Raw genomic sequence first — 142,500 nt, 5'->3', positions numbered from 1 at the left:
GACAGTGTCTGGAACGTGTGTCTGTGCCCCTGGCTATGTCGGAGCAGACTGCAACCAGAGTAAGTGACATCATCGGCACAACTCAGCCCGCGGGGGTTGCATCAGCCTGGGGGAGGGGTGGACCTCACTGGGTGGAGGGATGGACGGATGGACCTCTCTAGATAGATCCCAGTGGGAAGGGTGGACTCACTGAGTGGACTTCACTGGAAGGTCATTACTGAGGGAAGGGAGGACCTCACAGAGCATCGAGGAACCTTACTGAATGGAGGGGGTGAACCACAGAAGGTCGTTACTGGAGGGGTGGTCTCTCAGGGGGTACGAGTGTTCACACTGTCCTGTCTGCTGCCCGCAGCCTGTCCCGCCGGTCACTATGGGTCGGACTGTGCCGTGCGGTGTGCCTGTGGGGAAGGTGCCGGGTGTGACCACGTGACGGGCCGATGCAGCTGCCCGCCGGGCAGGACCGGTGACCAGTGCCAGCACGGTAAGGCCCACGCTGCTGTCGTGGGTATGGGGGGGGGGGGGGGGGTTACTGACCATTGTCCAGACCCCATGTGTCCTGGTCTGGGCTGTCATGGGTATGGGCCATAGTGGGTATGGGTGGGAGGGAGTGGAGATTGTCACCATTGTCCAGTCCCCAGGCTGTCCCAGGTATGGGATGGGGGGTAGTTTAGAGACTCAGTACAGGGGAGTAAGGTGGGCAGTTGTGCGCACACACACTGCCCCACTCTCCCCGTCTCCACTCGTGTCCCCCTCCCCCCCCCCCCTCTCTCTGGTTACCCCCCCTGCAGGGAGCATGATGGGTAATGGGTGTGGGGGGGGGGGGGCAACATGAGTCTGGGGGTTGGATGAGTGAGTGGTCCCAGGAACATGGTGAGAGTTTACTTTAGTTTAGAGATACACCAAGTCCACGCTGACCAGCGATCACCCGCACACTCGCTCTATCACACACACACACACACACACACCACACACACACACACACACACACACACACCACACACACACACACACACACACACACTCGCTCTGACCACACACACACACACACACACACACACACACACACACACACACACACACACACACACACACACACACACACTGACACACACACACCCACACACACACACACACACACACACACACACACACACACACACACACACACACTGACCCACACACACACACACACACAGACCCACACACAGACACACACACACACACACACACACACACACACACACACACACACACACACACACACACACACACACTACCCACACACACACACACACACACACACACACACACACACACACACACACACACACACACACACACACACACACACACACACACACACACACACACACACACACACACACACACACACACACACACACAGGGATGAGAAACACAAGCCAATTAACCTACAAACCTGTACGTCTTTGGAGTGTGGGAGGAAACCGAATCACCCAGAGTAAACCCACGCGGCCCCCAGGGAGAACATGCAAACACCACACAGACTGCACACGTAGTCAGGATTAAACCTGGTGCCAGTCACTGGTGTGGGGGAGGAGCTGAATTTATGGGGACAGGATGAGGGGGTGGGGGGAATGATGGGGAATAGGAGGATGTGTGGGAGGTGTGGAGGGGCAAGGATGTTTGGGGAGGGAATAAGGATGTAGGGGATGAAGGGGTGAGCATGCGTGAGTGTAGGGGGAGGGTGAAGGATGTGAGAGGGGTAAGGTTGAGGTGTGGGGAGGGGTGAGTGTACGGGGAGAGTCAATGATGGCGGGAGAGGGAAGGATGTGTGGGAATGCTGGCTGATGTGAGGTTCGGTGTAGGGATGGTTGGAGCAGGGGGGGAGGATTGGGGGGGGGGGTGAGTAACGTGGGCGGTGGTGTGGGACAGAGGGAATGTCTAGGATGGTTGGTGTGGGGCGGAGGTAACTCTGGAGAGGGATGTGGCACGTGATCCTGGCCTGCAGTGATGAGGTGGAGATGTGATTTGAGAACCATCTTCTGTCGTTGATGCTTCCATATGGGGGAGGTGACTGCTCAGTTGAGTTTATTGTCACATGTACCGAGGTACAGCGCAATGCTTTTGTTGCATGCTAACCTGTCAGTGGAAAGACAATACATGATTTCAATCAAGCCATCCACAGTGTACAGATACATGATAAGGGAATAATGTTTAGTGCAAGGTAAAGCCAGTAAAGACCGATCCACAGTATTCCGAGGCTCTGGACTGCTCTCTAGGTGTGGTGGGATGGTTGAGTTGCTGGGACCATTGCAGGTACAAGCAGCTCCCTGCCTAGCCCTGGTCCAACACGACACCTTGAGCCCAGCCCGTGTCTCCGACCGCTGGCTGCCCAGAGCTGATGGATGTTTGTCCGTTAACGTGACCGACTGCCTTGTGTGTTTAGTCTGCCCTAGAAACAGGTTTGGCGCAGGCTGCGGGGACACGTGCAGCTGCAGGAATGGTGGGCGGTGCAGCGCGGTGGACGGCTCCTGCTCCTGTGGCCTGGGCTGGACGGGACCCCAGTGTGAGCAAGGTGAGACCTCTACACAGGTAACGTACCCAGGACCATGGGGCATCTCAGCCCAACAAACATACTCCTTCAGTGGAGAACTTGTACGGGTGTCAGGGGTTGTGGGGAGAAGGCAGGAGAATGACGTTAGTAGGGAGAGATAGATCTGCCATGATTGAATGGTGGAGTGCACTTAATGGGCTGAATGGCCTAATTCTCCTCCTATTACTTATAAAACCATGGCTGACCCACCAGAAACCTCAAGACTTTGTCTACCCCAAGTCCTCATGGTAATCTCTGCCGTATAAACATTTTCTTTTTACCAAAAAATAATTTGAATCAACTATTTACAAAAACACAAACAAACCCCCCATCATAGTACAAAATAAACAAATACAGTATCTTTAATTATTAAATAAGTATTTCCCCATCCTTATTGAGGGTACATTCCACCACCCTCCCGCAGTGCCCAGCGGTCCTGGGAATACCCCAGGGCAACCGTGGACAGCGCGTAGTTCCTTTCTGTTGCCACCGGGGCACGGACGTAACCACGGAAACCTGTATGAACATTGAAACACTCTACTTCTTTAGTTTAGAGATACAGCACGGAAACAGGCCCTTCAGCCCACCGAGTCCGCACTTACCAGCGAGCTCCACACATTAACACTGCCCTACACACATGAGGGACAACTTACACTCGTACCGAGCAAATTAATCTACAATCCTGTACGTCTTTGGACTGTGGGAGGAAACTGATCTTGGTGAAAACCCACGCAGGTCACGGGGAGAACGTACAAACTCCGTAAAGGCAGCACCCAGAGTCGGGATCGAACCCGGGTCTCCAGCACTGGAAGTGCAGCAACTCTACTGCTGCGCCACCCTGCCACCACCCTGCCACCACCCTGCCACCACTTCAAACCCTCTCAGTTTCCTGGCCCTCTGACATTTACGTCTCTGTCCTGGGTGGGCGAGCCTTTACGTTTGAGCAGTGACTTCTACATTCGCCCCCACGAGGGGCAACCCCCGCCTGACAGCACACCTCAGGACCGTACACACTTCAGTCAGATCTCCACTCACTCTCCCATACTCCAGCACACACCTGCCTACCTTCTGAAGATGGGTGTTGACCCGAAACATCGCCCATCCCATCTCTCCAGAGACACCGCTTGGCCCGCTGAGTTTCTCCAACATTTTGTGTCTATCTTTTAAACCTTTTTTCATAAGCATATTTTTCATAGGCAAATCTTTTGTGTACAGGTTCCCCAGTCCTAACATTCTTTCTTAAATAAGGAGAACAATGCTGTAGTGGGAACTCCAGATGTGGTTAGAACAGTGCCCTGCATAACTAAACCTACATTTTCTCCTATTGAATTCAATTCCTCTCGAAATAATAACCATCTATTAGTTTTCTAATTATGCACTATACCTGTATATGAGTAATTTACAAACTCTGCATTGGGAACTGCATCCCATTGTATCTCTGAGCTCTGCAATCTCTCTCCATTCAGATAGAGGTTAGAAATACAGCAGGGAAACAGGCCCTTCGGCCCACCAAGTCACACCAACCATTAATCATCCCTTCACACCAGTTCTATACTATCCCACTTTCGCATCCACTCCCTACACACTAGGGGCAATTTACAGCGACCAATTAATTAACACACCTGCACATTTTTGGGATGTGGGAGGAAACCGGAGCATCCAGAAAAAACCCATGCGGTCATAGGGAAAACATGCAAACTCCACACAGACAGCACCTGAGGTCCGGATCGAACCAGTGTCTGGTGCTGTGAGGCAGCAGCTCTAACAACGGGATCACTGACTAATAATGAAAGAATGGGTCGAGTGGGCTTATATTCACTGGAATTTAGAAGAATGAAAGGGGATCTTATAGAAACATAAAATTCATAAAGGATTGGACAGGCTAGAGGCAGGAAAAATGTTCCTGATGTAAGGAAGTCCAGAATCAGTAGTCACAGTTTAAAATAAGGTGTAGGGAATTTAGGACTGAGACGAGGAACATTTTTTTCAGCCAGAGAGTTGTGAATCTGTGGAATTCTCTGCCACAGAAGGCAGTGGAGGCCAATTCACTGGATTTTTTCAAGAGAGTTAGATTTGGCTCTTAGGGCTAAAGGAATCAAGGCAACTGGGGGAAAAGTAGGAATGGGGTACTGATTTTAGATGATCAGCTGTGATCATATTGATGGTGGTGCTGGCTAGAAAGGCCCAATGGCCTAATCCTACATCTATTTTCTATGTTTCTATGTCTAATGTAGGATATGTCTCCTTGTATTGTATGTCTACATACCTACATGTCTCCTCAATGATGATCACAAATTGTTCACTGTACCTATTGAAAATCCAGAACAATTTGGATTATATGCTGTAATGGTGTGAAGCTTAAAGCCCTTGCGGGTATGACCAGATCCACGGACAGCATCTTCCCCACTGTACAGCCCTGAAAATGAGATACTTCTTTACTTTTCCTGTAAAAATGAACACTCTTACTGCTTGCCGCATGACGTTACACAGAGCAGAAAACCAAGTGTGTCTAACAGCAGCTTTTACATGAAGCTGAGGAACAATCTTGGGATCTTGTATCAAGACAATCAAATAAACAAAAACTGAACGACAAATTTTGTGGTTATGTTTGATCACAAAACAAATCTAAAATGAAAATAATCTCTTCTAAGATTCAGAGCGCAGAGCTTCAAGGCTAGCTTTCCTTATCATTGGTGACACTTCCTTATTTAATGGCTGGATGCCAATTCTCCAGGATTGTCCAGGCCTTTCCAAGAATGCTCTAAGGCCCCAGGAAATTTAAAACCATCTCCTACAGACAGCTACAATAACAATTCTAGTATTAAAAGGCACGTAATGTTACATTGCTTCAAAAGCTGTTGACTGCAAATAAGATCGAGAGCAAGCTTACCGCCCGCACTGCCACACCACATCCTTGCCTTTAACGTTTCCTTGTGCTTCTCTCCCATCACTTCCCATGCCTAAGTTACAGAGAAAGGTTGAACAAGTTAGGTCTTTATTCTTTGAAACGCAGAAGGTTAAGTGGGGACTTGATAGAGGCCTTTAAAATGATGAGAGGGATAGACAGAGTTGACGTGGATAAGCTTTTCCCATTGAGAGTAGGGAAGATTCAAACAAGAGAACATGACTTGAGAATTAAAGGGATAGAAGTTTAGGGGTAACATGAGGGGGAACTTCTTTACTCAAAGAGTGGTAGCTGTGTGGAATGAGCTTCCAGTGGAAGTGGTGGAGGCAGGTGGAATTGGATAGTTATATGGACGGGAAAGGAATGGAGGGTTATGGTCTGAGTGCAGGTAACCCTATAACCATATAACAATTACAGCACGGAAACAGGCCATCTCGACCCTCCTAGTCCGTGCCGAACACGTATTCTCCCCTAGTCCCATATACCTGCGCTCAGAGTTCACCTGGGTCAGAGTGCTACCAGAGTGCTACCAGAGAGGTAGATGGGACTAGGGGAAAATAAGTGTTCGGCACGGACTTGAAGGGCCGAGATGGCCTGTTTTCCATGCTGTAATTATTATACATTATATGGTTATATATATGAGCTCATGATACCGGTAACATCCACTTCCTGCTCCTCCATTCTACTCTCACCAAACCACTGACTTCTCAACCTCCAGTTTTGAAAATTCTTGCCCTACTCCACCCTCCCTTTCTCTTCAAGTCCTTGAACCTATTGAACCAAATAAGGCACTACTGCCACTATTGACTCTTGACCGACATAGATTCGTGCCAAATGGTTTGAATCTCTCCAAACAGGTTCCTATGGTTCTTACAGGTTCACACAACGCCAGTCTCGAGTCTCTGAAATCGTCTGTTCCTGAATGAAGGAGATGTGGGCCTAAGTGAGTTGTAATGGGGAAGGAAGGGCCCACCAACACTGGTGGAGTTTCGGAGTAACTTTCGGGCAACCTTCCTGGACATGGGTACTTTGACAGCTGAAGATGTTGTCAATGACACAATGGCATCTCCTGGCGTTCTGTTGTTCATGTCACCACTCATTGATTCACAAACCACCTCCATCCCTGCCGGCTGTCATAGTCATAGAGTGATACAGGACGGAAACAGGCCCTTTGGCCCAACTAGCCCAAACCGACCAACATGTTCCATCTACACTAGTCCTAGCTGCCGGCATTTGGTCCATACCCCTCTAAAAGTGTCCTATCCATGTACCTGTCTAACTGTTTCTTAAACATTGCAATAGTACCTGTCTCTACCTCCTGACAGCTTGTTCCATTCACCCACCCACCACCCTTTGTTTGAAAAGTTACCCCTCAGATTCCTATTAAATCTTTTCCCCACACCTTCAACCTATATCCTCAGGTTCTCGATTCCCCTGCTCTGGGCTAAAGGCTCTGTGTATCTACCCAATCTATTCCCCAAGTGTCCTCATCTCTGTGGCTAATGGGATGCCCATGAACTTCACTATTGAAAGTGCAACATGCCGATCTAATGGCATGTCACCTGGTCACTTGATAGCAGGTTGGACAATGCTACTGGCAACCAGTGTCAGTAAAGCCCTCTTGTCCTTAACTACTTCCCTGAGGCCCAGGAGGCTTATTGTACCCAACCCAGCCGCCTTCTCTGGCAGCTTGTTCCATATTTGCACCATACTCTGTGTGTAGGTCACCCCTCAGGCCACTTTTGAATCTTTCCCCTCTCACCTTAACCTATGCTCTCTAGTTTTTACTTCCCCTTCCCTGGGAATCCACAAATAGGTGCGGCAGTGGGCCATTCTTCCCTTCGAGCCAGCACCGCCATTCATTGTGATCATGGCTGATCATCCACATTCAGTATCCCATTCTCTCACAATAAATGTTACCATTGGATTTGCCTTCCTCAACTTTGTGACACAATTCTTGTTCCAATGCAAGTCCCAATCAGGCAGTCCGAGGCTGGTTTCAGATCAGGTTGTATCAGCTCCCAGTCAGTGGAGCGTTGGTTCTGCTGGCCACAGCCCCAGGGACCAGGCAGTGGATCTTTCACACACATGGTTTCCACACAGACCTTGCTGTCTTTTCCATCATTGCTGGGTTTTACAAACTCCCCTTTCTGCTGACTGAATACAACCACAAAGCTCTCCTAGACATGCCTTTAATATCATTACCAATGATACCCCTTTTGCTTTTCATGACCCTTCCTATTGACATTCATTCATTCCTCTGCGCAGATCCTCCCCTCCTTCTTTCCTCACCCACCTGCTCCACTGGCCCTCTTGATGAATCTCTACATCTCTCAGTTGGTGCATGAGGTCATGGACCTGACACGTTAACAATGTCCCAGCTCCACCCAGTATTTCCGCATCGCTTGCAGTTTTCACATTACCCAATCACCATGTTCCGTGTCTATTGTATATATTTCCAGTTGCTGAATCCAAGACACAATCTGGTAATAATTTAGTTTAGTTTGGTTTAGAGATACAGCATGGAAACAGGCCTTTCGGCCCATCATGTCTGTACTGACTAGCACATTAACACTACCCTACGGGGCCTGTCCCACGAGCATGCGACCAGCATGCGGCAAGCGCTACCTAAAGGGCCGGTCCCACCAGCATGCGACCTGCATGCGGCAAGCGCTACCAAACCAGAAGCGGGGGCCGCGCGACCAAACCAGAAGCGAGGTCGAGTGAGTGACATGAAGTTTGAGCAAAGTCCGTGGGAAGTTCGCGTGTGACGTACGGCGTTGAGGCAGATGCGGGCCAGCAGGCCGTTGCCGCAAGGAATTTTTGAACACGGTCAGTTTTTCGGAGCCCCGCGCGATGTCGGGACCAGCTCCGCACAACTCCATACGGCTCCGACGATCGAAGTGGGACCGGCCCCGCGAGGCCGTACGGCTCAAGCGACCACGTTAGGTCGTGCTTGCCGCATGCAGGTGCATGCTGGTGGGACCGGCCCTTTAGGTCGCGCTTGCCGCATGGAGTCGCACGCTCGTGGGACAGGCCCTTTAATATATTAAGGACAGTTTACATTTATACCATTCCAATTAACTGACAAACCTGTACGTCTTTGGTGTGTGGGATGAAACCTGAGATCTCGGAGAAAACCCACGCAGGTCACGGGGAGAAGGTACAGGCTTTGCACAGACAGGGTCGCTGGTGCTGTGAGGCAGCACCTCTACCACTGTGCCATTAATATATTGTATATATTTCTGGTTGCTGATTCCAAGCAGGAATGTGGGTGATAATGTCTCTATTCTGGTGTTTGTGTTCTCCAGAGTGCCCCGCTTGGAAGTTTGGTGCCGGATGCCAATTGGACTGTGCCTGCCACACCAATGCCAGCTGTGACCGGGTCACCGGATTCTGCCACTGCCCTAAAGGATATTACGGGCAATCCTGTGAGCACGGTAGGTTGGCACTGAGCCTCCAAGAAGGAATGGGACATTATGGATGATTCTAATCCACCGGCACTTATCCTTTATTTATTATTGTATCTTGATGAACAGCGGGATCTTGGGGTCCAAGTCCACACGTCCCTGAGTGGCAACACAAGAGCACAGGGTACACGAGTCTTCATTGGTTGCAACATTGAGGACAAGAGTCACGGTGCAGCTATATAGGACTTCAGCTAGGCCGCATGTGGAGTATTGCGTGCAGTTCTGGTCGCCCCATTACAGGAAGGATGTGGAGGCTTTAGAACGGGTGCAGAGGGGTTTTACCAGATAGATGCCTGGATTAGAGGGGATTGGATACAGTGAGAGGTTAGACAGATCTGTATTGTTTTCTCTGCAACATTAGAGGTTGTGGGGAGACCTGGAATAAGTTTGTAAAATGATGAGCGGCATAGAGTCATTTAGCACGGAATCAGGCCCTTCTGCCCAACTTGCTCATGCTAACAAAGATGCCCCATCTACACGAGTCCCACCTGCCCATGTTTGGCCCATATCCCTCCAAACCTTTCCTGTCAATGTACCTATCTGAATGTCTCTAAGAGTCATAGAGTGATACAGTGTGGAAACAGGCCTTTCAGCCCAACATGTCCCATCTACACCCATCCCACCTGCCTACGTTTGGCCCATATCCCTCCAAACCTCTCCTATCCATGCACATGTATAATTGTTTCTTAAATGTTGCAATCGTCCTTGCCTCAACTACCTCCTCTGCAGCTCGTCCAAGATGACTGGAATACAAAAACAGATATGTATTGCTGGGGCTCTATAAGGCCGCATTTGGAGTATTGTGAGCAAATTTGTGCCCCATATCTGAGGAAGTATGTGCTGACTCTGGAGAGGGTCCAGGGGAGGTTTACAGGAATGATTCCAGGAATGAGTGGGTTAGCATAAGATGAGCGCCTGACAGCACTGGGCCTCTACTCGCTGGAGTTTAGGTTGAGTGGGGACCTCATTGAAACTTACAGAATAATGAAAGGCATCGATACCAAGTCAGTGCCTGGGTCAGCACCACAGAGGCCTCAGGAGAGGATCCGGCAGCGGTGTGGAGAGGTCGGTGCGGTGGCCAATGATAGCGCCGACTGACGGACGAGGCGGACACGTGTAGAGGGGCGACGGCAGCGGTGAATTGCACTGTGCCTTGTCACATGTGACGAAGTATTCAATTCCAACTTGTTCCATACACCCACCACCCTTTGTGTGAAAAAGTTACCTATCAGGTTCTCATTACAGTTTTCCCTTTCACCTTAAACCTTTGTCCTCTAATCCTCGATTCCCCCGCTCTGGGCAAGAGACTAATCTATTCCTCTCGTGATTTTATACACCTCAATAAGATCACCCTCATCCTCCTGCGCTCCAAGGAATAGAGACCCAGTCTACTCAACCTCTCCCTATAGCCCAGACCCTCTAGTCCTGGCAATATCCTCGTAAATCTTCTCTGTATACTTTTCAGTTTGACAATATCTTTACTATAACATGGTGGCCAGAACTGAACACAATATTCTATATGCGGCCTCACCAACACCTTATACAACTGCAACATGACCTCCCAACTTCTATACTCAATACTCTGACTTATGAGGGCCAATGTGCCAAAAGCCTTTTTGACCACCTTATCTACCTGCAACTCGACCTTCAAGGAACCATGCACCTGTACTCCTAGATCCCTCTGCTCTACAACACTACCCAGAGGCCTACCATTCAATGTGTAGGTCCTGCCCTTGTTAGACGTTCCCAAAATGCAACACCTCACATTTCTCTGTGTTTAATTCCATCAACCATTCCTCAGCCCACCTGGCCAATCGATCCAGAGCCTGCTGTAATTTTTCACAATCATCTTCACTATGTGCAAAACGGGCCCAGCACCGAACCCTGAGGCACACCACTAGTTACAGGCCCCCAGCCCGAAAAGCAACCTTCCACCATCACCCTCTGCTTCCTTCCATGAAGCCTATGTTCTATTTTCTGTTTGAAGAAGGGTTTCAGCCTGAAACGTTGCCTATTTCCTTCGCTCCATTTTTGTGTACCTTCTATCCATTCAGTTGTCTGTCCTTGGATCCCATGCGATCTTAAACGTTGTTAGTTTCTGCCTCAACGTCCTCCTCTGGCAGTTCATTCCATATACGCACCACCCTCTGTGCTCACCAAGTCCATGACCAGATTCATCGCTCACTTAGGTGCAAGGGGCCATGGCATGCACACCTTTGGGATGTTGGGAGGAACAGGGAGAGCAGGCACCAAAGGCAGAATTGAACCTGTGTGGCTGGAGCTGTATCAGCTGTGCTGCTGTCAGGGTGAAGGGGAGTAATTCCCTCGTCTGGAAACCTGGCAGGTGCATAAGAGGACGAGGGTAGCATGGAAGCAGACAGGACAGTGGCTCTCTGGGGTGAGTGGCTGAGCTCCTCCCCACTCTCAGCTCCCTCACATATTCAGTGTACAACAGCACCACCTGCTGCTGGGACCCAGAGCTGCGGGGAATATCAGCCATCCCCTGCCTCTGTTATCCAGGGGTCGGACAATCACAACTAAAGGGTTTGTGTTCAAATCCTGTACTGCTGCTGACAATCTAGATGTATAATTACAGGAATTACACAACACATAATACAGACCTTTTAAACCCAACAAGGGGGACGAAGGGAGTCGGGAGTGCTGGTACAGGACTACCAAGAAGCTCATTTGCAAGTTGAATCAGTAGCAAGGAAGGCAAATGCAATTTTAACATTTATTTCTAGAGGACTAGAATATAAAAACAGGGATGTGTTGCTGAGACTGTTCCGACCGCATTTGGAGTATTGTCAGCAATTTTGGGTCCCATATCTCGGAAAGGATATGCTGGCACTGGAGAAGGTCCAGGGGAGGTTTACGAGAATGATCCCGTGAATAGTGGCACAGTGGTAGAGTTACTGCCTTGCAGCGCCAGAGAACCAGGTTCGATCCTGACTCTGGGTGCTGTCTGTACGTTCTCCCCGTGACCGCATGGGTTTTCCATGAGATGTTTGGTTTCCTCCCACGCTACAAAGACGTCCAGGTTTGTAGATTAATTGGCTTGGTATAAATGTAAAATAATGTCCCTGGTGTGTGTAGGGTAGTGTTGATGTGAGGGGTCCGCTGGTCAGCATGGACTCAGTGGGCCGAAGTTCCTGTTTCCCCACTGTATCTCTAAACTAAACTAAAGTAAAACTAATTTGGTTAATGTATGATGAGTATTTGACGGCACTGGGCCTGTACTCACTGGAGTTTAGAAGGATGTGGAACTTACCAAATCGTGAAAGAATAGAGTGGATGTGGAGTGGATGTTTCCACTAGTGGGAGAGTCTAGGACCAGACGCCACAGCCTCAGAATAAAAGGAGATGCCACAGCCTCAGAATAAAAGGAGATGAGGAGGAATTTCTTTAGTCAGAGGATGGTGAATCTGTCGAATTCATTGCCACAGAATGCTGTCGAGATTGAGTCAATGGATATTTTTAAGGTGGAGATTGATAGATTCTTGATTAGTACGGATATCAGGGGTGATGGGGAGAAGGCAAGAGAATGGGGTTGAGAGGGGAACATAGAAATATAGAAACATAGAAAGTAGGTGCAGGAGTAGGCCATTCGGTCCTTCGAGCCTGCACCGCCATTCAATATGATCATGGCTGATCTTCCAACTCAGTATCCTGCACCTGTCTTCTCTCCATACCCCCTGATCTGTTTAGCCACAAGGGCCACATCTAACTCCCTCTTAAATATAGCCACTGAACTGGCCTCAACTACCTTCTGTGGCAGAGAATTCCACAGATTCACCACTCTCTGTGTGAAAAATGTTTTTCTCATCTTGGTCCTAAAAGACTTCCCCCTTATCCTTAAACTGTGACCCCTTGTTCTGGATTTCCCCAACATCAGGAACAATCTTCCTGCATCTAGCCTGTCCCTTAAGAATTTTGTAAGTTTCTATAAGAGCCCCCCTCAATCTTCTAAATTCTAGCGAGTGCAAGCCGAGTCTATCCAGTCTTTCTTCATATGAAAGTCCTGACATCCCAGGAATCAGTCTGGTGTACTTTCTCTGAACTGAAAGATAGTTTAGCCATGAATGAATGTAGTATAGTTGATGGGCTGAACTTATGAAATGGTCTTTGCTGGTGTGTATACTAGGTACCAGTACACACTGGGTTGGTAGAAGATGACACTGACTCTGTCGATGACACACACCTTATCTCTGGCTTTGGATGCTGGCACAGGTTGAAACCTCTCCTCTACCCCACCAAGTGCTTCCCTGGTTTTGAAGATGTTCATCAGGTCAGATTTTGTCCTTCTTTCTGCAGAACAACTCCCAGCCTCACAAAGAATGTGACCTTTGATGCTTCCCATCAAATCCCCTGCATTAGCAATAAACATGACAAACATCAATGAACCACTGGCTCAACCTTTCTCAGCTTGGGATCTGGTACAATGCTTGTCAATCCTTATCACTGAGAGGTTGCCATGGAGATGTTAGAACTTACATAAAAGTGTCTTGAATTGAAATATGCAACATATTTGGGGTATTCAATGAGGCTGTGTTGAAATACATTGTGGGGGGGGGGGGGAGGGGGGAAGGGGGGGGGGGGGGGGGTTAGGGGAATGGATTGATTCAAATGCAAACATGTTGTGTGAGGAAGGGGCTGCTGGTGGGTGGGAGGAGACCATTGTTGAGTTGGGTTCAGTTCATTTGAGTTTATTGTCACGTGTACCGAGGTTCAGTGAAAAGCTTTTGTTACGCACTAACCAGTCAACAGAAAGACAATACATGATTACAATCGAGCCATTCATGGTACAGATACATGATAAAGGTAAGAATGTGAATAACATTTAATGCAAGACAAAATCTAGCAACTGCTCTCTAGTTGTGGTGGGATGGTTCAGTTGCCTGATAACAGCTGGGAAGAAACTGTGACTGAACCTGCAGATGTGCGTTTTCATACTTCTGTACCTCTTGTTTGATGGGAGAGGGGAGAAAGAGGGAGTGACCAGGGTGCGACTCATCCTTGATTATGCTGCTGGTCTTGCCGAGGCAGCGTGAGGTATAAATGGAGTCAATGGAAGGGAGGTTGGTTTGTGCAAAGGTCTGGGCTGCGTCCACAATTCTCTGCAATTTCTTGCGGTCTTGGACGGAGTTGTTCCCAAACCGTGCTGTGATGCATCCTGATAAAATGCTTTCTGCGGCGCATCTGTAGAAGTTGGTGAGAGTTGTTGGGGACATGCCCAACTTCCTAAGCCTTCTAAGGAAGTCGAGGCATTGGTGTGTTTACATGACCATTGCTTTAATCTGAGTTGTCCAAGACAAGTTGTTGGTGATATTTACTCTGAGGAATTTGAACTATCTCTAGTTCGGCACGGTCACTGCATGTTCACACACCAAGCCCGATGGGACAGGTGTGTGTGTACTGCATTGCTTCCTGAAGTCCAACACTATCACTTTTGTCTTGCTGACATTGCTGTTAATGCTGCGGGCTGTGTTACAGTTGGAGACAATGTGACCAGTTTGTCAAGAACCATGGAGTCCAAGCCACCAGTCCTGGTAACATGCTCATGAGTATTTTCTGCCCTTGTTCCCAAACGCCTCTAAAGCTGGGAGTGGGAGTGGGTTGCTGCATGTGGCCATTGTTATTGCGATGCAGTGTTTTATTGCCATGTTTGTCTCTGCTCACAGTCTGCCCGCTGGGATTTCATGGATCAAACTGCCAACACCTCTGTGACTGTGGGAACAGTATGGCCTGTGACCCTGTGACTGGCCACTGCCTGTGCCCACCCGGTTACCACGGAGACCGCTGCGAGGAAGGTAATGGGCAAAGCACTTTGTGGCACATGGGCACCCAACGTCACTGCTTTGTTAACCCTATCCACTGCCCTCCACCCAAGGTTCTACCCTGACCTGACCCACAGCCAGAGCTGACTATGTGTGGCTGCCAGCAGACACCCAATGCCACCCAAACCCATGACATTAGCTTTAGCTTTAGTTTAGTGTCGAAATACAGCCCGGAAACAGGCCCTGCGGCCCAACGAGCCCACACCGACCAGCGATCTCCACACACTAACACACTAGGGATAATTTACAATTTTACTAAGCCAATTAACCTACAAACCTGTATGTCTTTGGAGTGTGGGAGGATCAAAGCCGGGCCTCTAGCGCTGCAAGGCAGCAACTCTACCGCTGTGTCTCCGTGCCATCCTGTTGTTGACCAAACCCAGAGAGCAGCCACCATCAACATCCCAACATGTGTCTCTTCCCTCCAGGCCTGACCACGGTTTAATTGATCTGTTGTTATGTTGTCTGCTGTTAATTTGGATAATATCTGCCTCTGCAATGCTCAAGTCCCAGAAACCATCTGCCCATTGAGGGTGGCATGGTGGCACAACAGTATAGTTACTGTCTTACAGTGCCAGAGACTCGGGTTCGATCCTGACTATGGATGATGTCTGTACGGAGTTTGCACGTTCTCCCTGTGACCACGTGGGTTTTTATCTGGGTGCTCCAGTTTCCTCCCACACTCCAAAATCATGCAGGTTTGTAAGTTAATTGGCTTTGGTTGTGAATTGTTCCTAGTGTGTAGGATAGCGCTAGTGTACAGGGGTCACTGGTCAACTGGAACTCGGTGGGTCGAAGGGCCTGTTTCTGCACTGTATCTCTAAACTAAACTAAACTAAACCATCTTGTACCCAAGTTCACCAATCCAATGTCCCAGTACTTTGGTCCATAGCCTTCCATGCCCTGGCAATACAAATGCTCATCTCGGGAGTACCAGCCTCCACCTTCTCCGGCAGTGTGGTCAACATTCCAACTAACCTCTAGATGATAGCAGTTTTCCTCAGATCCCCGCTAATCCTCGTTACTCAAAGTAAAACGTACGAGCTCTGCATTTGGAGTCTCCATTATGGGGAGGAATTTCCTATTAACTAGCCTACCCTTGTTCATCATAACTTTACCACTCTCTCTCAGGCCTCCCTCAGCCTCCTCCGCTCCAAAAGAATAACCCCAGCCTGTGCCCGCTCTCCCCGTAACGGAGGTTTGTGCGTTCCCTCGGCGACTGTGACGTGGCAACATCTACCCCACAGACACGGGGGCCGCGGACGGGAGGTATCTGTGTGACCCTCAGCTTTGTTTGTCTCTGCAGAGTGTGAACAGGGCTGGTACGGAGATGACTGTGGACAGCCGTGTGACTGTGAGGGTGGTGCACCTTGTGAACCCACGAGTGGACAGTGCCTCTGTCCCCCAGGGAGGACTGGCCCCAGCTGCCACCTTGGTGAGTGACCCTTTCACCCATGCTTTTGATATTTCTGCACCCAAACCTCTTCCACCCTGTGTAACTGGAGACCAGAATGAACCACCAGCCCTGTGCTTGCTCATCCACACTCTCTAATCCTACACCTGCTCATTTCAACCACGTCCTCATCCAGAAATATCTCCACGGTCTAACATAGAACAGCACAGGAACAGGCCCTTCGGCCCACAATGTCTATGACAATCATGATGCCAAGACCAACTCTTGCCTGCACATTATCCACATCTCTCCATTCCTTGCACATCCATTTGTCTAGCCAAACCTCTCGAAACTGAGGAAGTTCAGCAAGTCCCCAACAACTCTCACCAACATCTGCAGATGCACCAGGAAAAGTATTTTATCGGCATCCATCACAGCATGGTTTGGGAACATCTGCATCCAAGAAACTGTTGATGTCATCAAGACCATCACACAAACCAACCTCTCTTCCATTGACTCCATTGACATCTCAACCTGCCTCGGCAAGACCAGCGGCATCATCAAGGACCAGTCCCTTGGTACACGAAACACTAAACTAAGTTATAGCCCATCCCTACAACTTCCCTTTGCCTCCCCGTTGCTAGTTATGCCGTTAGTTATCCAGGTCGTGAGCTCAGTAATCCTTTCCTGAACACTATCCGTCCACCTAAGGTCCTGCTTCAAGTTTTTTGGCCAAGTCAACACTCACCAATGCCAAGCATGAACACTCAAAGCTGGAGTAACTCAGTGTGACAGGCAACATCTCTGGAGAGAGGGAATGGGTGACGTTTCGGGTCGAGACCCTTCTTCAGACGTCCCAACCCGAAACATCACCCATTCCTTCTCTCCAGAGATGCCGCCTGTCCCACTGAGTTACTCCAGCATTTTGTGCCTATCTTCGGTTTAAACCAGCACCTGCAGTTGCTCCTTACACACTCACCTGTGCCAGTTACCTTTTTGTCCACCACAAATACCTGTGAAGATTTTCTTCTGCTCTAGGGTTGTATAAGTGGAGGTGACGGAGGAGCAAGGAGTTGCACAATCCATGATTATTTACATTCGTGGCTCAACCAGACCAAGTGGGCAGGCGATAGTGGTAGAGTTGTTGCCATTGATTACCTGCCAGTTCATACACGTTTCCAGTCTCCTGCCGGCACTGGACACCCACACTGACGGCACAGATCCGATCCACTCTAGCAGCACTGTTGTCTTCTACTCCTGCACCAGGGATTGCAGGGAAATCGGCACAGTGGCTGGGAGTGGATCACTTGGATCAGAGGCAAACCTATATTCTTGTATTCTTGTATTCTTGTATTCAAATTTTATTGTCGTTGCCTCACTTTGAGACAACAAAATGAATTTCCCGTACAGCAGTATCATTAAACAAAAAAAAATCACAAGAAAAAATTGCAAAATAAATAATAAATAATAATCGGCACATATTAAAAAAAAAATAAATTAAATGAAATCACTTTTAATCAAAGAGGCAAAAAGTCCACAACACAACATAACATAAATGGCACCCAGGTGAGGACGGCACCATAGCCGGTGAGCTCCCTCCACCATGGTCACTGAGACCCCGGGTCTCAACGCTGCCCCCATGATGTTACTGCTGGAACAGCAGCATCAGTGAGGGTCACTGTGGACAGTAGTCTGTGCCTGAAGGAAGGAACTGCAGATGCTGGATACCTTTCGGCTCAAGAACTTTTTTCAGACAGAGTTGGGGGAGAGGGGAAAGAGAGATATGGAAGGGTACATCTACAGCATGAGAGGGACAGATCAAGGAAATGTAGGTAGACAAATGTGCTGGAGAAACTCAGCTGGTGCTGCAGCATCAACAAATGTAGAATGGTTCACTGTTGGCTGAGGGGAAGGTGACAACGAGGCATAGATAACAGTAACAGAGAGTGAGGGTGGGAGTGGGAAAGAGAGGGAAAGTAAGGGTTCCGTGCAGTTAGAGAAATCATAATTCATACCGCTGGGTTCTCAGCTGCCCAAGCGAAATATCAGGTGCTGTTCTGCCTGCTTTGGAAGTTTGATTGCCTGCACTCTGTCCTAGTCAGTAGCCTAGGGAGCATTATTTTCACCTGGAGTTCCCAGGGGTTGAAAGGTTAGTGAGAAGGGTATAAGTGGAGATGAGAGCTATTGGCCCTTGCTGTGAGCACAGGGACTGCACCAGGAGAAGTGTAACAGGCCAAGTGAGACCATGCTGCCTATAGCCTGCACACACCTCTACTACACTATCCCTGTAGCTGCTAATATTAAACACTGCTGGGCTTGCTGCAACAATGACCCTGTCTAAATATTCCAACATTGTGACAACTGAGTCCCATTCTCATGATTCAGTACGTTAATGATCCCATCACAGACGATTCAGTGGCAAGGCGGAGTTTGGCATTTTACATCTTTTCATAACTCAAAAATGTCTCTTTTAACCATGGCCTGGCAAATGTCAGAACCCTCCCAAACCAGCCCCTAACTGGTGCTTACGGACGTGTTGGAGAGGTCAGACTCCAGTGTACTCGTCAGTAAGAGAGAGCTTCACCTGAGAGGCTGTCTCTGGTCACTAGGGTTGCCAAATTCCTCACTCCCAAATAACGGGGGAAAAAGGACAAAATAAGGGACAAATTCCCAACAGCAATTCATTGACTGACTCGGCCGTGGCTGGGTGAATAATGAGTTGGCCCAGGTGCTGGACTGTACACAAAGCCCAGCCGGCGGGCCAGCTGAGGAGTTTTGGTCTAGGTCGCGTGCAAAGTCCAGCACCCCATCCAACTCATGAACCGATGATTGGCCATGAGAAAGAGGGGTGGTGGTGCCGTGGGCAAGCGAAGGTCCGGGACCACGGGCGAGGTGCTGCTGCTGCACTCCATGGGCTGCACTACATCAGGAGGGGTGAGGAGGGGCCGGACGCAGCGCTCCGACCCTCCAATCCCCTCAACCCGAGTAGTAGCAGTCAAATACGGGACAAGGGCGGTCCCATACGGAACAAACCATTTTAGCCCAATATACAGGCTAATACGGGACAGTGTTCAACCCTTCTGGTCACTGAGGATCGGGCCGTGGCCTCACTTTGTCTCCTCCTCCTTCTCTCCCTCAGACTGTCCCACCAACCGCTATGGGCCAGGCTGCTCCCTGCCCTGTGACTGCTCCAACAAGGGTCGCTGTGATGCTCGCAACGGGCACTGCAGCTGTCTGCACGGCTGGGTCGGGCCCCACTGCCGACAAGGTTAGCACACGTGGCCAGCATTGCAGGGGTGGGAACGGGACCTGGGAGAGGGGTTCACTGACCACCTGTGTGGGGTTGGTGTGGGGGTGAGGGTGTGGGTGGGTTGGTGTGGGGGTGTGGGCAAGGGCGAGGGGGGGGTGGGCGGTGGGTTTTTGGGCGGGGTGGGGGGTTGGGGGAGCTCCACACCACAGTGTGTGCAGATAGGGTTGGGGAGAGCTAAAGATGACCAGTGGTTCAGTACTTCAGAAGCTGCCTCAAAGCCGACACTGGAATGAGAGTTTGAGGCCCAACAACAGCTCATTTACACATGCTTGGCCCATGTGAGAGTGAGAATGTGTAACAGGGAAATGTGGGCAATGGGATAAGATTGACGGCCGGCATGGACACAATGATTGGTGAGACCAAATCTGGAGTATGGGGTGTGGTCGCCAAATTATAGAAGGATGTCAACAAAATAGAGAGAGTTGAGGGAGATTTACTAGAATGTTGCTAAACAACTAAGTTACCAGTGGTCTTTATTCTCTGGAGCGCAGAAGGTTAAGGGGGGACTTGATAGAGGTCTTTAAAATGATGAGAGGGATAGACAGAGTTGAAAGGACAAGCTTTTCCTTTGAGAATAGGGAAGATTTTGAGGGGGACATGACTTCAAATTAAGGGACAGAAGTTTAGGGGTAATATGAGGGGGAACTTCTTTACGCAGAGAGTGGTGGCGGTGTGGAATGAGCTCCCATGTGGAAGTGGTGGAGGCAGGTTCATTGGTATCATTTAAAAATAAATTGGATAGGCATATGGATGAGAAGGGAATGGAGGGTTATGGTACGAGTGCAGGCAGATGGGACTAAGGGGAGAAAAATTTGTTCGGCATGGACTTGTAGGGCCGAGATGGCCTATTTCCGTGCTGTAATTGTTATATGGTTATATGGTTAATGGGCCGAGTGGTCTCCTCTTGGGAGAGAACGTGAGCTGTGCTGTGTGATTTCAGGAGGACCACCCATACCGCCCCACCAGGTGGCAGCTGCTGCAGCACTGGGGAACGTGGTAGCAGACACTGTCGGGCGGCTGTAGTCACCACAGGGAAAGCCCTCTCTGGCAGGCGTCACGGAGACCGCTTCTCATCCCACACCCCTGACCGAAGACACACACCACACACAGCAGATCGACAGCAGCGCACACTGGGAGTGGCGGCACGAGTCGCAGCCTCACACAGACACTCGGCTCAATCATAGACCACTACCACCTGCTGACGGACTTGGGCTCAGACTCCACATGTGGTCACTGTCCTGGAGACAGAGAATGGTCCAATTCCATCGACTCCCGACGTCTTGAAACCCAAAACGCCGAACAAGCTCAACGTCGAGGCTGCTGGAAATATTCTTGATACCTTAAAGACCTTTCTTTTACTACAATACACAGTATATATAATTTTATTTTTGTAAAGCAAATCCTGGATGGGGCGGATTAGTGGAGATTCGGGTCCCTGGCCCCACACTGACTGACTGACTGAGGGAGTGGGTGAACATCGAGACCTGTCTTCCATCTGGTGTGGGCCTGTGGCTGCCTCCTCCATCTCACTGGGACCAGCATGGAAGCAGGAGCAAGCTGCCAGCACTGACGAGGCTCTCCTGGAGCTGGTGAACGTTTGATCTGCCCAGAGCCCGTGGGCAGGGTGAAGGGATTGTAACCGCGTGGAGAGGGGATGTATCTCTGGCATTCCCACAGCCGCCAGTCCCCATTGCAATCTGTTCAAGACCAGCCCAACCCTCACTCAGTAGCGGTCCCATACTCCCAACTGACTCACTCCCTCTGCTTCCCTAACAGGCAGACCCCTCCCTGCACACCCTACGCTGCAGACACAGCAGAAGGGGTTCAATTCCACAAGTCCCACTGAACTATACGTGAATGGCTTCACAAGCATCTGTTGGCAGGTCGAGCATGAATAAGTCACGAGCCTCTCACGTCCTCCCCTTTCTCCCTCTGTGGGGTTGGTCTATTTGAATTCCTCAGGTTCTCTATAAATGTACAACACTTCCATCTGCTTCAGTGCCTTCAGTTCCAGGGACCACAACACTGCCAGCCCCTCCACTACCCCTGCACTGTTTACACATTGGGAGCCATGTTACTGATACACTTTGGGTTAGTTGGAAGTTTCTGTTTCAACTTGACCATCTCCTTTCATCCTTTCTTCCCCCATCAGTTTAATAATCATATTTACAAAAATTGTCATTTGCAACTAACAATTGCAAGTATCTGTGAATTCTTTCTGGCAACTCGGTGTGGGTGGCACGATGGCCCAGCGGTAGAGTTGCTGCCTTTACAGCGCTAGAGACGCAGGTTCGATCTTGACTACATGTGCTGTCTGTCTGTACAGGTTTGTACGGTCTCCCCGTAACTGCTTGAGATTTCTCCATAAGCCCCAGTTTCCTCCCATACTCCGAAGACGTGCAGGTTTGTAGGTTAATTGGTCCGGATGTGCAGGACATAGAACCAGTGTACGGGTGATCGCTGGTCGGCGTGGACTCGGTGGGCCGAAGGGCCTGTTTCCATGCTGTACCTTGTAACTGAACTAAACTACAGTGGAGAGAAGGGTGACCAAAACACCAAGGGTGCAGCCTAATTTCTTTGTTTCTGGGACAAACTGTTTTCTTCTCACTTGATATCCTCTCAGTGTTTAAGCTGACGTTACACCGTGGACTTTGATGCAGTGCCAATGCATGGATACTGGCTGCTCAGCAGTGTACAGGACTGTTACCAACACTGCACTGGAGGTATCCTCATCCTCTCCATATCCTTCTGCTGCAGTCATTTCAGTATTTCACACAGTTCTAGGGCTCAGCTACTACCAGTGATCCTGTACAGCTGCTGTAATTGAACATGCCCTTGTAGAATATGTCCGCTCTTTTACAAGAAACAATGTCTGAAAATCAAAGTGACCACATTTACCACTTAAAGTGTTGGAATAACTCAGCAGGGCAGACTGCATGCTGCCTGAGTTACTCCAGCACTTTGTGTCTTTTTTTTGGACAACCAGCATCTGCAGTTGCCTTTTTCTGCATTTCTACAAAACGCTTGCTACCATAGCAAAGGTGGCTGGAGGCTGCGCTGTTTCACCTATCCACAGTCATTTGTCTGCAGGCCAGTGATTCACGTGTAATTCAGGAGAGTGCACAACAGACAGGAGCTAGTGGGATCAACGTGCATGGTTTCTCCAACACTCTGGCCTGGCATTGACCCACAGCCCAGTCCCAGACTTGCCCGTCTAGCAATAAAGTAGAGGGGCCCCCTGTGGAACACACACCACCTTCATCCACTGGACCCCACGCCCCCTGCTGGTGGGGAGAAAGGTTTGCTCTCCATCTACAGTCAATGGTGTAGATCTACAATTATCTACATTGACTCCCAGGACTGGCTGATGGAGCTGAGCTAAGACCAGGGCTCAGGGACTTGCAGTCTTCCATAGGTGCACAAGGTCACCCCTAATTCCATGTCTAGGAGCAGACTTATGCCATTCAGCCCATCCAGTCCACTCCACCATTCAATCATGGCTGATCTATCTTTCCCTCTTAAACCCATTCTCCTGCCTTCTCCACAGAACCCCTGATACCTGTACTAATCAAGAATCTATCAATCTCTGTCTTTAAAATACCCATTGACTTGGCCTCCACAGCCTTCCACAGATTCACCACCCTTTAACTAAAGAAATTCCTCCTCGTCTTTCTAAAGGTACATCCTTTTATTATGAGGCTATGGCCTCTAGTCATAGACTCTACCACTAGTGGAAAGATCTTCTCCACATTCATTCTATCCTGGCCTTTCATTATCGGGTAAGTTTATTTTTTTATCACACAAAGAGTGTGGGTGTATGGAATGAGCTGCCAGAGGAGGTAGTTGAGGCAGGGACTATTCCAACATTTGCGAAAGTTAGACGGGTACATGGATAGGCCAGGTTTGGAGCGATATGGGCCAAACGCAGGCAGGTGGGACTAGTGTAGCTGGGACATGTTGGTCGCGTGGATAAGTTGGGACAAAGGGCCTGTTTCCACACTGTATCACTCTATGACTCTAGCACCCCCACCCCCACCACCCACCTACCTCATCATACTAAACTCCAGCGAGTACAGGCCCAGTGCCATCAAATGCTCATCTTATGTTAATCCACTCATTTCTTGGATCATTCTCGTAAACCTCAGCTGGACCCTCTCCAATGCCAGCACATCCTTCCCCTCTCCCGCAACCCATCAGAAAACCTAGGGAACTGTGACCTTCTGCAGCAGGCCATTCGGCCCAATACTTGCTGCTTCCCCTCTTGGAGACAGGACCTCTGACTGGAGCCCAACATATACCAGCAGTGCTTCTAGACCACAGCCAGGCTGATACCAAGGCAGGAACCACAGGGAGTGCCCAGAGCTCCATTTATTAAAAGGACTATTCCACCCACCACTTACCTACTTTTACCATTAGATACCGAGCAATAGCTTGAATTCGTAATTCATTATCCGAGTCCTCAGGATGGTGATAAAGAAGCAGGCGTCTTGCAGGCGTTGGGTGGCGTTTGCTGTCAGGAGGCAGTCCGTATTCATCGGACCACTTGCACCTCTTAGAGGAGCCTCCTAAAGGTGGCTAGAACCATAGACATTGACAGACAAATGGCCATAGACACTAGCTAAAGCAAACTGCCCTGGACACTGGCTATGCCAAAGCCATGCTTAGCTGGCAGTCAAATGTAAAATATTTCTGACATTCAGAAACTCTTTTGAAATAATTAGAGTCAAGGGAAACATATTAAAACACTAATATATCCAGCATTTAAATAAAGAAATCAAAACCTTCTTACACGCCCCTTTGTACCAACCTTCCTCCATTGGGTGAGTAGAGGAGAACTGTCTCGTGTTGAACCTGGCGACCTTCGTACATCAGGTTCACCAGTTGAAGGCATCGTTGATGACCTGCTTCCTACCTTGCCCTGTGACTCTGAGTCAGTGTGGGCCCTGAGTGTGTGGAGCAGGGCACAGCCTGGCAGGGCAAGCAGGGGATGCACTCCTTCTACCATAGAACATAGGAGAGTAGCGCATAGGAAGAAGCCCTTCAACCCACAGTGTCTGTGCCCAACCTGATGCCAAGAACAATTCCTAACTCCCTGCACATGATCGATATCTATGTGCCAATCTAAAAGGCACTTTAATGCTGTTATTGTATCTGCCGCAAACACCATCACTCACCCCTAGCAGCGTGTTCCATGCCCGCACCTCCTCTGTGTAAAACATTGCCTCGCACATCTTCTTTAAATTTTGCCCGTCTCCCCAATACACTCTAGTGTCGGATATTTCCATCTTGGGATAGCGTTTCCGACTGTCTGTCTGTGTCTCAGTATTTTACCTGCTTAAATCAGGTCTCCATTCAACCTCCACTTTGTCCAACCTCCCCTTGATGTCTTTATTCTTTGGAGCGCAGAAGGTTAAGGGGGGACTTAATATAGGTCTTTAAAATGATGAGAGGGATAAACAGAGTTGACATGGATAAGCTTTTTCCATTGAGAGTAGGGAAGATTCAAACAAGAGGACATGACTTGAGAATTAAGGGACAGAAGTTTAGGGGTAACATGAGGGGGATCTTCTTTACTCAGAGAGTGGTAGCGGTGTGGAATGAGCTTCCAGTGGAAGTGGTGGAGGCAGGTTCGATTTTATCATTTAAAAATAAATTGGATAGGTATATGGATGGGAAAGGAATGGAGGGTTATGGTCTGAGTGCAGGTAGATGGGACTAGGGGAAAATAAGTGTTCGACACGGACTAGAAGGGCTGAGATGGCCTGTTTACGTGCTGTTGTTGTTATATGGTTATATGGTTATCAAAGCTAACACCCCCTCAAACAGACATCCCCTAAACCCATTCCAAAGCCTCCACATCCTTCCTGCATTACAGTGACCAGAACTGCATACAATACTCCAAATGTGGCTTAACCAAAGTCCTATAGAGCGGTATCTAGAATTCCTCACTCTTATACCCCAGCCAACAAAAAAGCAAGCAGACATCTGCCTTCTTTACTGCTCAATTTATTTGTGCAGCCACTTTCAGGAATTTATGGACTTGAACTCCAAGATCCCTCTGTTTTTATTAAACCTCTCTATTTTTTCCTTAGATTTGACTCCCAAACTCTAATCTCTCACACTTGCTCGGGTTAAATTCCACCTGCCATTTCTCAGCCCACTTCTGCAGCTGATCCTTATCCCACTGTATACGTTGACAGCCTTATTCACAGTGCATGACCCCAGCAACTCAATGTCATCTGCAGACATACTACCCAACACGTCTACGGTTATCAGCGGGTGCAGCAGCATCTATGGAGCGAAGGAAATAGGAGACGTTTCAGGCCAAAACCCTTCTTCAGACTGAAGAAGGGTATCGGCCCGAAACGTCACCTATCTCCTTCGCTCCATAGATGCTGCTGCACCTGCTGAGTTTCTCCAGCATTTTTGTGTACCTTCGATCTTCCAGCATCTGCAGTTCCTGCTTGAACACATCTACGGTTATATCCATTTACCTCATTGGCACTGTGCTCGATACGTTCCTTCACAAGGGGACATAGTTGTTGAGTGTAGGGGCAGACCGACCGGGATTACTGTTTTTTGCATCTTAATCTTCATATACTCTGCCCGATAATGTCAAAGGCTGAGGCTGGTGGTTTGAATGTGACCACCAGTCACCAGAATTCCATCGTCAATTAGTTTAATTTAGAGATAAACGTGGAAACAGGCCCTTCGGCCCCCCGAGTCCGTGCCGACCAGCGATCCACATACACTGGCACTATTCTACACACACACATGGAACAATTGAGTCGTGGCTCCAAGACATGGGAAATGACCCAATTTTCTAAAGCCGGTTAGATCTTTACTGCAAGGACTGGTGTTCCACAGTGGGGCCAATAGCAGGGGGTCTTTCATGGATGTGGTGAGTGTAGGACCCTTCCTCGCATACACTGCATCCAACCAGTCGCCACCGACTTGGATCCCCGTGTCATAGACAACAAGCAGCTGTCTAGAGATGGGTGACTTTGTGGGGTTGAACAATCTCCCGTTTGCCCAATAGATTATGTGGGCGGCACGGTGGCGCGGCGGTAAAGTTTCTGCCTCACAGCGATTGCAGCACCAGTGACCCGGGTTCGATCCTGATTACGGGTGCTGCCTTTACGGAGTTTGTACGTTCTCCCCGTGACCTGCGTGGGTTTTCGCCGAGATCTCCGGTTTCCTCCCACACTCCAAAGACGTACAGGTATGTAGGCTAATTAGCTTCGTATCAATGTTAAATTGTCCATGGTGTGTGTTGGATAGTGTTAATGTGCGGGGATAAAGTTAGTGGAAACCTACTGAAGGTGCAGGATTGAAAAGTAACTGTGGGGTCACCAGCTTGTGGCAAATTCAGGCCTTGTACAGACTTGTGTGGGAGTCACAGCTCGCTCGCAGTTACGCAAAGAAACCCTGGCAACTCCACATACAATTGGCTAATAAAGTATGATGATGATTATAAAGCAGTTCCAAAGTGTTGATGTGCTTCAGTTCCCCAATGGTCACGTTGTGCTCTGAATGATAGGAAAATGAAATCGATCAATTGACAAGTGACTGGATTTTCACAGAATGAGATTAAAAATCTCTCAACCACCAAACCTGGAGTTTAGGATTAAACTAGAGGTGCTATTATGAATATATGAATAAATATCAGGTCATTTGTGTTTTATTCAAATTAGCGTGTTGTGTACACATGGTTTTCTAATGGAAGTATTTGTATTCATGTATACTATAATAAAAGGATTCTGAACTCAACAACTCAATTTGCATAACTTACAATGTTAACCACCTCCGGGGATGGATTCCCGAGTCCAGCTTGTTATTGTGTCTTGTGTTGCATTTATATTGGTGCTGCCTAACATCAAAGTGATTCACAGAGCAGTTGTAACCAAAGATCCTATAACAAGCAAGACAGTCATGGGCAAATTCATGGGTAATTTTAGGCCCCATTGCCGTAACCGGCTTCCGTCTCCGCACCAAAGATCCCATAGATACTAGCAAAGATACTAGTGCGGAGACGGAAGCCGGTTACGGAAACATCCTCGTATAAATAAAAGTTATTTAGGAAAAATCTTCAGAATTATAATTTATTAACAAAAACTTTTTCCCTGCAATTGATTATACTGCGGGTCGGATCGGGTTACTGAAATGGATGAAAAAAAGGCCCACGTTCCACTCCGTTGCGTACTACACGTCAGCCCATTGCATTTAGCAGGAGTGGTCTATCTTGCTCCACTATAGGATCTTTGCTTGTGACAAAGTAAACTGCTTCCAGGTGTTTTGCAGGAGTAGTGAAGCATAAATGTAGACACCAAACTGCATATAGAGAAGTAGGTGGTGGCTGCATGGTCTGGAGAAAATAAATAGGTGACGTTATTGGGTCGAGACCCTTCTTCAGATTGAGAGTCAGTGGAGAGGGAAATAAGAGATACAGTAAGGTTCATAGAACAAATGGTGAGGGTGGGGGTGGGGGGGGAGGGGGGGAGGGGTTGGAGGGAAGAAAGTATTTGCTTTCTTCCCTTCCCGTGATCAAACCCACGAACAAGGGAGGTGCCGTGGTAGTCTGGCCCGTTGATCTCTACAAGGCTGAGGCCACGCGCCAACTCTCAGACACCTCCTCCTACTTATCCTTGGACCATGATCCCACAGATGAACACCAGGCCACTATCTCTCGCACCATCACTGACTACATCAACTCCGGCTCCCTGCCCTACCAAGCCTTGAACATCATCGTTCCCCAGCCCCACACGGCCCGATTTTACCTTCTCCCCAAAACCCACAAACATGACTGTCCTGGTAGACCCATTGTTTCCACCTGTTCATGCCCTGCCGAAATTATTTCAACATACCTTGACTCCATCCTATCCCCCCTGGTTAAATCTCTCCCTACCTATGTTCAAGACACCTCACACACTAATATCATCTCCGGGAATTCCATTCTCTAGGCCCCCATCCCTTCATCTTCACCATGGACGTCCAGTCACTCTACACCTCCATCCCCGACCAGGAGGGTCGTATAGCTCTCCGTTTCTTCCTCGACCGGAGAATCAACCAATCCCCGTCCACAGATACTCTCCTCCACCTAGCGGAGCTGGTCCTTACCCTTAATAAATTTTCCTTTGACTCCTCCCATTTCCTCCAAATACAAGGCGTAGCTATGGGCACACACATGGACTGTAGCTACGCCTGCCTCTTTGTCGGGTACGTCGAACAATCCTTGTTCAATACGCACCAGGGCCCCCATCCCCGACCTCTACCTCCACTACATCAACGACTGCATTGGTGCCACCTCCTGCACCCACACACAACTGACTGACTTCATCCGCTTCACCACTAACTTCCATCCGGCACTTACACCTGGACCATTTCCGACAATTCCCTACCATTTCTTGAACTCACTATCTTCATCGCAGGGGATAGACTACTGACCGACATCCACTATAAACCCACTGACTCCCGTGGCTATCTGGACTACACTTCTTCCCACCCCGCTTCCTGTAAGGACTCCATCCCCTACTCCCAATTCCTCCGTCTACGCCGCATCTGCACCCAGGATGAGGAGTTCCACACCAGGGCATCGGAGATGTCCTCATTCTTCAGGGAACGGGGGTTCCTCTCCCCCACCATAGATGAGGCTCTAACCAGGGTCTCTTCCATACCCCGTGATTCAGCTCTCACTCCCCTTCCCCCCACTTGTAATAAGGACAGAGCCCCCCTTGTCCTCATCCTCCACCCTACCAGCCGTCACATACAACAAATAACCCTCCGTCATTTTCGCCACCTCCAACGTGACCCCACCACTCGCCACATCTTCCCATATCCCCCCCTGTTGGCTTTCCACAGAGACTGCTCCCTCCGTAACTCCCTGGTCAATTCGTCCCTTCCCACCCTCTCTCTGGGCACTTTCCCTTGCAAGCGCAGGAAATGCTACACTTGTCGCTTTACCTCCCCCCTCAAATCCATTCAAGGACTCAAGCAGTCATTCCAGGTGCGACAGAGGTTCATCTGCACCTCCTCCAACCTCATCTATTGCATCCGCTGCTCTAGATGTCAGCTGATCTACATCGGTGAGACCAAGCGTAGGCTTGGCGATCGTTTCGCCGAACACCTCAGCTCGGTCCGCATTAACCAACCTGATCTCCCGGTGGCTCAGCACTTCAACTCCCCCTCCCATTCCCAATCCGACCTTACTGTCCTGGGCCTCCTCCATGGCCAGAGTGAGGACCACCGTAAATTGGAGGAGCAGCACCTCATATTTCGCTTGGGGAGCGGTATGAACATTGACTTCTCTAATTTCAGGTAGTCCTTACTTTCTTCTCCCCTTCTCAGCTCTCCCCCAGCCCTATGGCTCCACCTCTTCCTTTCTTGCCCCCCCCCCCCCCCTCACATCAATCTGAAGAAAGGGTTTTGGCCCAAAACGTTCCCCATCTCCTTCGCCTTCGCTCCATTGATGCTGCCTCACCCGCTGAGTTTCTCCAGCATTTTTGTCTACCTTCGATTTTCCAGCATCTGCAATTCCTTCTTAAACATAGAACAAATGGATGAGATATTTCGGGTCGAGACCCATGTTCAGGTGTAAAGAGCAAATGAATGCAAGGTATGCAAACGGACAAATCAAAGACAGCAACGATGATGAAGGGAAGGTGGAACCCACGTCTGAAGAAGGGTCTCGACCCGAAACATCACTTATTCCGTCTCTCCAGCATTTTGTGTCTACCTTTGATTTAAACGAGCATCTGCTGTTCTTCCCTACATATGGAGCCCACAATGGTCCATTGTTGGCTGTGGGGAAGGTCATAGTGTCATAGCGTGATACTGTGTGGAAACAGACCCTTCGGCCCAACTCGCCCACATCGGCCAACATTGTCCCATCTACACAAGTCCCACTTGCCTGCGCTTGGTCCATAACCCTCCAAACCTGTCCTATCCATGTACCTGTCTAACTGTTTCTTAAACAATGGGATAGTCCCAGCTTCAACTACCTCCTCTGGCAGCTTGTTCCATACACCCACGTGTGTGAAAAAGTTACCCCTCAGATTCCTATTAAATCTTTTCCCCTTCACCTTGAACCTATGTCCTCTGGTCCTCGATTTCCCTACTCTGGGTAAAAGACTCTGTGCATCGACCTGATCTATTCCTCTCATGATTTTGTATACCTCTATAAGATCTCCCCTCATCCTCCTACGCTCCATGGAATAGAGACCCAGCCTACTCAACCTCTCTCTATAGCTCACACCCTCTAGTCCTGGCAACATCCTTGTACATCTTTTCTGAACCCTTTCAAGCTTGACAATATCTTTCCTATAACATGGTGCGCAGAACTGGACACAATATTCGAAATGCGGTCTCACCAACGTCTTATACAACCGCAACATGACCTCCCAACTTCTATACTCAATACTCTGACTGATGAAGGTCAAAGTGGCAAAAGCCTTTTTGATCACATTTAGGCTCCCCCCCGGTGAATGCTATGTACTTACCTTTTTCTGTTTCTCTCCCGAGTACAGGCCTCGTGGCCAAAGATCTTATAGCAAAGCAAGATAGGCTACTACTGCTAAATGCAATGGACTGACGTGTAGTACGCTATAGAGGGGATCATGGGCATTTTTCCACGCCCATTTTAGCAACCGGAGCCTACCTAACCCGACCCGACTCGCACTGTAATCAATGTTGCGAGGCAACAGTTTGTGTGGGTCAGATTCATAAATCTGTCAGTTCAAACTTCTTGTCAAGAATAAAATTTGATTCTGGTAATTGTCTTTTTTAATGTTTTTTAAATCATTTCTTTTTAAATGGCTCACAAACAGTGTTTGAGTTGATTTTGTAGTAACCGGAACCGACCCAACTCGCAGGGTGATTGACAGGGGGGGACTTTTTGTGCGTGATTATAGGGTTAGATTCATAATTCTGTTAGTTCATAATTCTGTTGATTCTTGTTAAAGAATAAAAATGTTTATAAACACACATACATGAAAATTATATAAATGTATATAACACACACAATTATATTTCTTCTAATCCAATAATGAACTTTATTTCAGACTAGACAAGGGACATTAAATAAGAAACATTGTAAACCTCCCTGCAACTTCACACACACTAGGCCTTATCCCCCCCGGCACTCTCTCGCCTGCCCCCTTACTACAATGTCCCCCCTCCTATGCCCCTCTCCCCGCTGCCCTGGGCCCCGCACTCTCTCTCCCCGCTGCCCCGGGCCCTCTCTCCTCGCTGCCCCGGGCCCCGCACTCCTTCTCCCCGCTGCCCCGCACTCTCTCTCCCCGCTGCCCCGCACTCTCTCTCCCCGCTGCCCCGGGCCCCGCACTCTCCCTCCTCGCTGCCCCGGACCCCGCACTCCTTCTCTTCGCTGCCCCACACTCTCTCTCCCCGCTGCCCCGCACTCTCTCTCCCCGCTGCCCCGGGCCCCGCACTACTTCTCCTCGCTGCGGATCCAATCTTTGGCCGGAAGCAAGAAGGCGGGAGCAAGAAAGCGGAGCAAGATGGCGGAGTCAGGTTGCTAAAATGTGTCGTATAATCACCCATGAATCCGCCCATGAGCGTACCTCATGTTTGCGTGAGAGTAACCCATCTTGCTTTGCTATAGGATCTTTGCTCGTGGCTGTGAGTCTGGAATCATGGGGTTAAAAGGCTCCGGTACCCGATTGGCCAAGCTGCGTCAGGTGACGGGTGACTCATCTGAAGCTTAAATACCAGAGTTTCCCAGGATTCTCTCTCTTCTTCGTAGACCCTGACTTATGAGCAGCCTGCTGGTGTGAGCTGAGGAAGGCCTGGCCACATGGCATAGAACTTTGTGTACTTTCACCATTACTTGTTCACAAATATTGAATTGGGATGGATAAGGGCTGACCTTAGTGTTTTCGGGTATTTTGTTTCAGGGTTATATCTCGTTAGGCAGGTTTTTAGAGTCTCCGGTTCGACAGCCCATTACGTGGCTGGCTGGAGCACTGTTTGTATGTTAGTCCATCCATATCCCTGACTGGGTTGTTTGAATCCAGTTTGGGTTTTGTGTTCCATTGAAAAATTAAAACTATTTTTGAACTTGAACCTTGTTTTTGAATTATGTTACGCGGCTCTGAAGTACCTGCATTCGGGAGTCGTAACAATGACCTTATCAACCTGCGACTTGACCTGCAAGAAGCCATGCACTTGTTTTCCTACATCCCTCTGCTCTACAACACTACCCAGAGGCCTATCGTTCACTGTGTGTGTAGGTCCTGCCCTTGTTCGACGTCCCAAAATGCAACACCTCACACTTTTCTGTATTAAATTCCATCAACCATTCCTCCGCCCACCTGGCCAATCGATCCAGATCCCGCTGCAATCGTTCACAACCATCTTCACTATCTGCAAAACCACTGACTTTTGCATCATCAGCAAACTAGCTAATCTTGCCCTGTATGTTCTCATTCAAATCATTGACGTAGATGACAAACAGTAACGGGCCCAGCACCAAACCTTGTGGCACACCACTAGTCACAGGCCTCCAGTCCGATAAGCAACCTTCCACCATCACCCTCAGCTCAGGAGCCAATTTGCTATCCATTCAGATATCTCTCCTTGGATCCCATGAGATCCTGTATGTAAGGATGACTCATAAATTTCAAACAGGGCTCCCACAATTTCCTCTTGTTTCCTGAAATATCCTCGGATATATCAGATCAGGCCCCGGAGATTTGTCTACCTTCAAACACGACAGTACATTCAGTACTTCCTCGACAGTAACCCTGACTGCTCTCATGACACTTCCAGTGACTGCTCCAATTTCCTCCGTCCTACTGCCTTTCTCCTCGGTAAATACAGAGGAGAAATACTCATCGAGGACCTTGCCCATCTCCTCTGGCTCCACACAGAGGTGACCACTTTGATTCCTGAAAGATCCCACTCTCTCTCTCTCTAGTTACCCTTTCCCCCCTCATGTATTGATAACATATTTTGGGATTGTCCTTAATGCTACCCGCCAGAGCTATCTCCTGGCCCCTTTTTGCCCTTCTGATCTTTTTTAGTTTGCTCCATAGTTCCCGGAACTCCGTCAGGGGTGCACTTGATCCCAACTGCCTATACCTGTCCCATGTATCCTTCTTGTTTTTGAACAACTACTCAATTTCCCTCGTCAGCCAAGCTTCCTTACATTTGCCTGCTTTGGCCTTCACTCTAACGGGGATGTAAACATCCTGAGGTTTCTTCAGCACACTTTTAAAAACATCCCACTTGGCCAATGTTCCTTGCCCCTCAAATAACCTGCTCCAATCAACTTGAGCGAGACCTTCTCTCATACCCTCAAAGTTGGCCTTACCCCAGTTGAGCATTTTAACACCTGGACCCTCTCCGTCCCTATCCATAACTATCTTAAACCTAATTGAACTGTGGTCACTGGCCCCAAAAGGCGTCTCCACAAATATTTCATTAACTTGCCCTTCCCAAGTTCCCAATACTAGATCCAGCATTGCCCTCTCATGTGTGGGGGCCTCCATATACTGTTTAAGAAAACTCTCCTGAACACTTTTGTGAATTGCACCCTATTTAAACCCTTCACACTATGATTTTCCCAGTCTATATTGTGAAAGTTAAAATATACTACAACAACCTTATTTGACCTGAAGCTGTCTGCAATCTCCCGGCACATTTGCTCTTCTAATTCCCGTTGACTGTTCGGGGGTCTGTAGTGCACCCCCAACAAGGTGATCATCCCTTTCTTGTTCCTCAGCTCCACCCATATAGCCTTGCTAGATGAACCGTCCGTAATGTCACCTCTGAACACTGCCGTGACATCCACCTTAACCAACAATGCAACCCCCCACTTCCTCTTTTTCCCTCGCCCCTGTCTCCCCTGACGCTCCTGTACCCTGGAACATTGAGCTGCCAGTCCTGCCCCTCCCATAACCAGGTTTCAGTCATGGCTACAACGTCCCAGTCGCTCGTACCTATCCATGCCCTCAGCTTATCTGCCTTAACCGTCAGGCCCCTTGCATTAAAATACGTGCAGTTTAAACCAACCCTCCTTCCTCGCTCTCTGCCTTTCACCTGCCTATTCTGTCCACTAACCTCTCCCATACCACCCTCCATACCAACTTCTAGCCTCTCATGTGCCTCTGTCCCACACGAGATCCCGCCCCCTGCCAATCTAGTTTAAACCCTCCCGTGTAGCATTAGCAAACCTTCTCACTAGGATGTTGGTCGCCCTCCAATTAAGGTGCAACCCGTCCCGTTGTACAGGTCACCCCTGCCCCAGAATAGATCCCAATGATCCAGAAATCTAATTCCCTGCCCCCTGCACCAACTCCTCAGCCACACATTCATTTCCCCATCTTCCTGTTCTTACCTTCACTGGCACGAGGTACAGGAAGCGATCCTGAGATCACGACCCTGCAGGTCCTGCTTTTCAGTCTTCTACCCAATTCCACAAACTCATGTTGCAGAACCTCCTTCCGACCTATATCATTCATGCCAACATGCACAACAACCTCCGGCTGCTTCTCCTCACTGTTGAGGATGCCATGCAGGCGGGCCAAGACATCCTGGACCCTGGCACCAAGGAGACAATACACCATCCTGGAGTCTCGCCTGCTGCCGCAGAATCTCCTGTCCACACCTCTCATGATGGAGTCTCCCACAACTATGGCTCTGCCTGACGTCACTCTTCCACATTGAGCCTCAGCACCAGGGTTATAATCGCAGCCCTGGGTGCCACTCAATCGTGTTGTGTCGTCTGCTCCCACGAGGGTGTACCGGTTTTCATTAGGTACAGCCACCAGGGTCTCCTGCTCTCCATGTTTACTTCACTTTCTCACAGTCACCCACCTTCACTCTTCCTGTATCCTTGGTGTGACAACCTCACTGTAGCTCCTGTCCAGGAAACTCTCGTTTTGCCGGATGGCCCTGAGGTCATCTAATTGCTGCTCCAGTTCCCCAACACGGTCATTCAGGAGCTGCTCCTGGACACAATTTCTGCCGGTGTGGTTTCCAGATGCTCCAGCAATGTCCCTGACTTCCCACATCCTGCAGGAAACACACTGTACCAACTTGCCTGCCATTACTTGAACAGGCAACGGACCACAAAAAAATCACAGCTTTCAAATCCAGTGTAGACTCCTTGCCTCCGACTCCTCGCCAAAGAATCTTGAGCCAAAGACTCGCACAAGGTGATAATGTGATACAAACAGTGAAACTCGGCAGGACGACAGTGAAACTAGTGCGACCACTCGGGTGGGGGAGGGATGGAGAGGGGATGCAAGGATTACTTGAAGTTAGAGAAATCAATATCCAAGAGAGAAGGCTGGAGAGGGAATTGCAAAGGTGACAGGAGTGATGCACCTGGGTCATGAGGAGAACAATTCTGTCTGACACTGGTCATGGACTGAGAGGAAAAGCCCGGGAAGATACACAGAGGGGGAATCAAGGACCCGAGGACACAGGTTCAAGGTGAAGGAAGAAACATGTAATAGGAATCTGAGAACCAACTTTTCCCACACAGTGGGTGTATGGAACAAGCTGCTAGAGGAGGTAGTTGAAGCAGGGACTATCCCAACATTTAAGACAGGTACATGGATAGGACAGCTTTGGAGGGAGATGGACTAAATGTAGGCAGGTGGAACTAGTGTAGCTGGGACATTGTTGGCCGGTGTGGGCAAGTTGGGCTGAACGGCCTGTTTCCACACTGTATGAATGACTAGATGAATATGTTTATTGGCCAAGTATTCACATACAAGGAATTTGCCTTGGTGCTCCGCCCACATTATCACTCTAGGACTGGTGAAAGTAGGTACATTTGAATAGTTTGTATCAATAATCAATGGCCAGGCCAGACACTGCTGCAGGTTCATACAGGAATAATACAAAACAGGAGGGTGAGCTGGGACAACTTGCACGCATCGGACACAGCTCAAAATGTTCAATAGAGAGAACACTGATGCACCTTCTCTGGCCCCCACAGCTCCCAATGATATTATAATCTCAGTCACCGAGGCCAACATCAGAAGATCCTTTTGGAAAGTGTGTAGACGTGATGGTCGCTTGCTCAAAGCCTGTGCAAATCAACTAGCTGGAGTTTCTGCAGACATCTTCAACCTCTCATTACTGAGGTCTGAGGTTCCCACCTGCTTTAAGAGGGCATCACTAATACCGGTGCCCATGAAGAGTAAGGTGACATGCCTCGTTGACTACCGACCGGTGGCATAACTTCCGTGGTGATGAAATGGAGCATATTAACTCCTACCTTAATGAGGACCTGAGCCAATACAATTTGCCTATTGTCACAATAGACCAATGAGGGATTCAATGTCTTGAACTTCTACAGTTATACACTAGAGAACATATTGTCTGGTTGCATCAAGGCCAGCTCTCCGGGACGGCAACTCAAACACCCAAGGGACGAAGGAGAATGGAAAAAGTGGTGAACACTGCCCAGCCCATCATGGGTACTGACGTCCCCATCATTAAAGGGTCTATTGGAGACGGTACATCTAAAGACAGCCAGCATTAATCAAAGACCCACACCACCCTGGCCACACTCACCCCACTCCTACATAGTGAAGGTGGAACAGGAACGTCCAGGTTCAAGACAAGCTTCAACCATCATGCTCTTGAGCACTACACAACACTAACCTATGAATGGGTAGGAAAGAACTGCAGATGCTAGTTTAAACCAAAGATAGACACAAAATGCTGGAGTAACTCAGTGGGACAGGCAGCATCACTGGAGAGAACGAGTGGGTGACGTGTCGGGTCAAGACCTTTCTTCAGACTGATGATCTGAACAAAGGTCTCAACCCGAAACATCACCCATTCCTTCTCTCCAGAAATGCTGCCAGTCCGGCTGAGTTAAGGGGCTGTCCCACTGCGACAACCTATTTGGCGAGTTTAGAAGAGTTTAGGAGAGTTTGAAAAAATGTCATGTTGAAGACCTCCTTAGACTTCCTTCAACCATGTTGAAGACCAGCTTCGGGAAAATTGGACACCGAATAGTGGAGAGTGAAGACGATCTCCTTCGACCTCCCTTCGACTATGATGAAGACTATCTTCGACTACCTTCGATTACCTACGACTAACATGCCGACCTACCACGACCTACTTCGACTAAACCATCAAGTAAAAAAAGTAGCGATTTTTTCCATTGCGACCTTTTTGTACTCGCGGGCATTTTTCAACATGTTGAACAATACACCATGACCTAGCTGAGGCCTCGAGTACATGGGGACTACTCTCGAGTATGAAGGAGAGTTACAAAGACCTCCTAGGACCTCGTGTCGACCATGCTGCGAGTATGAGTCGAGGGCAAATTCGCCAGAACTCGCGGATCAGGTCGCCTCGGTGGGACAGCCCCTTTACTCCAGCATTTTGTGACTTATCTATGAACTATGGACTGGCTGTGGTTGAAATCAGAACCAGGCTGTGCACTAGTATTGGAGTTGGGATGTAATGTTAAAATTGTACAAGGCATTGGTGAGGCCATGGAGTATGGTGTACAATTTTGGTGGTAATTATAGGAAGGATGTCAACAAAATAGAGAACAGAGGAGATTTACTAGAATGTTGCTGGGTTTCAGCAACTAAGTTACAGAGAAAGGTTGATTAGGGGAGTTATTAAGGGGGGACTTGATAGAGGTTTTTAAAATGATGAGAGGGATAGACAGAGTTGACGTGGAAAAGCTTTTCCCACTGAGAGTAGGGAGACCTGTTCAAGGGGCAGCACATGAGAGATTAAGGGATGAAGTTTGGGGTGTCATGTAACTTATTACTCAGAGAGTCGTAGCTGTGTGGAATCTGCTAGTGATGGTGGTGGAGGCAGGTTCGTTATTATCATTTAAAAATAAATTGGCTAGTTATATGGTTGGGAAGGGAATGGAGGGTTATGGTCTGAGCGCAGGTATATGGGACTAGGGTAGATTATGTGTTCGGCACGGACCAGAAGGGTCGAGATGGCCTATTTCCGTGCTGTAATTGTTATATGGTTATATGGTTATTAATTTATTGATTATTTTTTAATTTCACACTATTTGTAAGGTGTTTGGAGACCTGTTCTGCTGCAGCAAGGAAGAATGTCATTGTTTGGTTGTCAGTACATATGACAATTCAACCCTTTCATCTCTAGATGGAGGTTAAAGGTCTCACTAATTGCAAAGCTCCCCTGCCTCCCCCTGATGGACCCTTCCAATAGAGCAGGGCCTGAGAAAGAGTGTGAGCACCAACCAGGCGGCGATGGCACAGAGGTGCATGGGCAGGAAATAGTTTAGTTTGAGATACAGCATGGAAACAGGCCAACACACACTATCCTACACACACTAGGGACAATTTACATTTATCCCAAGCCACAGCGGCCCCTCAAACCTGTATGTCTTTGGAGTGAGGGAGGAAACAGGCACTACCCAGAGAATACCCAAGCAGGTCACGGGGAGAATGTACAGACTCCGTACAGACAGCACCCGTGGTCAGGATCGAACCCGGGTCTCTGGTGCTGTGAGGCACCAACTCCAGCCAGCAATGTTGGTGATGCTCCAGCTATAGGATCTTGACAGGAGTCACAGAGGGCAGTGTTGAATGAAAGACTAACCATGGATCTGCCCTCTTTTGGCCCGACCCTTCATCAGTCCCACAGCAAGAGAGGCACGGCTTCAGAAAACCAACAAGTCACATCAGGTCAAAATGGTTTTATACATTATTTAAAAACTGTAAATCGTCCAGAATCTGTGACATTTAATTAATGAACATTTGGCAGATTCCAATGCAGCGAAAAGGCAGAAGGAGTGGAGTTACAGGTCAATAATCTCAACAAGGTTCAGGAGTAGGGCAGCAGGTCAGTCTCATGGGATCACAACCCAGGGAGGAAGCTGCACCTCATATCACTCTCGTCTTTAGAGTCGGGTTCAGAAAGATGCCAGGTAAATGAAACAGTCAAAAGTGAAGCACAATCTCCCCTAATGCCCAAGTCGTCCCGTTGAGCAGCTTGGAGTGGTTGAACTGGAACAGTCACACTGCGCAGGGATACTGATTCAGTGGTTGCCATTGGAGAGTGGAGAAGGTTCACATTTCCCCTGCCCCTAATGAATGCCTGGCCTGCCCTGGCCACCACCACGAGCCAGCAGACAAAGGTCTCGGTGACTCAGGCACACAGCTGGTTGGCAGGGAGGTGGCGTGGAGGTGTGGGATACTGGCCAATACTCTCCCTCTTCCTCCTTCTCTTCGTCCTGTTTCCCCTTCTCCAAATCGGTTACATTTAATGAGCGAGAGGCGAGCATGGTACCTGCCTGCACACCTGTGGTACCTGCCTGCACACCTGTGTGGTACCTGCCTGCACACCTGTGTGGCGTTGTTGGTACGTGTGAGTGAGCGGGTGGGAGTGGGTGCTCTTGCACTAGTGTGAGTGAGGTGGGGTGGGTGTGAGCCCCTGCACCCACTGACACCACACAAGCTCCAGCTGTGGGGGAACAATATCCAGGCCCACCCCTGATTATCTGGTGTCCTTGGCTCCAGAGCCTTTGCCGGACCAACAGAGGTGACGGCCTCTGAGTGGAGTCCAATGGTTTTGGATCGATCCGCCTGGGCTGTCAGGGTGCCGAGACACCAGCCCGTAAAGTTGGCCTCAGAAGTCGGGTATGGGAACGGATTTGCCAGCTCTGGCCAGGCCAGAGTTCCAGAGCCCCAGCCGCAGGCGGCAAATTCAACCCGCCGATCGGCCATGGAAGTCCAAATGAGGGCAAGATCGGCCGCCTCACCCGGTCTAGGCACCACATTAGTGGGGGGGGTGGGCGGAGTAGCGGAGTCAGCATCTCAGGTCCGTGACTCATCAACCCACAACATTAACTCTGCTCCTCTCTCCATGGATGCCGTCGGACCAGTTGAGAATTTTCCAGAACTTTCTGATTATGTTTCAGACTGCCAGCGCCTGGCTTTGGAATGAATAATCTATCTCCACTCCAATCCTGGTCAAGATAATGGAGTCCAAGGTCCCCGAGTCTGGGGATTCTGTGATGGATCACGGGCTTCCTATTCACATCAGGGAGAGGAGAGTGGCAAGTCCTGGCAACTGGAACCATTTCGCTGGTTGGTTTCTCCCCAGTGATGGAGCCCAGGAGAATGAACATTGTTCCTCCACTCTCACTTCACCCCACCGCCACTATGCCCATCACCCCTCTCTCTCTCTCTCCCTCCTTACTCATATCTTCTCGCCAGCCCTGGCACTTGCTCATCCACCTGCACTCATGTGCTCTCATTCTCGTTCTCAATCATTTTAAGGTCAGTTTAGGAAACTGCTTTTGTGCAACTTCTCGCTGGACAAGGTGCCCCCACTGACAAGAGGAAATGGCCTTAAACCCTGGACTTGCTTCTACACCATAAAACGCCACCACTCCCCAGGCTCATCGCAGGTTACACATGCTTTCCACAATTTACACTAATCGCACCCACAATGGGCGTGAAACATTCATGACAATATAACCCAGTAAAGCGAGGCTGTCCTCAATCAACATCACTGAGATTAAAACCCAAAACCCAACCCCTCCCAATAATTCACACAGACCCTGAGTTTAAAATACAATTGCTAATTACTTTAGTGAAAGTGCGTGAGTGGAAATGTTGCCGAGCGGGTGATCTTGTCGATGGGAAAACCCAACACTTCCAGTCACTGTCACGGGGCACTTGTGGGAAACATGAAGCCGGCTGCTGCCTCTGCTGGACATGTCGGCTGGACACAACACTGCACACATCCATCCCCTTGAACAAGCAGAAATATTGGCTGAGACCCCCTTCCTCAGTCATCCCGGGCAGCAGAGGGAGTGGATGGGAATGATACTGGGTGGTCCACCAGCCAATGCATGATGGTGGGGCAATGGGCATGGCCTGCTGATGCCTCAAGTGCAGGGTATAGCCCGGAACTAGGGCAAGCCATGATACCCCGGGTCTAGAGGCACCCATGCCAGGCTAGGGGGTGGGGTTAATGCCATGGGGTCCCAGGGCTGGGTATAGAGGGACCCAGTGCCAGGCCGTGGAGGGGGGGGTCAATGCCATGGGGTCCCAGGGCTGGGTATAGAGGGACCCATGCCAGGCTGGGGTGGTGGGGCAGGGTCTGGGGCTGGAGGTGGGCCGGGGTCAGAGGGCGGCTACACATCAGTCTCGATCCGCAGCCTCTCCATTCGCTGGACATTCCGTCGCACCGCAATGTGATTGGTTATTTCCTTGGCACAGGACTCGGGAAACCAGCCTCTCTCCCAATCACGGATCCGCTCTCCGTGGTACCAGCCTATGAGAAGGAAGGAGAGATCCTGTTACCGGTGCAGGCTGGGCCCCACGGGTATTTAAACAAGAGACCAGCACTGATGGGGGGTGGCGAGAATTCCCCCAAGTAGCACAAGTGATTATTTGGGGCATCCAAAGACACAACACCCTCACTAAGTAACTTCAATCATAATCAGCTGTTTGACTGCAGGGCATCTCCGAGACCAAACACTCCTGCTCTTGTCTGGAGCCCTCACCCGACCCCCTCCCCACCACTGCCCCCACACAACCGCACCATCGCAGTCTAGTTTAGTTTAGAGATACAGCACAGAAACAGGCCCTTTGGCCCATCGACTCTGCGCCACCCAAAGATCCCTGTACACTAACACTTTCCTACACATACTAGGGATAATTTGCAATTTTCACCAAAGCCAATGGGGGAGTAGAATTGATGGCCTAATTCTGCTCCTACCACTTATGACCTGGAGAAAACCCATGCATGTCACAGGGAGAAAGTACAAACTCGGTACAGACAGCACCCATAGCCAGGATCGAACCTGGGTCTCTGCCGCTGTGAGGCAGCAACTCTACCGCTGCGCCATTAAGCCCACAATGCAAAGCCAAGCAGCCATTGCTGTCTGATGACGTTACTCTGCCCATCCCCAGATAGATGTTCCACCACAGCTCAGTGAGCGGAGCATGAAGGTGGGACAGGTCACTGGGGTGAGGGGACTCCAGCTAGCAACAGGACCTACCGTCCACTTTCTGCAGAATGACTACCACGTCAGCCTGCTGCAGCGACAGCTCGTCGGGCTGCTTGGCGAGGTGTGCCTTGACGATCTCCACCTGCTGGAGGCCTAGACAAGGAGAAGAGGAAACCATCACATCACCATATAACAATTACAGCACGGAAACAGGCCATCTCGGCCCTTCTTGTCCGTGCCGAATACTTATTCTCCCCTAGTCCCATCTACCTGCACTCAGACCATAACCCTCCATTCCTTTCTTGTCCATATACCGTCACACACACACAGCTCCTAAACCCAACTAAATGCCCACAGAGCAGCCCTACGACAACAGTGACACCGTAGAATGCACGCCTCCCCCCTTCCTACCATCCCCTCCCGCCTTCCTAAAGTCCTCTCTCCCATCCCAATCACCCTCCTCACTCTCCCCCTCCTGACTATCCTGTCCCTCCCACCGGACCATCCGCACCCTCCCATGGGACTGCCTCCACCCACAGAGAGGGTGGGTGCCAGTTCTGCCTGTCACTGTGAGCTTCCTGCCAGTGGGTCAAAGAGATTCCCCAGTATAGTGTTTGCAGCGCTGTGCCACCACCTTTGGGCCTGGCATCAGGCATCAGGCAGCAGGAGTTTCTGCCCACAACACAATGGCCCAAAGGTCAGGCAAAGTACACATCAGCATCGTCAGTGAATGATTAATATCTCAATGTTCACACTGTAGGTAATCACCGTGACTCTTGACTTCTGCTTTCACATGGCCATCATTGTGTACTTGACTCTCCTGTGAGAGCCTCCAACAATGCCGCGTTGGAAATAATAATCATAATTTAAAAATTAATAATAATAATAATCAAATTAAAAAAAAAAAAAGTTTTAAAAAACAACAAACGTCAGTGCAGCGTTGGCTTGGACCAAAGTTTAGTTTAAGTTTATAGATCCTGCATGGAAACGCTGGGTCCACGCCGACCAGCGATCGCCCGTTCACACGGGTTCTATGTTATCCCACTCCCCACACCTATTAACCTACAAACTCGCATGTCTTTGGGATGTGGGAGGAAACCGGAGCACCTGGAGGGAAATCGTGCAGTCACAGGGAGAACGTGGGAACTCCACACAGACATGACCCGCGGTCAAGTTCAAGTGAGTTCATTGTCATGTGTCCCTGATAGGACAATGAAATTCTTGCTTTGCTTCAGCACAACAGAACATAGTAGGCATTGACTACAAAACACATGAATAAATAAACTGGTAAAGTGCAAATAACAGATAATGGGTTATTAATGTTCAGGGTTTTGTCCGAGCCGGGTTTAATAGCCTGGTGGGTTTGGGGAAGTAGCGATGGAGTGGAATTCGGGGTCTCTGGTGCTCCAAGGCAGCAACTCCACCAACTGTGTCACCGACGCAGAATGCAGAGAGACAGGAGGAAGGATGCTGTGTGATTGGGAGGGGAATGTTGCAGCCAAGGATTAGAGAGCAGGGGATGAACATCAGAGGCAGCAGGCGGCGCTGGAACAAGGCAGGACCTTTATTCTGGCCGCGCTGCAAGTTCATAAGTTCATGTCATTCAGCGCATTAAGTCCTACTCCATCATGGCTGATCCAACTTTCCCTCTCATTCCCCCCATTCTTCTGCCTTCTCCCCATAACCCGACCCATGTATTAATCAGGAATCTGTCAATCTCTGAAGCCGCGGCCTGGGCTGCTACATCAACCCGGTTGGGGGAGCCAACAGCCAGATGAGGAAAAACTTCTTCACCCAGGGAGTTGTGAATCTGTGGTATTCTCTGCCACAGAAGGCAGTGGCCAATTCACTGGATGTTTTCAAGAGAAAGTTAGATTTAGCTCCTTGGGCTAACAGAATCAAGGGATATGGGGAAAAAGCAGGAACGGGGTACTGATTTTAGATGATCAGCCGTGATCATATTGAATGGTGGTGCTGGTTGGAAGGGCCGAATGGCCTACTCCTGCATCTATTTTCCATGTTTCCATGTTTCTATATCAGGTTGATCACTCACCTTCTTTACTGATGCGGTCATCATCCTTCTTCAGGAGGGCATCGATCCACCGAGCTCGGTCACTCCTGTCATGGAAACAGAGTGGGGGAGCTTGCTAATCTCCACACGCCAAGGAACACGCATACACACCACACGGGTGTGACCAACTCTGCTGACATACGATGCCGTTCCCACCCACACACACAGCGAGACTCTCCCCAACCCCGACACCCAGCGCGCCCGCAATGCTTCTGATAACCAGACGATGGCATCATCTGACCACAATCCCCAGCCCCCCTGAACCTCCACATCTATAACTCATTCCCTTCCCATGGATTATCTGGCTGCGAGCAATTGATGGTGATCTGTGTCACTGCTGTTTCTCCCTCATACAGGCTGCCTGACCTGCTGAGCATTTCCAACATGTTTCAGCGGTGGAGTTGCTGCCTCACAGCGCCAGAGACCTGGCCGGGTTCAATCCTGGTTACGGGTGCTGTCTGTAAGGAGTTTGCACGTTCTCTATGTGAACACTTGGGTTTTCTCTGGTTTCCACCCACATTCCAAAGACGTGCAGGTCTGTAGGCTAATTTTAGCTTTGGTAAAAATGGTACATTGTCCCAAGAGTGTAGCATAGTGTTAGTGTGAGGTTATCCACTTTGGTGGCAAAAACAGGAAAGTAGACTATTATCTGAATGGTGGTCGATTAGGAAAGGGGGAGATACAACGAGACCTGGGTGTCATGGTACACCAGTCATCGAAAGTAGGCATGCAGGTGCAGCAGGCAGTGAAGAAAGCGAATGGTATGTTAGCATTCACAGCAAAAGGATTTGAGTATAGGAGCAGGGAGGTTCTACTGCAGTTGTACAGGGTCTTGGTGAGGTCACACCTTGAGTATTGTGTACAGTTTTGGTCTCCTAATCTGAGGAAAGACATTCTTGCCATAGAGGGAGTACAGAGAAGGTTCACCAGACTGATTCCTGGGATTTCAGGACTTTCATATGAAGAAAGACCGGATAGACTCGGCTTGTACTCACTAGAATATAGAAGATTGAGGGGGGATCTTATAGAAACGTACAAAATTCTTAAGTGGTTGGACAGGCTAGATGCAGGAAGATTGTTCCCGATGTTGGGGAAGTCCAGAACAAGGGGTCACAGTTTAAGGATAAAGGGGAAATCGTTTAGGACCGAGATGAGGAAAACATTTTTCACACAGAGAGTGGTGAATCTCTGGAATTCACTGCCACAGAAGGTAGTTGAGGCCAGTTCATTGGCTATCTTTAAGAGGGAGTTAGATGTGGCCCTTGTGGCTAAAGAGGTCAGGGGGTATGGAGAGAAGGTAGGTACAGGATACTGAGTTGGATGATCAGCCATGGTCATATTGAATAGCGGTGCAGGCTCGAAGGGCTGAATGGCCTACTCCTGCACCTATTTTCTATGTTTCTATGTTTCTATGTATTGGGGCCAGCACAGACTCGCTGGGTTGAAGGGCCTGTTTCCCAGCTGTGTCTCTAAACTGGAACGTTGGCTTTTATTGCAGGGACCGTAGACAGGGTACAGATCACTGTTGAGATAGCACCCACGTATCGTAAGGTGCACAGAGAATTCTCCTGCACTTGCACTACATCTGGCATGAACTGTTATTCCCTTCAACCTGTATCTGTATACCGTGGACAGCTCGATTGTAATCATGTCTTGTCTTTTTGCCGACTGGAAAGTACTCAACAATAAGCTTTGTGCTGTACCTGAGTGCATCTGACATTGGTAAACTAATCTAAACAAGGACACTGAAGAGAATGTGCGTGTATCTCCTGGTTAGAATAACTCAGTGAAACGTTGTCATGAGCCAAGACATTGTTTCCAGCAGCTGGAGTCCAAAACAAGGGATCGTTCCCCAGGCAACGGAGCAGCCACTTGGGACTGTGCCAAGAGGAAGGTCTTTTACTCAGGAAGATGTATCTCTGGAAGTCTTTAGCTGGGAGGACCACAGACACTCAGTGACAGAGTGTGCTCAGACAGCTGTGGAGGCCTCGCCAATGGATATTTTTAAGGCAGGGAATGATCCATTCTGAGGTGATGCCCTCTGGTCCCAGACTCTCCCAACAGTGGAAACATCATTTCCACATCCACTCTCTGCCTTTCTGTAAGTTTCAATGAGGTCCCCCCTCAACCTAAACTCCAGCGAGTGCAGGCCCAGTGTTGTCAAACGCTCATCATATGTTAACCCACTCATTCCTGCAATCATTCTTGTAAACGTCCTCTGGACCCTCTCCAGAGCCAGCACATCCTTCCTCGGATATGGGGCCCAAATTTGCTCACAGTACTCCAAATACAGCCTGACCAGCGCCTTATAGAGAGCCTCGGCATTACATCTCTGTTTGTGTATTCCAGTCCTCTTGATGTAAATGCTAGCATTGCATTTGCCTTCCTTGCTACCGATTCAACTTGCAGATTAATTTTTTGGGAATCTTGCACCAGCATTCCCAAGTCCCTTTGCACCTCCGATTTCTGGATTCTCACTCCATTTAGAAAAGAATCTACGCCTTCATTCTTATTACCAAAATGCATGAGCCCGCACTTTGCTGTACTGAATTCCATCTGCCACTTCTCTGCCCACTCTCCTAACCTGTCCAAGACCTTCTGCTGAGTCCTTGCTTCCTCTATACTCCCTGCCCCTCCACCTATCTTCGTATCATCTGCAAAGAAAGCCTTCAATCCCCTCATCCAAATCCTTAACATACTACGTGAAGAGTATCGGTCTCAGCACCGAGCCGTGTGGAACTCCACTAGTCACCGACAGCCAACCAGAAAAAGTGCCTTTTATTGCAATTCTTTGCCTTCTGCCATCCAGCCAACCCACTATCCGTGCTAGTATCTTCCCTTCAATACCGTGGGCTCGCATCTCCCCCAGCAACCTGACAACATCTACAGATCCCCTCTGCATGTCCTGTTATTAACTTCCACCAAGAACTCCAGCAGGAGTTGGTCCAGTGGGAGGGATGGAGGGCGGTGGTTGGGCAGGAGTGGGGTTTACTGTTGAACACGGCTGGGGAGTGGGGGTTGGGGTACACGGCTCCCTCTGACCCCTACATACTCACAGCGACTGTGAGCCAAAGACCATGTGCTCCAGTTCCCCGGCATTGTTCTTCTTCATGGTGATCTTGAAGAGGTGGTTGGAGGGGGTGCTGCCCCCGGTGCCCTTGCCGGGAGGGGAGTGGGGCGAGTCGTTGTTCTCCAGGGCCTCCACCTCAAGCTGGTCCAAAGTGGCATAGTCCTGCACTGTGTAACTCTCCTCACTGCCGCAGGGGAAGAGAATGTCAGCCTGGGTCTCTCCCTCACCCACACCCACGCACCAGCCCAGCACCAGGCCAGTCTTACTCCCCCCCCCACCCCCCCCCCCCACGGGCCCAGCATTACTCCCCCGGGCGACCAGACCCTAGCCACATCACCCTTAACTGCCTGCCCTGTGGGAGGGGCTGGGTGGGTGAGGTGTAGAGGGCACTGTCAGAGCGGGGTTGGAGGATCCAACATGGCCTCATCTCTGAAGCAGGGAGCAGCACAGTGGTGCAGCAGGTAGAGCTGCTGGCTGCCTCTCTGTACGAGAGACCTGGGCTCAATCTAGACCGTGGGTTCAGGTGCGGAGATTACACGCTCTCCCTGTGACCACGCGGGTTTCTCCAGGCACGATGGATCACACACACATGTATAACACGTGTGGGTTTGTGGGTTCATTGTCTGGGAGGTGGGGGGAGGGGGCGACGGGGCAGGGTTGTGGTGGGGGCCCGGTGACTATACTCCCTGGTCTAGTGGCCAGTACTGGGGGGAGGGGGGAGGATGTGCTGCATTGCACCCTTCCCACACAGCCTTGGCACTAAGGGAGGATGGAGGAATTGGGGGCGCAGGTCCAGTGCCCACCCACCCCACTCCCCCCCACACACCCCTTCAATGGGAGGGAGGGGGCCGAGGTTCTGTGGCCACTACCTCGCACACTGACATGGGGAGAGTTCCCCCTCCCACCCCCCAACACCAGGAGAAGGGGGGGGGGGTCTCCCAGAGGCAGCTACCTGCGTTTCCTGGTGATGATCAGCACGTCGTTGAAGAGGAACAGGAAACTGGTTTGTTTCCCAAACACTTTACTGAAGATGCCGGACTCTTCCGCAAAGGTGAGGAGCTCGCCGCGCTTCTGCAGCCAGCGCGAGGTGGAGATCAGCGGGAAGCCCTGAAACACACGGGGGTCCCGTCAGCGCCGGGGGGAGTGGAGGCCCATCACGGTGGGATGGAGGGGGGGGCAAGCGGGGGGGGGGGGGGGGGGGGCATGGCCCGAGCTGTGGGGATGGTTGAGGGGAGGGGGGGGAAGGGGGGTGTTGTAGGTGATAGATAGGGGGGGGGGGGCGAGGGGGATAGAGGGAGGGGTGAGGGGGTGGAGTGATTGAGGGCGAGGCAAGGCTGAGGGTGGGCGAGGGATGAGGGGATGAGGGGACGGGCGAGGGGGTGGGAGGGGTTGAACCGTGCTGCCTACACGGGTCTGGCCACCACACCTTGATCTTGCCAAACTCCAGCTGTGTCTGGATGGTGAACATCTGCTCCGTCCTCTCCATCTTGTGAGCCCCTTCGTTGCACGACTTCACCAGCTGCAAGGGGACGGGAGGGTGAGGGGTTAGTGGGCTCCAGGATCCCGCCACTCCGCAACAATAACCGCAGGCAAGAGCAGTGCAACGTAGCAGCATCTGTAGACCCCCCCCCCCCCAAAGACCCCCCCCCCCCGCCCCCCATTTCCTCACAGTGTAGAGATGCTGGGGTGTCACGGTGGCGCAGCGGTAGAGTTGCTGCTTTACAGCGCCACAGACTCAGGTTCGATCCTGAGTACGGGTGCTGTCTGTATGGAGTTTGTACGTTCTCCCTGTGACCTGTGTGGGTTTTCTCCAGGTGCTCCGGTTTCCTCCCACACTCTAAACACGCACAGGTTTGTAGGTAATTAGCTTGGTATAAAATGTAAAAAAATTGTCTCTAGTGTGTGTATGGTAGTGGTAATTTTCGTGAATCGCTGGTCAGCGCGGGCTCAGTGGGCCGAAGGGCCTGTTTCCGTGGTGTATCTCTCAACTGGATCAGAACAACAAAGGCCTGACATTTCTACACTGGGGCTGCCTGACAGTTTGTACGTTTGTATGATCTTGTATGACCACTACTAATGCCTCAACAATCTGTACAGCTTCCTCTTTCAGTACCCTGGGGTATAGTATGTCCGGGCCAGGTGACCTATCCACCTTCAGACCTTTCAGCTTTTAAAGCATATTTTCCTTAGTAATAGTCACTCCACCATCTCCCGTTGTGAAAACTGATGTAAAAACATCAAATTCATCTGCAATTTTGTTATTCCCAACCCAGCGTTGGGAATAACAAAATTCATTTTTCAGCGGTCCAATGTCCACTCTTGCCCCTTTTCAACTAATTATATATCTGTATAAACATTCGGTATCCATTTTTATATTATTGGTTAGCTTACTTCCATATTTCATCGTTTTCTTATTGCTTTTTAGTTGCCTTCTGTTGGTTTTGAAAGCTTCCGAATCCTCTCGCTTCCTGCTAATCTTTGCAATATTACTTGCCCACTCTTTTACTTTTATGCTGTCTTTGACTTCCTTTGTCAGCCATGGTCACCTCATTCTCCCATTAGTAGGCTTCTTCCTCTTTGTGATGAAAACATCCTGCTTCTTCCAAATTACTCCCAGAAACTCCCACCATTGCTGTTCCACCTTCATTGCTGCTCGGGTCGTCTTCCAATCAACTTTAGCCAGTTCCCCCCTCATGCCTCTGTGGTTACCATATAACCATATAACAATTACAGCACACCAAAAGCTTTCTTTACCACCCTATCTACATGAGATTCTACCTTCAAGGAACTATGCACAGTTATTCCTAGATATCTCTGTTCAACTGCATTCCTCAATTCGCTACCATTTACCATGTACGTCCTATATTGATTTGTCCTGCCAAGATGTAGCTCCTCACACTTATCAGCATTAAACTCCATCTGCCATCTTTCAGCCCACTCTTCCAAATGGCCTAAATCTCTCTGTAGACTTTGAAAATCTACTTCATTATCCACAACACCACCTATCTTAGTATCATCTGCATACTTACTAATCCAATTTACCACACCATCATCCAGATCATTGATGTACATGACAAACAACAGTGGACCCAACACAGATCCCTGAGGCACCCCACTAGTCACTGGCCTCGAACCTGACAAACAGTTATCCACCATTACTCTCTGGTATCTCCCATTCAGCTACTGTTAAATCCATCTTGCTACTCCTGCATTAATACCCAACAATTGAACCTTCTTAACCAACCTTCCATGAGGAACCTTGTCAAAGGCCTTACCGAAGTCCATATAGATAACATCCACTGCTTTACCCTCATCAATTTCCCTTTACCTTTACTCAACAGTAATACCAACACATCCGATGTCTCACGTCTCTAGCAAATTGTAATCACTGCTCCCTAGGAGTTCCTTCACCTTCAGCTGCCTAATCAAATCTGGATCATTGCACAGCACCAGATCCAGAATTACCCATTTCCCCAGTGGGCTGGAATACAAACTGCTCTATGAAGCTGTCTCGTAGGCATTCTACAACTTACTTCTCTTGGGGTCCAGTCCCAACTTGATCATTCCAGTCTACCTGCATAATGATATGCCCCATGACCACTGTAACATTGTCTTTCTCACATGCTTTCTCTATCTCTTGATGTAACTTCTACCCTGTCATTCAGAAGCCTGTGTATAACTCCCCTCTGGGTCTTTTCACGCTTGCAGTTCCTTACCTCTACCTACAAGGATCCTACATCATCTGATCCCAAATAATTTCTTGCCAAAGATTGGATGTTGCCCTGGCATTTTATTTAATTTGCATGTTTAATCGATAATGTTTTATTATTAATGTTTAATGTTTTATGTGTCATTCCTAACTGTCACTGTATGTCATGTTCTCACTTGCGGGCAGAGCACTAAGGCAAATTCCTTGTATGTGAATATACTTGGCCAATATACTTATTCATTAATTCATGAGCGGAGCCACCCCACCCCGTCTGCCCACCTGTATGTCTTTTCGACAGGATGTATATCCTTGGATGCTCAGCTCCCAGCTCTGATCCTATTTCAGCCACGACTCTGTGATGCCCACAACGTTGTTCCAACTCATTTCTAGCTGTGCTACACGTTCACACACCTTGTTTCAGAAGCTGCCTGCATTCACCACTCCTTTGGTTCTGCATTCACCACTCCTTTTCTCAAATTGTTCCCTATGTTAGACGGTTATCCCTTTCTAATCTTTCTGTCCTACTTCTTATTCTGGAGACATCAATAACCTCCTTTTCCAATCTGTTGAACCCACCACCCCTCCCCATTATGTTTAAAGCTCTATCCACAGGGGAATGGACACAATTCTCTGTTGCAATGATTGAGAGTCCCGAAGGTTCCAGGTTCAGGCCATCGCATCTGATCTACAGAGGAATGTGGCGTGGGAGGCGAAATATCCAGTTGTCATGGCCCACGTGGGTACCAATGACATGGGTTGAACAAACTAAATTAAAACACAGTTACGCAATTTGAAGAAGGTCTGGAACCGAAACGTCACCCACGCCTTCCATCCAGAGATGTTGCCTGTCCCGCTGAGTAACTCCAGCATTTTGTGTCTATCTTCTAATATTTGAGACATGCATTTGACACTCATTTAATCTCTTTGACTCTATGGCAATTTGCTCGTGGCTCAGGTAGCAATCTAGAGATTATTATTGTTCTGCTTTTTAAATTTAGTCCCAAGTTGCTCAAATTCCCTCAGCTGAACCTCTTTCTTTGTTCTACCTGTGTCACAGATAAAGATGTGACTGCCTCCAGAGACACAACGTCCAGATCCCTGATGCGATGCAGTGCTTGAAGCTCAGATCCCAGCCTGAGGCTCAATGGGGATGACCAACATTTACTGCAGATGTGGTCACCATGAACCACCAAGATGTCCACCAGCTCCCACATCATGCAGCTGCAGCATATCACGTGATCCTGCAAACTTACTTTATTTCTCCCCAACAGCTCCTTTTTAAGCTCCCCACTCCATCTCCAGCTTGGAACTGATTCGCTTGGCAGCTCAGCGCTCCTTTCCTCAGCCCTTCTCGCCAAAGCCTCTCGAGCCAAAACTTCTTGCAATTGACCTCAACTTGACCTCGTCCCCACAATGGCCGCGCCACTAAACTAAATCAACACAGCATCCCGGTTCATCTTCTCTACACCCTCGCCTGCACTTGTGTTGCCCAAAACACGAGAGGAATTCAAAACAATTACTTATCCAAATAAAAACACAACCTCCAGTAACAGGACACTCCCCGAGTACAGTGTCGGAGGGAAGAAGGGTCTTGACCCGAAACATCACCTATTCCTTCTCTCCAGAGATGCTGCTTGCCCCGTTGAGTTACTCCAGCGTTTTGTGTCGATCCCCCTCAGTACTGCAGTGAGGAGGAACATTGACAGGTCTGAGTAACGTTGGTCAATATGGATGGGCATGAGGTCCTCAGCAAGAGCTGCCAGGCTTGTAGGGGTCTAGATGGTGGAGAGCCCGAGGATTTGGACAACGCAAGCGGAGAGTGGTACTGGGTGCAGTGGAACAAGGACTGTGATCTGGCAGCCTGCTCTGATCAGGGCTTCTGCCAAGCTGACATTGACAAAGTGGGGGAGTGGAGCACTGTGGGGGTGGGGGGGGGGGGGGGGGGGGGGGGGGGGGCAGGGCACCCAGTCCTACCTTGCTGATGGCCTTCAGTGCATGAGTCGCTGCATCATATTCCACCTGGAAACGGTTGGTTTTCTGGCAAATAGTCTGAAAGACAAATGTGGGAGGTTTAATGAGAGAGCACACACGCTACAGAGTTGCTGCTGGCACCTTTCACACCAAAACACAACACCAGGCTTCTCCACAACCTCCTCTTCTTCTCTGGCTCCAGCCTTCTTCCGAGATTCACAAGAAGCAGAATGAGGCCATTCGCCCAACAGGTCTACCCCACCATTCCATAATGGTTGGTCTATCTTACCCTCTCACCCCCCCCCCATTCCCTGGCCTACTCCACGTAACCCCTAACACCCGTACTAATCACAAATCTGTCCAGAGGTGGTGAGTTCACGGCAGTCAGCTCCACCCACACTGAGCTGCACTTTCACACAAGGTCCCTCAAATTCCCAGGGCAAAATTGACGGCATCTCTCTGCAACCATGGTCAGTGCAGTGCAGACAGCTCGCTGCGACTACATTCCCCTAGCAAGGATTAACTTGGCAGAGTCAAACAGAGACCTAGAGCCAATATGCATGGAGCCACAGTGGTGCAGCGGTAGTGTTGCTGCCTTAGTGCACCAGAGACACGGGTTCCATCCTCACTATGAGCGTACACAGCTTGTATTGTACGCTCTCTCCATGACCTGCGTGGGTTTTCTCCAGGTGCTCCAGTTTCCTCCCACACTCCAAAGACGAACATGGTTGTACGGTAACTGCCTTGGTATAATTGTAAATCATCCCTGGTGGGTAAGATAATATCAGTGTGCGGGGATCGCTGGTCAGTGCACATTTGTTGGGCTAAAGGGCCTGTTTCTACGCTGTATCTCTAAACTAAACCAGTAACCCAGAGTGCAAGTCTGGTCCAACAAGGTCACTAATTTGTAATTACTAACTAGTGCTGGCTCTCATAATGGTGCTCTGGTTAAAATAGATAAAATTGTCTCTGTGGGCAGAAAGTTACTAGAGACTACTCTGAGGGATAAGATATACATGCACTTGAAAGCACTAACATGGACAGAACATACCCAGTGAACAGTGGGGCTGTGGGGAGTGTTGTAGAGCAGAGGGATCTAGTTTGTTGAAAGTGGCATCACAGGTAGCTAGGGTGTTTAAAAAGGCTTTTGGCACATTGGCCGTCATCAGTCAGTGCATTGAGTATAAAAGTTGGGAGATCATTTTGCAGTTGTATAAGACATTGGTGAGGCTGCATTTAGAGTCTTGGCATGTTATAGGCAGGCATGCTATAGGCAAGATGTTGTCAAACTAGAAAGGGTGCAAAGAAGATTTGGAGGATGTTGCCAGGACTCGAGGGTTTGAACTTTAGGGAGAGGTTGAGTAGGCTGGGACTCTATTCCTTGGAGCACAGGAGGAAGAGATAAGATCTTATAGAGAGAAATCCCTTATAGAGGTGTGTAAAATCATGAGAGGAATAAATTGGGTAGTCGCACACTCTTGTTCTCTGTTTCCAAAGTGGGGGAATCAAGAACCAGAGGACATTGGTTGGAGGTGGGAAAGATTTAAAAGGAACCAGAGGGGTAACTTTTTCAGGCAAATGGTGGTGGTTGCATGAAATGAGCTGCTTAAGGAGGGAGTTGAGGCAGATATTATCGCAATGTTTAAGAAACATTTAGACAGGTACATGGATAGTACAGATTTAGAGGGATATGGGTCTAACGCGAGCAGGTGGGACTAGTGCAGCTGGGATGTTTGGCCGGTGCAGGCAAGTTGGGCCAAAGGGCCTGTTTCCACACTGCATCTAAAATTGTGATATGCAGGCATTTGTTGGTCATCCATCCCCACTAACTCTCAAATCCCCTTCTGGTTGGAAGTTTCTGCAAACCACTGCTGAAGTAGGGTCCAATAACCTGACCTCAGATGTGATCTATGTGGAGTCTGCATGTTCTCCCAGTGAGCGTGTAGGTTTTCTCCTGCTGCTCTGGTATAGAACTATGTTTGTTCCGAACATGATGCCAAGTTAAACTGATCTTATCTTCCTGCACATGATCCATATCCTTCTATTGACGCCACTTCCATGTGCCTATCTAAAATGTGCCTGTTAAACATCACGATCGTATCTTGCTCCACCACCACCTCTGGCAATGTGTTCCAGGCCCCACCATGCTGTGTAAAAAGACTTGCACATCCCCATTAAACTTTCCCCCAACCCCCCTTCAGCCATGCGCTCTGAGGCTGGACATGTCCACTCTGGGGAGGAAGGTTCTGCCTGTCTATCGATGCCTCTCATATTGTTATATACTTCTATCAAGTCTGCCCTCAACCTCCAACATTTCAGAGTCTATCCTCTTCAACCCCAATTCTATCCAACCTCTCCCTGTAGCTAAAACCATCTAATCCAGGAAGGATTCTAGTAAACCTCTCTCCAAAGCCTGCTCATCTTTCCTACAATGAGGCAACCAGAACTGCAGGCAATACTCCAAATGAGACCTAATCAAAGTCATGTAGAGTTACATCGTGAATTCCAGACTCTTGGGTATCGTCCAACACCCCATAGATGTGACAGTCTGTAGGTTAATTGGCCTCTGTAAATTGATGGCAATGTTTTTTTAATTTTCAGACATACAGCATGGACACAGGCCTGTCGGCCCACTTAGTCTGTACCAACCAGCGATCCCCACACATTAACACTATCCTACACACACGAGGGACATTTTACATTTATACCAAGCTAATTAATCTACAAACCTGTACATATTTGGAATGTGGGAGGAAACTGAAGATCTCGGAGTAAACCCACGAGGTCACGGGGAGAACGTACAAACACCAAACAGACAGCACCCGTAGTCGGGATCGAACCCGGGTCTTTGCCGCTGTAAGCGCTGAAAGGCAGTAACTGTGGCGCTGCGCCACCGTGCCGCCCCAGTGTGTTGGAAGCGGATGTGAAACAGAGAACTAATGTGAACGTGTGATCGATGGTTGGTGTGGACTCCGTTTCCATGCCGCATCTTTAAAGTAAAGTGATCACTTAGAATGCAAATTCCAAGGCGGTGACACCACCAGGGGGCGATGCTGCCCATTTACATGTCAGTGCAAATACTGGGCGGGGAACTCTCGCACGTTTAATTGATGCAACGACTTGTTGACGGGGATAAATAAAACACCCAACTTGAGGAGGCTCAAGTTGAAGGTGAAGTCCAGCATGGAGCAGCCCGTTAGAATGGCTTGTATCTGTGCTGTAAACACTGTTGCATTGTTACCAGGACCAGGCTTGGAATACAGTTTGCTCCATCATATCCTTTCCACACACGACTCCATCCTCTCTGAAACGTGTTGGTCTCCCAGCAGAGCGAGATGCCAGCCGGGGAATGTTGCCGACTGGCCCGCTGCAGACTGCAGGAGTACGTGCTGAGGGACACACTGAAGCTCGGTGCAGCCAACCCCAAGGCTCTGTGGGGGAGGGCCACAGTCTAGGGTCCCTCTGCTGCTGGACATGGGGGGGCAGGGTGTGGTGGAGACCCTCCTCAAACAAGGGAAGGATATCACCCCAGGGTGCTGGTTATAACTATGGTTTTAGGGGAACACTACCAAATAGAACATTAACAAATGTATGTGTTGCCATGGAGAATGTTGCAGGAAGTTTTGTATACCTCAGACAGGCATCTCAGCAAATCCAAAGCCTATTCTCCCCTTCACCACACAGCATCGTCAGTTACACATCAGCCTTCCGCCATAATGTTAACCTTGGGCAGCTTAGAACCCAGCGGCATGAGTATTGATTTCTCTAACTTCAGGTAACCCTTGATCCCCTCTCTCTCCGTCCCTCCCCCACCCTGGTCATCCAACTAATCTCACTGTCGTTCTGCTTAGTTTCACTTTGTATCCTCTTGTTATCACTTTTCCCGCCACCAACAATGGACCATTGTGGGCTCCACCTTTCCATCTTCTTTGCTGGCTTTGATTTGTTCTTTTGATGCCTTTCATTCATTTGTTTTTTGTACCTTTTCATATCTCTACTTTCCCTCTCCCCTTACTCTCAGACTGAAGAAGGGTCTCAACCTGAAAAGTCACCCATTCCTTTTCTCCAGAAACGCTGCCTGACCCACTGAGTTACTCCGTTTTGTGTTTATCTACATGATAATCAACATCCCTGCGAGACAGGGAGACAGGGAGACAGGGAGACAGACAGAGGAAAGGGTAACCTACATCCACCAACAAGGGCAGCCGTGTCACCCTCTGCATGGGCAGGATCAGGAAGGAGATGATGGGGAGGCCTCCACACTCCGGCTTGCTCTGAATCTGCTGCAGAACCTCCTTGAACTGCGCGTTGGAGATGCTGCAAGAGGCAAGGAGAGTGTCAGTAACACACGTGACATTGGCAGAATCAGTCCGTGCACAGCAATTAAACCTTTAAAGTTGTTACTTCTCTCAGGATTGTATAATTGGTAAAAACAAGGAACTGCATAGAAGCATAGAATGATACAGTGTGGAAACAGGCCCTTCGGCCCAACCTGCCAACACCAGCCAACATGTCCCAGCTACACTAGTCCCACCTGCCCGCGTTTGGTCCATATCCTTCCAAACCTGACCTATTTGTCTAACTGTTTCTTAAATTTGGGATAGTCCCAGCCTAAACTACCTCCTCTGGCAGCTTGTTCCATACACCCACCACTTTTTGTGTGAAAAAGGTACCCCTCAGATTCCTATTAAATATTTTCCCCATCACTTTAGTCCGATGTCTTCTGGTCCTCGATTCATTTACTCTGGGCAAGAGACTCTGGGCATCTACCTCATCTATTCCCCTCTTGATTTTATACATCTCAATAAGATCACCTCTCATCCTCCGGGAATAGAGTCCCAGCCTGCTCAATCCCTCCCTACAGCTCAGAAGGTAGACAAAAATGCGGGAGAAACTCAGCGGGTGAGTCAGCACCTATGGAGCGAAGGAATAGGTGACTTTTCGGGTCGAATCTCTCCCTATAGCTCACACCCTCTAGTCCTGGCAATGTCATGAATCTTCTCTGCCCTTTCCAGCTTGACAACATCTTTCCTATAACATGGTGCCCAGAACTGAACACAATAGTCTAAATGCGGCCTCACCAACGTATTATACAACTACAACATGACCACCCAACTTCTATACTCAATACTCTGACTGATGAAGGCCAATGTGCCAAAAGCCTTATTGACCACCTTACCTACCTGCAACTCCACCTTCAAGGAACCATGCACCTGTACTCCTAGATCCCTCTGCTCTACAACACTCCCTAGAACCCCACCGTTCACTGCTCATGTTAGACTTCCCAAAATGCAACAGCTCATATTTGTCTGTATTAAATCGCAGCCCACCCCCCCCACCCACCCCCCTGCCCACCCCGGCCCACCGGCCACCACCCCACCCTGCCCACCCGAACTCACCACACCCGTCCCACCCACCCTCACGCCGCCCACCCCACCCACCCCGCCCACCCTCTGATCCAGCCCCCCTCTCTCTATTGTTACCCATTTCCCCCTTATGTATTTATATATATACGCAGATACTAGTTTACAAAAAAAGGACAAGGTGCTGGAGTAACTGAGTGGGTTGGGCAGCATCTGTGGAGAAAGGACACAAAGAGCTGTATGATTGGACTAATTGCAGGGGCTGTTGCAATATGTGGAGGAAAGTCCAGAGACACAACAAGCCCTTCCGTGAGCAACGCAGTTGTTAGTGTCTGATATCTCAGAGTGAATATTAGGAATATTAGAAAAAATGGAAGTGCAACAAGACCTGGGTGTCCTTGTACACCAGTCATTGAAAGTAAACATGCAGGTACAGCAGGCAGTGGAGAAAGCTAATGGCATGCTGGCCTTTATAACAAAAAGATTTGAAGATAGGAGGAAAGAGGTCCTTCTGTTACTTGTACAGAGCCCTAGTGAGACCACATCTGGAGTATTGTGTGCAGTTTTTATCTCCTAATTTGGGGAAGGACATCCTTGCTATTGAGGCAGTGAGGAAGGACATCCTTGCTATCGAGGTTCATGAGGTTAATCCCTGGGATGGCAGACTGTCGTATGAGGAAAGATTGGAAAGACTGGGCTTGTATTCACTGGAATTTTGAAGGATGAGAGGATATCTTATAGAAATATATAAAATTATAAAAGGACTGGACAAGCTAGATGCAGGAAAAATGTTCCCAATGTTGGGCGAGTCCAGAACCAGGGGCCACATTCTAAGAATAAAGAAGAGGCCATTTAAAACTGAGATGAGAAAAAAACTTTTTCACCCAGAGAATTGTGAATTTGTGGAATTCCCTGCCACAGAGGGCAGTGGAAGTCAAATCACTGGATGAATTTGAAAGAGTTAGATAGAGCTCTAGGGGCTAGCGGAATCAAGGGATATGGGGAGAAGGCAGGCACGGGTTACTGATTATGGATGATCAGCCATGATCACAATGAATGGCGGTGCTGGCTCGTAGGGCCGAATGGCCTCCTCCTGCACCTATTTTCTCTGTTTCTAAAAAGAGGCACAATGGGACCCAACCCCACCTGGCACATACTTCAGAGTGCAGTAACACCTCATCTAATAGCCCTCTTTATAACAGATTTGGTTACAGTAGACGGACTTACCGACAGCTGCTGACACAACCCCCGGCCCTCACCCCCTGGTCTACACCCCCACCCCCGGCCCTCAACCCTCGCCCACACGAGGGACAATTTACAATGAATGCAAGCCAATTTAACCTACAAACCTGTATGTCTTTGGAGTGTGGGAGGAAACCAGACAACGCGGAGAAAACCCAAGCAGGTCACTGGGAGAGTGTACAAACTCGGTTCAGACAGCACCCATAGTCAGGATTGAATCCGGGTCTCTGGCGCTTTGAGTCAGCAACTCTACTGCTGCACCCTCATACAACATTATACAATGATAATCCCTTACTTGGGTATAGTGGACAGTTGGCAATAGCGGACACCATTCCATTATAACGAGACACCATGGTCTGTTATAATGAGGGTTAACTGTATCCCAAACCTTGGAGCAGTTCAGTCTGTACTCACAGTAACTTCTGCAAGGTTCTCTGTTGGTACATTTCATTGGAACAGTAGACAATGTAAGCATCAAAGTGATGTGTTGCGTGACGCTCCACAATGTCACTGATGTCTCGGATCACTGGGTTATCCTGGTGGCGTGTTTCCAGCTCGTCAAAAAACCTAAGGAAAGATGACAGAGTCGATAATAAATAAACCAAGCAGCCATTCCTTGCTCTTCTCTCTGACACACAGGAAATGTCCTCGGCCTGTCCAATCCACACACTTCCTTCAGTTACAGCAAGCAATTATGTAGCCCCTTTTACAGGTATCTCAAGGTGACTGATTGCAAACCACCCATGAAATGAGGCATTAAGTCAATGGATATTTTTAAGGCAGAGATAGATGGATTCTTGATTAGTACAGGGGTCAGGGGTTATGGGGAGAAGGCAGGAGAATGCGGTTAGGGCGGAAGAGATAGATCACCCCTGATTGAATGATGGAGTAGATTTGATGGGCCGAATGGCCTAATTCTGCTCCTATCACTCAAGACCTTATGAGGATAGATTACCAAAGTCTCACTCAGAGCTCGTATCTAAGGGATATCTTGAAGAGGGTTGGAGAGGGGGGAGGTGGGGGGAGACTTGAGTGGGGGGTGGGGGGGGGGGGGGGGGGGGAAGGTTGGAGAGGCTCGAGAGGGAGGGGGTGCCTTGGCCCTGCCCACCACAGCCAGGCCCGGCCACCCATGCTCAGGGAAGAGGCAATGGCTCCATGTGATTGGGACAACATGCTGGGGGACACAAAGGGAAGTGGTGATGGAGCCTGTTCACCATCATCATTTGTTCGCAGTTCACTTCTGAACCACATTAATGATAACTAAGCAATCACAAATAGACACAAGAAACCTGGCAGATGTCATTCAATACAACCAAATATCATGCCATGCATGTCTCACACAAGATCAAACCATTTTTTTTTATCAGAATACAACATGGGTGGCCATACATTGCTTGCTGTCGACCATCACCCATATCTAGGAGTCGAATTAGGCAAAGATTTAAGTTGGGCGACGCATATTAGTCAAGTGTCTAACAAGGCAAATAGAACTCTCGGCCTACTCAAAAGAAATGTTCACGCATGTAGTACATTCGTCAAAGAGAATGCCTACAAGTCCTTGGTCAGGCCCAAATTGGAGTATTGTGGAGCCGTATGGGGTCCTTTCAACAACAACAACATCACCCCGGAGAAAGTACAACGCCAAGCAGCCCGCTTTGTATGTAATGACTACAAGCGCAAATCAAGCGTGAATAATACGCTGACGTCTCTCGGATGGGATACCCTAGAGCTCCGCACAATCAGGCTAAGACTTATTGCAATTTACAAGGAGATTCACAAAATCACACCATCAGATCTCCTGTCATCTCAGACCACCAACTACCATGAAACAAGACAAAATAACGGTCCCTACATCATCAACTCGCTAAATTTCAATAAACTTTGTGGCCAATATTCCCTTTACACAAGGACAATAAGGGAATGGAACATGTTACCACCCAACACACATGCTGCTCCCGATGTTGTCATTTAAAAAGGGGATTGAGGAATTAGATCTCCTTAACCTGATCAAAAAGGCCCACTTCAAAATTTAATCACTACTCTACTCACTCCGACCTGCGCGAGATTACCACTGATGAGGTGTTTGTGCCGTGATCAACCAGAACCAAAGTGGCAATGCTGATACCTTGAACAAAAACCCAAGATTCTGGAGTAACTCAGCAGGTTGCACAGTGTCTCTGAAGAACATGGGTAGGTGACTCTTCCTCAAAAGTTTGCAGTAGGGGTGAGAAAGCTGGAAGAGGGGCGAGGATGGGATGAAGCGTTGGCAGTGATAGGTGGATACAGGGGAAGGTTGATTGGGCAGATGTGTGGTCAAAGGGTAGAGATTAAAGGGACACAAAAGGTGTGATATTAGGGGAGAAGAGACAATAGACTATAGGTGCAGGAGTAGGCCATTCAGCCCTTCGAGCCAGCACCACCATTCAATGTGATCATGGCTGATCATCCCAAATCGGGTGTGAAGTGTGACCAGAGGGAAGGATGAAGAGGTGTAGGTGGAAGGGGATGGGGGGAAGGGGGGGGAGGAGGAGGTGATGTAGTGAGAGAAATTGGTATGCATCCAGAAGGGGCACAGGGAAGGTGGGGAGGGGGGGAGATTGTAAACCCACCAATGCCACAGTGACATTTCACTTCACCCACTGAACAGGCATCCGTGGGGAGCAACTTAGCATCAGCTCCGTAGCCACAAACCGAGCAATACACACACCATCAGCTCCCTGCCCCTATAAACAGGGACAAGGGCAGAGCCCCCCTCCTCAGCCATTCACATGTAGAGGATGATCTCATGTGTGAGCGGATGTTGATTCCTATAATCACCTCGTGCGATTCCAACTAATCAGCCCAGACTCTGTGACTCTGGACATTGCACTAAAACGCTCCATGTCTCAGCTCAGGGGCTGCTCCATCCTGCCCAGTTCACCTGCAGTGTATTTTCTCTGCCACTTAACCTGTCTCTATGAGATGATGTACAACCCAGATTTTCACATCTTTGGATCCAATGGTCATTAATTTCCCCAATGACAGCAACCTGCCTCTCAATATCAAATTCTCCTTGAAGTTGGAGTTGCCTCTATTAATTAAACTCATCTCACCTTCCAGTTTGCATTCTCATGGTTCTCCCAGCATCCGATCTTCCTCCACCACACCCTGGTTCCAGGGTTTCCCACTGAGCCTTGTGCAATTCCTGAACACTCTCACCCTTTATTCTCAAATTCACCGTGATCACTCCCTTCTCTGGGGCTATAACTGTCCCCGCCCCGTTGCTAATGAGAGAGCTCTGCACGCCTACAGTCCAAGCTCTTCAACCCCATGTTAAACACACTATAGAGACACAAGGAACTGCAGATGCTGGTTTACAAAAACAAGACACATTGTGTTGGAGCAACTCAGCAGGCCAGGCAGCGTCTATGGAGAACATGGATAGGAGACGTTTCTGGTCGGGACAGAGAAGGGTCCTTTATTGTTAATCACTCTACCACTGGCCCTCAGATTCCCTAGCCGCTGAAACTCCCATAATCCCTAAATCTCATTCCCCATTCTTCAGATGCTCCTTAACACCAACATCTTTGAATAGGTTTTAATCATCTGCTTTAGATCACTAAATGTGGCATTAGTGCTCTTCTTCAAGAGCGTTTCTGTAGCGCAGCGGTAGAAATGCTGCCTTACATCGCCTGAGACCCAGGTTTGATCCTGACTATGGACCTGGCTGTACAGAGTTTGTACCTTCTCCCCGTGACCTGCGTGGGGTTCTCAGAGATCTTCAGTTTCCTCCCACACTCCAAAGACGTGCAGGTTTGTAGGCTTCAGTGAAAATTGTAAATTGTCCCTCGTGTAGGATAGTGTTAGTGTGCAGTGTGATCGCTGGTCAGCATGGACTCCGCGCCTCATCTCTAAACTAAATTCTAGAGTGGAAATATAAATGCAAGATGCCTGCAAAGTTGTCCTGACCTGTGCAACGCAGCAGAGATGATGGGAATGGGATTTCTTGCAGGCGGATCGAGGCAGATTGGAACAGGAGCGCCAGCCACCCAGCATGTTAGTTTATGAGGCTGACTCCAGCAACAATTGGAAACAGGTTAGGTCACCAATGTTCCCAAGAATCTTGCTGGAGAAGATTTACTATTTTTTACATTGTTTTCAAATGAGAGATTAGATGCCTCACATTAAGAAGGGCAAAGTTACTGAGGGTGAGCCTCACGACCAATGTGAGTGCGTGTGCAGGATAGTTACACACACACACACACACACACACACACACACACACACACACACACACACACACACACACACACCTCTGCAGCACATCATCAGATTACAGGAAGGGCTGGAGCACAAGGCTGACTAACACACTTCCGTCACTGCTGCCAGGGACCTCCCCCTCCTCATTCCCAGCAGCACTGACTCTTGTGTCATGGTCAGAGTGAGGTGTCGTGGCACAGTGAGGGCATTTGCTCCACTTGTCCATGTCTCAGTGAGAAGTCCAACAATCACACTTCACAATTTCATAGTTTTAGTTTAGAGATACAGCATGGTGGCAGGCCCTTCAGCCCACCAAGTCCGTGCCAACCAGCGATCAGCCTGTACACTAACACTGTCCTACACACTAGGGGCAATTTACAGTTTTTAACGAAGCCAATTGACCTACAAACCTGCACATCTTTGCAGTGTGAGAGGAAACCGGAGCACCCGGATTTCCAGCCATGTGATCACAGGGAGGGAATGTACAAACTCAGTACACACAGCACCCGTAGTCAGGATCAAACTACGGTCTCTGGTGCTGTAAGGCAGCAACTCTACCGCTGTACCACACCCACTTTGGTGATGCGTTGGTGCACCTTGTGCCTGGGACTTGTACTTCCTGAGGTTTTGTAATGTCTGCAGGCAAAATATCGTGAAGTGGAATTCCCCCAGTCTTAACTCAGATCTTCCCACCTGAACAATGAGGGATAATTCAGAAGCTCTTATAGAATGCGAGAAGCACACAGCACCGAAACAGGCCCTTCGGCCCACCAAGTCTATGCTGACCAGCTACCATCCCATTCACATGAACCTTACACTTATTCATATTTTACTTCGGAGGCACGTGAGTGATTCCATGAAGAAGCCCCGCCAGTTCCCATGCGCGTCATTACGTCAGACGCAAGGCGCAACGACGGGCTGGCAGGGCGTAGCTCCACCAGCAGCAAGTTAAAAACCCGCAGGTACGTTTTAAAAAACTCACTGTGGTCGTCGTTTGCGGTCTGTAAGGCTGGTTTACAGGAGCCAGCATGACTATGGAGAAGACGGTGAAAGGAAGGTCAAGGTGCACCGTCGGGAAAACAGCTGGAGAAGACAAGGCATGAGAGCCAAGCACCAGACGTGCCAGATATAGCATGTAAATTTGCCATACCAACGGGAACTGGTGAGCCGAAGGAAGAACCTGGCCAGAACCATCAATTATGTGGCTTCCCATCACGATAGAAGAAACGGCGAAAAGATACGAGACACCTGTCACCTGTGCCTCAATCAAAGTGGCCACAGTTAACCAGGCCATCTGGGGACAAATGGGTGTAAGCATGAGAGCACAGGAGTTAAGGCTCCAAAAGGTCTTAAAACTGGTTGGGTCAGGCATTACGGCCTTTGGAAGACCACTCGAAGGGGCGCCCCTGTCTGTTATAGAGCAGGATGCATTGGCCCTTTTGTGCAATGCACACTTTGAAATAAATTGTCTTCGTAAAAATGCAATAAGACCAACTCTCAATCCAAAGTTTGCAGCTTTGTGCAGAACAACCAATGTGCAGTCGCCGAACCTGTTGTTTGGTGGGATCTGTCGAAACAGGTCAAAGAACTGGATGATGAGGCGAAGACGGTCGGTCTCATTAGAGCACAACCGACCGGTAGAATTCCGTTTCGCCGATTACACCCCTATAGACGGTTCACTGAGGCTGATTCGGGTCAAGGACCAAGCCGGGCTCTGCCATCTTTACGCAATTGGTGTACCCCAACATTTATTCCCTCCAGAACTCGGAGGCAAAGGTATCCACTAGCAACTATGGAGGTAGGTGCATCTGGTTCTGTTCAGGACATATCATATATGGGTCAGTCACGAGTTGGGGGTAGATTGCAGTTGTTCTTCAATGAATGGTGCTGCATAACATCAGATCCATTTATACTAGACAGTATTCAGGGGTTTCGAATTGAGTTCATTTTTAAATTGCGTCCACCCACACAACATACACCAAATCGGACATTGGTGTTTTCAAAACCAGAAACTTTACAGGTAAATGCTGAAATTGGAACATTACTTACAAAAGGTGCAATTGAGAAGTTGGTTCATCAACCTCATCAGTTTGTGTCTAATATATTTCCTAGACAAAAGGATGGTGGGTGTCGAGTCATTCTTCATCTAATTCGACTTAATTCCTATGTCCAGTATAAACATTTCAAAATGGAAAAATTTGTTACTGCTAAGCAATTGGTGTCCAAAGGATGTTATATGGCAAGTATAGATCTGAAAGATGCATATTATTCAGTACCGATTCATTACGATTATCGGAGATATTTGAAATTTAGTTGGATGAGCCAACTGTGGCACTTTAAAACATTACCTTATAGTTTAACCTCAGCTCCTAGACCATTTACAAAGTTGTTGAAACCGGTGTTCGGTTTACTCCGGGCTCAGAAACATATTGTGATGGCCTATTTGGATGATGTTCTAATCATAGGCAACACTCAGGAAGCAGCTGAATTATCTGTTTCAGTTACTAAACATATAACCATATAATAACCATATAACAATTACAGCACGGAAACAGGCCATCTCGACCCTTCTAGTCCGTGCCGAACACGTATTCTCCCCTAGTCCCATATACCTGCGCTCAGACCATAACCCTCCATTCCTTTCCCGTCCATATAACTATCCAATTTATTTTTAAATGATAAAAACGAACCTGCCTCCGCCACCCCCACTGGAAGCTCATTCCACACAGCCACCACTCTCTGAGTAAAGAAGTTCCCCCTCATGTTACCCCTAAACTTCTGTCCCTTAATTCTCAAGTCGTGTCCCCTTGTTTGAATCTTCTCTACTCTCAGTGGGAAAAGCTTATCCACGTCAACTCTGTCTATCCCTCTCATCATTTTAAAGACCTCTATCAAGTCCCCCCTTAACCTTCTGCGCTCCAAAGAATAAAGCCCTAACTTGTTCAACCTTTCTCTGTAACTTAGTTGCTGAAACCCAGGCAACATTCTAATAAATCTCCTCTGTACTCTCTCTATTTTGTTGACATCCTTCCTATAATTAGGCGACCAAAAATGTACACCATACTCCAGAATTGGCCTCACCAATGTCTTGTACAATTCTGACATTATATCCCAACTTCTATACTCAATGCTCTGATTTATAAAGGCCAGCACACCAAAAGCTTTCTTTACCACCCTATCTACATGAGATTCCACTTTCAGGGAACTGTGCACAGTTATTCCCAGATCCCTCTGTTCACCTGCATTCTTCAATTCCCTACCATTTACCATGTATGTCCTATTTTGATTTGTCCTGCCAAGATGTAGCACCTCACACTTATCAGCATTAAACTCCATCTGCCATCTTTCAGCCCACTCTTCCAACTGGCATAAATCTCTCTGTAGACTTTGAAAATCTACTTCATTATCCACAACCCCACCTATCTTAGTATCATCTGCATACTTACTAATCCAATTTACCACACCATCATCCAGATCATTGATGTACATGACAAACAACAGTGGACCCAACACAGATCCCTGTGGCACCCCACTCGTCACTGGCCTCCAACCTGACAAACAACCATCCACCATTACTCTCTGGCATCTCCCATTCAGCCACTGTTGAATCCATCTTGCTACTCCACCATTAATACCCAACAATTGAACCTTCTTAACCAACCTTCCATGAGGAACCTTGTCAAAGGCCTTACTGAAGTCCATATATACAACATCCACTGCTTTACCCTCATCAATTTCCCGAGTAACCTCTTCAAAAATTTCAAGAAGATTAGTCAAACATGACCTTCCAGGCACAAATCCATGTTGATTGTTCCTAATCAGACCCTGTTTATCCAGATGCTTATATATATTATCTCGAAGTATCCTTTCCATTAATTTGCCCACCACTGACGTCAAACTAACAGGTCTATAATTGCTAGGTTTACTCTTAGACCTCTTTTTAAACAATGGAACAACATGCGCAGTGTTTGAGAGGTTGGGGTTTCTCATCCATCCAGCTAAATCCAAATTGATACCATCTAGAATCATTGATTATTTGGGGTTCACCATTGATTCAACTAAGATGTTAGTGACTCTGCCTAGAGGCAAGAGATTAGAATTAATGGAAGCTTGTAGCAATCTTGTTGATGAGCAGCAATCCTCCATCCGACTAGTGGCTAGTGTAATTGGCAAATTAGTGGCTGCTTTCCCTGGAGTGCAATTCGGGCCTTTACATTATCAGAATTTGCAATGTGCTAAGGAACAGGCACTCAAAACACATGCAGGTCATTTCGATAGACTCATGCGGTTGCCAGTTGAAGCTATCACTGAGTTACAGTGGTGGATAACAAATGTCTCACGTTGCTCTAGTAAAATTCTGGTTAATCAACCTTCAGTTGTCTTACAAACTGATGTGAGTGCCTTGGGATGGGGAGTCACTGATACCAATTCAAGCTGCGGCGGCAGATGGAATGTGCATGAGGCGTTAATTCTTCAGGTGCATGGTATTAACTATTTAGAATTGTTGGGAGCAGTCTATGGCTTAAAAGCGGTATTGTTCAACTATGCATGAATTGCATGTTCAGCTCCAGATTGATAACACCACAGCAGTTGCATATGTTAATCACATGGGCGGAATTAAGTCGGTATCATGTGATAAGCTGGTTAACCTTATTTGGCATTGGTGTTTTGCAAGAAACATCTGGATTTCAGCAATCTACTTACCAGGTAGATATAACATGGTGGCAGACACCAGGTCACGAAAATTCAATGACACAGAGTGGATGTTGAATCCAAGAATTTTTTTAAATGTTATCGCCAGGTATGGTTTGCCAGATATTGATTTGTTTGCATCCAGGCTAAATCACCAGTTACCAAAGTATGTTTCATGGGAGCCGGATCCAGGGGCTGTAGTGGTAGATGCATTCTCGCTACATTGGGGTGGTATGTTCTTTTATGCTTTTCCCCCATTCTGCCTCATCAGTCGATGTCTCATTAAGATCGAGCAGGACTCCGCCTCAGGCATTTTGGTAGTCCCCGACTGGCCCACACAACCATGGTTCCCACTCATTCTGAGACTGATCACATAGCCTTTTATGGTTGTTCCCAAATGCAGCAACCTGTTGGTTCACCCTGTGACAGGAGAGAGTCATCCTTTACATGATCGTATTAATCTGTTGGTTTGCGGATTCTGACAAGACCGTTCCTGGGGCTCGGACTATCAGGTCGTATGGTGGATGTGATTACTGCGGCCTGGAGGGAGAGTACCAAGAAACAATACGTATCTCATATCAAAAAATGAGAGATGTTCTGCTTGCAGTCAAATATATCTTATCACACTGCAAGCAAACCTGATGTATTGGAGTTCCTTGCCACTTTATATTTTGATGAGCGACTGAGTTATATTGCCATCAATAGTGCCAGGAGTGCATTGTCGTCCTATTTATGGCAAGGGTCGGGACAACATTCTGTCGGGTCTCATCCATTGGTGTCCCGGTTCATGAAGGGTATTTTTAACTGTAATCCTCCTAGGCCTAGGTATACGGAAATCTGAGATCTGAGCATAGTTCTCACATGTCTTTGTCAATGGGCTACAGTTACATCTCTGTTTTTGCAAAGATTCACCCTTAAAGTGGTCATGCTCATGGCGCTCATTTCAGCACAACGTGTCCAGACATTGCAAAAGCTACGACTGGACAGCATAGTCTCTTCTGTAAATAATATTACATTTTATGTTTATGATGTAATCAAACAGAGCAGGCCAGGGACGTCTGGGATTAAACTGAGCTTTATGGCATACCCCATTGATCTGCGGCTATGTGTAGTTATGCACTTACGACAGTATATCGAGGTCACCAAGAGCGTTAGAGGCTCCGAAATTACGGTGCTCATCAGTCACAAAAAAACTCCTAAGAAGGTTCGGTACAGACCATTTCTAGGTAGCTGAAACAAGTTTTGTGTTGTGTCGGAGTGGACACTGACATGTTTAAATCTCACTCCACCAGGGCGGCATCAACATCCGCAGCGAGGGCACTGGATGTCCCTTTAGACCAAATTCTCGGGGCCGCAGGATGGTCCAGTGAAGGGACATTTCAACGGTTTTATAATAAACCTGGCCTCACGCCGGAAGTATTTAGGCATGCTATTTTGAGCTGTTTTGTAACTTCCCCCTGGGAGAGAGGGGTCGTTATTGTTTCTTTTGTTTATTAAAACATGAACATGTATAATTTGAACTATGTTGAATACATTATTTGTTCATCCTGTGTCAACTGAGGCAGTGTGTCCAATGGACCTGTATCTACGGCATGAAATCACAGAGCTTTGAAATCTTCACGGAATCACTCACGTGACTCCGAAGTAAAATAGTAAAATTAAACGAGAGTTTACCAGTTTGAAGTTTGATCTTTATTTTATGAGGAGTTACGGTGAGCGATTATGTGCCCACCGCTCCCGGCCCTCATATCACAAAGGTCATCTGGTAGTTCTAATCTTTTGAGTCTTACTATGTTACTTCGACTGTTGTTATCTGTGATTTCACATTGCTGCTTTGAAGATTAACGCCCATGCGGACTGGCAGGGCTTCTTCACGTAATCGCTCACCGTAACTCCTCATAAAATAAAGATCAAACTTCAAACTGGTAAGCTCTCGTTCAATCGTACTATTTTATGACACTGCTGGCTTTAAGCCATGGGAAGATAGTGAAAATACTAAACCTTGTATCCTGATGCTGTTAACATAGTTACACAGGGATAATAAAACAGGAATGTCTCCATCACTAAACTCAAACTGAGATTATTCAATGGATTCATATCTGGAATTTTTACCAAAGAATAAGCATAACGAAATATTTGAAATCTTTACAAAATTATTTAAAACAAAACTTCTACCCAGAGTAGAATGGATCATTTTTGGAATATCGGAAGGTAACCCGGAATTAAATATGTTTCAAGAGAACTTACTTAATTATGGGCTAATAATCGGAAAAAAGCTTATACTTAAATTTTGAAAAATGCTCCAATACCAACAACAAAAATGTGGATTTCAAACATGTTCGAAACATTACACTTGGAAGAGATGAGACTCCTCCTAGCAGGTAAAGCAGATCACTTCCAAAAGACGTGGTCTGCATTTATGGAACTATTACAAGCTAAGGTGCAATAATAAGTTAAAATATAAAGGCTACCAGGACCGGGTAATGGGGGGTATAAAATACATTTTTTAATAAAAACATGGTTGGTATATCCTTTTTTGCGGAGTTTTGTGTTACAATAGAGCGACTGATTTTCCTTTTTTCCTTTTTTCCTTTCTTTCTAGGGTCTTAATTATTTTCTTTGCTTCCTTCTTTAATTCCTTCCCTAAGGGGTTCTTTTCTCCCAACACTTTCCTGCACCTCACGATTCTTGCTTACTTTTCTTACTTCTTTTATTTCTTTCTCTTTTAAAGCTCAAAAAATGAAGTGGTACAACATAATGTAATAAGATATATGCAATGTATTAATGTGATTTACTGTACTGCTAATAAAAAAAAAATTAAAAAAAAAAAAAAAGAATAAGCATAACACACAAAGGCTCATTAGAATGGCACAGATCCAGTAACTGGATCGGCCAAAGTCAGCATGGATTTATGAACCATGGGGAAATCATGCTTGACCAATCTTCTGGAATGATTTGAGGATGTAACAAGTAGAATGGATAAGGGAGAGTCAGTGGATGTGGTGTATCTGGACTTTCAAAAAGCCTTTGACAAGGTCCCACACAAGAGATTAGAGTGCAAAATTAGAGCACATGGTATGGGTATTGACATGGACAGAGAACTGGTTGGCAGACAGGAAGCAAAGAGTAGGAATTAACGGGTCCTTTTCAGAATGGCAGGCAATGACTAGTGGGGTGCCACAAGGCTCGGTGCTGGGACTCCAGTTTTTTACGATATATATTAACGATTTTGAAGAAGGAATTAAATGTAACATCTCCAAGTTTGCGGATGACACAAAGCTGGGTGACAGTGTGAGCTGTGAGGAGGATGCTATGAGGCTGCAAGGTGGCTTGGATAGGTTGAGTGAGTGGGCAGATGCATGGCAGATGCAGTATAATGTGGATAAACGTGAGGTTATCCACTTTGGTGGCAAGAACAAGGCAGCAGATTATTATCTGAATGGTATCAGATTAGGAAATGGGGAGGCGCAACGAGACCTGGGTGTCCTTGTACATCAGTCGCTGAAAGCTAAGCATGCAGGTACAACATGCAGTGAAGAAAGCTAATGGTATGTTGGCATTCATAGCAAGAGGATTCGAGCATAGGAGCAAGGAGGTCGTACTGCAGTTGTACAGGGCCCTGGTGAGACCACACCTGGAGTATTGTGTGCAGTTTTGGTCTCCAAATTTGAGGACAGACGTTCTTGCTATTGAGGGAGTGCAGCGTAGGTTCACCAGGTTAATTCGCGGGATGGCAGGATTGACATATAATGAAATAATGGAGCAGCTGGGCTTATATTCACTGGAATTTAGGAGGAGATGGTATCTTAAAGAAAAGAAAATTCTTAAGGGATTGAACGGGATAGATGCAGGAAAAATGGTGGGGGAGTCTAGATGTTGGCGGAGTCTAGAACCAGGGGTCACAGTTTAAAAATAAGGGATAGGCCATTTCGGACTGAGATGAGAAAAAACTTTTTCACCCAGAGAGTTGGGAATCGGTGGAATTATCCTGTACAGAGGGCAGTGGAGGCCAATTCACTGGATGTTTTCAACAGAGAGTTAGATTTGGTTCTTAGGGCTAACAGAATCAAGGGATATGGGGAGCAAGCAGGAACGGAGTACTGATTTTGAATGATCAGCCATGATGATTTTGGATGGTCAGCAGTGCTGGTTCGGAGGGCCGAAGGGCCTACTCCTGCACCTATTTTCGATGTTTCTTTGACACTTCCTCCCCTCCCCCATTTCCCCATCCATTCTACCTCTTACTGGCCTCCTGGATGTCACAGATGTTGGAGAAGAGGTGGTGGTGCTCCGTCGTGGTCATGGTCTTCTGCAGCTCCTTGGAGTTCTTGAACATATTGATTAGGACATTCAGGCTGTGCTGGTAGGAGAACTCTGACACGATGATCTCGAAGATGGCCTGGAGAGAGAGGGGAACAACATTGGAGCTCAATACATGGCCCATACTGCACAGCACAGTGTGTGCTCACTTTCTAAATGGCCTTACCTGGAGTGGGAGTGGCAGTGAAAGCAAGCTCATAAATTCTGGGAACAGAATTAGGCCATCAAGTCTACACTGCCATTCAATCATCTATCTTTCCTTCTCAACCCCATTCTCCTGCCCTCTCCCCATAACCCCTGACACCCGTACTAATCAAGTATCTGATAATCTCCGCCTTAAAAATATCCATTGACGTAGCCTCCACAGCTGACTGTGGCAATTAATTCCACAGATTCACCACTCTCTGAAGAAATTCCTCCTCATATCCTTTTGAAAGGTACGTCCTATTCTGAGGGTAGGGCCTCTGGTCCTAGACTCTCCCACTAGTACACTGATCACCCTCACACTCCAATTCCTGGGAAACCAATCTTGCTTTCAGCAAAAGTCCCAACACACGCTGTTCATTCCACAGCAGGAAGAACAGGGCAGTGTTCAGTCACCGTCCATGTTGGACACCCAGGAATGACCCAGAGGACAGCTGCCCTCATTCACCGTGCAGTACATATGTGACAAAACAGTGAAAGATTGAACCACTGTGGCACAGCAGTAGAGTTGCTGCCTTACAGCGCTTGCAGTGCCAGAGACCTGGATTCGATCCCGACTACGGGTGCTGGCTGAACGGAGTTTGTACGTTCTCCCCGTGACTACATGGGTTTTCTCCGAGATCTTCGGTTTCCTCCAACACGCCAATGATGTACAGGTCTGTAGGTTAATTGGCTTGGTGTATGTGTAAATTGTCCCTAGCGTGTGTAGGATAGTGTTAATGTGCATGGATTGCTGGTCGATGCTGACTCGGTGGGCCAAAGGGCCTGTTTACCATATAGTAGCGCAGTGAAGGAAGGCTTTCCCCTAGGTGAGTAACGTTTAGAAGGTTTAAAAAGGCCACAGTGGAGCAGCAGCCAGACCAGCAAGTGAGTGGATTGGCTGAGACATCCTAATTAGTTGAGTGGATAGTTGACGATGAGATAAAATTAACTTCAGGTCTTGGGGAGCGGCCTATGTGAGGGGAAGTGCCTTGGTGACATGAAGTGTGAGTCTATGGCTCAAGAGTCTTCGGCAAGGAGGCTGAGGCAAGGAGGTTACACTTAAATCGGTTCTGCATGTGTCCGATATTTAAACCAGTGACATACTGCAGTGCAGAAGGAGGCTATCAGCAGCAGAGAAGGGATTAGGTTTCTCTCAACTCTGAGTGTGTCTCATTCGAAATGTGTAATTTTCTCCACTGAAGTAATGGCAGGCAAGTTGTCACAGTGTCTCTGCTGCAGGATGTGGGAAGTCAGGTATACTGCTGGTGTCTCTGACAACTACACCTGCAGATATTGTGTCCAGATGCAGCTCCTGAAGGACCGTATAGGGGAACTGGAGAAGCAGCTGGAAGACCTCAGGACCATCCGGGATAACAAGAGTTTCCTGAATAAAACATACAGTGAGGTTGTCACACCGAGGATACGGGATGAGCGAAGGTGGGAGACAACGAGAAGAAATAAACATGGACTGCAGGAGCCCCTATTGAAAGAGGTACACCCTCTTGGGAGCTGTCCGAACGGACAACATGACAAGATTGAGTGGCAGCCATGGCTGTAACTCCAACCCTGGTGCTGAGGCTCAACGGGGAAGAGTGATGTCAGGCAGAGCTGTATTGGTGGGGAACTCAACAGTCAGAGGTGCGGACAGGAGATTCTGCGGCAGTAGGCGAGACTCCAGGATGGTGTGTTGTCTCCCTGGTACCAGGGTCCAGGATGTCTTGGCCCGCCTGCATGGCATCCTCAACAGTGAGGGGGAGCAACCGGAGGTTATTGTGCATGTTGGCATAAATGATATAGGTTGGAAGGGGATGGAGGTTCTGCAACAAGAGGTTATGGAATTGGGTAGAAGACTGAAAAGCAGGACCTGCAGGGTCATGATCTCAGGATCGCTTCCTGTACCTCGTGCCAGTGAAGGTAAGAACAGGAAGATGGGGAAATGAATGTGTGGCTGAGGAGTTGGTGCAGGGGGCAGGGATTTAGATTTCTGGATCATTGGGATCTATTCTGGGGCAGGGGTGACCTGTATAAAATGGACGGGTTGCACCTTAACTGGAGGGGGACCAACATCCTAGCTAGAAGGTTTGCTAATGCTACACGGGAGGGTTTAAACTAGATTGGCGGGGGGGTGGGATCTCGTGCAGGACAGAGGCACGTGAGAGACTAGAAGTTGGTATGGAGGCCCAAATGCTGGGCCCATTACTGTCTGTCATCTACATCAATGATTTGGATGAGAACATGCAGGGCAAGATTAGCAAGTTTGCCAATGATACAAAAGTTAGTTGTTTTGCAGATAGTGAAGATGGTTGTGAACGATTGCAGCAGGATCTGGATCGATTGGCCAGGAGGGCAGAAGAATGATTGATGGAGTTTAACATAGAGAAGTGTAAGGTGTTGCATTTTGGGATGTCAAACAAGGGCAGGACCTACACAGTAAATGGTAGGCCTCTGGGTAGTGTTGGAGAGCAGAGGGATCTAGGAGTACAAGTGCATGGTTCCTTGAAGGTTGAGTTGCAGGTAGATAAGGTGGTCAAAAAGGCTTTTGGCACTTCATCAGTCAGAGCATTGAGTATAGAAGTTGGGAGGTCATGTTGCGGTTGTATAAGACGTTGGTGAGACCGCATTTAGAATATTGTGTTCAGTTCTGGACACCATGTTATAGGAAATATATTGTCAAGCTTGAAAAGGTTCAGACAAGATTTACGTGGATGTTGCCAGGACTAGAGGGTGTGAGCTAAAGGGACAGGTTGAGTAGGCTGGGTCTCTATTCCATGGATTACAGGAGGATGAGGGGGTATCTTATATAGGTGTGCAAAATCATCAGAGGAATAGATGGGGTAGATGCCAGAGTCTCTTACCCAGGGTTTGGGAATCGAGAACCAGAGGGCATAGGTTCAAGGTGAAGAGGAAAAGATTTAATGTGAATCCGAGGGGTAAGGGTGGTGGGTTTATGGAACAAGCTGCCAGAGAAGGTAGTTGAGGCTGGGTCTATCCCATCGTTTAAGTAACAACTAGACAGGTACATGGTTAGGACAGGTTTGGAGGGATACGGACCAAGCGCAGGCCAACGGGACTAGTGTAGCTGGGACATTGTTGGCCAGTGTGGGCAAGTTGGGCCAAAGGGCCTGTTTCCACACTGTATCACTCTGAGTGATGGAATGATATTGCATGGAGGAGTTGTTCACCAGCATCAACCCCACTAGGAAGGCAGAACTACAGCATGAACGGAATGAGGAAGCAGGCAAGATGGGTTGGTTAAAGAGATGTGGATGATGGGTTTATTAAGAGAGTGTGTGATGGAGTGACAAGCTGGCAAGCCCATTGCTCAAATGGTCTCAGTTACTGCAGGCCCTGGTGGCATTAAATACACCGGGCCTCCTGAAATGGAGCTTGCAGCAGCAACATGTTGCACAATACACCCACAGAAAGGAACTACAAACAGGGGAATGCAGAGCACTTGCAGGCAACAACATGTGCGGAGCGATTACTCATCAACTTCTGCCCCACAGTTCTGCCACGGGAGACTTCACTCCTACTTTGTAAATCTTGTAAAATCCCAACCACATATCACCAAACTGATTTGGTTTTTACCTTGCTTAGACCAGCACCTTGGGTCAATCCAGAACAAGGGGTCATAGTTTAAGGATAAGGGGGAAATCTTTCAGGACCGAGATGAGGAAAACTTTTTTCACACAGAGAGTGGTGAATCTCTGGAATTCTCTGCCGCAGAAGGTAGTTGAGGCCAGTTCATTGGCTATATTTAAGAGGGAGTTAGATGTGGCCCTTGTGGCTAAAGGGATCAGGGGGTATGGAGAGAAGGCAGGAACAGAATACTGAGTTGGATGATCAGCCATGATCATATTGAATGGCGGTGCAGGCTCGAAGGGCTGAATGGCCTACTCCTGCACCTATTTTCTATGTTTCTATGTTTCTATCCCCTTGACCCAGTACCGTTGCCCCAATCCCCTCACCTGACCCCCACAGTGAATGCTCACTGATATTGCCCCCTGCCGTGGGCCCAATCCCCTCAATCCCCTCTCCCAGTGCTGTCCTGCTCTCCCCTCCAATGGCGATGCGAGTATCTGACTTTTAGTGGCTCCTTCACCTTTCAGTTGGATCTGTCCCTCCCCCCTCTGTCCTGGCCAACGTCCCCATGTCCCAGCAACACTGGTGCTCACCTCCTGCCTCTTGCGTTCCTCAGTTGACAGTGTCTGCAAGATCCCTCGCTCTATGACCTGCAACGGGATGATGCATTGGTGTCAGTATGTAGTCAGCAGGGTGAGATATACATTGTGCTACTCGCACACAAAGGGTTAAGGAACCCACAAACATTATGTACAATATAGTCAGTAATGTTGGCAATGCTGTCAGTAACGTACAACGCATCACTACTGGCGCACAAAGGGTTAAGAAACATGCAAACATGTTGCATCCACATGCTGCTTTTCACATCAACACTTTGCAAAGTGGGTCACAACCTGTAGAACGGCCTTCACCGCATTTCTTTTACCAAAATAAATGTATTCAATTATTTACAATAATAATATTTACGAAACAAACAATACCAACACACCCACCCCCATAATACAAGATATACTAAATATTAAATGATTATATTACAATCCTGGTCCCCCGCGGTGCCCAGCGGTCGGGAATCCCCCAGGATGCCCGTGGACAGCGCGGGTTGCTTTGAGGGACACGTGGGCGTGGACGTAAACCTGGACGAGGGGCAGGTGGTCAGCTCGGGTGGAGCCGCCTTCGCCACCGTGCAGGGCAACTTCCCGCACAGCAAGATCCCACGACCGGCAAAGACACAAACGGCAGCTGATCGGTGTTTGGTGGTGTGTGAAATGCAGCAACAGCGAGCGATTAGCTGTTCAAACCCTTTGTTCCAACAACACCGCCCGACACCTACAATCCCTTCAGTTTGCAGAAAGCTTCCAGCTATCCACTGGATATTTACTTAGTCCTGAATTTAATGATTCCACTGTTGTCACAGACCCAGGCTCTGGAATTCCCATCCATCCCGTCACCAGCTCTCCCGACATTCTAATGATCCATGCATGATCCATGCAGCTCCTCTCCGTAACAAGCTAGGATGCACCTTTGGAACATTGCATACAGTTCTGGTCACCCCATTACAGGAAGGATGTGGAGGCATTACAGGAAAGGGTGCAGAGGAAGTTTACCAGAATGTTACCTGGATTAGAGGGTAACAGTTAGGAGAAATATGGTTATTTTCTCTGGAACGTTGGAGGTTCAATCAATCAATCAATCAGTTTTATTCGTCACATTGCACATAAAGTGCAAGTGAAATGAATTTGTCAGCAGCGGTACAGTGATAAAGAACACACAAACACAATAAACATTTAACACAAACATCCACCACAGCACTGTGGTGGAAGGCACAGAACTTGGCCAGTCCTCCTCCATTTTCCCCCGTGGTCGGGACCTCAACCCTCCGCAGCCGTCGCTGCGGGCGTCCAGATGATAAAAGGACAAGGGAAAAGTCAAGGTAAGTCCAGGATCGGCTCTTCCCCTCCAGAGACAGCGGCTTCAGGCTGTATTTAAAGTTCACGCCGCAGCCAGAAGCACTGCAGACTGCAGGGCCGGCAGATGAAGCTCCCCTCCAGGAGTGATGGTAAGTCGCCAACACGCCCGCGGTAGAAGTTGGCCGCGGGCCGGCCGATGGAGCTTCTTCTTCCCGCCGGGTCCCCAACGTTAGATCCCGGGCTGCAGACGCTGTGCCATCTGGAGCTGTGCAGACCACGGCTTCAGGCTGCCGGCTGCCCCGGTCCAGCGAAACGGAGCGCTCCCCTCCGGCGAGTCCCAGCGAGGGCTCGCCCGCTCCACGCTGAGAGTCCGCGCTGCACCCGCCGCTGAAGCCCCAGTCGCGTCTCCGGGAAAGGCCGCGCCGATCCTTGCAGTTAGGCCACGGGGGAGGCGACCTGGAAAAAGTCACCTCTCCGCGGAGGAGGCGACCAAAGCGGTTTCCCCCTTACCCCCCCCCCCACACACACCACACCACCCCCCACACAAGACATACAGCGAAACATTAAAAACATACACTAAACCACACTAAAAAAACAAAAAAAGCCGAAAAAATGGACACGCTGCTGACAGGGTGCCGGCTTGCAGCGCCCCCCACTGACCTGTTTGAGGGGAGACCTGATAGAAGTATGCAATATTACAAGAGGCAGTGACAGGGCATCAGGTCACAACCTTTATCCCCAGGATGCTGAAGCTGGGGGCAGATACAATGGTGGTATTTAAGATGGGCACATGGATATTTTGGGAATGGAAGGACACAACCCACGTGCAGGCAGATAAGAGCAGTTTATTTTGGTATCACGTTGGGCAAAGATAGCGTGGGCTGAAGGGCCTGTACCCGTGCTGTGCTGTTAGTTGTTCTATCTAGATGCAAACACCTGCTACGTGGATTTGAGGGAGGAATGTTTTTCAAGACAGGAGGAAAAACCCGCTTGGAGTTTTTAAATAAAAAAGATCCCAAAAGGATGTTTAAGACTGGCTGAGGGGGGTGTTGGGACCTTGGGGGCTGAAAAGTGTTGGTGGCTGTGGCATGTTGGGGGCTGCAGCATGTTTGGAGCTGTGACATGTTGGGGTCTGTGGTATGTTGGCATGTTGGGGTCTGTGGTATGTTGGGATCTGTGGCATGTTGGGGATGTGACATGTTGGCATGTTGGGGCACGTTGGGGGCTGTGGCATGTTGGCATGTTGGGGGCTGTGGCATGTTGGCATGTTGGGATCTGTGGCATGTTGGGATCTGTGGCATGTTGGGGATGTGACATGTTGGCATGTTGGGGCACGTTGGGGGCATGTTGGCATGTTGGGGGTTGAGGCATGTTGGCATGTTGGGGGCTGTGGCATGTTGGGAGCTGTGGCATGTTGGCATGTTGGGGCATGTTGGGGGGGCTGTGGCATGTTGGGGGGCTGTGGCATGTTGAAATGTTGGGGCATGTTGCGGGCTGTGGCGTGTTGGGGTGCTGCGGCATGTCGGGGGCTGCGGCGTGTTGGCATGTTGGGGGCTGTGGCTTGTTGGCATGGTGGTTGGGGGCTGTGACATGTTGGGTGGCTGTTGACGTGTTGTTGGGGCTGTGACATGTGGCATGTTGGGGGGGCTGTGACGTGTTGGGGGCTGTGGCATGTTGGGGGCTGTGGCATGCTGTGGCATGTTGGGGCTGTGGCATGTTGGGGGCTGTGACGTGTGGGGGGGATGTGACTGTGGCATGTTGGGGGATGTGACATGTTGGCATGTTGGGGCTGTGGCATGTTGGGGCTGTGGTATGTTGGGGGATGTGACATGTTGTGTGGCATGTTGTGGGCATGTTGGGGCTGTGGCATGTTGGGGCTGTGGCATGTTGGCATGTTGGGGTGCTGTGGTTGGGGGCTGTGTGTTGGGTGCTGTGGCGTGTTGACATGTTGGCATGGGGGATGTGACATGTTGGCATGTTGGGGCTGTGGCATGTTGGGGCTGTGGCATGTTGGGGCTGTGGCATGTTGGGGGCATGTGGGGCATGTGGCATGTTGGGGGTGTGTGACATGTTGGCATGTTGGGCATGTGGGGGCTGTGGCTGTGGGGGTGCATGTTTGGCATGTTGTTGGGGCTGTGGCATGTTGGGGATGTGACATGTTGGCATGTTGGGGCTGTGGGAATGTTGGGGGATGTGACATGTTGGCATGTGGCATGGGGGCTGTGGCATGTGTTGGCATGTTGGGGGCTGTAGATGTTGGGGGCTGTGGCATGTGTTGGGGACTGTGGCGTGTTGGCATGTTGGGGCTGTGGCATGTTGGGGGATGTGACATGTTGGCATGTTGGGGCATGTTGGCATGTTGGGGCTGTGGCATGTTGGGTTGGGGCTGTGGCGTGTTTGGGGCTGGGGCATGTTGGCATGTTGGGGACTGTGGCATGTTGGGGGATGTGTGACATGTGTTGGCATGTTGGGGCTGTGGCATGTTGGCTGTGGCATGTTGGGGGATGTGACATGTTGGCATGTTGGGGCTGTGGCATGTTGGGGCTGTGGCATGTTGGGGGGCTGTTGGCTGTTGTGCATGTTGGGATGCTGTGGCATGTTGGGAGCTGTGGCATGTTGGGGATGTGACTGTGGCATGTTGGGGGTGGCTGTGGGCGTGTTGGGGCATGTTGTGTGACATGTTGGCATGTTGGGGCTGTGGCATGTTGGGGGCTGTGGCATGTTGGCATGTTGGGGGCTGTGGCATGTTGGGGGGATGTGACATGTTGGCATGGGGGCTGTGGCATGTTGGGGATGTGACATGTTGGGGCATGTTGGGGGCTGTGGCATGTTGGGGGATGTGACATGTTGGCATTGGGGCTGTGGCATGTTGGGGCTGTGGCATGTTGGGGGATGTGACATGTTGGGGCATGTTGGGGGCTGTGGCATGTTGGGGCTGTGCGGGCATGTTGGGGCTGTGGCATGTTGGGGGATGTGGGGGACATGTTGGCATGTGTGGGGCTGTGGCTGTGGCATGTTGGCATGTTGGGGGTTGTGGCATGTTGGCATGTTGGGGGCTGTGGCATGTTGGGGGCTGTGGCATGTTGGGGCTGTGGCATGTTGGGGGATGTGACATGTTGGGGCTGTCGCATGTGGGTGCTGTGGCATGTTGGGGCTGTGGCATGTTGGGGCTGTGGCATGTTGGGGCTGTGGCATGTTGGGGCTGTGGCATGTTGGGGCTGTGGCATGTTGTCATGTCGTGTTGCTCAGCCTCGGCATGGAGCCAACACGTTTAGACTGGACGTAGCCACAGCTGCATTGTTCACCCACACACAGACAGGAGCTACACACAGGTGGAATGCAGAGCGAGCGCGGTTTAAACTCCAGGGCAATGCACCGGATGGCCACACTCACCTGTGGCAACTGGCTCCAGGTCATCTGTGGCGGCCGGTAGTTCTGGACCACGATCTTCTCGTTGGACTCCCGGGATTCCAGATGCTCCGTGTCCTCCAGCAGGTCGTCGTCGGACTCTGGGACCATGCCCAGCCCCCTCTCCCGCACCTCCTGGTACAGCCGCGGGTCTGAGGACAGGAGCCTGCTCAGGAACGAGCTGACCGCTTCATACAGAGTCCCCAGCTCAGTCCCACCAGTCCCCTGGTTGCCCAGGGTTACCTCCGCCCCCTGTAACAAGCCCTCCCAGCTGCCCAGGAGGGAGAGGCGGCGGAGAGCACCCAGGATGGGGTTCTCAGCTGGCTGGCCCTCTGCCATTGTTGATCGATAACTACCTGGCTCTGACAGATCCACTCCTCTCCCCTCCTGCTCTCTCCCCCCCTGCTCTCCCTTCCTGCTCTCCCCCCTCCTGCTCTCTCCCCCCCCCCCCCGCTCTCTCCCCCCCTGCTCTCTCCTCCCTCCCTGCTCTCTCCCCTCCTGCTCTCTCCCCCCCCCTCCTGCTCTCTCCTCCCCCTCCTGCTCTCTCCCCCCCCTGCTCTCTCCCCCCCCTGCTCTCTCTCCTCCTCTCTCCCCCCCCCCCTCTCTCTCCTCCCTGCTCTCTCTCCTCCTCCCCTCCTCTCTCTCCCCCTCCTGCTCTCTCTCCCCCCTCCTGCTCTCTCCCCCCTCCTGCTCTCCCCCTCCTGCTCTCTCCCCCCTCCTGCTCTCTCCCCCCTCCTGCTCTCCCCCCTCCTGCTCTCTCTCCCCCCCTGCTCTCTCCCCCCTCCTGCTCTCTCCCCTCCCCTCCTGCTCTCTCTCCCCCTGCTCTCCCTCTCTCTCCCCCCTCCTGCTGCTCTCTCCCCTCCTGCTCTCTCTCCCCCCCTGCTCTCTCTCCCCCCTGCTCTCTCCCCCTCCTGCTCTCTCTCCCCCCTGCTCTCTCCCCCCCCCTGCTCTCTCCCCCCTCCTGCTCTCCCCCCTCCTGCTCTCTCTCTCCCCCCTCCTGCTCTCTCTCCCCCCCCTCCTCTCTCTCTCCCCCCTCCTGCTCTCTCCCCCCTGCTCTCTCCCCCCTCCTGCTCTCCCCCCCCTGCTCTCTCCTCTCCTGCTCTCCCCCCCCTGCTCTCTCTCCGTCCCACACTAAGGGCCACTCAGCAAGCTGACAGGGCGGCGGGGAATGTAACAGGTCTTCTCCAGGAGTTTGCTGAACTAATCTGAATTACAAATCAGCTTGTTAAAACCTCCTCACCTCATTGGGCCCAGAGCAGTCAATAACCAAATCCCACAGCCCCCAGCTACTTTGTGGTCCTGACATCTTTCTCTGACATACCGGTTTCACAGGCTCATTCTGTGCTGCCGTCTGTTCAAAGTCCCAACGCCGTCAATGCTCTTCCTGCTCTCTTGCCCGAGCCCCCGACTCTCCCTCCCCCCCCCCACTCTCACCGGGGTCACTAGCACACTCCCCTCTTCCTCACCAAACACTCCCTGCCCATGCACCGCAACCCACTCCCCAACACATCCCCTGCTCATTCACACATTCAGACAGTGCCGTAGACTGTCACAAAGTGGACCGGGCAGTATCTCTGAAGAAAAAGGATAGGTGACGTTTTGGGTCGGGACCCTTCTTCAGACTCTTCACTACATGTTTGCTTGTACAGCGAGATATGGATCAACCACATTTGGAATATTGCGTGCAGTTCTGGTCGCCCCATTGCAGGAAGGATGTAGGGGCTTCAGATGCAGAGGTGGTTTACCAGAATGTTGCTTGGATTAGGGCGATATCAGTTGCAGAAAGTGGTTGGAGAGACTTGAATTGTTTTCTCCAGAACACCAGAGGTTGTGGTGTGAAGAAGTATATATATATATATATATATATATATATATATATATATATATATATATATATACACATATATATATATATATATATACACACACACTTACATAAGGTATAGAGGAGCAAAGTTTAAGGAGAAGTCCGGGGCACAAACACACGTCTGGAACACTCTGCTGGGGGGTGGTGGTTGAGGCATATATGATAGAGGAATTCAAGCAACTTGTGGAGAGGCAAGTTGATATGCAGGAATTGGGGGGATATAGACTATGCACAAGTGGATAAGAGATGGTCACACAATGAATTGCTGGTCACATCATATTTGCAACAGACATTATTGGCCGAGGAGTCTGTTCTTGTGCTGTGCTCATGTTCTATGTTTGTCTGTGTTTTTGCAGAGAAGTTACACAAGGATGTTGCTTGGACTCGAGGGCTCGAGCTACAGAGAGAGGTTGGGTGGCAGGCTGGGACCTTATTCCTTAGAGCGCAGAATGATGAGGAGTGATCTTGTAGCAAATCGTGAGGGAAATAGATCAGTTCATTGCAGTCTTTTAGCCAGAGTAGGGTAATCAAGAACCTGAGGACATAGATGTATGGTAAGAGGAGAAAGATTTAATAGGAATTGGAGGAGAAATGTTTTCTAGAGGACGATGGGCATGAGGAACAAGCTGCCAGAGGAGGTAGTTGTGGCAGGTATTATAATAACATTTAAAAGACATTTGGACAGATACATGGATTGGAAAGGTTTAGAGGAATATGGGCCAAATGTGGGCATGTGAGACGAGTGTAGATAGGGAATCTTGATCAGCATGCATGGCATAGACTCTATAACTATCTAATTCCAGAGCCCTGGCCCATTCCTGGGTAAACACCGCTCCATTTGAAAATGTAGTTTTCAAAAGCCTTAAGGTCCCCCCTTGTCGACGGGTTGGATAGTCTAGAGCTGAAGGGGCCACGCTCCCTGCACACCCACACACCCACACTCACCATCCTTAAAGGAGCTCCGGTTGCGGGGGCCTTTCTTCCGTCCCAGGGTCCGCTGTAGAGGAAGGGGCGTTAAAATAACAAACTCAGCAAAGCATCCAGAATACGGCACAAATCATATAAATACATTCTATTCCATAGCTCCAGTTCTTGCCTTAAACCACGGGCGATACTTGTTTAATTAAATATCCACCTCGACCCCCCCTTCTCAGACAGGGTTAGTCCCCCCTTCCCGAACCTCAGCCGTTCGGCACTGGGGCTGCCCCACCTCATCCCATCCCATCCCATCACTCCGCAGAGCAGCCTGCACTTCCCCCAGGCACCCGACCCATCAGAAGTCTAGTCCCAGTTTATGAAAATATAATTTAAAACCCAAATGCTGGAGATGTGAAACAAAACCAGAAAGCCTCAGCAAACCAGGCAGCGATGGTGGAGGTGAATGATGATATGTTGGGGGGAGGGGGAGGTGATGGGAACGTGGGGAGAATGCAATGGATGCCAGCCAGTCAGTGGTGGGCAAGGGGCCTGTTACTGTTCTGCATATGTGTGTGACTACATCAACGTTGGGCTCTGGGTGAAGATGGTGGCGAAGTGAACCTTCCCTCCTGCAAGTCACACACACTGTGGCTGAGACTCCCGCCCAGTGCAATCTCCCCCAGCCACAGTCTCCTGCACCCCCCCCAGTGCCTGGCCCCCAGCCCCATCACGGGAAGTCCAACCCCCCCCCCCCCCCCCCCATGGTGCTGCCCAAACTGCACCGACGACCCCCAGCCCCCCACATTGATCAACCTCCCCCCCCCAGTGCCGCCTGCAGTGCCCCCCCCTCTCCCAGTGCCGTCCCCCCCACTCCCCCCCCAGCCCGCGGTCTGCCTGCACCCCCCGTGCGGGCCTCGGTGCCGTCGTCTCTGGCACGGCCACCAGTGTGGGCGTGGCCAGTAGCCCTCATCGTTGGGAGCTCCAAGCCCCCCCCCACCTTGTATGCTGCCCGACTGTTACCGATGTCAACCCGGCTGCCATCCCCCCATTGATCACTCGACCCCCCCATGCTGTGGACCTCCACCCCCAGTGCCGACCACCCCTGCCAGTGCCGCCCCCTCTCCCAGTGCCTCCCCCCCACTCCCACCCCCAGCCCGCGGGTGCTCGGTGCCCACCTTGCTCCTGCCAGGACTCTCCGTGCGGGCCTCGGTGCCGTCGTCTCTGGCACGGCCACCAGTGTGGGCACGGCCAGTAGCTCCTTGTCGTTGGTGAAGTCGGTGAAGCCGCCGGTGGCCACCTTGTATGACTGGTTGCGACGGTTACGCTGCAGGGTGGTGCTCGGCTCCTTGCCGTCCATGTAGCAGAGGTCGGAGGGGGGCATGCTGTGGACCTCCCTGCGCCCGCTGTCCCTGCGTCCAGTGGGAGAGCTGCCTCGCTGCCACCTGCTGGGTCTGCTGGTCTCCGCCAGCTTGTTGGGGATCAGCTGCTGGTGGCCCAGCTTCAACGCCGCGGCACTCTCCGTGCTCAGCACCACGCGCGGCACCTCACACAGCGAGGGCATCGAGCTGGCACCGCACAGCCCCAGGTTGTCCAATCCCACACCATCCGGCGACAGCTGCCCCTCCACGCCAGAGCTGAACTGCAGGTCCGACCCAAACCTGGGCTCCAGCAGCAGTGCCTTGGCCCTCTCCTCCAGGTCAGCATCCGAGTACCGATGAGGCACGGCTCCAGCCCCACGGTGAATCCCCGGCCTCCGCTGCTCGCCAGCCATCGGCTCTCACCCCCTCGCTCAGCTCCTAAACCAGGACACAATCACAACGACAACAAGTCACTGCTGCCTCCAATACACAGCCTTTTATCAACAATACTATTTCATTCCCCTCTGCTCCAGCAATCGTGGCAGGTATGTCATCCCGGATACAAAGCACTGACGGTGTGGAGTTTGCATGTTCTCCCAGTAAGTGTATAACTTGGGCCATATGCTCCCATATCCCAACAATGTGCTGCATGATTAATTAGTTTAGAGATACAATGTGGAAACAGACCCTTCGGCACATCGAGTCCACGCCAACCATCGATCGCCCATTCACACTAGTTCTAAGTTATTCTACTTTCCTATCCACTCCATACACACTAGGGGCATTTTTTATATACAGAGGCCAATTAACCCACATGTCTTTAAGAGTGTGGGAGGAAACCAGAGCACCTGAACAAAAACCACACAGTCAAAGGGAGAACGTGCAAATTCCATACAGACAGCACCTGAGGTCAGAATCGAACCTGGGCCTCTAGCGCTGCAGGGCAGCAACTCTACTAATTAGTATTTATATTTTAGACCTACGCTCCATGGACAAACAGTTTATATTACACATTCCTGTAGCTAAATGGAGAATACATTTAATTGCCAAAGGGAATTGAGGAGGAATGGGACTGAGAGGATTGCAGACAGCATGGTCAAGATGGGCTGAATGGTCTCATTGCAGGCAAGTGACAAGTAATGGGAGTTGCCTTGGCGTCATCGTGTTCACCAAGCACTAAAGCTCAGCTGCTGCTCAACACAGCATTCCCAAAACACCAAGCACCGATTCAGGTCTAAAGATTCTTCCATGCTGTTTCTGAATGGCCTGCATCTTCAGACTGAACCCCACATTCAACACTGAGGTTCACCACCAAGGACAGCTAGCCTGCCTATAAACCGATTTTCAACAATTCAGCAGCTTGTCAACCAAAGACCACAGCGATGAGGAGATCTATTTGTGGAGGCAGCAAGTACAGCCGAGGCAATACATGACTCCCTCACATCTGTATTCTTCATAGGAAGGAAGATATAGTTGAGATAATAGATGAGGTAAACATTGAGAAAGAGAGGTAGATACAGAATTCTGGAGTAACTCAGCGGGTCATGCAGCATCTCTGGAGAGAAGGAATGGGTGACGTTTCGGGTTGAGAACCTGCTTCAGTCTGAAACGTCACCCATTCCTCCTAGCCTGAGATGCTGCCTGTCCCGATGGGTTACTCCACCTTTTTGCTTCATGTAACTGTGCTGCCTTCCACAGTTAGATAGCTGACTAACACCACTGTCCAAGGTGGCACCCAGACATGACAGGTCAGCAGAGGGGCACAGCGGTAGAGTTGCTGCCTTACAGCCCCCGGGACCCGGGTTCGATCCTGACTACGGGTGCTGTCTGTACGGAACTTGTATGGTGTTCCAGGTTCCTCCCACACTCCAAAGACATACAGGTTTGTAAGTTAATGGCTTTGGTAAGTTGTAAAATTGTCCCTGGTGTGTAGGATAGTGCTAGTGTACATGTTGATCACTTTCGGCATGGACCCGGTGGTCAAAAGGCCTGATTCCACGCTGTATCTCTAAAGTCTGAAGTAAACCAGTTCTGCACAGTTTGAGCGGAAGAGGAATCAGCCTTTGCATGAAACTAGTACCAGACTCGTTCAGCTCTCACCATGAGGATCACGTGGTCTTCACATTAGTCGTCACAACTGAAGCTGACCCAGACGTGAAACCCGTCACCATTGGAGGCATGAGGCCCAGTCACTGACATGTTGGCATGAACCAAGCCTACTGACAATTATAGGAGCTGACGATTCCATTTAATGTTCATCTATTATATAAGAAATATCTTGGAGATAAAACGCTTTAGAATATTTTGTTTTCTACAAACAACTTGACAATACAGAACAGATCACAGGAACATGCCCTTCAGCCCATCATGTCTGTGCTGTCCATGACAACTCATCCTATCTATTTGCTCATGGTCTGTATCTCTCTAGGCCCTGACTGTTCTTGTGCCTATTGAAATGTCTCTTAAACACTGCCACCTATCTGCTCGAGCCTCCTCCCCTGGCTGCGTGTTTGAGGTACAAAACTCACTGTGAAACAAGTTGACCAAACAAACCTCCTCTAACATTGCCCCTCTCGCCAGCCAATATTCCCCAGTATGTGGCATTCCCACCTGGAAGACTGAAATTCTATCCTATCTTTGCCTCTCAGCATTTTATATTCTTCTATCAGCCTCTCCCACTCACAACTGGTTGTTATCCCTTGGGAAAATGTTTATTTTTATTCCGACTCCTCTTGCAGGCCCGAAGGTTGTACTTGGTGTGAACGTAATCATCTTCACTTAAGATCCAGTGGTTCTACATACACAACTCCGTAGTTTGGCCAGTGGGTGGGGAGCAGGAGTCAGATGGAGAGGTTGGGGTCTGTGGGAAACAGTTATGGAGGGCGGAAGACAAGAGGCAACAGTCATGTCTCCAGTAGTTTATCTTAGTTAAGAGAGACATTGTGGAAACAAGCCCATCAGCTCACCAAGTCCACACCAACCAATGATCGCCCATGCACTAGTGTTTAAGAAAGAACTGCAGATGCTGGAAAAATTGAAGGTAGACAAAAATGCTGGAGAAACTCAGCGGGTGGAGGCAGCATCTATGGAGCGAAGGAATAGGTAACGAGACCCGCTGAGTTTCTCCAGCATTTTTGACTACCTAGCTCTATGTTATCTTGGTCTTGCATCCTAAGAAACTTCTGCGTTTTTTTTTTACAGAATTTTTACAATTTACAGAAGCCAATTAACCTACAAACCTGCGTGTTTTCGGAGTGTGGGAGGAAACTGGAGCACCCGGAGAAAATCAACAGTCACAGGGAAAACCTACAAACTTTGTACATATAATATCCGAGGTCAGGATGGAAGCCAGGTCTGTGCAGCTGTGAGCCAGCAGCTCGACCATTGCGCCACTGTGCCACAGCTCAGTGACATAAGGAAGTTTCACCAGTGGACCAGCTCGAGGCAGGGATGGAGTGGATGATGATACTGGGGAGAGAATAGGGGAATGAGAGGTCTTGGTGGATATCTCAGGGTTAGATACAACCCCAACAACACTCAGATACTTATGCCCCTGTCCCACTTAGGAAACCTGAACAGAAACCTCTGGAGATTTTGCGCCCCACCCAAGGTTTCCGTGCGGTTCCCGGAGGTTGCAGGTAGTGGAAGCAGGTATGGAGACTGACAAAAACCTCCGGGAACCGCACGGAAACCTTGGGTGGGACGCAAAGTCTCCAGAGGTTTCCTTTCAGGTTTCCTAAGTGGGACAGGGGCATTACACAACTACTGTGCATAACCACAGCAACAGCATTCCAAAAGCACTTCCCTGACTATAAAGAGGTCTGGGAAACACTGCTGGCATGACGCAAGCCTATCTCTCGATTGTTTGCTGTTGGAGGTTGGCCCTTCCCAGGGATTGAAACGTGAGAATGCTCAGCGTCCTGGTAATCACGACACAAGATGCAACACGTTTACAGAGCCGGTTTGTTCAGCAGAGTGTAGTTTTGCCTTCACAGTTCCTGTCTTCAAGTGGCACGCAGAGCGAGGGAGGTGTCATCACAGCCCGCCCACCCGCCCCAGACTTTGACCCCACATTTCACCATCCAAGCACATTCCTGGTGACCTGGATGGGGTTTGCAGGGAAAGTATCAGCTTGGTAAATTCAACCTTGCAGACCACGTCACCACCCAGAGAGCACTTGATGTGTTGTTCCTGTAACACAGTGCCAGATTTTATACAAGGCACGTTCCCACTAAGAAGCAGCAATCATATATATGTTGGTATTGCCCAATACACCAGGGAGAGACCCGTCTTCCCCAGTGCGCTCCTTACACAGCACTGTGGCGTCTTTTGTGTGGCCACAACTGGACTGCACGGTGTCGCAGCGGTAGAGTTGCTGCCTTGGGCGACAGATAGCACAATGGGCTAAGAGTTCGGCTGGCGACCTGAAGGTAGCCGGTTCGAATCCCGCTTGGAGTGCATACTGTCGTTGTGTCCTTGGGCAAGACACTTCACCCACCTTTGCCTGTGATGGAATGGCGGCAGGCGCGGGCACACCACGACGCCCTGTGTCTCCCTTTCAAGGGAGATGCTAAAAATGCATTTCGTTGTCTCTGTACTGTACACTGACAATGACAATAAATTGAATCATTTCATTTTTTTTTTTACAGCGCCAGGTACCCAGGTTCGATCCTGACTACGGGTGCTCCCTGTATAGAGTTTGTACATTGTCCCTGTGATCTGCGTGGGATTTCTCTGGGATCACCGGTTTTCTCCCACATTCCAAGCCTAACTAATTTGTAGGCTAATTGGTTTGGTATAATTACTAATTCACACCATCCTGCACACACTAAAGTCTGCGTGTGGGGAAAACCTGTCGGCACGGACTCGGTGGGCTGAAGAGACTGTCATATGAAGAAAGACTGGGTACTCAGCTTGTACTCGCTAGAATTTAGAAGATTGAGGGGGGATCTTATAGAAACTTATAAAATTCTTAAGTGGTTGAACAGGCTAGATGCAGGAAGATTGTTCCCGATGTTGGGGAAGTCCAGAACAAGGGGTAACGGTTTAAGGATAAGGGGGAAATCTTTTAGGGCCAAGATGAGAAAAACATTTTTCACACAGAGAGTGGTGAATCTCTGGAATTCTCTGCCACAGAAGTTAGTTGAGGCCAGTTCATTGACTATATTTAAGAGGGAGTTAGATGTGGCCCTTGTGGCTAAGGGGATCAGGGGGTATGAAGAGAAGGCAAATACGGGATACTGAGTTGGATGATCAGCCAATTGTTAAGGCAGATATAGATAAATTTGTGATCAGTACGGGTGTCAGGGGTTATTGGGAGAAGGCAGGAGAATGGGGTTGATAGGGAAACACGGATCAGCCATGATTGAGTGGCAGAGTGAACTTGATGGGCCGAATGGCCTAATTCTACTGCTAGAACTTACAAAACACGACATGACAGGGCAGAGTGAGGAGCTGATCCAGGTCATTGTTGGAAACAGGACCTTGGACCGTGTGATTTTTCCTTTGTGCCAGCCCGTGAGATTGAACCCACAACCTGGTGATTCAGAGGGCAAGGGTGCGACTGATGGAGTTACACCAGACTGGATTCAGCCGCTGATGCTGTGAGTAAAAGCTCGCTTTACAAAGCCTGGGTGTGGCAAACCTGAGCTTTCATTTTTCAGTTTAATTCAAAGCACTGTAGCTCGTGAAACCCAAGGATGGGAAAACACAGGCGATGATCCAGCAGCTTCCCAGGGTCACTGCGCAAGGGTAAAGATAATTCCACAATATGGATGACATCTCCAACTACTGAAGCTGACCGCAGTTTACCCTTTCGCTCCAGTCTCAGAAGATCTCAATGGGACAAGCGTTAAAGGTAGTCAAAGGGAGTTCCCAGGCTGTGCTGCTGGGGAGATTCCTAGATGATCCAATACAAGATCCAGCAGGAAGTGACGAGGGAACTTGCTTTCTCTTTGAGAGGCCTGTGCCACGACTAATTGATCCGTGAGTTGAGTGCTGATACCAAGGTTGAAATACCTTTGAAGACAAGTCCCGACCCAAAACATCACCTGTCCATCCCCTCTAGAGATGCTGCCTGATCTGCCGAGTAACTCCAGCACTGTGTGTTTCACAGTTGTAATACCTGGTCTTGGTAATAGTGTCATACAGCATGGTAACATGCCCATCAGCCCAACTTGCCCAACCAACATGTCCCACCTACACTAGTCCCACCTGCCTGCATTTGGCCCATATCCTTCTAAAACTATCCTATCTATGTACCTATTAAATGTTTCCTAAACATTGTAGGATAGCATTAGTGTGTGGGTCGGTGTATTACCGTCCGGTGTGGACTCAGTGGGCCAAGGCCCCGTTTCCACAATGTATCTATAAACTAAACTAAACCTCACTAGCGAGGACAATATTCACTTCCCTTGAAGAGAACTTCCCAAGAACTAACCTTTTAAACGGTTGCGGTCCTTCAGACGAAGGGATTTAGTTTAGTTTAGTTTAGATATTGAAACAGGCCCTTCAGCCCACCTAGTCCGTGCCGACCAGCGATCCCTGCACATTAACACTGTCCTAAGCCCACTAGGGACAATTTTTACATTTATACCAAGCCAATTAACCTATACGTCTTGTGGAGCGTGGGAGGAAACCGAAGGTCTCGGAGAAAACCCACGCAGGTTATGGGGAGAACGTACAAACTCCGTACAGGCAGCACCCGTAGTCTCCCATTGCTGTTGGGAAGGAGGTTCCATGATTCAAGCCCAGTGTTGAAGGAGCGGTCACAGCTCTTACCAGGTGACCATCTCCTGGATCCCGTGGCTTTGTAAACTTCACCTTTCACCCTGGAACCACTGATAGCACGGATTTCTGGATTTGACTTGACAAACGGTGGATGATTATTACAATAAGTTATATGTTACACAGATATGTCAGTGAGCAGACGTCCAATCAGCAACAGGAGGGGAATGTTCTCCGACCCAAAAAACATTGACGACTTCACCTTCAATCACAGATCATTGGAATCTTTCAGAAAGGCACAGAGAACTGGAGCTACAGCTGGAAAACCACGCGATCATGAGTTTCTTAAATACGATTTGTAGTGAGGTGGTCATGCATAACGTACAGAGAGACTAGGTGGGAGACCATGAGTAAAGGGAGTAGACAGTGCAGGTGACCCCCTTGGCCTTTTCCCTTCAAAACAAGTATATCCTTTTGGATGACCAGTCAGGGATGAGCAGCAATGGCAGGCAGGGCTATGGCCACGAGCCTGGCTCTGAGGCAGAGTGGGGGAGAATAATGTCAGGCAGAGCAATAATTTTAAGGGCCTGTCCCACGAGCATGTGGCGAGCGCAACCTAACGTGGTCGCTTGAGCCGTACGGCCTCTCGGGGTCGGTCCCACTTCGATCGCCGGAGCAGTATGGAGTTGTACGGGACTGGTCCCGACATCGCACGGGGCTCCGAAAAACTGACAATGTCCAAAAATCCTGCCGGCCCGCAGCCGCATTGAGGCCGTACGCAGCGCCTTGACGCCGTACACAGCAGCTTGATGGCGTACGCCTAGCGCGTGCCGTTGCGCGATGACGTCACTGCCCGACGCCGTGCGACGTCCAAATTCAGTCGGCCCGCCTCCTGCCCAGCTGATTGGTGAGTATGATGTCGGGACCAGCCCCATACGGCTCCGCGGTTGGAAGTGGGACCGGCCCCACGAGGCCGTACGCCTCAAGCCTCCACGTTTGGTCGCGCTAGACGCATGCTGGTGGGACAGGCCCTTTAGAAGATTCACTAGTTAAGGGGGCAGACAGGAGATTCACTGGCAGCTATTAAGACTCCAGGATGTGTGGCCTTCCTGGTGCCAGGGTCCAGGATGTCTCCGATCTGAAGCATGATATAGCGGGGTGGAAGATTGCAACCTTCACGTGGTCCACCCTAATGCAATCAACTCGACATGCACAAACGGAAGATCAAATAGAACAAGTTGTCCAACATCTTTAGGCTGTGCACGCCACACGAAAGAAGAAGAAGCATGATATAGCACTTGGGGATAACGGAATCAAGGGATATGGTGAGAAAGCAGGAACAGGGGTACTGATTTAGAATGATCAGCCATGATCGCTGAATGGCGATGCTGGCTCAAAGGGCCAAAGGGCCTACTCCTGCACTTATTTTCTATGTTTCTATATTCTCAATGGGGAGGGTGAGCATCCAGAAGTAATTGTGCATGTTGGCACAAATGACAGAGGAAGGAAAAGGGAGTAGATCCTGCAAAGTGATTATAGGGAATTCTGCAAAAGACTAGAATGCAGAACCAGCAGGACAGTGATCTTCAGGTCTCTCCCAATGCCACGTGGTAGCGAGAATACAAATATAAAGAGAAGATTCATTAATGAGTGCTTTAGGAATTGGTGCAGAGGGCAGGGATTCAGATATTTGGACCATTGGGATGTCTTGTGGGGCAGAAGTGACCTGTACAAGAGGGACGGGTTGTGCCGAAACTGGAGGGGATGGCAGGAGCACGGTCAAAGTCAAAGTAGCCTTTATTGTCATTCCTTGCGGTCTGACGGAATTGTGTTGCCTTGCAGTCCCTACATATAGTACAAAATGACAAAAACACACAATAAACACAAATTAACATCCACCACAGTGAGTTCACCAGGCACCTCCTCACTGTGATGGAGGCAAAAGTCTCATCTCAGGTGGGGAGTGAGGAAAGACTAACTCAAGTAGCCCTTGCTTTCCCTCTCTCTCCACCACCCCTAACCTCCCCCCCTCCCCCCGCCCACCAGTCTTACTGTTTCTGACTGCATTTTATCTCTGTACCGCCCCCTCCCTACATCAATCTGAAGAAGGGTCTCGACCCGAAAAGTCACCCATTCTTTCTCTCCAGAGATGCCGCCTGTCCTGCTGAGTTACTCCAGCATTTTGTGTCTACCTAGTGAGGAAGGACTGTTGGATTGAATTGCACTCATTTTATGATGGGTAAGGTGGATGAACTTGGGGCATGGATAGGAACATACGACTGGGGCATTGCAGTTATTGCGGAAACCTGGCTGAGCAAGGGATGTTACTGGCAGCTTAATGTTCCAAGGGACAGAGCTAATGGAGAGAAAGTGGGGTAAAAGAGGGGGGTGGGGGGTGGAGGGTAGTGGGTGTTGCTTTATTGATTAAGGAGAATATCACGGCAGTGGTCCAAGATGGCAATACTAATGGTTCATCCAGTAAGGTTATATTGGTAGAGCTGAGAAATAAAAAGGGTTTGATCACCTCTATTGGGAGTGTACTAAAGGCCCCCAAATAGTCAACAGGAATTAGAAATATGCCAGGAGATTGTAGGCAGCTGCAAGACTAATAAAGTTGTCAGAGTAAAGGATTTGAACTGTCCTAATGTAGACTGTGACTGTCATAATGCCAAGGGCTTACACAGAGTTGAATTTGCCACATGTGCTCAGCAAAGTTTCCTCAGGATATATGTAGAGGGACCTACACAGGAGAGGACATAGCTTGATCCACAATCTTACAAAAGAAGGATTCGGACGGGTAGCAAAACATAAGAAGAGGAAGTACTGACACTCATAAGCGATAGGAGTCCTGAGAATTAGGCCTTTGAGGGAAGTTCGGCCCAAATCAAGTAGTACTCCGCCATTCAAAAGGGTCATGGTAAACTGATCAGTTTGATTGTGGTGGGCAAATATTAATGGATGGGAGGGTAATTAGGAACAAGATTTGCAGGTTCAACAGTGGAAATTGAATGGGGAGATGCCAGAGAGGTTAAAGGTGGTGGATGGTTTAATGGTGGAGTTTCAACAGTGGCTGGGAGATGCAGTTTTGGAGGCCAGAGACTAGTGGGGTGCCACAGGGATCTGTGTTGGGTCCACTGTTGTTTGTCATGTACATCAATGATCAGGATGATGGTGTGGTAAACTGGATTAGTAAGTATGCAGATGATACTAAGATAGGTGATGTTGTGGATAATGAAGTAGATTTTCAAAGTCTACAGAGGGATTTAGGGCATTTGGAAGAGTGGGCTGAAAGATGGCAGATGGAGTTTAATGCTGATAAGTGTGAGGTGCTACATCTTGGCAGGACAAATCAAAATAGGACGTACATGGTAAATGGTAGTGAATTGAGGAATACAGTTGAACAGAGGGATCTGGGAATAACTGTGCACAGTTCCCTGAAGGTGGAATCTCATGTAGATAGGGTGGTAAAGAAAGCTTTTGGTGTGCTGGCCTTTATAAATCAGAGCATTGAGTATAGAAGTTGGGATGTAATGTTAGAATTGTACAAGGCATTGGTGAGGCCAATTCTAGAGTATGGTGTACAATTTTGGTCGCCTAATTATGGGAAAGATGTCAACAAAATAGAGAGAGGACAGAGGAGATTTACTAGAATGTTGCCTGGGATTCAGCACCTAAGTTACAGAGAAAGGTTGAACAAGTTAGGTCTTTATTCTTTGGAGCGCAGAAGGTTAAGGGGGGGGGGGGCTTGATAGAGGTCTTTAAAATGATGAGGGATAGACAGAGTTGTCGTGGATAAGCTTTTCCCATTGAGAGTAGGGAAGATTCAATCAAGAGGACATGACTTCAGAATTAAGGGACAGAAGTTTAGGGGTAACATGAGGGGGAACCTCTTTACTCAGAGAGTGGTAGCTGTGTGGAATGAGCTTCCAGTGGAAGTGGTGGAAGCAGGTTTGATTTTATCATTTAAAAATAAATTGGATAGGTATATGGACGGGAAAGGAATGGAGGGTTATGGTCCGAGTGCAAGTAGATGGGACATGGGGAAAATAAGTGTTCGGCACGGACTTGAAGGGCCTGTTTCCGTGCTGTAATTGTTATATGGTACCACTTCATCCTCAGTAACAATTAGTATGGGAGCACCTCAAGGCTGCGTGCTCAGCCCCCTGCTGTACTCACTCTATACTCATGACTGTGTAGCCGGACATAGTGTGAACTCCATCATGAAGTTCGCCGACGACACCACTGTTGTGGGATGAGTATCAGATGGGGACGAGTCAGAGTATAGAAGTGAGATCGACCGACTGACCAAACAGTGCCAGCACAACAACCTGGCCCTCAACATCAGTAAGACTAAAGAACTGATTGTGGACTTTGATAGGGGATGGATGAGGACCCACAGCCCTGTTCATATTAACGGGATGATGGTGGAGAGGGTCAAAAACTTCAAATTCCTGGGCATGCATATTTCCGAAGATCTTTCCTGGACCCAGCACACCGATGCAATTATAAAGAAGGCACATCAGCAACTCTACTTCCTGAGAAGATTGCGGAGAATCGGCATGTCGAAGAGTATTCTCCTAAACTTCTACAGGTGCACAGTAGAGAGCATTCTGACTGGTTGCATCGTGGCCTGGTTCGGCAACTTGAGCGTCCAGGAGCGAAAAAGACTACAAAAAGTTGTGACCACTGCCCAGTCCATCACCGGCTGTGACCTCCCCACCGTCAAAGGGATCTATCGTAGTCGCGGCCTCAAAAAGGCAGCCAAAATCATCAAAGACCCACACCATCTTGGCCACACACTCATCTCTCCGCTGCCATCAGGAAGAAGGTACAGGAGCCTGAGAACTGTAACGTCCAGGCTCAAGAACAGCTTCTTCCCTACAGTCATCAGGCTATTAACAACAACGAATAAGCTCTGAGCTACAAAAGACTATATTATTATTGCACTATATTTGTTATTTGTTGAAGTTTTTCTTTTTTCCCTCTTCCCCCGTTATGTACTCTGTTTACATATTCACATATTCTATTGTGCTGCAGCAAGTAAGTAATTTCATTGTCCCGTATGGGACATAGGCCAATAAAACACTCTTGACTCTCGAGTCTTGGAAACATCTTCTCCACATCGACTCTATCCAAGCCTTTCACTATTCTGTAAGTTTCAATGAGGTCCCCCCTCATTCTTCTAACCTCCAGCGTATACAGGCCCAGTGCTGACAAATGCTCATCATAGGTTAACCTATTTATTCCTGGGATCATTCTTGTAAACTCCTCTGGACCCTCCCCAGAGCCAGCACATCCTTCCTCAGATGTGGTGCCCCAAATTGCTCACAATGTAGCCTTCCCAGCACCTAATGGAACCTCAGCATTACCTCCTTGTTTTTGTGTACAAGCTCTCCTGAAATAAATGCTTGCATTGAGTTTGCTCTCTTTACTACCAACCTCAGTGACTGAAGTGCCTGTGGGTGAGTATTTTGGGACCAGTGACATCTGTTTTATTAGCTTTAAGATAGCTATGGATAATGACAGGGCGGGCCTACACTGTTAGAATTGGGAGAAGGCCAACTTGATGGAATTTAAAAATAACTTTCTCAAGTTGATTGGAGTAGGCTTTTTGCAGGCAGAAGAGTGTGTGGAAGGTGGGATACTTTTACAAGTGTGGTGACAAGCGTTCAGGGCATGCGTGGTCCTTTTAGAGTGAAGGAGATGGCAAGTGGGCATAAGAAACCTTGTATGACCAGAGAAACTGAGGTTCTGGTCAGGAACAAGGAGGCATGGGACAGCTATAGATTGCAGGAGATAGCTTTGGCCAAATGTATTTTATAACCACAATAAGGGAAAGAGTGACGAAAGAGAAATGACCCTCAGAGAATAAACCGGTCATCTCTGTAGGACAAGGGCAGGTCATTAATGCGTATTTCTCCCCTATTTCTACCATGGAGGTAAACATGAAGATTGGGGAACCGGGAAGTGTCGAGGATAGTTAGTATTATGGTTGAGGAGGAGATGAACGTCCAAAAGCTTATGAAGGTAGATAAATCTCCGGGGACTGACCAGAAATATCATACAAAACATTGGGAAACTAGAGAAATGTCAGATGCCCTGGCTGAGATGTACAGACCATCATTAGACACAGGTGTGGTGACAAAAGACTGGAGGGTGGTCAATATTGTGCCTCCATTTAAGAAGAGACTAGACTAAGTGGGATCTGTTGGGTCCCCGTCACACGGGAGGCCCGTTCCCTAATGCAATATTCCATCACTCACCCATAGCCCCCAACTGCGCAGGCACAGCTCATTTCCCCTCATCCCCAGCATTCTCTCCCCCCTCCCGTCACCCTCCCTCTTATTTCCCCTCACCTCCTCCCCTCCCCCAATCCCTCCATCTCCTTTTCCCAACCCCCAGGCACTCCCACCCTCCCTCCATAACTTCCCTACCTTCCAATCGCTCTATCCCCCACTTCTACACTCCTCACCTCCCCCTGGGGTGGGAGATTGCAACCTTATAACCATGGTCCGCCCTGTTTCGACTAATGCAATCAACCTGGTGTGCACAATCAAATAGAACAAGTTGTCCTTCAACTTTAGGCTGTGCACGCCATATGCAAGAAAAAGAAGAAGTCCTCCCCCTATCCCCCCCCCCACTATCCCTCCTCAACCCTCCCCCCCCTTCCTCTCCCTTTAGCCTCCCTCCAACCCCACCCTACTTTCCCTCCCTCTCCCTCCATACCCCTCCTCTCCCTCAATCCTCCCTCCTCACCTCCCCCACGGAAGATGAAAGTTTAAGTTATGTATAGATAGATGCCAAGGGAGGTAGTTGAGCAGGTACAGGACAACATTTAAGACAATTGGACAGTTACAAAGATTTAGAGGGACTTGGGCCACAACAGGGCATGTGGGACCAGTGTAGGTGGGGCATCTTAAGTGGGCGTGGGCAAGTTGGGCTGAAGAGCCTGTTTCCCTGCTGTACGACCTCATGGCATGTCTAGTTGATAAAATAATATTTACCAAAAATTTGGAAAATGTTCGGGAAAGAAATCTGTAGTTAAGAAAACTTAATTACACCATTGGTTGTCATCAGCTGGAGAGTGAGAAAATAGTGCAAAATGCATTCAGCTGCTCAGATTCCATATCTTTTCATTCCTAAACCAAACCTAATCCTGCACGTTGATACATTCCATAATATAGTGATTAAGAAGGAACTGCAGATGCTGGAAAATCGAAGGTACACAAAAATGCTGGAGAAACTCAGCAGATGCAGCAGCATCTATGGAGCGAAGGAAATAGGCAACGTTTCGGGCCAAATCCTTTCTTCAGACATAATATAGTGAGCCGTAGCATGCCTGCCCAGTCTCACAACTCTTGTGTAAAGAACGAGTATTACAATCTACCCACTTTTAATTTTGTACCTGCCCTTCAAACTTTACCACCTCATGTATACTCCAGCACGGTGGCGCTGCCTTATAGCACTTGAGACCCGGGTTCGATCCTGACTATGGGTGCAGTCTGTACAGAGTTTGTATGGTCTCCCCATGACCTGCGTGGGTTTTCTCAGAGTTCTTAGATTTCCTTTCACACTCCAAAGACATACAGGTTTGGAGGTTAATTGGCTTGGTACAGATGTGAAAGGTAATGTGTGTAGGGTACTAGTCCGTGCGGACTAGGCACGGGATCACTAGTCCGTGCGGACTAGGTGGGCCAAAGGGCCTATTCCTCATGGCTGAACACTAAACAGACACACTTACCCACAAACAGTAGACACAAGACACAGAACACAAGACACTACCCTCCCCTTTATACCGCTATCACCCCTCTCCACCCCAAGAACCTCGTGATCTCCTGGGGGAGGCAAAAAACCGGATAAAAACCCAGGTCCAATTCGGGAAAAAAATCCGGGAAATTCCTCTCCGACCCAATCTAGGCGATCGACACTTGTCCAGGAGATCAAGGTCTTACTATACTAACCATACCTAGGTCCATATCCCTGCCCTCTCCCCGTAGCCCCTTATCCCCTTGGCAGCTAAAAAACCATCTCTGAACTACAGTAAACTATAGCATGGTGAGTGCAGGAAGTGGTGGCTTTCAGATGCAAAATTAACCCCAGATCCATCCGTTCTCTCAAACACACATGAAAGGTCCCACAACACTATTTAAACCTGATGACTGTGATCTTCCTTCTGTCCTACAGGTAAAGATAATGTTCATTTGTCACTAGTTATACAGAACAATTTTTCAACCATTGGGAGGAAGTAGTTGAAGAGCACTCTGGTGATGACAGTTTAATCGTGACCCCAGGTGCTATCTGTGTGGGGCAGGATCCTTCTTCAGACCAATTGTAGTGGTGAGGATTAAACTGGTGGTTGGGGCAGGACTAAACCTGGCAAGTGAGAGATTGATATGGGTCAGGGTGTTTGTTTAGCAGTGGAATGGATAAAGGCTAGAAATGAAATGGAGAACAAAGGATGTCAGATAAGGAGAGATGAGGAGTGAAAGGCAAAGCCTCGGTGAAGACAATGTTCATATTGGTGTTGTAAGCTGCCCATATCAATATGAGCTGTTGTTTTTCCACTTTGCGTGTGGCTTCACTCTGACAATGGAGGAGGCCCTGGGCAGAGAGGTCAGTGTGGGAATGGGAAGGGGAGTTAAATAGTTAGTAACCGGGGGCTCCTATTGGCCTAGGCAGACCGAGTGCAAATGCCTGGCAAAATGATGTAATGCCGACCACATCGGGATCACCAGATGCAGTAGATGAGGTTAGAGGAGGTGCATGTGATCCTCTGTCTCACCTGCAAGGAATGTTGGGGTCCCTGGATGGAGGGGAAAGGAGGATTTGGATGGAACTGTGGTTGCAGGGGAAAGTACCTGGGGACAGGAGGTGGTTTGATGGTAAGGGATTGTGGAGGGAGCAGTCTCTGCTCATCGAGTCCACATTGACCAGTGATCACCCATTCACACTAGTTCTATCCTACACACTAGAGACAAGGATTGGACAAGCTACATGCAGAAAAAATGTTCCCAATGTTGGGCGAGTCCAGAACCAGGGGCCACAGTCTTAGAATAAAGAGGAGGCCATTTAAGACTGAGGTGAGAAAACACTTTTTTACCCAGAGTTGTGAATTTGTGGAATTCCCTGCCACAGAGGGCAGTGGAGGCCAAGCCACTGAATGGATTTAAGAGAGAGTTAGATAGAGCACTTGGGGCTAGTGGGATCAAGGGATGTGGGGAGAAGGCAGGCACGGGTTATTGATAGGAGACGATCAGCCATGATCACAATGAATGGCGATGCTGGCTCAAAGGGCCAAATAGCCTCCTCCTGCACCTATTTTCTATGTTTCTAATTTAATGAAGCTAATTAACCTACAAGCTCATGTGTTAGGAAAGTGAGAAGTAACCGGGGCACTTGAGGAAAGCGCACACAGCCACAGCACGGGGTCAGGATCAAACTCGGTCTCTGGAGCCGAGAGGCAGCAGCTCTACCGTTGCGCCACTGTGCAGCCCAAATCTACACCTTTAACTCGGAGAAAGTGAGAGGAGTGAAAGGAGATGTTGTTGAGGGCGAGGACAAGTTCTGCCAGGCAGAGGAGAATGTTAGTCGTAGGGAACTGGGTGGGTCTCGACTCAAGGAAGAACCAGAGCACATGGAGGCGAGGTAATACATTTAGAGGGATATGGTCCAAATGTGAACAAATGGACATCTTGGTAGTCATGGACAAGTTGGGCCAAAGAGCCTGTTTCTGTGCTGTGAGACTCCAAACATAGAATCATATAGCAGAGAATGTGCTGAATAATGATGCCAGGATACACTCATCTCTAGAGTAGACAAAAATGCTGGAGAAACTCAGCAGGTGAGACAGCATCTATGGAGCAAAGGAAATAGGCAACGTTTTGGGTCGAAACCCTTCTTTGGCCCGAAATGTTGCCTATTTCCTTCGCTCCATAGACGCTGTCTCGCCCGCTGAGTTTCTCCAGCATTTTTGTCTACCTTCGATTTTCCAGCATCTGCAGTTCCTTCTTAAACAAACCTCTGCCTGCACGTGATCCATATCCCTCCATAGCCATTTCCATTCGCTGATCTAAAAGCTGCTGAAATGCTATTATCATATCTGCCTCCATCACCACCCCTTACAGTGCGTTCCAGCCACTCAGCGCCCTGTGTGTAAAAACTCGCCTCACACATCTCCTTTAAACTTTTCCTCTCTCGCTTTAAAGTTATGCACTCAAGTCTTTGATGTTTCCATCCTGGGACAATGACCCTTACCCAGGTCTCTCATAATTTGATAGACTTCTATCCAAAAACTTCCAGCATTGCAGAGAAAACTATCCAAGCCTGTACAATATCTCCCTGCCTTTAGCTGATGCCCCTAAATCCAAGTGATGTTCTGGTAAACCTCCTCGCAAACCCTCCCTATCCTTCCAGAAATGCACGCAATACCCCAAATGCGGCCTAACCAACGTCTGATGGAGCAGTATCATGGCTTCCTGATTCTGAATGTCCCAGCTACTGAAGGCAAACACACCAGATACATTCCTCACCACTCCATCTAGCCGTGTTGCCACCTCCAGGGAGCAGAAACATTAGCACAAGTAACCACCTCAACACGTCTTGCTGTAGAGCGGTGAAAGGCGCGATAGATATAATTGTAGTTGTACTTTGTCTTTAAGAAGTTTCCGTACATGATCAGCGTTTCACTCACCTGCCGGCCGCGGTGTCCGCGTCTGTGACCCGGAGTCAGGTGTTGATCGATAACTCCCCTGTGGAGATGGTGTAATGTGAGGAGGGGGAGACACGCGGGTGTAAGCTAGTGTAGGGCCGCTGTACCTGGGGGAAGCCGCCAACACCTTGTCCCAAACTCAGGAAAACGCCTCAACTCTGAGGCAACTCTCCAATCTATGATCAGCGTGACGGCGCTTCCGCTCGGCAACAAAATAAAAGGTGAAGTTACCTTAGTGGAGCCGCGACTGACAGGTGCCTGTGTGAGTCCAGTGTTGACTCGGGGCCGCAGCCGCGCTGTCCCGGGACCACGGCTACTATCTCCCCCCCGGGACCCCCGGGACCCCTGTTCTCTCCACCCCCCGGGACCCCTGCTCTCTCCCCCCCGGGACCCCTGCTCTCTCCCCTACCTGGACCCTGCTCTCTCCACCCCCCGGGAGCCTGCTCTCTCTCCCCCCCGGGACCGGACACCAGTCAGTGTCCGGGCCAAAGATCCTAGAGCAGAGCTCTGCTATAGGATCTTTGGTCCGGGCTGCGGGAGCTCGCCTCACCTGAGCGCAGTCACTGCGGCACTTTAGCGGCTGACTTGAGGCCGGGTGCGGGTGCGGGAAGCGGCGGCAACAACCACCACCAGCGGTGTCCCGCACCGCCACACAGCGGCTCCCCTCAACACCCGCACACACACACACACTGGTGCCATGGAAGAGTCGGAGAACACTTTCTAATCTAACACCTGGCAAGCCGAATGAGGAAAACCATGAGAGGAATAGATCGGATAGATGCACAGAGTCTCTTGCCCAGAGTAGGGGAATCGAGGACCAGAGGACGTGGGTTTAAGGTGAAGGAGGAAAGATAGGAACTTTAAAAAGTAACTTTTTCACACAAAGGGTGGTGGGTGCATGGAACAAGCTGTCAAAGGAGATAGCTGAGGCTGGGACTATCCCAACATTTAAGAAACGGTTAGATAGGTACATGGATAGGACAGGTTTGGAAGGATATGGACCAAACGTGGGCAGGTGGGACTAGTGTAGCTGGGACATTTGTGGACAAGCTGGGCCGAAAATCCTGTTTTTATGCTGTATCACTTTGTCTCTAGAATGATTACGCTATAATAGGTGTGCCGGGCCGGGCCAGGCCAACCTCGTGTAGTTTAGAGATATAGCATTGAAACGGCCCTTCGGTCCACTTTGACTTCAACCATTGACCATGTATTCACACTAGTTCTACATTATCCCACTTTCCCATCCACTCCCACACTAGGGGCAATTTACAGAGGCCAATTAACCTACAAACCCGCACGTCTTTGGAATGTTGGAAGCCCACGCGGTCACAGTGAGAGCGTGCAAACTCCAAACAGACAACACCTGAGGTTAGGATTGAACCTGGGTCTCTAGTGCTGTGAGGCAGCCACTCAACCAGCTGTGCCACTGTTGCTTGCTATCCAATCAGGTCATATAATACTATAGATAAAAACAATCAAACCAAACTCAATTACAACAGGTGGATCAAGAGGGAAGGTACAAAGTGCAGGATATGTTTCTCAACATTCTTGCACACCAGCTCCAGAGACAAAGTCCAATGTATACAACAGGGTAGAGGTGAACCGGACAGTACCCTAGCTTGTGGTAGGGCTGTTCAGAAGCCTGATAACAAAGGGGAAGACGTTGTTGATAGACATGAAAAGCTGGAGTAAAATAGAAAATAGGTGCAGGAGGAGGCCATTCGGCCCTTTGAGCCAACACCGCCATTCATTGTGATCATGGCTGATCGTCCCAAATCAATAACCCGTGCCTGCCTTCTCCCCATATCCCTTGATTCCACTATCCCCTAGAGCTCTATCTAACTCTCTCTTAAATCCATCCAATGACTTGGCCTCCACTGCCCTCTGTGGCAGGGAATTCCACAAATAACTCAGCAGCTCAGACAGCATCTCTGGACAGCAGGAAGTTCAAGTTCACATTTATTGTCACATCAGTCTGAAGAAGGGTCTCGATCCAAAACATCGCCTATTCCTTCACTCCATAGATGCTGCCTCACCTGCTGAGGTTCTCCAGCATTTTCGTCTACCTTCAATTTTTCGAGCATCTGCAGTTCATTCTTAAACAAGTTCACATATATTGTCACATGCACCAATTAAGGTACAGAGATATTTGAATTACCATACAGCCATACTAAATGAAAAGAACACAATACACACATAAAATAAAATTTGACGTAAACATCCACCGCAGTGGAATCCACATTCCTCACTGTGATGGAAGGCAATACAGTTCAGTCATCTTCCCCCTTTGTTCACCGTGGTCGGGGCCTTGAATCCCCAGCACTTGCCGTTGCTGACGGTCTGATGTCCAGGACCTCTCGTCGGGATGATCGAAACTCCTGCATGGGGACGGGTTGGAACACATGGAGCTCCCTAGTTGGCCGCTTCTTACTGGAGACCGCTGCTTCATGGTGTTAATGTCCACAGGTCCCGCGGTCGGAGCTCTTCTTCTGATGATCCTCGGCAAATGATCCTCGGCTCCACGATGGTAAGTCCACGCCGCGCCCGCGGCTTGAAGCTACGGGCCGGTCTCCAGGGAAGGCCACACCAGTCCAAGTTGTGAGGGCACGGGGGGGGGGGGTGGAGATGCAAAACTGAGAAAATCCATCCCCATCGAGGTAAGTGACTGAAAAAAAGTTTCCCCCTATTTCCCCCCCAATTCGCCCCACATAATCTAACCAAGAAACATTAAAACATACATTTAAGACATACTTAAAATAATAGAAACAGAGAAGGGACGCAACACTGTGGCCAGGTAGCTATTATAGGCATCGCCTGGTGGTCGAACAGATGACGCTTTGGAACTCGACCCAAAACATCACCTATTCCTTCTGTCCAGAGATGCTGTCGGTCCCGCTGAGTTACTCCAGCTTTTGTGTCTATCTTTGGCTTAAACCAGCATCTGCAGTGCATTCCTACACAGAAAGAAGCTATCCCCGATTCTGGTGGTGCCCGCATGTTGTGTCCATCTGCATCTATCTGCAATTTCTTGCTGTCTTGGGCAGAGTTGTTCCCAAACCAAGCTGTGATGTCACCTGACAGCATGGTGGATCTGTAGAGGTTTGTGATAGTCATGCTAAACATGGGAGACATGCCAAATATCCTGTGTCTCTTAAAGAAGTGGAGGCAATGCTATGCCTTCTAGGCTGTCGTTTGAATATGCTTGGTCTACAACAGATCACTGGTAATATTAACAAGATGAACCATTGATACTGATTGGCACATGTACTCCACTATGTTTCCTGAAGTTGACAACAAGCTGCATTGTCTTGCTGACCTTGAGGGAGAGGTTGATTAATGCTGGCTGTGTGGAGTTTGCATGTTTTCCCTGAGACCATTGGGTTTCTTCCAGTTGCTCCAATTTCCTCCCACCTCCCAGAGACAAGCCAGTTGGTGGATTAATTTGTTTTTAAGAAGGAACTGGAAAATCGAAGGTAGACAAAAGTACTGGAGAAACTCGGCGGGTGCAGCAGCATCTATGGAGCAAAGGAAATAGGCAATGTTTTGGGTTGAAACCCTTCTTCAGACTCACGGTGGATTAATTAGCCTCTGTAAAGTGTTTCTGCAGTGTAGGCAGTGGATGGGAAAGAGGACTAACATCGAACTAGGGTGAACAGGTGATCAACGCTCAGTGGAGACTCAGCAGACGGGCCGTTCCCATGCTGTATCTCTAAACAAAACCAAGTCTAAGACCCTGAGAGTATGTGACGGGGTGGATGCAGAAAGGATGTTTCCATGTGGAAAATCATTTGGGGTCATTGCAGATAAGACCAAGACGAGGCAACATTTTCCTTTTAAAAGGTTCTGAGCCTTTGTTTTTGTAGAAGACAACATTACCTCTTGATAAATGAGAATGACAAATTACCAGTGAATGGGCAATAGAGATTACTGAGATCAGCCGTGACCAATAAATGGTTCATACGTAAATTCATAAGTGATAAGACCAGACGTAGGCCATTAGGCCCATCAAGTCTACTCTGCCATTTAATCATGGCTGATATATTTTTCCTCTCAACTCCATTCTCCTGCCTTCTCCCCATAATCCCTGACACCCGTACTAATTAATGAATTCCACAGATTCACCACCCTCTGGCTAAAGAAATCCCTCCTCTTCTTTCTAAAGCCACATCCTTTTATTCTGAATGTTGGAGCAAGTTTAAAGGGCTGAGTGGTCTATGCCTACTGCTCATTGGCATAGCCACATGTTACTGACAAGCTGTGCTGGGAGCTGCTGGATTCTGGGTGGCTGTGGGTACAGTGAGCTGGGAGCTGCTGATTTCTGCATGGGCTGTGGTGTGAAAGAATGCTCCACAACTAGCAGCATCTCCTGCCAAGCTGCTTCGGAGGAGTTTGGACGGGAATGGACACAATTGTGGACAATTGACCACTAGGCCGTATCCACAAGGTGCTGGTGAAGCTGATCTAGCTATTGACCTGTATGGGAGTAGGGATCACTGCGCTCTCTGTCAGCACGGCAGTAACCCACTGGATAGGTTTGTGTTCTCTCAGGTAAACCCAGCCACAGACATCCATCCGATCCAAAGAAGAGTCAAAGGGCTGAACTCCAAGGATGGTGCTTTTAGTCTCCCACATGCTTTATCATCTATCCTCCAGAGTGTGGACCCCTCTCATCAGATTTCTGACCTGTGCCATCAAAGCAGCACAGTTGGTATCAGGTTCCTACTGATACTCTGCGTGATTGTGTCAAAGGTGAGGTGTCCCAGCACAGCCTTCCCAGTCTGCACCCATTGGTCAGTCCAGCGCCCTCCAGCCCTGCGGGACTGCACACTGTCCCTCTGTCCCGGTGGGCGGCGCGACTCTCGTCAGCAGCGGCCTCTGCAGTCTGTCCGCGTTTTATTATTTTCTGTCTATGTTTTTATGTAGTTTTTGTTATTTTTTTGTTGGGGTGTGTGTGTGGGGGAGTGGGGGTGGGTGGGAGGGGGGGGGGAAACTTTTTAAATCTCTCCCTGCACGGGAGACCCGACCTTTTCTCGTTGGGTTTCCGTTATCGTTGGGGCTGCAATGAGCAGCGGCCTCCAACAGGAAGAGACCGGGGACTCTGGTGCCGACGACTCACCGTCGCCATCGCGGGGCTGGCCGAGTCCGGAGCGGGTGGAGCGGTGGAGGAGCGCTGCTGCTGCTGCTGCGGCCCGACCGGAGAGTCGGAGGCTTCAACGGCAGGTCTGTGGACGGCGGCACCGGGAGCCCGTGGGTCCCTGGAGGGAGACCGCTTTTCAGGGCTCTCGCAACGGCGACTTCTCCCGCCCGAGTTGCGGGGTCGAAGAGCTCCTGGAGCGGGGCCTAACATCACCGCCCCGCGCGGCTTGGAATGGCCGCGGGACTCTGCGAGCGCACGCCGGGGGCTCTAACACCAAGACCCGGTGTGCGACCTCGCATCACCCGGCGTGGCTTTAATGGCCGCGGGACAATCGCCATCGCCAGCCAGGGGCTTTGACTTTGACTCTGACATCGGGGGGGGGGGGAGTGCAGTGGAGAGATAAGTTTATTTGGCCTTCCATCACAGCTATGTGATGGATGTTTATGTAAATTATGTTGTGTCTTGGGTCTATTTGTTTGTAATGTATGGTTGCAGAAACGGCATTTCGTTTGGACCTCAAGGGGTCCAAATGACAATTAAATGTATCTTGTATCTTGTATCTTGTCCCCCTTCCCCTGTCCCCCTGTCCCCCAGTCCCCATCATGGTGTCGCCACTGACGGCTCCTCGTCCTGAACTTGCCTCTCTCCCTCCAATGCCCCCCAAGGATCCGTCCTTCACCTCCTCCCTGTTTCTGACCCACACGATGCCCCTTCAACTTTAACCTGGGCTCGAGGATGACTGGCATCATCCCCAGATCTCCAGGGGCTGACATGAACGATGAGACCAAAGTGGGACTTGGAGGCTCTCCCACAGGTGGAGCAGGTGGGGTCATGCAGCAACGACCATCTCCACCCCCTGCCCCCTGGATGGGTCAACCTGCACCATGATTCTGGGAGAGGTTCTTTGCCAACTGGGACGTGTGTCTGAGGAGTTCACTGCAGATCACATTCCCTGTCCCAGGCAGCAGAGACGGCTACAATCACCACAAGAAATCCCAATGTTGCCTACACCATTCTATTCTCCCTGATGTTCCCCAAGGATCCATCCTTGATCTTCTTTGGTTTTTCATTGGCATAGACATAGGTTTAAGGTGAAGGTAAAACGATTTAATAGGAATCTGAGGGGTAACTTTTTCACACAAAGGGTGGTGGGTGAATGGAACAAACTACCAGAGGACGTTAAGGCAGGGACTCTCACAATGTTTAAGAAACCTTTGGACAGGCACATGGAGAGAACAGATTTAGAGGGATACGAGCCAGATGCAGGCAGGTGGGACGAGTAGATGGAACATGTTGGCCGGTGGCAGCAAGTTGGGCTGAGGGGCCTCTTTCTACTCTGTAAGATTCTGTGATTCTATGACTCTGTGACATGTTGCCCTTTTACAATATTAACCAAACATTGTACCACATGCAAACAGGCCCCACAGCCCAACTTCCACATGTTGACAAACCAGCCCCATCTACACCAGTCCCAACTTGCCCATGTTGGGCCCATATTCCTCTAAACCTTTTCTATCCATCTACCTGTCTTTTAATCAAGATCCAGCTGCAATTTTTAACAACCATCTTCACTATCTAGTTCTCTCCCTGTTTAGAAAATAGTCTACGCCTTTATTTCTGCTAATGCAAGACTCTACATTTTGCTATTCTGGATTCCACCTGCCACTGCTTTGCTCACTCACCCACCCAGTCAAAGTCCTTCTACAAAGTCCCTGCTTTCTCAGCACTACCTGCCCCTCCACCTATCCTCTCCAGACTTGGCTAGACAACCTTTAATCCCCTCTTCCAAATCATTGATATACAACGTAATGAGCAGCGGCCCCAGCACCAGCCCAGCACCCCCAGCCCAGCACCAGCCCAACCCACCCAGCACCAGCCCAGCACCAGCCCAGCAGCAAACCCAGCACCAACCCACCAGCCCAGCCCAACCAGCAACCCAGCACCCAGCACCAACCCAGCAACCCAGCCCACCCAGCCCAGCACCAACCCACCAACCCAGCACCAGCCCAGCACCAACCCAGCACCAGCCCCAGCACCACCCAGCACCAGCCCAGCACCGAGCCCAGCACCAGCCCAGCACCGCACCCAGCACCGACCCAGCACCACCCAGCACCACCCAGCACCAGACCCAGCACCACCCAGCACAACAGCACCAGCCCCAGCCCCAGCCCAGCCCAACCCAGCACCAAGCCCAGCCCAGCACCAGCCCAGCACCAGCCCAGACCCAGCACCCCCCCCCAGCACCGACCCAGCACCGACCCAGCACCCCAGCCCAGCACCAACCCAACCCAGCACACCAACCCAGCACCAACCACCAGCACCAGCCCCACCAACCCAGCCCAGCACCAGCCCAGCCCAGCCCATCACCCCAGCCCAGCACCAGCCCAGCACCCAACCAGCACAACCCAGCACCAGCACCCAGCACCAACCCAGCACCAACCACCCCAGCACCAGCCCAGCACCAGCCCAGCACCCAGACCCCAGCCACCAGCACCAGCACCAACCCAGCACCAACCCAGCACCAGCAACCCAGCACCAACCCAGCACCAACCCAGCACCAACCCAGCACCAACCCAGCACCAACCCAGAACCAGCCCAGCACCAACCCAGCACCAGCCCAGCACCAACCCAGCACCGACCCAGCACCGACCCAGCACCGGCCCAGCACCCCAGCACCAGCCCACCCAGCAGCCCAGCAGCACCAACCCAGCACCAACCCAGCACCATCCCAGCACCAGCCCAGCACCAGCCCAGCACCAACCCAGCACCAGCCCAGCACCAGCCCAGCACCGACCCAGCACCGACCCAGCACCGACCCCAGCACCACCAACCCAGCACCAACCCCAGCACCAACCCAGCACCAACCCAGCACCAACCCAGCACCAACCCAGCACCAGCCCAGCACCAGCCCAGCACCAGCCCAGCACCAACCCAGCACCAGCACCAGCCCAGCACCAACCCAGCACCAACCCAGCACCAACCCAGCACCAACCCATGCTGAACTCCGCTAGTCAGTAGCAGCCAACCAGAAAAAGCCCCCTTTATTGCCACTCTTTGTCTTCTGCCAACCAGCCAACCTGCTATCCATGCTGGTATCTGCCCTTTGATATCATGGGCTCTCATCTTCCTTAGCACTCATGTGTTGTCCTGACAATCCAGATAAACTACATCCACTAACTCTCCTTTGTCTGTCCTGCTATTTACTTCCTCAAAGAATTCCAGCAGATTCATCAGACAAGATCTCCCCTTGCTGACCTGTTTTATCATGCTTCTAAGTACTCTGTAACCTCATCTATTATAATGGACTCTAAATCTTATCAACTACTGAAGTCAGGCTAAGTGGCTTCCACTCTTCTCCTTTACTCCCTTCTTGAACAGCCGAGTAACATTTACAATTTTCCAATTGCCTGCAACCACTCCTGTCCTTAGTGTTTCTTGAAAAATCAATGCTTCAGCCAATGCTAATGTGGAGAAAGCTGCTCCTCATGTTCCTATAAAATCTTTCTCCTCTCACCTTAAGCCAATGCCCTCTGGTTCTTGATTCCACTACTTTGGATAAAATAATGTGCATTGACCCTATCTATTCCACTCCTGATCTTGTACCACTGTAAGATCACTCCTCAGCCTCCTGTGCTCCAAGGAGTAAAGTCCTGGCCTGGCCAATCTCTCCCTATAGCTCAGGCCTTCAAGTCCTGGTAGCAGGAGTATTTTACACAGTGTCTGGAACGTGCCGAAACAGATAAGACAGTGGCATTTAAAGGACTCTTGGATAGGCAGATGGATATGCAGGGAATGGGTTAATTGCAGGTGGATAAGTGATGGTCTTGGCATAATGTTCGACACAGACATTGTGGGCTGTAGGTAGACACAAAGTGCTGGAGTAACTCAGCGGGTCAGGGCTGAAGGGCCTGTTCTTGTGCTGTACTGTTCTAAATTCAAAAATCCTCATAAATCTTCTCCACAGTCTTTCCCGCTTAACACCCTTCCCATAGCAGTAATTGTTCTTGGTGTCACATTAAACATGTCAGTGGCAGGATTCCACATCAATGGATGATGCAGGAACCTGTTTAACCGGCTGCTCCATGTCAGATTGCTCACTTTACACCCATGCCCACAGTTCCAGTTGGCAATCGCATTCTTGGCCTAGTAGGGGTTAAAGAAAGTTTACTCGGCGTTTGTTCATTCGTGCTGTTTAAACTTCTAAAATCTTTTCACAACTGCCTATCTATTTCATCGTTAATCCTGTTGATATGTTTTACACAGCAAACGTACACAAACAGAAGCAAAACAAAACAATGGAACAAATAGTTTTGAGGAAGTGTTGGCTGAGAGTCCACACGGGGAACATCGCCACCGTTCTCCAGTTCCCTGCCATGTTTTGTTTTACTGTTTTTGAAGTTGGAGAGGGCTTTGGTTTAACACGGTGAGGGCAGAGAGGGTGGCATGGTGACGCAGCGGTAGAGTTGCTGCCTTACAGCGCCAGAGACCCGGGTTTGATCCTGACTACGGATGCTGTCTATACGGAGTTTGTATGTTCTTCCTGTGAACTGCGTGGGTTTTCTCCGGGTGCTCCAGTTTCTTCCCACACTCCAAAGACGTACAGGTTTAAGATGAATTGGCTTGGTATAAATGTAAATTGTCCCTAGTGTTTGTAGGATGTGCGGGGATCGCTGGTTGGCATGGACTCGGTGGGCTGAAGGGCCTGTTTCCTACATATTTCTGCTCTATCTCTAAACTAAACTAAAAACGAAACACCTCGATCATTGTTACATTGGTGAGTCAGCCCGGTTTTGGTGGCTTTGTCTTAAGGGTGGGACCTGAATCCATAAGCTCCTAATTTGGAGATCAGGGAGCAGCCATTAGGCCGAGGTTGGTCTTCACACACACTGTTGAATAAACAGATTGTCAGTGGAGCTACAAAGCACATGCACTGGTATTTGTAACTAATGCTAAATAAAGACAAATAAAGTTTTGGGAAGTGGAAAAACTTCAATAGCCTTTCTAAGTTAAATGCCTAAGGCATAATATAATTTGTCAGGCTGTGGAACTGAAGAATTCATCATCAACAGAAGCATTTGTTTGCAATCTGCACTGTGAGAAAGTATTACTGGTGTGTTGTTGTTTAATGTGTGCAAGTCTGTACAAGTGATGTGACTCATTCTGGTATCTGTGTGTGTTTGTGTATCTGTGCCTGGTTTGTGTGTCTGTGTACACATAGTTAGTTTCTGTGGGCTTTTTATTCAGTTTATTTCAGAGTATTTGTGCTTCTCAATGTATAGATTGCACATGTGGGTCATATGTTGTGTATGACCTGCATTTATATGAAAATATGCGTATATGGACTTTGCATATGTTATATTTGCATGCAGCATCTATATGCATTCCACATGTTTAGGAGGGTATGCATAATTAACTGAATGCATGCTTTTTCCGTGAATGCATATCTCTGTACAAATATGTACACAACATTGCCTATGTGTTTGTTCATGTGAAACTGTACAAAGTGTATCTGGACGTGTATATTTGTGCTTGATTGTGTGTGTTGTTCCACCATGTTTCTCTGCGTGAATTATGTTTGAACATGCGTGCATTTCTGCTTTGTGTGTGTGCGTGTGCGTGTGCGTGTGTGCGTGTGTGTGTGTGCGCATTGCAAGAGAATGTGTGCATATGTTTTATATACCTGTGTGTCTTGTTTGATTTTGTCGTGTAAGCACGTTTGTGTTTCTACATACTTGTCTATGTATGGATTTCTGAGTTTCACATTGTGCCTAGATCGTGTACATGTGTGTTTGTGCATGTGTGCAGCACATGTGTAAATGCTTGTGTATGCACGTCAATTTTATGGGATCTGTGTCCATGCTCACATCTGACCACTATTCAAGGTAAAAGCTGTCCCAAATCAGTCTTGATACTGAAGAATAGGTTTGTTAAAAGCTGACGGCATGGGAGGACCTTGCAAAATAAGTAGCAGTGATGCACATACAGAAGGTCTTAGTCCCGTTCACTTATGCATATTAATCACCAAGGGCCTGTACAAAATCAGCACGCATCTTCCACAAAGCAATTTTATGGCCAGAGCTTCAAGCTGGCAAACAATTCCAGCCTTGAGATTTTTGTTCTTGTGGTTGTTGTACACCAGATTACTTTTCTTATTTGCTGGTGACTGCAACCTTTGGGATATCAGCTCATTTTATGTCTAACGTACTTGGTTTGGCAAAGAGATCTAGCTTTGGATTTATTTTTTGTCATTTGTTGATTCAGATAACATAATCTGCAGAAACATTGCTTTTGCTTCTTGAACTGGAAGAGAAAGGAAATGACGCAACTGACTATCTGCATTCTAGGCTGCCTTGGGAAAGCAGCCAACATAATCAATGACTTATCCCGCCCCGAGACATTCCTTCTTCCCTCCACTCCTGTTGGGAGAAGACACAGAAGTTTGGGAGTGCATACCACCAGACTCAGGAACAGCTTCTTCCCCTCTGTCATCAGACTTCTGAACGGTCCTTCCATAAACCAGGGTACTGCCGATTCATCTCTACCCCATTGCAGACATTAGATTTGTCTCTGGAACTGATGCGCTACAATGCTGAGAACGATATTGTGCACTCTGTACATTTCCATTTGCACTACCTATTGTACTTGAGTTTGACGATTATATTTATGTAATGTTACATGATTTAATTGCATTGCACACAAAACAAAACTTTTCACCGTGTACACGTGACAATATAACCATATATCTATATACCAAATACAGCACGGAAACAGGCCATCTCAGCACATTGTCTGTGCAGAACAATTATTCTCCCCCTAGTCCCATCTACCTGCACTCAGACCATAACCCTCTATTCCTTTCCCGTCCATATACCTATCCAATTTATTTTTAAATGATAAAATCGAACCTGCCTCCACCACTTCCACTGGAAGCTCATTCCACACAGCTACCACTCTCTGAGTAAAGAAGTTCCCCCTCGTGTTACCCCTAAACTTCTGTCCCTTAATTCTCAAGTCATGTCCTCTTGTTTGATTCTTCCCTACTCTCAATGGGAAAAGCTTATCCACGTCCACTCTGTCTATCCCTCTCATCATTTTAAAGACCTCTATCAAGTTCCCCCTTAACCTTCTGCGCTCCAGAGAATAAAGACCTAATTTGTTCAACCTATCTCTGTAACTTAGTTGCTGAAACCCAGGCAACATTCTAGTAAATCTCCTCTGTACTCTCTCTATTTTGTGACTTCTTTCCTATAATTTGGCGACCAAAATTGTACACCATACTCCAGAATTGGCCTCACCAATGCCTTTGTACAATTTTAACATTACATTACATTACAATAATTAATCTAAGCTTAGACCAACTTGGATTTAGAGTCTTGGTCATGGCCATGATCCCAGTGATCATCCAGAAAACCTTGCAATGTAAACTACTGAATGTGAACATGTACATTCGCCCCGTAACACACAGGACACTTTGGGCTTCTTATAAAGCCATTAAACCCTTGCTGCTTCTTGTGTCAGGGTAGAATGGTAGACGGGATACAGCAGAGAAGGAGGACATTCAGCCCTTTCAGTCAATGCCAGCTCTATGTAAAAGGCTCGGCTGTCAATGAAATCCGGAAGCCACCTGAAGGCTCGGCAGATGGCGTAACCGGGAGGAAGCAGGAGAAGTCGGGCACAAGGAGCAAGGGCTAGTAGGATGGAGAACCGGGGTAATGCCACCAGTGCCTTCAAGGTCGGCTGCAGGAGGACCTAAAGATGGCCGGGCAAGGAGAGGAGAGACACATTGGTTCACGGGAACTGCTCCAGTACATCGATCACGCGGGCCAACTGGACTTTGGACTTTCAATAATGGCGCCAAAAATGGTGGCGCCTGCATGTGTAATATATGCAAAAAGAATCAGACTGTGCAGTTGTAATTGTGATCAATAAAACTCTATTGACGATTGTTTTGCCAGTCACTTCATTCTATGTCCCCGGCTCATCAATTTTCACCTACGGGACCACAGGTGCTTTGTCCACATGCTCTCTCTCTCTCTCTGCCTTTCATGATTTTAAATACTTTCATCAGATCTCTTCATGTCTTTTCTATTCCAAGGAGATCACTCCCAGCATTGGCAGATTATGCATCTCCAGTATAAGTTTAGTAAATCACTTCTGTTCCTTACTCTAAACCTTTTTGTGTTTGTGTCTGTGCCAAAGATTCACGATGACTTGTTCGTTCTGTCCACTGTGCATTCATTTGTAAAGCCCAGGCTCCCTGATACTTGAAACAATTTTTCAACATGCCTGCTACTTTTATGACCTTTGCCCACATACCTCCACACTGCTGTTTAGTTTAGAGATACAAGCATGGAAAAAAAATCGAATACTAAAGAGGATAGCTTTAAGGCAAGAGGGGCAAAGATTAAAGGGGATATGCATAGTCATAGTCACATAGTGTGGAAACAATGTCCTGCAGACCAACCTACCCACACTGACCAACATGTCCCATCTATACTAGTCCCACCTGCCTGTATTTGGCCCATATCCCTCTAAACCTATCCTATTCATGTACCTGTCTAAATGTTTCTTAAATGTTGTGATAGTCCCTGTCTCAACTACCTCCTCCAGCAGTTCATTCTAAGCATCCACCACCCTTTGTGTGAAGGGCAAGTGTTTTAACCAGAGGATGGTGAGTGCCTGGAATGCACTGCCAGGTGTGGTGGTTGAAGCAGATTTGTTAGTGGCATTTAAAAGACCGTTGGACAGGCACATGAATATGCAGGGAATGGAGGGGTATGTATTATGTCCAGGTGGATAGCAGTTGTTCTGGGCATCACTTTGACACAGACTATGCAGGCCAAAGGACCTGTTCTGGTGCAATACTGTTCTGTGTACTACAATATAGCATGGAAACAGGCCCTTTGGCCCATTCAGTCCATGCCAACCATCGATCACCTTTTCATACCAGTTCTATGTAATCCCACTTTTCCATCCACTCCTTACACTCTAGGAGAAATTTACAGAGGCCAATTAACCTACAAATACGCATGTCTTTGGAATGTGGAAGAAAACTGGAGCTTTAGGAGGAATCTCTCTGTCACAGGGAGAACGTGCAAACTCCACACAGACAGCACCCGAGGGCATGATCGAACCTGGGTCTCTGGCGCTGTGAGGCAGCATCCCTACTAGATGCGTCCCACACCATGTCAGCCGCATTTCCTTCATCAAACCTCTCAGTTATGTCTTCAATAAATGGAGAAGTAATAAGTTTGGAGATAGACACAAAAATCTGCAGTAACTCTGCAGGACAGGCAGCTTCTCTAGAGAGAAGGAATGGGACAGACCAGCATCGACCTTACACCAAATTCTAACACAAGGTCATTCCCAGCAGTTAAACTTGCAGAAGACTGGATTCAGGTGTCAAAGGAGGTAACGCTGAGCCACAGACGTGAAGCAGCAACTATCATCATTGTGCTAACATAATCATTGCTAGCTCAATGTGCCAAACATCTTGTACCCCTGACAGGACAGGTCTACCATGGGGGGGGGTAGTACTGTAGTCTACATGCTGTAGGGAGTAGCTCTTGAAGTTCAAATGTTAACACTAGATCCCATTATGTCTAATGTCATCAGGTCAAACATACATCCAAGCTGAGGCTCTATGAGGTGCTGGTCAAACTGCATTTGGAGTATTGTGAGCAGTTTTGGGCCCCATATCTGAGGAAGGGTGTGCTGACGGACATTGGAGTGGGTCTCACAGAGGTTTATGAGAATGATCACAGGAATGATTGAGGTCTAATGAACATTTGATGGCAGTGGGGATAGTGAAAAGCCTGGACAGAGTGGATGTGGAGAGGATGTTTCCATGTGTGGCAGAGTCTAGGACCAGAGGCCATAACCTCAGAATAAAAGGGTGTACTTTTAGAAAGATGAGGAGGAATTTCTAAAGTCAGAGGGTCGTGAATCTATGGAATTCATTGCCACAAAAGGCTGTGGAGGCCGTCATTGGGTATTTTTAAGGTGCAGGTGGAGAATGAGGTTAAGTGGGAAAGATAGAACAGCCTTGATTGAATGGAAGAGTAGACTTGATGGACCGAATGGCGTAATTCTGCTCCTAGAACTTATGAAGTTATGAACCACCAACAACATACCGACTTCCTTCATGTTGAACAACTCTTAGAAGAAGCACTGAAAGAAACAGAATGTCCTCTGGCTGAACTTGCTGACATATTTACCAGGCTGGGACTCCAGCTGGTAATGAGTGAAGTAGCCTGGGGGACAAACCTGACCTTCACTACTTTACCCACGGCAGCAGATCCATTGGTGGAAGTGGCCAGAACACTGCCCCGGTGAAGATAAGCTCCTGCCATGATGGTTAGTAGTAAGATTAAACGAGAACTTACCAGTTTGAAGTTTGATCTTGATTTTATGAGGAGTTACGATGAGCGATTACGTGAAGAAGGGCCGTCCGTCTGCGTGCGCGTCAATCTTCAAAGCAGCGGTGTTAAATCACAGATAGAAAGAAGACCTGAGAATAGTAAGATTGTGAAGAAACTAGAACTTCCATATGACCTTGATAGTATGCGGGTGGGAGCGGTGGGCACGTAATCGCTCATCGCAACTCCTCATAAAACCAAGATCAAACTTCAAACTGGTAAGTTCTCGTTTAATCTTACTATTTTACTTTGGAGTCGCGTGAGTGACTACGTGAAGATTTCAAAGCGCTGTGATTTTACGCCAGTTACGAATCCAGGCGTCACACACTGAATGGATTGACCATGGATGAGTATAATCATTAAAGCATTCAGACATTACGTAGTTAAGTAAAGAAACTGATGCTTTAAATGAAAGAAAAGTTTTAAAAAAAGTTACCCCTCCCAACCTTGGGGGGGAAACTAAGGGACAGAACTTAAAATGGTACGTGCAAACACCCCCAGTCCGGTTTTGGGTTTGTTATAAAACCGGTGGACCGTTATTTCATTCGTCCATCCTGCAGCCACTAGGATGTCATCAAGGGGCATGTCCATAGCTCTTGCTGCCGACGTAGATGCAGCCCTGGTGGAGTGAGATTTAACCATATAACCATATAACCATATAACAATTACAGCACGGAAACAGGCCATCTCGACCCTACAAGTCCGTGCCGAACAAATTTTTTTTCCCCCTTTGTCCCACCTGCCTGCACTCATACCATAACCCTCCATTCCCTTCTCATCCATATGCCTATCCAATTTATTTTTAAATGATACCAATGAAATTGGTAACCATATAAATGTTTACTCCTGCTACCGCCATTACCTCTTTTGACCATCTGGAGATGGTTTGAGTTGACACCTTTTGGTGTGGTTTTTTTATGGCTGATGAGGACCGATTGTTCTGAGCCTCTGAGGTTCTCTGTAACTCTCAGATAGCGGTGTTAGTATGTTACCACCCACACACAACCGTTGGTCCTCTGGTTTTTCCAAGAACTGGATCTTCATCCCTGGCATTCCTGGCCTGCGCTGTTTATCAGGTTCCTGATTAGGAATGTTATGTTGTTCATATTGGTGGTCATGTAGTCCAACCGTAGCTTTTGCAGTGTCTGGACTCTTTGTCAGCATACCACCTTCAGGGTTAGTTATAGACGGTCACCACTGTCAAAGTAGGGTTTGTACCACACTCACATCCCATGTGTCAGTGTACCTTGGCCTTGGAGGTCTTAAATTGTAAATTCCCTTCATGAATTTTGTTGTAAAGGGGTGCGTTCCTATTGAACTGTGCCCTGCTTCCGGCATCAGATTGGAGGAGAGTGCCCCTCTGGCACTATAGATGCACTACAACTTAGTTTATAGTTATAGTACAGAGTTGATAGGAACTCCAAGACATCCGTTATCCGAACTGTGTTGTACTTGCTCGGACAGTCCTATGCCTTGAAATGGCCTCATCAGAATCTGCAGACCAACAAGTTAATACGTTCATGTAGTGGATGATTGCTCCCTGTAACTGGGTTCACTAGGAGGTCCCTGCTCTTGGGTACAGCCATTACTGGCTGGACTATAATTCCCAAAATTTTTGGGGACCAGGCTTGTGTAGGCCAATCTGGCACTACCAATATGCCTGTGGCTTAATCTTGCTTGATTTTTGTCAAGCATCGGTTTGTGAGACAAATTGGCGTAAAGCATACATAAACATTCCTCCCCAATTGAGGGAGAAAGCATCCACTGCCTTGCTCCTGGATCCAGCTCGCAGTACACATATCTGGGTAACTAATGGTTAGTCTAGATGCAAACGGATCAACATCTGGTATGCCAAATCGTGTAGTTATTTTGTTAAATACTGTCTGATTCATCCTCCATTCTGTGTTGTTATTAAACATTCGTGATCCAGCATCTGTCACCGTGTTATATCTACCTTGTAGATTTCCCAAATATTCCTCTCGATACACCAGTGCCAAATGAGGTTCGGCAATCTGTCGTAAGATACAGATTTTACACCACCCTTGTTAATGGATATATGCCACCACAGTGGTGTTATCAATCTGAATTTAAACATGCACCGTTTGCATATAGCTACAGAGAACCTTGAGTCCATATTGTGCCCCCAACAATTCTGGGTAATTGATTCCATGTTTTGGGGAATTACAGACTCCTGCTCATTCCATCTGCCCCCACAGCTTTAGACTGTGTTGGTGTCTCCCCATCCTTAGCCGCTTGCATAGATCTGAAGAACCACCGATGGCTTTCGAGCAAAATTTCCCTGAGCTGTCTCCCATTCGTTATCCACCATAGTTATTCAACAATGTCCTCTGCTGGCAATCCATAGTTTGCCAATTCGGCCTGCATGTAATCTGAGTGTTCGTTCCTTTGCTTGCTGTAAGTTCTGCTAATGCAAAGGCCCGTGACGTACTGCTGGGAATGCAGCTATTATTTGCCAATTACACTCGCTGTTTGCCTGATAGATGGCTAGAATTTGCCTATCAGGTCATTGCAGGTTTAATTAATCTTGTTGTTTGCCTCTAGGCAAAGTCACCAACATATTTACTGTTTTTGATAGTAAATTCTAGGTAATCAATTACCCTTGTAGGTGTCAATTTTGATTTAACTGGATGGATGAGGTAACCAATTCTTTCAAACAGGGTTTTGGTTTGCTTGACTGATGCTTCTGCCAATTCTTGGTGACTCCAAAATGAAAATGTCCTCCAAATATGCCATTACTATGTGGTTCTGAGACCTTTGTAGACCCCGAATTGGTTTCCGTAGTTTAGTCAATAGTCTAAGAGCTGATGTCAACCCATTTGCCAGTTAAACTTCAAATATCTCCTGTTCTTAGTGAATAGACACCGAATAGTATGCATCTTTGAGGTCGATGCATGCCATGTGACCATTTTATACGAAGCTCCTATAAAACAGTTGTTAGACCGTAACAAAAATTGTTGTTTCCAAATGTCTGTACTGCACAAATGAGTTAAACTTGGATGAAGTGACATCCTCCATCTGTCATCTGTCCTGGAAGGCAATCCTGCCCAAAATACTGGGCCTGCCTTGAAGACAACTCCGGTCCGAGTTCCAAGTCTGCTTGGAACCTATGTATGTTATGCAGTAAAAAATAATCACATGTTGTTATCTGTTTTTTAAAACCAGATCTGAAATTCATGTTATTGTCAATTTGAACAAAAACACAAGAGTAAAAATTACCAACATGTAACTGGTCCACTATCCCTTGTTTCGGTATACCCAGACCCACCTACCTCCATGGCTACCAGTGGTCTTGTGGTAAGCCCAAAGGCCCCTGATGCGGGTTCCTTTTCTCTCCTTGATTGGGAGTAGGACTGGTAGGGAGTATGGATTCCATGTTTCTCCTGACCTCTGCTTGGGTCTTGGTCTGAAAACCTCATCATACTGAGTCTGCCTTGTCGGACAATTCTGGCCATAATTCTGAGCCTGCCTTGAAAGACGACTCTGATCATATTTCCGTGCCCAGCTTTCAAGCTACCACCGGCTTCAGTGAACTGCTTACCCCCTATGGAGGTGTGGGGTGTGTTGTCACCTACTGATGAAGTTTTGCTTGTCATTGGTACCTTGATTGGTCCGACAGCTTTTGCTTCCTTCTTCTGGTCTTACCTGAAGAGAGGATTCGGTGGCTGGTTTCTCCAAAGTCACCCTGATAGCGCTGTTCCCTTGCCGGCATTTGTGCGGATATTCTGCCAACTGCTGTCTCTTGAGGCCATATGCATGTGCTTCAGTATGTTCATACGTTAATTCGAGATCAGTTACCTACTGATCTCGAAACCAAATTTTGTTTGAACGTTATGTGAGGTTCAAATGACAAATGAATGGTATTGTATAGTATTGTAATTCAAGATCAGCTACCTACTGATCACTCACACTCCCCTCCATTGAGAGTGAGATAAGAGAGTAATGAGAGGGCATGAGGATAGACTGGTCATAAACATAAAAGTGAAGCCACAGTTCTTCACTTTTATGTTTATGACCAGTCTATCCTCATGCCCTCTCATTACTCTCTTATTTCCTTTAATTTGACCCCTGAAATGTAGTCTGTCAAATTCTCTTTTTCTGCACTCTTTTATCTTGTTGATTGTTCACAAGTTCTGGGTATAATTTCCCCTCCCATCACTCTCAAGAGAATATATTTGTACTTCTTCTGCAACACAGCTGATTTAGTTTAGTTTAGTTTAGATACGGTTTGGAAACAGGCCCTTTGGCCCACCGTGTCCGCACCGACCAGCGATCCCCGAACACTAACACTATCCATATAACCATATAACCATATAACAATTACAGCCTGGGACAATGTACTGGGACAATCCTGGGACAATGTACAATTATACCAAGCCAGTTAGCCTACAAACCTGTACGTCTTTGGTGGGAGGGAGGAAACCAGAGATCCCGGAGAAAACCCATACAGGTCACGGGGAAAACGTACAAACTCCACACAAACAGGACCCGTAAGTCAGGATGGAACCCGGGTCTCTGGTGCTATGAGACAGCGACTCTACTGCTGTGCCATTACTTGGTCAAATGGAGTTTTGTTAATCAAACTTAAATCAACCATTATCACAGTGAATGCTGGCTCAGAGGGCCGAAAGGCCTACACATGCAACGATTGTCTATTGCCTATTGTCTATTATAGTTAACCACCACAAAATCTATATAATCATGTTAAAATTGCCTTTGCTCTAACTGACTATTTTAATCATTTATATCCATATCCATTTCATGGTGATTTAAAACCTTATCGTGATCACTGATGGCTAGATGTTCCCCCATTGATACTTGTTCATTTCCCAGTAATGCTGCCTTCCTCAATGGGTCAGATCACAACACCTCTCCCAAACACACTTCTGAAACTTCCCCTTCACTTTGTTTCTTATGTTAATTCTATTCAAATTTAAATCTGGGTAGTTGATGTCCAATGTGGCCACTCCTCCATGGCTTTCCATGTCATGGCAACTTCCTTGCAAGTTTGTTCCTCCATATCTTTCCCCCTAATTGCCATCCATTAGAATAGTCCCAGCAGTGTAATCACACCTCCATTATTCCTTATCTTTAAGCAGGTCCTATACTTAATCATTTCAGGATATTGATTACCGTAGTACTGTAGAATATTAAGCCCTAGTTTTTATGGACCTCCTTATAACACATAGAGTCAAATGTCATACAGGTCAATTGCCCCAACTTGCCCACACCGACCAACATCTCCCAACTACACTAGTCCCATCTAACCTCACTTGCCCCATATGGCTCTAAACCTGTCCTATCTAAATGTTTCTTAAATGTTGCGATCGTCCCTGTCTCAACTACCTCCTCTGGCAGCTCATCCCATATATCTACCACCCCCTGTGTAGAAAAAGTTACCCCTTTGGTTCTTATTAAATCTTTCCTCCCTCACCTTAAACCTATATCCTCTGGTTTTTAATTCCCCTACTCTGGGCAAGAGACTGTCTGCATTTACCAGATCTAATCCTCTTGTGATTTTGTACACTTCAATAAGATCACCCTCATCCTCCTGCTCTCCAAGGAATAGAGTCCCAGTCTGCTCAACCACTCGCTGTTGCTCAGGCCCTTGATTCCTGGCAACATCCTCACAAATCTTCCCTGCATCCTTTCCAGCTGGACAAAATGTTTTACCTATAACATGGTGCCCAAAACTAAACACAATACTCAAAGTGCAACATGACCTCCCAACTTCTATACTCAATACTAACGAAGGCCAATGTGCCAAGTGCCTTTTTGACCACCCTATCTACCTCTGATGCCACTTTCAGGGAACTATGTGCCTGCACTCCTAGACTCCTCTGCTCCACAACACTCCCCAGAGCCCTACCATTTACTGCTCATGTTAGACTTCTTAAAATGCACCACCTCACATTTCACGGCATTAAATTCCATCAACCATTCCTCAGCCCACCTGCCCACTGAATGGAGTTCAGTTATAGTGGATGGGCCTACCAACTTTCACCAGCAGGCCACTGCCAATGCTACCTCTGGGCCTCATTGTCTCTCCAGCCGCTTCCAGGCCAGACCTGCTGCCACCACCAGCACTGACCCTCACCTGCACTCGGTCTGCCCGCAGGCTGCAACCATTGACTCCGCCGATCCTCACCTCTCCCCAGGCACCCAACAGGCCGGGGCCATCAACTCCCCTGGATTCCAGGCCCAGTTCCAGACCGGGAGTCTGAAGAAGGGTGCCAACCCGAAACATCACCTATCCACGTTCTCCAGAGATACTGTCTGATCCGCTGAGTTACACCAGCACTTTGTGTCCTTTTGTGGATTAGCCAGCAACTGCAGTCGTTTGTTTCTACTAATACAATGATGATCCCTCAATCGAGTATAGTGGACAATTGGCAATAATGAACACCAGTGCCCTCCCTTTGGTCCATTATAACAAGGGTTTACTGTACTTACTGTACTTTACTGACAAACCTGGAACTCACTCCCACTCTTCATCCTTGAGGCTGCTGCAAACATTATTGTCTCCTGTGTTCGTGGTTAATACATTAACCTTCATGCAAGCCGATGCATGCTTGTACCGATAAACAGACACATGGGTGTTCAGCCATCAGAGCACGCCCTGCACTATTGCCTTCACTACATCGTTTGCACTACATCTGGGTTCACCCACACAGGTCACGTACAAACTCTTTACAGACGTCTCCAATTTCAGATAGTCCTTGCTTTGTCCCTCCTTCCCCTCCCCTTCCCAGCTCTCCCACAGCCTACTGTCTCCACCTCTTCCTTTCTTCTCCCTCCCCCCCCCCCAACCCCCCCCACCACATCAGTCTGAAGAAGGGTCTTGACCCGAAACATCATCTATTCCTGCGCTCCATAGATGCTGCCTCACCCGCTGAGTTTCTCCAGCATTTTTGTCTACCTTCAGACAGCACCTGTAGTCAGGATCGAACCGGGATCTCAGGTGCTGTAAGGCAGCATCTCTATCTCTGTGCCACCGTGCCATGATGAGTGTTGATGAGGTTCCTACCTGACTGTGTTCTTCAGCGTGTCCATTGTTCTCACTGGCACTCAACGGTTTAGCTCTCCAAGTGGCAGGGACACCAGTAGTGTGTTTGGATAAAAGATTCTATTGTTAACACAGTTGTCAGCCCACTTTTTAAACAAAGTCACAATTGTCAAAATAATGCAGAAACAAAGTTTATGTGGAGCATAATAACTGCCACCAGCAGATAAATACATTCACAGCTTTAGAATGATCACCCTCTACTGGAGAACGAGAACAGGAATGACAGGCAACATAATAAAACATTTATCAATGATCCAGACACGTTACCTTAGAAGGGCAGTAAGTTCTGCATCTCCAATGCTTCTTGTTATATCTTGCAGGAACTCCCTGAGGTGCTTCACCATGGATGGAATTATTGTTAATGATAGTCACCATTGTTTTGTATATACAAATAATGCAGACATTTGTACTTTGAGTGTTGCAGTGATAAATGATCAGGCAGCCCGAGGTGTTTTGGTGATGTTGGTTGTGGGATAAATAATAGCCAAATGGCTGGGGAAAACTTCCTTGCTCTTCTTCAAATGAACCAGAGAGACTTCAGGACAGAAGTGTCCTCACTTTAAGGCCAGTTGAAACACAGCACTGCCGATTATGCAGCTCTCTCTTGCTGCAACAGACAGCGTCACCCTCTAAACATGGGTCGACTGAACTTGTATTCACTGGAATTTAGAACGATGAGATGGGATCTTATAAAAACATAGAACATTCTTAAAGAATTGGACAGGCTAGATGCAGGAAAAATGTTCCTGATGTTGGGGGAGTCCAGAACCAGGGGTCACAGTTTAAGAATAAGGGGTAGGCCATTTAGGACTGCGATGAGGAAACACTTCTTCATCCAGAGAGTGGTGAATCTGTGGAATTCTCTGACACAGAAGGCAGCGGAGGCCAATTCACTGGATGTTTTCAAGAGAGTGTTAGATTTAGCTCTCAGGGCTAATCAAGGGATATGGGGAAAAAGCAGGAACGGAGTACTGACTTTAAATAATCAGCCATGATGATATTGAATGGCGGTGCTGGCTCGAAGGGCCGAATGGCCTACTCCTGCAACTGTTTTTTATGTTTCTATGTTTCTAAACAAGATGCTGTGAACAGTGGAGATGGGAAAGGATGAGGCAGGAGGCTGACAAACAGAGTTGTGATGCAGAGTTTTGGGCTGTGTGGGAAGGAACTGCAGGAGCTGCTTTAAACTGAAGATAGACACAAAAAGCTGGAGTAACTCAGTGGGTCAGACAGCATTTCTGGAGTAAAGGAAAAGGTAACTTTTCGGGTCAAGACCCTTCTTCAGACTGAAACATAGAAACATAGAAACATAGAAATTAGGTGCAGGAGTAGGCCATTCGGCCCTTCGAGCCTGCACCGCCATTCAATATGATCATGGCTGATCATCCAACTCAGTATCCCGTACCTGCCTTCTCTCCATACCCCCTGATCCCCTTAGCCACAAGGGCCACATCTAACTCCCTCTTAAATATAGCCAATGAACTGGCCTCAACTACCCTCTGTGGCAGAGAGTTCCAGAGATTCACCACTCTCTGTGTGAAAAAAAGTTCTTCTCATCTCGGTTTTAAAGGATTTCCCCCTTATCCTTAAGCTGTGATCCCTTGTCCTGGACTTCCCTAACATCAGGAACAATCTTCCTGCATCTAGCCTGTCCAACCCCTTAAGAATTTTGTAAGTTTCTATAAGATCCCCTCTCAATCTCCTAAATTCTAGAGAGTATAAAACAAGTCTATCCAGTCTTTCTTCATAAGACAGTCCTGACATCCCAGGAATCAGTCTGGTGAACCGTCTCTGCACTCCCTCTATGGCAATATGAAGAAATGGACTTGCCCGAAATGTCACCTGTTCCTTTTCTCCAGAGATGCTGTCTGACCCACTGAGTTACTCCAGCTTTTTGTGTCTATCTTAAGAGGTTTTGATTTCCTGATATATTGAGGAATTTTCTGCTCATCAATCGTTGGATATTGGACAAGCAGCAGGATAATTCAAGTGGTGCAGGAGTCTAGAGATGATGAGGTGAAGTGAAGGTGAATGCACTCAATCTCAAGGAGATATTGGAGGGGCTGAGTGTAGACCTTAGAGCAATGCAGTGATTACACCACAGGAGAGATTAAAATTCCTCCCAGACTGCAATCAATAGGTATTCCTTCAGGAATTATGTACAGATGCTGAATGAAACCGGGATCTGGTTGTGAACCTTGGTGGGTGAGTTGGGGATATGGGTTCCAGTTCTAAAGGGGAATGCTTGAATCAGTTCCATTCTTCTCACATTGGAAACATCAAGAAATTGTATCGAGCCATAGTCGAAGAGTGTGGAAACAGGCCCTTTGGGCCAAATTTCCCACACCAACCACCATGCCCCATTGACTTTAGTCCCACCTGCCTGCTTTTGGCCCATATCTCTCTAAGCCTGCCCTATCCATACACCTGTCTAAATGTTTCTTAGACGTTTCGATAGTCCCTGCCTCAACAACCCTCTCAGGCAGCTGGTTCCATGCACTCACCACCCTTTGTGTGTAAAAGATACCCCTCAAGTTCCCATTAAATCTTTCCGCCTCACCTTAAACTTATGTCCTCTGGTTCTCCATTCCCCTAATCTGGGCAATAGAGTCTGAGCATCTGTCAGATCTATTCCTCTCATGATCTTGTATACCTCTCTAAGATCCCCCTGTGCTCCAAGGAATAAAGCCCTAGCCTGCTCAACCTTGTCTCCCAATATTTGCGGAGCAGAAGGAATACCATACAGCGAGACCTTGATCTTTGGTACTGTTAAGGTCAACAATGGAAGGTTAATGTAAAGGAATAAGAAATAAGAAGTTCTGCCGCTCACAGAGATTATTGGTGATCTAATTTAGGTCATTTTCTTCCCCAATCCTTGTAATTTACATAATACAGTGCCATCATAGGTAATGTTGGTGCCCTTAGAGCATGACGATGACATTAGCCAGTGTCCTAGTATTAGCAATCGTGTGGCTGGAAAATACTTCATAATCCCCTTAATTTAAAAGACATTGGGACTGATACATGGATAGGAAAGGTTTAGAGGGATATAGACCAAACACGGGCAGGTGGGACTATTGTGGATGGGGTAATGTCGGTATGGACAAGTTGGGCCTAATGGCCTGCGTTTGTGCTGTATGACTCTATGATATTGCAGCATGGTGGTGCAGCGGTGGAGGTGCCGCCTTACAGTGCCAAAGACCCAGGTTCGATCCTGACTACGGGTGCTGTCTGTATGGAGTTTGTACGTTCTCCCATAACCGCGCGGGTTCCCTCTGGGTACTCCTGTTTGCTACCATACTCCAAAGGCGTGTGGGTTTGTAGATTAATTGGCTTCTCACTGTATATTGTGTCTAGTGTGTAGGATAGTGCCAGTGTACAGGGCAATCGCTGGTTGCCGTGGACAGTGGGCCGCAAGTCCTGCTTCCGTGCTGCATCTCTAAAACCTAAAGCTATTTCCAGAAAGCTCATGTTCAACAATCATGTTCAACAATCCAATAGTCATGAAAAACACACGGGAGCCCTTTAATATAAAAAGCACACAGGTTTATTGCATATCAATCTTGTGTATAAATTCATTGTAGCATTTTGAAAGATTACATTTGGTATACATTCCTACTCTACATCATTAACATAGGAATCAGGTTGGATTTTATTCTCATTTCTCCAGGTACTAACTGTATCACAAGCATCAAAATGAATGGATTTTTTTTTCCTGTGAATCACTTATTTTCATTTTACTAAACTCTTTTGACTCTCTGGCAAGCAAGGATTTGTGTGTGTGTGTCTGTGTGTGTGTGTGAGAATTTGTGTGTGTGTGCGTGTGTGTGAGTATTTTGTGTTAAACTATTCAGCTTATTAACAAAGCGCCCCTTTGTATCTGGGCAATGAAAGACTCCTAACTTTGGACAATGCCTAACCACATATACAAGTAAGTGCATCCCTACAGTATTTTCATCACGAGAAATACACCGACAGCTAAACACAAGCCATGCACAGCCATTTTTTCAGATTTTTTTTTTTCTTGAAGATTTTGTTTTTTTTAAAACATTTTTAAGCAATATACAATCCAAACAGAAAGGAAACAAGCATTGTCTTTGTAATCTTCAAACATTTCTGGTTAATGAATTCTAACCACTTACAATAACTATCTTTTTTTAAAACACCACACAGTTTGTCAAAACCAAGGAAAAAACGCGCAAATGATGTATTGGGAAGCATATTGAAAAACCTAGGACATAAATAGAAGTTGAGGCTTAGTGGCGGAGGGAGGATTGGGTCGGGGGTGACATAGTTTAGCTGTTTCCTTCACGTCAGGCCTACCAGGGCTCAAATGACCAAGTGCAAATAGACACTAGAACTGTGTATCGTGTGACCTAGTTGGGAACAACACAACTTGTGCCTGTGTCTCTCGCTCCCATGTCTAATTTTCATCCTGCTACAGAACTGTGGTACATCTTATGTTAATCCATTTGTGGTCATCATTCCCCCCACCCCCCACCCCCGTCCTTTCTGTTACCCCAACTATCAAAATTACATGGGAGATTTGGAGAGTTGAGAAAGAATTCCGGGATATGTGTGGATTACTTCACTGGGCTTATTTCACTCTGTTAGCCAGCAATCCTTCATGCAAGGGGAGACTACCTCAGTGCATCAGGTGTAAAGAAATCTTAGATCCATTCTTTAAGAACGCACAAGATTCTTGTAGACCTGACGTTTAGAACAGCTTGCCCCCTGAGAAAGACGAAGAGTCGCTTGATGCATGAGTAGAGGAACTCATTATAGGCCAGGGTAACAGATTACCTTTTGTATCCTTAACACCAGCTCCTCCACCCCTCGCCTTCAGTGCAAGGAATTCACAAGTGCATCTCACTGTAGTTGATAGAAACTTAAATTAACAGCAATGACATTTTTAATTGGAAATGTTCACGTCCCCTTAGTGCACCCGTGTCAAAAATACTTCTTGGGATTAATAATATCGATTCAAACAATGAAACAATTAAGTTGACATGGTAAAATTCAAGACTAGAAGAGTTCTGACATGGGATCACATTATTGTAAAGTCCAATGGGATCAACAACAATCAAACAGTTATTAATATTATGCACCCAGATCACCGATGTAATTAAAAGGCAAATTTAACCCGAGATTGCGTTTACTCGCATGGACCTTGCAGGAGACCTTTCATCCATCTTCTGGAATTAAAGCAATAAATAAAAATGAAAAGAGAGCAGAATGGGACTGAGGGAACATCTAACAGGATCATCTTGAATCATGCAAGACTTTGTAAATGTGAGCACACAGCAGCGATGGGAGTGAACTGGCCATTGGCAATGGGAATAAAACCTGAGAACAGAGTAAACTCCTACTATTGATTCATAAACCCCAGTTTTACCAAAAAACAAATGATCCCCTAGGAAATCTATACATAACAGGAGCTGTGAATGACCAAATCCTCCTCATGTCTGATTCTCTAAGGTCCAATGCACATTGTTTTAATGAATTTTGCCCTTGCTTATTTAAGGCTGCTTTCATTAGCCAGCCCCGTTCAAGTGAAAGTTCTTTCCTATGTCAGGAGAAATACTGTCTCCGTCTCCCTGGGATGACACCTCCAGACTTGTCTATTGAGGCTTCGCTATTATGATGCATAACTGCTTGCCAGGACATGTAGCTGTATTAACTTCACCTACACTCCCAGCCTGAAATATCTTTCCCGACTTTGACAGTGAGACGAACATCTCAGATTCCTGAAGATTCGTCCTCCTGTTAACCCGTCTTCCCAGTGAAAGAATCAGGAATGATTGGTTATGAGGGAATGTGCAATGGAATGTCAGACCCTCACATTCTAAGTGCTATTTATCTTTCAATAAAGTTAATAAATAGGGCGGATGGAGGAATGAAACGTAAAACCGTAATTGGCCGACCAGCAGCTCCAGTTCCCACTGGTCAGGAACGTCAACACTATTGAAAACAGATTCTGCAATGGTAATCTGAAATATTGCCCAACAACTCTAGTGGGTATATTTACTGGGACAGCAAATTATCATGAGGGAGAATCTAAACTCTGCTAATATGGCTCTTCATTCAAATGCAGGCTGTATGATAGGAAGGGAAAAAATTAGAAACAGGCTAGTTATTTGTCATTTGTCAATGAAATCATGGCTGATGTATCATCCAACTCTACATAGATGGAGGCAAAAAGCTGGAGTAACTCAGCGGGTCAGGCAGTATCTCTGGTAAAAAATGAATAGGTGGCATTTGGGGGTCGAGATCCTTCAGACTGAGAGTCAGGGGAAAGGGAAACGAGAGATCTAGACGGTGATGTAGAGAGATATAGAACAAATGAATGAAAGATATGCAAAAATGTAATGATAAAGAAACAGACCGTTGTTAGCTGTTTGCTGGGTGAGAACGAGTACAATGAGACTCACGATATACCCATCATCTATCTCCCTACTGGTCTCCAAAGCTTCGGTTAATAAAAATGCATCCATTTATAATTTGAACTGAGCAACTGATAGAGGATTAGTTATTTGTGTAAAAGAGTTCCAATGTTTTGTTTTAACCATTTGTTGCATTAAAAGTGTTTCAAAGTCTAAGTCTCTTCAACATCCAGACAGAGTTTATTTCTATTCATCCCATATGTTTATTTTAGTATTGTGAACAAATCACCCATCATCTACTAAATTCCAGGAAGCCTTATCCCAGTTAGAGCAATCACTGATTGTGCTTGAGCTTGCTGTCCAGGTATAATTCTAGTCAATCTACACTACACTTCGTCCAAGCCAATATTTGTTCCCAAGGACTGCTACTCCCCGTACAATAACTGTAATATAACTCCTACCTCAAGTAACCTAGATATCTAGTCAGCTGTCACTTTAATTTGTATTTGTTTTTGCTTCAAAGTCGTCAGCATTTAGAAAGTACTCACTTCTTTCTTTTCAGGTTTAAAGTGGAAAACCTCCCGTTTGTACATATTAAACTCATTTGTCCAACTTTGTCTCATTCATTAATGCACTGCTATATCTTGGTAGCCCCATGATTCCCTGCACATGGCCTGCTCTGTGGCCAACATATTTGGAAATGTGGCTCCCAGTCTCATAACCAAGTTCTTTGTAAAAATGGTAAGTAGAGAAATGAAGGTGAAAATAAGAAATGGGGGTTGTGGATGAGGAATGGAGACTGGGAAGAGAAAAGAGGATGAGATGAGAATTGGGGTTAACAGCTGCACGGTGGCGCAGTTGCTGCCTTGCAGCGCCAGAGACCCCATTTCGATCCTGACTACGGGTGCTGTCTGTACGGAGTTTGTACATTCTCCACGTGACCACGTTGGTTTTCTCCGTGTACTCCTGTTTGACAATTGTGTAGGTTAATTGGCTTGGTAACTAGTGTTAGTGTGTGGGGATCACTGGTCGACATGGACTCTGTGGACAGAAGGGCCTGTTCGAAGGGCACTGCATCTCTTAATGAAACTACAGTAAAAATGAAGATTGAAGATTCAAAGAAGAATGAAAGCTGGTATAAGGAATTGAGGTTGCAATGAGGAAAGTGGCTGAAGATATTGAATGGCCGTGAAAATAAATGGTAGGACCTGAGTGGCCAGGAAAGCTTATCCATTTGGATAGACAATCAACAGCTGGTTTCATCAATCACATGGCTGTTCAGGACAAGAAAATCCTTTTGCCACAGACAATTTTGCCTCTAATTGTTAATTGGAAAGATCTTCCCATAAGTTTAATAAATCTCAAACTAAAACTGCTCGCGTGTTTTCGTGGGCATGTATGAATATGACATACACAAATGGGGAGAGAGCTGACTCCTGATCTCTCCCGCTGATGGTCACTTATTACATATTATCACTCTCTTATTGATGGCCACTAGACTTGCCCATGAGCAGTGACTCATTGGGAGAGGGAGCAGAGGCCAAACAGTGTCAGAGGAACCATACCCCTCGTGGTTTTAGTCTCTGGTGGGTGGATGGAAGCCACCATCGCAGAATCATCTCAATTTTGAAGCATGATGAATGTGGAGCAGGATATCACGTTGGAGTTTAAACAGGGTGACTGCTACATTGTCCCATTTACTCTCTATCTTGACATGGGGACTTCCATGTAAGGTGAAGATTGATAGATTCTTGATTAGTAAGGGTGTCAGGGGTTTTGGGGAGAAGGCAGGAGAATGGGATTGAGAGGGAGAGATAGATCAGCCATGAAAGACTTGATGGGCTGAATGGCCTGATTCTGCTTGTAGAACTTATGAACTTCTGCCATCATTCCAGTCATGTGTAACTGGCTCGAGGTGATTGATTACCAGATACATCACAGTCAAGGAAACTGTATGTACAGGTCAATAATGCTCTTATTTGGCCTATTTTAAGGGAGAGGATATAGGTGGAGGCTCTATGTGTAGGATTCTCACATTTCTCTAAAAGAACTTAAGGGGACTTTCCCCAACAAGTGGAGCTAAAGAGATTCATGGTAAAACTGGTCATCAGAGTGCGGCTTCTCCAAACAGAAGCAATAAGTTGCTTCCAGCCGGGACTCGATGGCATGAGGCCACACTCCCCTCATGCGTGGGCTCTCCCGTGCTGGCTGACCAGGCTATGCCCAACTGTTCATCTTCCAGCTCTGTGGAAGTCAGTGGGAAAGCAGGACCTTCCCCAGGACAGGGTGCAAGATCCCCACAGGGTTTGATTTCAAGGAAAGGCTGGTGTGTGTCACACTGTAAAATGAAAGTGAAAGATGGCAACGATCAGAAAGTATCTGACTGGGAATGTCATGCTGACAAAGTGCTGCAACTTGCCTAATGATCCGATGATTCAAAAGAGAAAAAAATATATACTTTCAACCTCCCCCACACAAGTTTTTTCTAAAAAAACATTTAGACTGCTGGCTTGCTTCATTGCTCAACGAAAATTGAGGGACACGTGACAACTGTGCAAAGTAGTAACTGCATGGAATCAACATGCACCTTGATGGCTGGACTCCACAATCTCTGAGAGGAAACAACAGTCACAGCACCAAACCGAGTCACTCCAGGGGAACAAAGGAAATTACTGGCGTTTATATAAGTATTTACAGGAGCTTTCACAAAGCAAAGGTTTCTTTATTCTTCTTATTTCTCTCTATAATTATTCACCACGGGAGCGGCATCCACTGAGGCCCCGCTTCCACTGGCTCTCCTCAAATTGAAATCTAACAACAGGACCCACTCTTAAATTAAAATACTGAGTTCAAACAAAATCAAACCCCTCCCGCCCTCCTCTTCTCCACGGCTTGGCACTTCCACAATGCACTCCACGCAACAGAAAAACCTTCATCTCATAAGAAATTCACATTTGTTTTTTGGACTAGACATTATTTTGTTTGAAGTAGGGCATCGACGAGGAAATTGTCTAAGGAATAAATAGACAGGGCATAAACACTAATGGACGGGTAGAAATTCAATACAGCCTACAACTAAATAAAATAAACAATAGAAACAAATTTTGATTGTCTGGGGATCAGCTTCTAGAAGGACAAACTATGTTATTTGGCACAAGGAACTCTCCCTATTTGACAGTTATTGTACAACACCATTACATAACTTTTGGTCCTTCTCTAGGTAATTATATTAACATTTTTAAATCACTCTCATGACAGCTAAGAGTACAAGACACAATACTGTTTCTTACAGAAAAAGATACAATGCCTAGGAGAGAGATATTTTGGATGCAGCAGGGGAGGGAGAGAGAGAACGTAGGCGAATATATACAGGTTGATTATTGCAAAATTGTCTGCCCTGCTTATTTCTCAAATAAGTTAAAATGACAATGGTACAGGATGATGTACGGGCAAGGGTGAACTCACAGGCAAACTGGCTCCTGTGGCCGACATCACTTCTCCTGCAGCTTAATTGGCCCCTTTGTATTTAACAACATTTCAACTCCTATCTCAGCTGAAGCCCCAATGGTATAACTGTGCAAAACAATATTATGTAACAGGAATAAATATCTGGTGGAATTTAAGGTCAGCAACACAATACAGTTGTGACCACAAGAAAGAACGTTTTGTAAGGCCTCCTTAGCTTGGCGGACAGTGTTGGGGGGCAAATGGGTGGGGAGTTGGCATCTGCTTTGCGTAGCTTTACCCTGACACCAGCTTCCCCCAACTCCTGAGCCATCACCGTTGCCACCCAGCACTGTCCTTCGCAAATACATCAGGGCCATATCTCACTCTCTGCTTGCTTTCTCTCTCTCTGTCTCTCTGTGTCTCTCGGTGTCTCTCGGTGTCTGTCTCTCTGTCTCTCTCTCTCCCCCCCCCCCCCCCTCTCTCTCACACATGGTTGATTGGGTGAAAGGTCCCTGTTTCTGGTGTCGCTCCTGCTATGTTCAGCCAGGCGTCCAGAGAGCTCTGGGATGCTGGATGGAGAGAAGTATTCTCAGAGAACGAGAGCATCATGGCATAAGTCTGCAACGTTTGTTTAAAGGGGGGGAGGGGGGAGGGGGGAGGGGGGGGGGGGGAAGAGAAAAAAATATCACATTAATATTCACTTTCACAATAACAGTGATACATTTAATACATAACATTATTGAAAGCACATTAAATCTGGTAGTTCTAGAGTTTAGTTTGGTGATTACAATAGTCACGTACACTGAGGTACAGTGAAAAGCTTTTGTTTTGTGTTAACCAGTCAGCAGAAGAACAATCCGTGATTACAACCGAGCCGTCCACAGTGTACAGATAGAAGAGATTAAGGTTAAAGTAATGAATGTTGCAGTCTGAGTGGAGATTTAAACAAGAGGAGCGATTGTAGTGTGTGGTGGCAGATCCACGTGTGTGGCAAACACACACAGACTCGCCTGAGCTGGGCGCCATCTTGGATTCACAGAGCAGGCGTCATGGCTGCACAACCTCCCTCTGTGCCGTGTTTAAATGTTGAGGGGAATGATCTGACTGCTGTATGGATGCGGGCAGAGGTGTCTCCAAAGTGAGGGACTACAGGTTGCAGTGGGGACTGTGAAACCCCCTGTAGCTTTGTAGCTGTTGTTTCCCTTCATTAATAACTAACGAGGCTGCTCACTCCCGGGTCTGAGTGGAACAATGGTGCTATTAGATCAGGATTCATCATTTCACAGTGTCTCGTTTATCAGTTTTGCCAGGTTTCTTTGGTTTAGTTGAGTGTAATAAGAGATACAGTGTTGAAACAGGTCCGTCAGCCCACTGAGTCCACTGCAACCAACAATCACCCTGTACACACCATGCTAACCATCAGGAACCTACATGAGCTAATCCCATTCACTTTGGCCTTGGTGATTCAAGTGAGAGTACCTGCCTCAAGCAGTGTGTTCTGGTTTCCAACCATCTCTCTGGGAGAACACGCTCTTCCTCAGATCTCTCATCCTTTTCCCTAAAACTGTGCCCTCTAAATTTAGACACCTCCAGTACTTGAAACCCTTTCCCAATATCTAGAGGAGTTAAATATCTGCTGGAGTTAAAAAACAAGTTACAAAGTACTGGAGTAACTCAGTTTGTAGTAAGGGGGAGAAATTAGAGGTGTGGGGTGGGACAGAGCCAGGCAGGTGATAGGTGGATACAAGTGATGGGGATGTGATTGGCAGATGGGTGGACAAATGGCAGAGATGTAAAGGAGACAAAGACTGTAAGATAAGGAAAGAAATTGAGTGAATTGTGAGGCCAGAGGAAGGGATGTAGGTGGAAGTGGACGGGGGAAATGGAAGGGGGGTGGGGCCAGATAGTGAGAGTCTGAAGAAGGGTCTTGACCCAAACCTTTACCTATTCCTCTCCTCCAGAGATGCTGTCTGACCCGCAGAGTTTCTCCAGCTTTTTGTGTCTATCTTCGGGATCATTAGAGAACTGGATACACATCCAGGTGGGGCACAAGGACATCGGGGGTTAAAAAGGAACAAAGGCAGTGGGTTTGGTAGAACCCATCCTGGATCTAGAATTGGAGAATTCAATATTCATACCGATATTCATGGGTTGTAAGCTACCTGAGCAAAATATGAGATGCTGTTTCTCTAGTTTGTGTGTGGCCTCACTCTGGCAATGGAGGAGGCCCAGGACAGAAATGTGAAGGGGAGTTAACATAATCTGCTGCATTCAAACCTCCTGGTGTGGCCTTGTTTACATCAGCAAGACCAAGCGTAGACTAGGCAACCGTTCAGCCGGATACGCATTTGGTCAATCAATATCTACTGCATCTCCCAATTGCTAATCATTTTAGCTCCTCTTCCCATTTCCATGCTGGCCTTTCAGATCAAAATACTCCATCTACGCTTGTCCCACCTGCCTACGTTTAGCCCATATCCCTCTAAACCTTTCCTCTCCATGGATCTGCTCAAATGTCTTTTAAATGTTGTTATAGTACCTTCTCTGGCCACTTGTTCATTTATCCTGTGTGAAAAGGTTGTATCTCAGGTTCCTATTGAAATGTTCCCCCATCACCTTAAACCTATGATGTCTGGTTCTTGATTCACCTACTCTGTGTAAAAGACTCTGTGCATCTACCTTATCTATTCCTCTCATGATCTTATACCCCTCTATAAGCCCCTCATCCTCCTGCACTCCAAGGAATAGAGTTCCATCCTGCTCACCCTCTCCCTGTAGCTCAGGCCCTCAAGTCCTGGCAACTTCCTTTTAAATCTGTACTCTTTCCAGCTTAAAAAACATCTTTCCAATGGCAGTGTGACCAAAACTGAACACAATACTCCAAATGTGGCCTCACTCACATCTTGTACAACTGTAACGTAACATCCCAACTTCTATACTCAATACCTTGACTGATTACTGGCTAATGTACTGAAAGCCTCCCTCTGTGATCTTTGTCCACCCATCTGCCAATCAACCTCCCCCAACCTCACCTGTATCCACCTATCACCTTGTGGGCTTTGTTTCGCCCACCCCTCGTCCAGCTGCCTCTCCTGAGTACCATCGGACTGGAACGTCACCTATCCATGTTCTTCACAGATGCTGCCTGACCCGCTGAGTTACTCCAGCACTCTGTGAAACGTCACCTATCCATGTTCTCCACAGATGCTGCCTGACCCGCTGAGTTACTCCAGCACTCTGTGTCCTTTTCAGACTACGTGATATTATTCATCAGTTGCTAAGTGTATCATCCTCACTGCCGCCAATACCACAATTTTACTTCGGAGTCACGTGAGTGATTCCGTGAAGAGCCCGCTCAGCATGCATGCGCGGCAACGTACTGGAATTCCTGGCGAACCTTCACCATGATGAAGGACTCAGCTACAGAGCCATCAACACAGCTAGAAGTGGCCTGCCTGTCTATTTAAAACCAGCTCCAGGACAACAGGCCATGGGGTCCCACCCGCTGGTGGTCAAATTAATGAAGGGTATTTACAACTCTAACCCCCTAGACCAAGGTACACCCATACATGGGATGTCAGTGTGGTCCTGACATACCTCAGGGGATGGCCACCAGCCAGATCCCTCAACCTGGAACAATCTATGCTCAAAATACTCATGTTGATGGCACTTGTATCTGCACAGAGGGTTCAGTCACTACACCTATTGTGACTGAACAGCATGCTCACAGCTCCAAACCAGATCTCTGTCGTTATCCAGGGACTGATCAAACAGAGCAGACCAGGAACACCTAATCCAGTCATGGAATTCCGGGCGTACCCGCCAGAACCACGGTTATGTGCCATGACCCTCCTACTATCCTACATAGACACAACCAAAACTATTCGAGGGAGATGAGGCCTTGTGGGTCAGTCATAAAAAACCTTATAGTCGGGTGACAAGCCAAACCATTGCGAGATGGCTCAAGCAGGTGCTAAAAACTGCTGGGATAAACACTAACATGTACAAATTTTATTCCACCAGGGCAGCATCCACGTCGACGGCTAAAAGAATGGACATGCCTATATACCACATCCTGGCTACAGCAGGATGGTCGGGGGAAAGACCGTTCAGAAATGTTATAATAAGCCGTTGGCAAAACCTGTTTTATTTGCAGGAAAGATTTTACAGACTGCAAATAATTAATTTAAGCCCAGGGGAGCAATTTAATTTCTTTGTTGTTATTGTTAAAAAATACCAATGTGTTTTTCTACAAACAGATTAATTGGTTGATTACGATAACACACTTCCTCCCTCAAGGACTTCGGCAGTGAGTGAAGTAATAACTGTTACACGGTTTGAAATCACAGAGCTTTGAAATCTTCACGGAATCACTCACGTGACTCCGAAGTAAAATAGTAAGATTAAACGAGAACTTACCAGTTTGAAGTTTGATCTGTATTTTATGAGGAGTTACGATGAGGGATTACGTGCCCTCCGCTCCCACCCTCAATAATATGGGTCAAACTGATAAACTAATGTCTCCTTGTCTTTACTATGTTTACTTCAATAACTGTGTCTATCTGTGAATCCACACCGCTGCTTTGAAGTATGCCGCGCATGCGTGCTGAGCGGGGTTCTTCACGTAATCCCTCATCGTAACTCCTCATAAAATACAGATCAAACTTCAAACTGGTAAGTTCTCGTTTAATCTTACTATTATTGTGTCATCTGCACATTTACTAATCATATTTCCCACATTTTCCAAATCATGAATGTATATAACAAACAGTACCTGTCCCTGCGATACACCACAGGTTACAGACTTCAATCTTCAAAGCAACCCTTGTCCATCACCCTTGGTCTCCTACAGCCAAACCAAACCTATAGTCCATTTGCTGTTGCTGTGGATTGCATGAACTTTAACACCCTGAACCTTGTCAAAGGTCTTTCTGCAGTCCAGGTACATCAGCCACACTGCCCTCATCAATACATTTTGTTACTTCTTCCAAAGATTCTACCAGATCAGTCAGAGAGTATCCCTCTTTCTCCCTCTTTGATTAATTCCTGCTTTTCCAACTGTGAATTAGTATTATCCCTCAGAACTTATTGCACCAACAGCTATTGCATGGATGTGACACGTTTACACTTCTCCCTGCTACCCTTCTAGAATGACAGTAAAACATTTGTACACTCCCCTCACCTGGACCCTGACCTGGACCCTGACCTGGACCCTGACCTGGGACCCTCACCTGGACCCTCACCTGGACGCTCACCTGGACCCTCACCTGGACCCTGACCTGGACCCTGACCTGGACCCTTGGACCCTGACCTGGACCACCTGGACCCTGACCTGGACCCTGACCTGGACCCTGACCTGGACCCTGACCTGACCTGGACCCTGACCGGGACCCTGGCCTGGACCCTGACCTGGACCCTGACCTGGACCCTGACCTGGACCCTGACCTGGACCCTGACCTGGACCCTGACCTGGACCCTGACCTGGACCCTGACCTGGACCCTGACCTGGACCCTGACCTGGACCCTCACCTGGACCCTCACCTGGACCCTCACCTGGACCCTGACCTGGACCCTCACCTGGACCCTGACCTGGACCCTCACCTGGACCCTGACCTGGACCCTCACCTGGACCCTGACCTGGACCCTGACCTGGACCCTCACCTGGACCCTGACTCCCTGACCTGGACCCTGACCTGGACCTGACCCTGACCTGGACCCTGACCTGGACCCTCACCTGGACCCTCACCTGGACCCTGACCTGGACCCTGACCTGGACCCTCACCTGGACCCTGACCTGGACCCTGACCTGGACCCTCACCTGGACCCTCCCTCACCTGGACCCTGACCTGGACCCTGACCTGGACCCTGACCTGGACCCTCACCTGGACCCTCACCACCTGTGGCCAGCAAAGATCTAAAACATCTGTTAGGGCTCCAGCAATCTCCTCCCTGGCTTTCCACAGCAGCCCGAGACACATCTCATTGGCCCCTGAGGATCGAGCTACCTTTTAGCCTGCGAAGACGGCTAAACCTTTAGTCAGAGGGTGGTGAATCTGTGGAACTCATTGCCACAGAAGGCTGTGGAGGCCAAGTCAATGGATATTTTTAAGGTGGAGATTGATAGATTCTTGGTTAGTACGGGTGTCATGGGTTATGGGGAGCAGGCAGGAGAATGGGGTTGAAAGCTAGATCAGCCATGATTGAATGGCGGGGTAGACTTGAAGGGCCGAATGGCCTAATTCTGCTACTATCGCTTATGAGC

General features: G+C 48.3%; 2 protein-coding genes across 3 annotated transcripts in view; one reads left to right on the top strand and one right to left on the bottom strand.

Moving 5' to 3' along the window:
- LOC129711769 (multiple epidermal growth factor-like domains protein 6) overlaps nt 1–27,419 on the top strand; it is a 552,574-nt gene extending 525,155 nt beyond the window's left edge. For both annotated transcript variants that reach the window (XM_055659700.1, XM_055659701.1), the window contains 8 exons: nt 1–59; nt 353–481; nt 2,429–2,557; nt 8,792–8,920; nt 14,632–14,760; nt 16,094–16,222; nt 19,320–19,448; nt 20,431–27,419. The exon at nt 1–59 is cut by the window's left edge and continues 70 nt beyond it. In XM_055659700.1, coding sequence (XP_055515675.1) covers nt 1–59; nt 353–481; nt 2,429–2,557; nt 8,792–8,920; nt 14,632–14,760; nt 16,094–16,222; nt 19,320–19,448; nt 20,431–20,513 — 916 coding nt within the window. In that variant the 3' untranslated portion in view covers nt 20,514–27,419. The remainder of the gene's footprint in view (nt 60–352; nt 482–2,428; nt 2,558–8,791; nt 8,921–14,631; nt 14,761–16,093; nt 16,223–19,319; nt 19,449–20,430) is intronic.
- An 11,731-nt stretch (nt 27,420–39,150) lies between these two features.
- arhgef16 (Rho guanine nucleotide exchange factor (GEF) 16) lies at nt 39,151–104,049 on the bottom strand. The gene is given in 16 exon segments (XM_055659699.1): nt 39,151–41,753; nt 42,484–42,585; nt 44,486–44,550; nt 47,560–47,757; nt 48,526–48,680; nt 49,000–49,092; nt 53,257–53,331; nt 57,441–57,570; nt 60,273–60,425; nt 73,028–73,188; nt 77,471–77,527; nt 82,178–82,344; nt 85,005–85,056; nt 86,153–86,170; nt 86,173–86,773; nt 103,752–104,049. Coding segments are annotated over 15 exon segments (2,142 nt in total). The 5' UTR covers nt 86,749–86,773; nt 103,752–104,049; the 3' UTR covers nt 39,151–41,613.
- Nucleotides 104,050–142,500: the final 38,451 nt, after the last annotated feature.

This window comes from Leucoraja erinacea, chromosome 30, assembly GCF_028641065.1.
Source record: "Leucoraja erinacea ecotype New England chromosome 30, Leri_hhj_1, whole genome shotgun sequence".
In the NCBI taxonomy this organism is placed as follows: Eukaryota; Metazoa; Chordata; class Chondrichthyes; order Rajiformes; family Rajidae; genus Leucoraja; species Leucoraja erinaceus.
The sequence above is the reverse complement of the archived record's forward strand: the minus strand, read 5'-3'. Positions and strand labels throughout refer to the sequence as shown.